Source organism: Oreochromis niloticus, linkage group LG2 (genome assembly GCF_001858045.2).
Source record: "Oreochromis niloticus isolate F11D_XX linkage group LG2, O_niloticus_UMD_NMBU, whole genome shotgun sequence".
Taxonomy (NCBI): domain Eukaryota; kingdom Metazoa; phylum Chordata; class Actinopteri; order Cichliformes; family Cichlidae; genus Oreochromis; species Oreochromis niloticus.
In genome coordinates this window covers 27651532-27773427 of record NC_031966.2, presented here as the reverse complement: position 1 = coordinate 27773427, position 121896 = coordinate 27651532, and the positions used below count along the sequence as shown (strand labels likewise).

The following is a 121896-nucleotide window of genomic DNA, read 5'->3' as shown; positions in this document are numbered from 1 at the left end:
CACAAAGAGTGACAACTTTACAAGCACAACAGTCACCTCACCCTTGTGTGTTTCTGTGATGCTCTGACAGTTTGGAGGAGACACCTGCACATGCATGTCACTCGCTACACCTACACGCCTGTGAAATGACAGCAGAATATACACAAAACCACGATGGGAAAGTCTGCATGTTAGTCAAAACGCAGCGGTTTCCTGCCTTCAGTTCAAAGATTAGATTTGTGTAAAGAGTAAGTACACAGTCTAAATGAGCATTGTTTTTCTCAGCAGCACTAACGCACTTCCTTTTTAAGCCTGTGTCTGAGCTAAATTTGTGGTTTTCCTGTGCTGGTTGCTGAAGTGAAACTCAAAGAATAATCAGAACAGACACAGAGGAAGCAACTGCAAAAATAAAGAAAAACATTTGAGGGTCTTATGAGACATGAAGTGTGACAATAGCAAAAGTCAGTTTAGAGAGAAAGAAGATGTGGGCACATTGAGTGTTCGTTGTGAACACTGTCAGGAGGTTTTGGGTATTTTTTTTTTTTAAGAAAAATGACAACCACTCAGGCTTCTGTGGCAAATCATATGTGGCTAGTAAGGCCAGAGCCTCTGCACAGAGTAAATATGTTTTTAAAAAATGGCAACATATTAGCCCTGCATCTCGTTGCCAACCTGGGTGGGTGTACCCCACTTCTCGCCCTATGGTAGCTGGGAAAGGCTCCAGCTCCCGTGCAACCCTAATAAGGATAAATGGAAGGAAGGATGGATGGATAGAAAACATCAAATTCATTACAAATCTCTTTTTATTTTACATGCATTCATCTGTATATACATTATATATTATTAAAAAAAAAACAAATATCATAAAGACCTGTACACCAGAAATGCCCTTCTACTTAAAATTAGTTTGAAATTAGCCTAAAACTTTTGTGCCATCTAAGATTTTGATCCAGACAAAGCTCAGCTTTCTTCAAAACTACACAGCCGTGAGGATTTAGAGCCCTTTCTGGGCATTGCACTTATGGGATTTTTTTTTTTTTTATGTGGGATAAACATGCTTTCTATACTCTAGGCAGTGTTTTTGTTGTGTTTTTTCTTTCTTTTTTGTCATATGCCCAAACAGATGGAAGCTTTGTCTCATTTCAGGAATATGTCACACATCCTGGATCTGATGCTGCAGGGGGACGTTGTCTTTGCTGGCTGGACGCAGCATCGCCGGGGGTCTGTGGGAGTTCTTGCATTTTCGGAATGGACTGCCCTTTTAATTTCGGATGTTAACCTTTTCCCCCGGAGCGGCGAGGGGACCATTTGCTCCATCAGATCTGCTCTGGTGTATATCTCTCTTTCTGCTCAGCAGTAGCCAGTCGTGTCGCCCCCAGCCTATTCCCTATCCCCCCCTCCATTATTGTACGTGGCTCACTTTTGCTCTCCGTTCACATCTCTGCAAAAAGAAAGAAGGAAAAAAAAGCACAGGCATGTAAACAAACACATAAACATGCAGTGACTAAGTGAGACTTGTAGAGATACACGGGGAGTTACGATTAATTTGTAACGTTAATTCGCTTTGTGTCGAGACCACTGATAGCAGTGGATTTATGCTTTGCTCCCTGTTGCTTGTGTGCGTGCTCTGGGTGATGCGTGTGTGTTTAGGGGCCTCTGGAACACCACTGCTTTACCGCTGATAGCAGGATCATGACGCTCATGTAGTCAAGTATGCCATTATCACTAAAGGGCGTGTAGATAGTCCACCTGAGTCCCCAGACATGGCATTTACACATAAAGGGTGCTCAGAGATAAACAGCAGGGGGTACAGTACACTGTAGAAACAAGGTGGATACTGCTACACAGTCCAAAACATACACCACGCTCATGTTAGCGCGTCTCTGCCACTGTAACATACTCCACCCTGCTGGCTTGTCAACTCAGTACAAAAGAAATCAAGAAAAGATTGGATGATAGAGGGTGTAATTTTCTTAAATACGCACCAGCAAGTTCCCGGTCCAACATGTCGATAAAACTCTCAAGATCGCTTGTGTCTCCCAGCTTGGCTGCAGAAAGAGGACAGAAAGAAATGGAATTTGAGAAACTATAACAAAAAAAAAGAGCTGCAGTGGAACATTTTTGTAGAGAAATGCAGCTCAGTTCAGTGGTAGCCTATTTCCTTTGGACCAAACGCTGAAGTTATCTAAGTCTCTGCATTACATAAAGTACGAACTGAACTGGCAAAAAAAAATAAATCTTGGGTTCCTTTTATTCAAACTGAGATAAAGCTGATTTTAAGAGTTCCAAAAAAAACCTTGGCAGCCTCGCTCCCACCAGGATCTCTCTGTTGTAAGCTTTTTCCATGCAAAGCCAAAAAAAATTGATGAAAAAATATGATTGACACTTTCTGGTCACCTGATGTTTAACTTTAACAGTAGTCTGTGCATGCAACTGCAGCAGCACTCATTAATCCACATGCGCACGCAGCCAAGAGCCGGTCTCATCACTGCATATAACAGCACAAATGACTCCACGCAGGAGCTTTGAAAGAAGAGCGCTGAGACGTCACAGCCACAGTGGAAGTTGCTGTGTTGTGTAAACCAAGACAGATTCCAGGGCATTGCAGATGCTTACTGTGTGGCTCTTATAAAGTGATAGTGATCGCTGTAAGAACTGAGGCTATCTAGATGGAGATGAGCTGATAGAAGGCTCCAGTACCTTTTGATGCCAGCGTTATTCCTGCTGTGTGGAGCTCCTCCTCACTGGCATTCAAACTGTTCCCCATAGATGGTTCACTGCCTGGGGGAAGAGAGGGAAGCAAGGAGGGAGTGAAAGGAGATAACAAGCACTAAGGGCAGTCCGTGCAAATGATCAGTGACAATGACAAAACTCTAACATAATGCAGGAGTTGCACATAATGACGATAACATGCGATAAAAAAAATTAAAAGGTAAGTGTTCGGCGCTAGTGACTCCCATGTGTAAGTCTTTGAAAGCACTTTGCCTGTTGAATCGTTAGGGGGGCAAAATACTTTCAATAATGACGACACATGGGAGCAGAGGGGGGGGGAAACGGTTTCTTCTTTTATCTTATAACCGTCGACAAATGCAGAACAAAGGGGGGAAAGACAATTACACAAGATGGGATATCCGTAATTGCAGCTCATTCCAGTACACAGCTATTGTCACGAGCACAAACAGCCACTTTAATGGAAGTGTGTAGGGATGTGTCCTCTTGTACCACTAATTTCATGCAAATTAAATGTGTCAAGCTGCAGTTGTTTGGGCTGATAAAGGGGCTCAACTGGAGTCCACGGGGACTCCAAACAATGTCACTCACCAGCATGATGCACTAAATAATTACTTTCCTTCCCCCACACTTTGTACATTAGGAAGATATTATCTTAATCACTGCTCTAACGTACTTTTTTTCTTTTTTTCCGAATAACTTACTGTAATCTGAGTCCTCGACTCCACTGTCTTCACTCAGCCCTGTGAGAGTTTTGGCCTCGTGCAGTGCTTTCTGGTAAGCATGCGGTCTGCTTTGAGAAGGGGCCTTCAGCTCCTCCACCACATCCTGGAACTCCTGGAGCAACTCACCAAGCTCCAAGTCCAAGTCTGTGGAAAATGTGACAGCAGTTGGAAAGAAATCTTCAAGATGGACTCAGCTTATTTCAGCAGTAAAAGAAAATAGTAGAAGCACTGAAATAAATATTTTTAAAGACTTGATTAAATATGGGGACCTGAGAATGTTTTAAAGGGCGTTTCAAAGATACCAAATTCCTAAACCTAAGAAACATACATAAATTAAAAAAAAGGAAAATCTAAAAACTACCAGCTGAAGTTTATGTCAGCGTGCTGCATCAGATAACTGGACATGTTCCCATATGGCATATAAAACAGTAGACGGACAGTAAAACACCTGGTCTGCAAAGTGTGATTAAAAATATATTTATATATATTACATCATAAATCAGAGTTGTACGCTCTGGGCTGCTATAAAAACTTTTTTAGCGCCGGCACCATTATTTTAAAAATGGGTATTGCATAAACGCAGTTTAGGTTTTCTAACATTTTATTAGGCCCACATAAATATCTCAAAGTTAAATTTCCTTATGGGACACTAAAATTAAAACAACTTTGGTGTGTTTGGTAGATAAGTAAATACGTATGATTACAGAAAAGTACGACTACAAAAAGGATTAGGAATTTAAAATAAGTGTCACAGCGAGATGATTTTTAAATCTTCCTATAAAGCTTTTCTCTCTTTTACATGTATTTGCTTTTTTGTTTTTAAATCTGTTTAGTAAATTTTATAAAAGGCTGGGAAAACGTGCTCTATGATCCATCACTGAAATAAATTCAAATTATTGGCTCAAGCAGGCGTTGGACTCACCCATGGTACTGTCTGAGGACATAGCGGGACGTGAAAGAAAAGCGCCACGAAGCTGCTGTGTGTCTGGGTTCAAAGCGGTTTGATGCTGACAGTCACTAAAAGCACAACTGTACTTTTATTCTAAAGCCTTCCACGCCCGCGCTGCGAGAGGGCCTGCCCAGCCAATCATGTCACAGATTAAAAACCTCAGAGGTCTAGGGGACTATAAGTGGAAATGGGGAGGGGGGCGGAAAGTGTTACGCAAGTGAAAGAGAGTGAGACTGGAATAACCCATTAAATGCTGTAAGCGGGGCTGTGGGAAAAAAATATCCGTTGTGGTTTTAGAAGAAGACAGAAAAGAGAGGTGTCAAATCCTCGAGTTATTCCGTTTTGGGGAGGGGGCGTAATGCGGGGGTTTGGGTTTTATGTACATTAATATTATATTATTATGTACCCGATATAATTTCCTGGCTGTGACACAAGTAATCTTAAACACAGGACACTTTGATAGGAAAGAGAGGTGTCGCACACACTCCAAAACAAAACTCGGAACAACAAACTTTATTCTTCTTTCACACGTGCACTACTCTACTCTGTCTGTAGAGGGCCTTAGAGTGCAAGCCTATGGGCCATGCAGTATTTTGGAACTGTCAGGGAAACTTAAAAGCCCTGCTGTGAAGCAATACCACACAAATAAATGCTGCATAACCAGTCTTGTTCTTTGAAATCTTGAGATCTCAAGTAAATGTATCTTGCTTTCATGACTAGAGGTCAAATTTCACCAACCGTTTACTGTTACTTAACAGCGTGATTGATGATTAACCCTAAAGAAAATAAACATTTTCTTTTTTCTTCTGTTTTCTTTTCTTTTCTTTGCGTTTCGTTTTTTGTTTGTTTGTTTGTTTTGGTTTGGTTTTTTGTCTTGTTTTTTGGCACAGGAAAAAAGCATAACAGAGGTTACATACGTTAAATAAAATACTGCACTCTCAAATGTACTTTTATTGTAACTGAGGAGTCATTGTTTCTTATGACAGTTTACATCTACGTGCACTTTATATCTATGCATGAGTATGTGGACATATATTTATATATATTCATAAATGTGTTTGTGTGCGGGCTTGCGTGCGTGCAGTTGTAAGTAATTTTAAGCAACAATGCATTCGTAGTTCCAGCTTAATACACATGAATTCAGCTCAGCCAGGTAAACCTGTTGTTCTTCCATCTTCTCATGTGGCAGCCTGACAGGAAAGTGTTGTAGGAGGAGCATAATATAATGAATTATGCCTTGAGCAGTTTTAGTTTGCTGCCTCAGTCCTCAGCGTTCACTTGCTGCTGGGAACTTGGCTAACATGTGTGAGGGCGATGGGCCATGGGACTCCTGATAATATGAATTGGGCCGGACTACTGCAGGTAAGAGCCAGCTGAGTTTATCTCTTTTGATGGTATCTGCATTGTATTAGCGTTTCTAATTGAGTGATATATTGCAGCAACACACAAATGTGCTCAGTGTACTGTAGAGCATCATGTGCTAAAGAGGTGTTACATTTTATGACCCTTTATTCGTTTTTAATAAAGAATGTCTGCTTTGATATTTTCCTTTTTATTTAAATTTTCTGTGTTATTTGTTTACAAGAGCACTTGGTTGGAGATAAGCGAGAGGGAGGCATCGAATTACCTTATTGTGCAGCTGCTTGCTTTTAAAAGAGCTCACTGAGGCATGAAGTTTAAATTTTATCACCACGTTGAAAACTTTTAAATAACTTGTATATAAGTTATAAATAGAATAAATGCCTGTGTAACTCTACAAAGACTACTGCTCACTGTTTCGTTTTGTTTTCTGTCTTTGTCAGAAGCTGCTGATTGTGGTTCACATCAGGCAGATCATATGTAGTTCTCTCCAGTTTTCCGTCCCAGAGGAAATGGAGCCTGACACTCTGGTTGGATCACTTAGTAAAAACTTTTCTCCTCCATATCAGCTCCTGACCCACAATTACCTGAGGATGGACATAAACAAGGGGAATTTCTACACCACTGAGTTAAAGATGGATCGCGAGGCCATCTGCCCCGCAGAGACAAAAGCTGAGGAATGTGTTACTTTATACAATGCCATCGTGGGGCCCTCAAAAGAACTTATACAGTTTTCTGTGATCATAGAGGACATCAATGACAATGCACCGCATTTTGAAAATAACAAAATACACCTGGGGGTCCCCGAGGATACGACCGTGGGGACCAGTTTCCTGCTAGATACTCAGGCTCTGGACAGTGACAGTGGTCCTAATGGAGAGGTGCAGTACCACCTAAAAGGCTCTGATGGAGCTTTCGGTTTAAAAATCGAAGAAGACAGCTCTTTAATTATGTTGGTTGTACAAAGAGCCCTGGATAGGGAAACTCGGGACCTGTTTCAAATGCAGCTAGTGGCCACAGACTGTGGTGTAGACCCTTTAAGTGTGTCTGCAGCTTTAATAGTCACAATGACAGATGTCAACGACAACTGTCCAGCCTTTAGCTCTGATAGCCCACACAGTGTCACCATCCCAGGAGACTCCCAGAAGAACACGGTGGTCACTCAGGTCAGAGCCACAGATCCAGATTTAGGCCCAAATGGTGATATCGTTTACTCCTTCAGTCCCAAAGTCTCTGAGCGGGCCAAGAAGCTCTTTAGCCTCGACAGCCTCACCGGGTCCATCAGCCTTACACAGGACCTCGAGAGCGACAACTCAGAGGAGCTGGTGTTGAAAGTGCTAGCCAGCGGCCATCACTGCCCCCCAGCAGACACTCAGGTAACCATATCCGTGCTCCCCAAGGCGAACCAAGAGCTGACGATCAAGATCAGGTTCATAGCAGAGCATCAAAACCAGACTATGGTGTTACAAGAGAACCAGCACCCCACCGCCTTAGCCGTTTTAGAGCTTGAGGGTGACAGCAGCTTTAAAGACTTATTTCTTGCCATTGAAGGTGAAGTGCCTTTCACTTTGAGCCCACAGAATGGCAAGTATCTGCTTTCCACATCAAAGCCCTTAGACTATGAGATGAATCGTGAACATCATATTTCCGTGATAGCACGCGTGAAATCAGCTGAGGGATCTGTCATCGTTCCTTCTAGACGTGTAGTCACGGTGCTGGTGGCAGACATCAACGACAATGCGCCATATTTTGTACAGCCTCACTACGAGCTCCAAGTGGAAGAAAACAATCAGCCAGGAATGTCACTGCTTCAGATCTCGGCTTCAGATGCAGACAGCGGGGACAACGGCCTAGTGACCTACAGGCTTGAAAACTACAATCCAACCATGTTTAGCATTGACTCTGTAACAGGTCAACTGTCTCTGCTGGTTCCTCTGGACAGGGAGCAACAGCATGTACACAGACTCACTGTGTTTGCTCGGGACAGCGGTTCTCCTCCCTTGGAATCCATGGCCACTGTATCCATTCACGTTCGTGACCAGAATGACAATGCACCTGTTTTTCTCACCCCTCACTTCATCTTTTTCATTCCTGAGAATGTTCCAACATTATCCCAGGTGGGGAGGGTGGAGGTGAAAGACCCAGATAAAGGGGAGAATGGGACAACAGAATTGCATGTTGTAAACAGCAGTGCACCTTTTGTTGTGGATAACACCCAGGGGATGCTACGCACCACTAGGAACTTGGACCGCGAGACAGAAGACCGCTATGAACTCTACCTGCTGGCCAGTGATCATGGCCAGACAGTTGCTTTGACTTCCACTGCCAGAGTGACCATCTTTGTGGAAGACATCAATGACAACCAGCCAAAAGTGATCCTTCCCAGCACCAACTCCTCATGCCTGACTGTCTCTCCAGGTACCCTGGCAGGTGCCACGGTAGGAAAGATCTATGCCATCGATGAGGACTCTGGACTGAATTCAGAGATTACTTACTCAGCCACGGCACCGGAGCCTTTGCAAAACAGCAGTCCCTTTCAGATAGATTCAAGGTCAGGGAACATCACCTTAAGCCAGCAGCTCCTTCATGAAGACCTGGGAATGCATCACCTGTTCATTGTGGTCAGAGATGGGGGTAAACCAGTTCCACTTTATACCACTGTCTGGATGAATTTGTTGGTCAATGACAGCACAGAGCCTTGCCACTTGGACCAGGTTCCCACGTGGACAGGGACACTAAACTTGGTTCAAACCCCTTCAAAGGCCCCGATCTGTGACGTGGAGACAGCCAGATTTTCACAACTGATGCTGTTAATAGGCCTGGGTATGATGCTGGTGTCCACATGTTTGTTTGTGGCCACAGTTATTTGCTGCCTAAAACAGAGGAGTAGAAGTCTGAAAATGAACAAGGGAGCATACACTGAGGCGAATGAGATTCCACTCAAGCTCAAAGACAAATATTACTCTGATTAATAACAGCAAGCAATGTGTAAAGCTCACAGTCTCAAAGATAAAAATGTCCTGTGAATTAAATGTATTCAGTGTATTTGTCAAGGGCTTCTTGCATTGTAATAAGTCATTGATTCAGTGTGATGCACGGTGTATTCAAACATGTCGACTGCAAAACTGACAGGTTCTGTAGAAATAAAGTTGATCCATTTTCTGATAACGAAACAAGCATATACACGTTGACCTGATAAGTGAAATATGTCGAGTCATCCACAAAAACTTGTTCCCTGACAACTCTCTGAAATAAACAGCTAAATTCAACTGTATTTCACAGATTTATTCCACAGCAGGCCATGAGTAAGATAGCAGTATTACACTCATTATCTTTAAGGATTATTGCCCATGACCCCTGCAGGTAGAAAGATTGAGGTAATGGTCTGTTAGGTTGATTGGTCCTTTCTCAGATTTCTGACTGAGTGATGGGGAGTCTAAAGTATTTAGACACACAAAAGGGTTTAATGTTCCTCGGTTGGGGAAGTGATGAAAGTCTCTCAAGAAGTAACTCTGAGATGAGCTCAGGAGGCAGGTGAGAGGCGGCAGAGGGAAGGCACAGCAACATCTCAAGTAACCGCCTCACACCTGTTACTTGATAGCACTGCTTTTCACCCACAGAGCTGGATCACACCAAAAAGGCAGGAGAAAAAAAACACAAACCTACTGTACTGCACCCAGTAACCTGACAGGCTTGTTGTTTTGATAACAGATGTTTGGAGTGAAATCACACCGTGTTCAAAGACACAATTACAAAAGACACTTGCTCTTGTGTTTTACTGATGCATTTGCATGCTGGAGAACAATTGAGATATCAAACCAGGTTAAGTGATGCATAAAGTATGAATGAGTCAGGCTGAAACGTGTTTGCAAATCTGTCAACACACAGTCACGCACAGAGGGCAGGGTAATTGTTTCAGCTTTCTCAAACGAAAAAGCTCCCCCACCTTTTAAAATCATCTTTACAGTATCATAAACCATTAAGAAATCCTTTGAAGCTACACCTGCGTTAGAGGGAAGAAGGGAAGCAGAGACTCGGTGCCTGTAAAACACAATGTACAACAACCTGGTTAGTGGGGAACAAGGCTTGTATAACATGAGTGGTGCCTCTCTGAGGATTTCTGAGCTGGCGGCTCAAAAAATAAATAATCTATTAACACTACGGTGTGAGATTTACTATATCAAATGAGAAGAAACAAAGACTGCTACATAAAAATTACAGACTAACAGCAGATCTTTACATAAAAAACATGTAGAAATGTATATTAAAATATATTTATTTTATTTTTATGATGTACCTGATCTGGTGGCCAAAATACAAGCGTGTTTGGAAAGTGGGGGGATGTTTTTTGTTTGTTTTTTTTACATAATTTATTGATTCTTATTGGCCGATTTTTAGCCCCAACTACAGTCCACTGGGGGATGAAACTAAACCCAAACGCTAACAATGCTGTTGCAGGGCAACGCCTGCCATCTACTGGGCGCAAATGAAGCAAAATAGGGCTAATTTTGTTTTTATATTTCTGGTATTAGGCCAGAGGGGGGAGATGAATCAGAGCACAGTCTCTCACTCCGACACAGTCAGGTGCCCTGGGATCAGGGATGTTTCCTTGATGTACACAAAAAGGACATTTTTATCTTAGTCATGTTTCCTTTTCTTCTTCTTATGCTGAACATTTGATGACTATGTTGCAAAAAAAGAGAGCTGGCGTGACAGATAAGTGATCGCATATTACAAAACGAAAGGGAATAATTGAAACTCTATCTTGTTAGATCGCTAAAAAATAAACATCTCTCATAAGTGTGCACATGTTTATAGTTTTCCTTTCGGAACATTCCAAAAGAGGTTAAAAATCCGTGACACTGTTTATTTGGGTTGCTGGGATGCCACTTCAGTCATGGTAAAGTGTATCTCACTGCAAACAGATGATATCTGTCAATTTCCTGTAAGACTATCACCTGAACGCTAAAAGGGCAACACCATGATAGCCAGTGTTATCTCAATCAGAGGTCGTAGACCTACGGCGTCTGAAACAACAAGCTCGACTCAACATGATGTACGACTCATTCCTCATTTGCCTGGACATGTTGGCATTTTGACTTTTAAGACAAAAAGGTCTTAGCTAACCACTGTTTGTCCCCACACAAACGAGAAGAAGAAAAATGTATTCTTCTCTGCGTGTGCGCACGTCTGTATGCAGATGAGCGTCAACAATGAACTTAGTAAATGTCCGCAAGTTTAAGGACCCCCGGCCTCCTCATTATTTCTGCGCCTTGAAGTTCATTGAAAAGCGACATTGTTTCTTTAAGGTTGCACTCGCAGTCATCAGCGGGTCTGTCCATTGTTGGGGGGAACAGAACAGCGAGTTGAGATTGATATACGGGGGCCGGAGACAAGTTGCGCATATCATCAGCGGACCAGCTGCAGTGCAGGCAGCGAGACAGTAGCTCAAAGTCCTTGAACGCATCTTCCAGACATGGGTAAGAAACTTCACACAGACTAGAGTCCACCTTTATTAGCTCGTAGTATGTTCTTATTATCACTTCTTTTTTTTTCTTGATTGTATGCGACTGCTCTGGGAAGGAGGGGAGCAGTGAGAGGGTATCAGAAGTTATTAAAGTGGGGGCTCTCTTTTTTGTGTGTCAGTGTAGAGGTCGGCTTCTTACCGGCTGATGCTCCGCTGATATTATGAGATTTATTTCATGCTTGAGATGGCAGGGCTACTTTTCAGACGAGCCTTGTCGCATTTGCTTTCGCTCGCAATCCTTCTCAATTTTTATAGAGGCGATTTGGCCCCAGCTTTTGCATTTTCAAGACTATTCCTGCTGGGCTTGTCTTTTCATTTGGGTCACAATCAAAGAGCCTGAGAGGGCCGCAGTGATTCAGAGAGCTGCTGCAGCTCTCCTAATTGGCTAATTGGCACAAGGTGCATCTGAAGGCCGGCCTGATTGACTGACTGAGGTTGGTGTTAAAACTTATGGATTATGCTGATACAATGTGTGTGTATATACTCGTAAAGATTTTTTTCTATTTATGTGTACCGTATATAATTTATTGTGGAACTATGTTATTCACAATTTCTTGTCAAACTCTGCGTTCTGTGCACAAACCCTTGCTATGTGAATCACATGCAATCAGTTTGCACGTCTGGTCATGCACAGACACCCAACAAAGCTATGCGTTTGCTTAAAGAGGCATCTATTTGCCCCTCCGGCCATCTGTGTTTACTGTAATGGTACCAGCTACAGTCTGCCTGCTTCTATTGTGCATGTCTGTGTGGATGCATGTACACATTTACACAGCTGCATTGTTTGTTTCTAGATTTGCTTTTTCCATCCTCTTCCAGCACTGGCAGCTCCCCACTATCATTTTCTTGTTCCTGTGTCTTCTCAGTAGGAAGTCTGAGTACGTGAATATGCTTGTGTGTGTGTGCGCGCGCGCACACGCAAAGCACAGAGGTGCCTCTGGCCTTTGTTTGCTTGACATTGGTGGCCCTTGTACCCCCATGATGGTGTGGCACAAAGACTGTTGTCTCTCCAGTCACAAAAGCAGCCTCTCTTTCTGTTTCGCTTTGCCTTCTCCTCAGCGTCCTCCCTCTTTTCTCACACTCTCCATCCTGGCTGGTGAATGGAGTCAGGGTGTGAGATGGGGTCAGAGTCAACACGTCCCCATGCCTGTGGCCCTTGGCATCCATTCAAACAGCACATGACTACTGGGGAGAATGCACAGACTTAATAAGTGAACTTGTGTGTTTACAGCTGCAGCTTGATCAATGCTGACATTTTATCTTTAAAAGGTTGCTTTGGTTGGCTGTGTTTTTCTTTCTTTCTTTTTTTTTTTTTTTTTACCCTTAGTATTATGTAAGTAAGTTTTCGGGTTGTCAGATTTTATGATGCCTATCTCTGGGGTTTTCTGTCGCCACCAAGTTCAGCTGTATGCCAAATGCTGTGTTCATGCTATGAAATGAGACGATAACCTTTTTGTCTACTCCCAATCATGAAAATTGTAAACGGAGGCCTTTATTTTAAATTATCAAGGGTAACATGAAATAGTTTCTGTAGAAGGGATCTGCTGTTGGATATTTGGGGCACGAATCGCACAAAGTTAATTCTCAGTTACACATGTTTAGATTGAAAGAACAATCAATAAACTGTTCTGCAGTTTTAAGCAGCACAAACAAACAAAAAAATCTATTTAGGTTGTCTGTGCTGGGGTGGAAGCATCAATTTCATAAAGGGATATCTCAAAACCAGAACAAATGCAATCAAAACTATCTGCATGGCACAAATTGGAGTTCAGTGAGAGTAATTTTAGTTGAACAGATCATTTTAAAAGTTGCAGCACAATTTAATTTCCATTAACTTGAAAGAGTGAAAACATATTTCCTGTCCTTGAAAAAAAAACCCAAAACATGCAGTATATTCTTTAATATTTCGTAAGTTTTAATGGTGTACTATGACTTTCCTCTGTTCATAATATGCTTTGTTTTCCATGGCGCTGCATGTCGATTAATAGGTTGCTATGAGTGCTGTATGCGGTGTTTGGGTGGGGTGCCATACTGCTCCCTTGTTGCCACACTTCTCTGCTTCTCTGGCATTGCCCTCTTCTGTGGTTGTGGGCACCAGGCGCTCACAGAGACAGAGAGGCTCATCGAGACATACTTTGCACGTAACCTTCAGGACTACATAACCCTAGCCTACATGTAAGTCGTCCTACATTTCTATCATCGAAGCGTGATCAAACCTGATCGTGAGACTTCTCATGATTTGGTCTGTATTTTGAAGGTTTAACCCTTTTAACCTCTTAACGTTTTCTTTTTCCTTTCCCACTCTCAGCATTCAATATTTCCAGTATGTCATCTATGGTTTGGCCTCCTTTTTCTTCCTTTACTGTATTGTGCTTTTGGCTGAGGGCTTCTACACTACGAGCGCTGCAAGGCAAACCTTTGGAGAGTTCAGGAGCACCATGTGCGGCCGCTGCCTCAGCTCCTCGGTGAGAGGGCCCTGAGTGGGACAAGTAAAAGGATTGGACAGATTGGATAGGATTAATACATATATCACTCCCTGGTGGGTGGTGAGCTGAAAAATCTTAAAGCTTCTAAAAATAAAAATAAAAATCTTCAGGGACATGCAAAGATAAGCATACAGTGAGTGTTTGAGTGGTCTAAGACTTGAGTAGTTGGAAGAGGAGGCAAAAAGGGAGATAAGTAGAACTAACCTGAAAAACAAGTGTGGTTATTAAGTGAGTCACTCCTCATAAAAACACTCTTAGATTGTGTGCATCCATTTAATATGATAATGCACCCTAATCTGTGGCCTGCTCTCTCCTTGTGCAGTTTATAGTGATGACGTATGTGCTCGCTGTGCTGTGGCTGCTGGTGTTTGCCTTCTCGGCATTGCCAGTGTACTTCTTCTACAACATGGACGCTACCTGCCACACTATTGATATTCTGACTGAGACCCCAGCAAGTATCAACCAGCTTTGTGTTGATGCAAGACAGTACGGTAAGAGGAACTCCCATCGTGGCAGTCAGTGTTACTGCCTCCTCATGCAAAATCCATTCACATAAGGCAAACCTGTTAACACACTGCATATTTATCTTACTGTAAACAAATGTCTTGAAAAGGCCATTTCCAGTGATGATTTCTTGGCAAAGAATTGGGGAAATTAAACCCTGATTATGGTTTGTGCCATGACCTCCACTGTTCAAAAACTATTTAGCACGTTCGAGGTCAACAGCCATTCCCACAGCTGTCTGAGGCTTAACCTAAGGACATAATACAAACAATATAACAATTAATACAGAGACAAAGCAGCTGGAGGGGAAACGGTTATGAGGCTATTACTGTGGCAAAACTATTTGTGCGTGTAGTTTTGCTACAGTAATGGCCTCATAAACAGTAGGCCACACACCTAGTGTTGACGCAATTAGCATGCTAATGTAGTTAGGTGAGGTGCTTGCAAATATATTGTTGCTAGTGGTCAGTGGTGGGAAAACTCAACTGCCAAAAGAGGTATTTTTGAACAATTTTGACCCCCAAAAGTTTATATGGTGTGACAAAACTTATTTGATCTTTTAACACATGTGAAGTGATTAGTTGGCATTTTGCATTTGTGAAACTGGAACAAAGAAAAAAGTTCATTTTAGTTTGATTAATTTCAGTTGTTATTATGAAGTAGATGGAAAATATATCTAGTAGCATGTACAGAAAAGCTATGCAGGTCACTTTAAGTTAGCTTTTCTATGGAGAGTCTAAACCTGCACTAGTTGGAGAATATGTGCATTTCATTCATCAGTCAGTGTTTTTGTAAATGAATTAAATTAAAATCAGTCTACTTTGATGATAAAACATTTTGCATCATAGTAAAAAAAAAAAAAACGGGCCAGTTTGAGTTTAATTCCGGTTAAAGTCCTTGCTGAGATCAGGCTTACCAGTAAGCCAGCAGCATTAGTGGTGAAAGCTCTAAATTCTCTTTTTCCTCTGTGGATTTACTTTATTTGGATTTGAATGCATAAAACTATGGGGACTCAGAACTACTTATTTATGTATACAGCCATACAAGCCACTGCAGTCCGACTTCAGCAAATTTGAGAGGATAAAGTGCCACGTGATAGTCAAACACTGACGCACATTTTAGGTACCAAATTATTAAAACTTGACCTTAAATTCAGTTTTTATAATTGGAGATATTTTTTTTTATAATCAAGAATTGCCTAAAGCTATGATTTGGAAAAAAAAAGTAAAAAAAAAAAAAATTGCTATTGCTCATTTCCATTTTTCACTGGAGCCACTTAAAATAGCCTGAAGAGCTCAATGCAGCTCTAGAAGGGTTCAAGACCCCTGTTCATGCCTTTCTGAATTATCCACACTCAACTTTAGTACAAGTTGCATGGTGTCAAAATACATTGCCTAACTTGTAGATACATTGATTTGGATTTGTGACTCAGTGGCGACAACTTTTACTGCACACTGGCATCGCGTGTTAGATTCTTAGTTTTTCCTGTTCTTCCTGACGCCTCACATCTTGTACTTGAGTCTCCCTGAAGGCCTAGCTCTTTTAAAGTGTATGTACTAGGAGGCATCGTCACGCCATCCAGAGCTGGTTGAGACTTGTCTGCTGGCTTGATTGCGCTCTCTCTACGGCACCTTTTATTTGGTTTGGTGTCGTTTGTGAATGATTAGCAGTAAACGCAAAAAGTGCTCCTGAGGTCATTGGGATCTCATTAGTTTTGCAGCAGTTCTGTCATATATCATAGTGCTGATCAAATTAAAATCTCAGCTAGGCAAAGACACTGGAGGGAAAAGTCAGACGAAATCCAGAGGGGAACATCAATCTCTGTAGGCTACAGAGTTTCGTGGCAGCTCGCATGCCACTTAAAGACATTTTTCCTAAAATCCCCCAGAACGTCAGCTTTCATTCATGCTCCGTGGGCTATGTTTTGTACAGAATTTCATAGCAATCCAGCTAATGGCTGTCAAGATATCAGTCCAGACTAAAAGTGTCAGCAGACCCACAGCACAACGCTGCCATCCCTGGAGCCCCAGAGTGTGGCTAAAACACATTTGCCACACAATGAGGCACACTGTTGCACTGAGTGATTTGTTCTTTCATTACACTGTCCTGAGGGTTAAACACTCGCTAACACATCAAATGTGCGTATTAATCTGCAGCTGAAAATAGTCCCCAACACACACACGCACACACACACTCTTCTGTTTGGTGGAAGTTTAATACATTTTAACATGCCTGGCTCTGTGGTTTGATTTGAGAGCTGTAGACCGTGAAAGTCAAAAAGGATTTAGAATGAACAAATTAATTGATTTGTTGTGGACTTTTCATTTAATTTTACAGGCAGTAAGAACAAAATATAATATATTTTTGTCTGCAATTGTTATATTTGAGAACATAAGTTTATTTTTTCAACAGGACTCTTGCCATGGAATGCAGTACCAGGGAAAGCTTGTGGTATGACCCTGTCCAATGTCTGCAAGACAAGAGAAGTGAGTAATATGTAACAACTCGAGGTCTGATGTCATGTTGTACAATTTGACTGACATAACACAAATACAACATGTTGTATTCACTAACAGTAATCTCCCCCTACTAGTACCGCATGACCTACGATCTCTACATTGCTGCCTTTGCCGGCGCTGGCATCATGCTCCTGGCTCTGGTGAGTGATTATGCTGAGGTCGAGGCCAGTCTGGCTGCAGTGTTGTAATATAACACCGGTGTTATGGCTCATGTGACTTAGTGACGCTCAGGGTGTAGGCGACAAGGCATCTCAGGCCTCCGTGACTGATGACCTTTGTACTGTTGCTCTCTGTTCCTCTTTGTCAGCTGATGCAAACATCATAATAATGCTGTAATGTCTGGTGTTCCAGCCATGCAAGCAAATTGTGCAGCCATTATACTCACATGCTTCATTACAGAAGCTGTTATGTGGATGGCATCCGCTCTCAAATTAAAATGACTGTTGTGGATTTTTTTTGTGTTCGTTTTATTTTCTGATTCTTCTCTTTTCTTTTTGTCTCTTCATAGCTGACCTATACTGTGTCAACCACCTATAACTTTGCCGTTCTGCGGTATCTGGGGAGAAAGGGCATAGGTGCACGGTGTTAGGACCCAGCTTTCCTGTCTTTTCTGGCTTCACCACAAACATGGGAGTTTAAATCGATGGCAACTCTTCTTTTTTTTATCTGATGTGCACACTACTACGTCTGCTCCTGGACTTTTTTTTCTAAACTTGTTATATTTTTACTTATTATAAGGAAGTTTTTTTTTTAAATGTTTTTTTTTTTTTGTGGGTGTAATTTCTGCTTTGAAATCGTACTTTCATTTTTTCTGATGTTTTTCAATCTGTGCCAAAATATTTGTGAGTTATTGCTCTTGTCACTTGCCAAGTTAAATGTTTGAAATGAATTTCTGCCTCCCGCTGTACTCACAAATAACACGACGTTAACAAATTACCATATGTATTAAATGACCACTAAATTGGAAGATGTGCAGGTAGTTTGCAGCTGTTAATAAGAATTGGGGATTAGAGGTTACTATGGCTACCAACCATCACATCTGGCAGCCATGGTAGCAGACAAGCATGCACTTGCGGTCTTATGCTGACCTCCCGGACTTTTCTCACGGGCCGGAGAAAAGCTCCAACAATGGAGTCATGTCTTTTTTAAAAGCTAACCAATAAGAAGCCAGTTCTGGGGCCACCTGCACCATTACTCTCTGCCAGGGGTTATATTGCATGTCAAGGGAGAGGGTCCTCTGGACAAAGAGAGGGTTAGACCTCTCCACAGCCACAATGTAGCTCTTCTGGGACAGCAACAACACACACATACAACTCGTCCACATGCTGCTGCATGGACCCCACCCCCAACACCATGTAAAATGGATTCATGGTGAAGGGACAAAGGGAATTTTATTTTGAATAGTTTCTTATTGACAAAGGGACATTTTGTTTTTGTTTCGATCTAGTGAGGTCTGAAATTGTTTCTCATAATGTTGAGATGGCAGAAGCACTAGGTGCTTATACTTGAAGTAACCGCATAATATAAGCCCAAAACCACTTTGTTGAGGTGTGATACCCCCTGCTGGTAATGAATGGCTGAGGTACTTAAATAGAAAAAGGACAGCTTTGTTTTGTGTCTAATTCTTTAGGGATTTTGTTGTAGTTATTGTATAACACACTTTTTTCACTTAATGTAGCTAAATTAATTTTTATTTTTTTTCATTTGGATATTTCTAACAAAACCTTCTTTTGCATCCTAAAAAGTAGATTTAGTGGAAGCTTAGCATAGCTTCTAATATTGGATTTGTCAGGTTGCAGCAGTTTTTTTTTTCATATGTTGGGAATATTTAAAAAAAAAAAAAGAATGCTTTGAACTGTTTGTACACATGGCTTCTGAAAACATTTGTTTGTAGCCTTTATGAGACCTCAGTGTCTGGTGTATTATCAGGATGTGAAGCTGGTGGTTCATCCTTGGCTTGTTGCCACATTAGGAGGCCAAGGTGTTTTGTAAGGTGTTTTGCATTCTCTCCTCCTGTGTCCACAGGTGCACTGTTCCCTTCACTTGGCTGTGTACCAGGCGTACCTGAAGATGCTACGACACAGGGCAAAAAACGAGAGAGGCTACGACCTGTATAGGAGACCGCAGAGGGACAGAGGAGAGATACTGTGCTCTCCGTACTCTGAGAACAACCAGTCTGACACCTTGTGAAAGGACACTTTGTAGCAGTTTTGCTAACAAGCTTTCTGCAATAACTGTAACACCAGAGCATGTCAACAAATTACACAGTTTTGTAGATTGTTCCACTTTAATAGTATCATAGAGGCATATTTCAACAGTTGGGGCATGATACGAAAGCAGTTTTTTGTTTTTTTTTCTTAACCAAGCATTACAACTTCATATTTATCCTTATTTCAACACAATGTGCTGCATGTGAATAATTTCTATAGATTATGTACTTTTTCTTTTCCTTAAAATGTACCTTTGAAGGCAAACATAAGGATTTTCTTTCCTGCCTCGATCTAATTTGACAGTATGCAGCATATCCTTCTAATGAAGGGAAAATAAAAATGCAGCACATGGTTTGATTTTTGTTTTTAATGGAGAGGAACACCGTTGACCATCAGGTTCCCACACAGTCATTCAGTGACACTCAAGGATATGAAGAAATTCAAATACGGCACATTTTGGGGTTAGATCTGAAGACCCATTTTATTTGGAAATCCAGATGCTTCATTTTAACCTTTAAACGTGAAGTAGCTACTGGTAAAAGGGAACCAGTAGTATAGAGATTTATTTTAGTGACCTGTTTAGAGATTAAAAACAAGTTTAGGTATTGTTTTTAAACTTTAATAACACACACACGGATTTTTAAGCAACATGTACCAAAAAGAAAAATAGGGTCTCCATTTGGTAGTTTGCATGATTTATTTGTAGCCAAGCACTGGAGCGCATTCATGACAGGCTTCTACTCAGCAGTGCAATAAGAAGGGAAGTTTTTCATTACAGTAACACAGAATCAAGATGAACACACTTAACTTTCACACAGCTTAACTCGTACTCCTTTGCTGAGCACTGAAGGTTGAACGGATGTTAGAAAATGAATACAATTTACACAAGGACAAGCCCACAAAAAAAATTAAAAATCAGCTTTTACATTCAATATTACAGCAACATTAAAAAAAAAAAAAAAACATTAGGCAGGACTGCAGTGACACAGGAGGCTGTATCGTGATACTGAAGGTTATAAATATTGGATTCTCAGGCATGTCAGACTTCAGGTAAACGGTGAGATGAGCTACATTGTTGAAACAGGATTAAAACTGGAATCGTATTGTAAGACATCAGCCTTTTGTCTCATTACAGAAACATTAACACTGATAATAAGCAGACAGCCCTCATTTTTGCTTTGAATTAATGTAGACTACCAGCCTGATATTGAAAGCCCTACTCACTTCACAGTTAAAAAAAAAAAAAAAAAAATAGAAATACCAGTACTCAAACACACAATCATATGCACGAGCTGTTGTAAGCCTACATTTCCAAAAAAAAGCCCATAATAGGAGAATACGACAATACCTGATTAGATTTGGTGCACTTTGAAAGTGAGCCTCTTGTAATGTTCGCCATTAGTCTGCACGCTCACTGAAATATGATGCAATTTTGACTCGGAAGGCAAACACTGTGAGCCCACGCTGACGGACGACACAAGACCGCCAACGTTACAGAAACCGTTACGAGAACACGGGGGCCATAATGAGAACTTTATGCATCCCATAAAAAGAGAAATATTTTATCCGATTCATGCAACTGAATTTGTTGCTTGAGAAGATGCAGTTTCAAGATCAAAAGAATAACAATACATTTAAATGTTAAATTACATTCTTCAAAATGAATTTAAGCTATATTATTGTTTTAAAACATGTTTTTTAAAAAGCAAACCCCTCAGGTAGACAGCAGTAAAACAAGGGGAAGAAAAGTCAACAGTATCTGTAGAAAGTGAAAAAAAACAAACAGCTGAAAACAAGTAAATATCACTAAGTATCCGAATATGAGGTTGTACATTTCACTAAATACTGTTAGAATGGAGATGGAAGGACACAATCCATGTGGTCAAACTACCACGTTCAGCTGAGACCTATAATAACTGAACTGACAGCAAAAAGCGTATGTTGTATATTGGTGAAGTACAGGAGCCCATCAGAATAGGCAAAGCTACAATACTGGCATCTTAAGGCCTACTGCACAATTCACAAGGCAGGCACAGGATTACAAAGGTGCCATTAATATTTATAAACCTCTCTACTCATCAGGAAAAGAGACTTTAATCTGTACCTGATCAAACATTGAAGCCCAATTTTGTTAGATAAAAATGTAAAACTACAAAAAAAATATAACACTTTGAAGGATGGGAATGTGCTTCACAGAAAAATAAACACTATCACCAGTAGTACTTCTTCTGATTCTGGACCAAAAAACAAAACAAAAACTGACCTTAGTAAACATGTACATAAATTACAAGAAATAAAAATAATAATGTCCGATTCCCTGACACATCCAGCTACAATGCAGTGGAAGAAAATATAATTAACAGAATAAGGGTACCACAATTGTTCGCACCGTTGCTCAAATTTGAAACAGCAAAATTAAAGCTTACAATTCCCTTGCTACTGAAGACAAACAAGGTCATCTTCCTTTTGAGTGCAGCAATCGTTTAAATAACCCGTACCTTCAATGCTGTTATCTCACTGATGTGGGGACTTCTGAAGCTCAATATCTGCCTGTACTGGGAACACTGTCATTCACAGACACAGTCAGTGTCAGGAAAATACATTAGCTCTCCAACAACTGCCGACACATCTCATAAAATGAGACTTCTTCATGAACAGAAAATGGAGCAGTGACTAGAGCTACTGTGTGTTAAGCTGCATTTCCACCTGAGCCTCTCTTATAACAAAAAGGTTCCTTCAGACTATCATTAGTCTCCATTTCCTCTGCAGTGGAAGATCCATAGAGAAGCTGGACATATTAAAAAGTGCTGGCTGTTTTTTCATTGTTTGTTTTTTTTTAAACATGTCTGACTATTGAAAAATATAGTAACCATGTTACATCGGCTGCCTCTGTCCCTCTCAGTTATGTAGGTCTTTGTGCCTATTTGACAGGCAGAGCTTCACACACACACACACACACACACACACAGAGAGAAAACGGAGTGGTCACAGTCAACAAGATGAAGCCTGGACAAAGTCTGGCATAGGCCTCTTCCCTCGGGGTGGTTTAGGGGTGACAGCATTTCTAATCAGCAAAACTTGTATTTCCCAAATTCACCAACACTGCTTCTTCTGTTTATTTACTCTAGTTACTTTATTTACCCCTAACACAGAACTTATTTGGGCAGGTCGTTAGCTATATTAACAGCTGTCAAAGCAGATTTTGCAAGTCATTTTAGATTTTTTTTCCATCTATTTGAGAATTAAGCCATTCTTGATCAATTTACTAGTTGACAGTCCCCTCGCTCTTATTTTGAAATTTTAGTTTGTGCTAACCAGCTAGCACCAACTTCCGGTCCTGTTTTCTGCCTTTCAGCAGGCTGACCAGAATTTCTTATCTCATGGACTCAGAATCCACAGTCTAGGACTCCATTTTTGTTCGTTTGTTTTTTCTGCTCTGTAGATGTGACCACTAACCACAAGACCACTAACAAACATCTGCAGCAGGTAGAGAGCAGCTTCACATGTCACTAAAGCTGAGAAGAACAAAGACAATTGTCTCCAAATGCAGTACAAGGAGGTGGAAGTTTGTATCTGGACAAATCTGCAGCATGAACGACTCAGAAATCAAAAATCGCTACAGCACAGTATCGTGACATTATGTGTGGCGATATTGTATCAATACAGGCACATACAAGGGGACTCGAGTCAACTGGCTGCCAGCTGGATGTATTCTAGTTACATTCCTATAGAACGGGAAGGTTGCTGAGCACAAATGTGAATTTCTTTCTATCTATACACCAACAGAGATTTGAGATTTTCCACAATTTACCACAGTTAATTTCTTGTATTATCAGAAAGAGATTGCATGTAATCGTCAAGATGACCCCATTCAATCACAGACTGATAATAGACTGACCCCATCTTGTGGCAACATTTACCGCAGGTTTTAGTGATAGTGTTGGTGGAGTTGGAGTTAGACAATGTTATCTTATTGGATAGAACTGTTACAAAGTTTTACTCTGAGGATGAAATTTGCAGTTTAAATAAAGGTAATAAATGGTTAAAATGTTAAAAAATGATAAACGCTAAAAATCACAGTAATCTCTTATCGGAAGTAAAATACTGTAATAATAATACATTGTGGGGTGTCTGGTAGTTCCCATCTAGTGGACAGATAGCTGAATATATACGTTATTTATTTCTCCCAAAATATTTGGAAATTAAAAGAGTCAGAGGGGCACATTATATGAGACGCTATTTAATTTCATTTTAAAAAAATGTGTGGGTGTGCATAATTTCTGGGCACATTTACAAACGCACCCCTGGTACCATGACAATTACAATCCAATTCTGAGCAAAACACTGCACTCTCTAGCTTACTCAATTACAACTGCTCTCTTCATATATATATTTTTTTTAGATAAACCAGGCAGGCGAACCAAGTCTGAGTGTTGTGCTTAACAACAGTAATCTCCAATATAAGCCTTAAAGTAAGCAAAATAAGCAACTGCAACAACTTGAAGTAAGATGACTAAGATGGACTGGCTGAATGCTACAAGTTTAGTGCTGCAAACATTATTATCACTGTCCCTAAACCAAGGGAAAACACTGTTGCACAAACAGGAGCTTTTTGGAGGTAAATATTTCCCAGAGAATTTAATCTTTAGACCTTTGTCCCTTTGATGGAAACACACAGTCCTTTCAAAGGCTCCTAGTCCCTTAGGAAAGTTCCTATGGTGGAAACACAGCTTTAAGGAGCAAAAAAGGAGGGCTCTTCAAAGGTGGATTGGTATATTCTTTGTTCAAATGCATTTATTTCAAATTATATTATTTTGATTTAAGTTAATCCCTTAAATGCACTAGATGCTATAGTCCCTGCACAAGCTGGAAACAATGGTTTGTACCATACTACTGGCAGCACAGCTTGTAAGTGTGCCGGTACCTTTCTAGGAGCAATAATTCAACATTCTATAAACCAGCTAAATCCTTGATACGCCTCCTCAGAGCAGGTGTATCCTATTCATATTATCTTCAGGGAACACTGCACTCAGTACTTTGTACCAACAGTACACGTACCATAAACAATATATGACTGGCTCTTAAAACTACCACAGGCAAGTTTCAGCCAGAGGGATTAAAACAGGGTAGATTCACACCTATCCAATCAGCAGCAAGATCTTCGGGAGGTTTTGCGGTTGCCATGGAGATCAATAGTACTACTCAAGAGCGCGTGATCAATCTGGTCCTCAGCAGCCAGAACCTCCCTGACAGCTGCCTCAAACGCAGCGGTGACATTAGTGTCATCTTTAGCACTGGTCTCAAAGTAAGGGCAGCAGCCGTTCTCTTCGCACCAGGCCCGCGCTTCATCCTCCCCGACCTCCCTCTGCTCCATGTCTATCTTGTTGCCCAGTACCACAAAAGGGAACCGCTCGGGGTCTTTGACGTCAGAGTAGTACATGAACTCCTTCTTCCAGCTGCCCAGGTTCTGAAAGCTCTGCAGGTTGTTCACGGCAAATGTGAGCAGGCAGCAGTCGGCGCCTCGGTAGAAAGGTGTACGTAATGACTTGAAGCGCTCCTGACCAGCTGTGTCCCATATCTGAAGAGTGACAAGGCGTCCATCCACTTCCAAGTCCCGATTAAGGAACTCCACGCCAATGGTGTGGAAAGACTGGGAGTCAAACCGGTCTGTTACGTAGCGGTTCATCAAGGAGGACTTGCCCACTCCACCATCTCCCAGTAGGATTACTTTGAGCAGCAGGTTCTTCCCACTCATCGTGCCACCCACCCAACTAGGCCTCCTCACAGGGCTAAAGTCCTCCCCACTTGGTGGTAAACCGGGGTGAACCTAACCTAGAAAAAGGAAGGGCAAAAACAAGAAGTGGAAATTACTGCTGGTCATTGGGATATGAAACATAATGACTTCTCAGAAAACTTTTAAACGCTAAAACAGTCTGTGGAATTGTGTTCGCTGATGATTCAGAGTAGGTAATTAGAGGAACAGTCAGCAGCCACAGGATAACTGTTATAACTTGGAAGTAAACCTTTCTGCGTAATTAAAACCACATGACAGAAGTGTAATGGTTGACTAGCTTCAGGGACAAAATGACGGGGTGAAGGACCGAGATGTCTGCCAAAGGTCTCTGGCATAGAAAAATACAGGGTAGCAGACAGCCCTTCTGTTTACGACATGAAACTATAATAATGGCTAGTCCACACATTATGCACTACAGTGAACAGATGCCAACTACAGATTAGGAAGTAAAAATTAAACATTAAAGAAAACGTTTGTTTTGTGGCACATCATGAGGAAGCCTCCAACACCACAACAACAGGCTGACCATAAACCCACTCTGTACAGCACCACCACTGCACCTGCGCAAACCACAAATATGTACCAGCTTGCCAAACCGTGGCAATTAGAAAACAAAAACTCTCGCTGAACTCTCTTGACGATGCTGTTTGTGAAACTGTCCGCAGAAGTGCTTCAGAGAAGAAGTTAAATGGGAACCGAAACAGGTAAGACTTCTAAATCACGCCATGCGAGACAGTACAGGGGTTGTAGTATATAGCGGCTTAGCAACCCTCCCATCAAACTAGCAAGCTAGCCGACTAGTCTGATGCCTTGTTGACATTCCATCCCGGTCAGGCTAACCGTTAGCTCTAATTTATATGCGGCTCAGAAGTGTTTTAAAAGGCGACGCAGTTACCAGTAGCGGCTGTCGCAGCGGGCTGGTGTTTTAAAAACTGAATGGATATCGTAGAAACATTTATTTCTACTTACCCTGCATCTAGTAGGTAATATTGCGTGGCTGTCCCGCTACCCTACATCTGACTGAGATTCAGTGTCGTGACGTGCGCGCCCCATCGCGGACCTGCACGTGCACACCGCCCAAGCAAAGCGGGGTCCTAAAGCCCGTAAAATAAGGGGATACCCCAAATGATAAACAAACGGAAGAAAACACTTAAGCATTGCATTAATACACTAAATGCTAGTAATTTGTAATTTGGCATCTTAGTAAAAAACATCATTTATATGCTTTGCTTTTTGTAAAACTGTGAGTTTGAAAATGAATGGATAACAACAGTAATTATATTTTAGCATTAACCTTTACAGAAACACAAATAATTTTGGAAATTATCAATACTGTTTATTTAGGGCATCTGTGACATAAATCGTACATTGGGTCGTGGGTAATCGTTTTGTTAAGAACTGTAAGTTTGTAACATTTTGCATTTGAGTTCAGTTTGAATAAAAGCTGGATTTATGAAAATGTGCAGGAATTTTAGTAAATCTTACTATTTGCTTTGTCTCTTTCTACTTGTCCAAGCATAATTTACTGATTACTGATTTACTGATAATTTTCCAACCCATTTAAACCCAGAACTAGACTTAATTTCCTTTCTCTAACAGTGATTTAGTGACAACTATTCATCCTCTGAGATCACTAACCATCCTTCTTTTGACACATCATGTGATGAAGTGGCCTTTCTGTCTCTCAGTACACAAAACCAGATGCACTGACCTGACAGTTGAGCTGATGTGGTTTTCACTTCAGGTATGCTAAATGTTACTCTGGATGCATTTCATGGCCCTGACCTCACAAGGGTGGCCCCCTCTGCTAAACTCTGTGTAACCATGATGTGAAACTGACTTCTGTCACTTTTTACTTACACAAAAATCTTAGAACTGAGTTCTATTGTGAGACTGATATTATTTTTGAAAATCAAATTATACAAACTCTTCAACTGCTCATTCCACTGTTGAACTCTAAATATCTACCGTAGGCTTTAAAGTTCCACGTTTGACCTGTGAAAACTGAAAACTGGATCATGATTGGTTCCCCACCTCATTCCAAAGTCACAAAGTCATCTTTTAAGTATGAGTTTTAAACTCTGGCCTAATTTAATTTAACTTACATTAAACATTAATTTGATTTACATTAAATTTAACCGACATTAATTTAACTTACATTAAATCGAGTCAACCGAAAAACCATCCAATACTGGACACACAAAGCTGCCTCCTCATTCGGAGCAAGCTAATGGCTCAGTCACACGAGCCATTAGCTCATGAATTTCTCAGTGAAATTTCTCCCTTTAGCAGAAACTATGAACACATCCTGCAGTGCCAAGCTTTATGCAAACGTTCTTCTGCACAGTCAAGCTCAAAGATGTAAAAATAATAAAAATGCTTTTTTAAATGGGAAGTGACTTTATGTCAGATTTACACCAACATCCAAATCAAGATCTGCCAGTATTGCACTGTTAACAGCAGTAAAGGTGAACTCAGTACTCAGTATATTGCCATCAGTCTACTCAGTAAGACTGATGGCAATATGCTGGCAATCTGTCTGCATTTATAAATTAGACAACAGTTATTTGCAAACCTTTGACAGTCTCTCTCAGAGAGACTGTAGTTGGTCCAAGTCGGACTGTGACTGTTGCATAAAGGTTGTCTCCTATCAGTTGACCTATGCAATCGTCTTGTGATCAAAATTGGTCGTGAGAGTGCAACACCCTCAAGCTCCATGTAGCCATTTAGTTACCACGATCTCCAACTGGTTGCAGGCAGCCACCATAGATGCAAGGAGATTGCTGTCCCTTCCTTGTGACTGAGCCTTTACCTTACTTTGAATTAGGAGATAGCTTTGCAATAAGTTTACCCACTGTTGGATGTTTTTTCAGCAAAGCCGATTTAATGTGAGTTTGCTAAGATAATCTTATTTTAAGACATAAAGGACATGTGTTATTAATTCTGCTAATGTTGTTTGTTTTTAGAATGACTTTTGTATTTGCTTCAAGTTAATATGACTCTCTAGGGGGTTTTTTTTTATCTTAAAACATATAATCTATGTTTTTATGTATGATTTGTTGTGTTTGTTGTGGCAAAATCCGTTAAGTATCAAAAGATTCTGAACTGAACCTGTCTGACATAGTCTTACTCCCGGGCTGTAGGTGGCGCTAGAGTGAGATATCTTTGAGACCCGAAGAAGAAGAAAATCAGGACTCTACAAAAAAAGAAGTCAGCTGTTAACTGATGTTTGGGGCATCTCGTTAGCCCTGCTCATCAAAGCGAGCTTGCGTGAAAAGTAGCGCTAGATGTTTTATTTTGTAAGCTAAGAAAAAGCCCCTTTCACGTGTTTCCCGCGGAGATGATGGTAGGAAACAGTGTGAATGTTCCGATGCTCTCCATGCTCTGAAAACACTGGCTCTGTAGAGTAAGTCGCTGGATTGTTTGCGTAGCGGACCGCATTTATACAACCGTATTTATAAAGCAAAAAGAATCACACTGCTGTCCCTACACAGTAATGTGGTGTTTGTTTTAAATGTGTGTCTTTGTTCATTTCACCCCTGCAGATGGCGGGTAGGAGCAGGCTTCTGCCCTTTGCTTGTCTGGGGTTTTTCGGGGTCCTGTGCTGGGTCTGGGTCTCCTTTGCCTCCTTTCCAGATGACCAGGTGCTTCCCCTGGAGGCCTTGGATGCACTTGACCGAGGAGCCTTTCAGCCTCAGAGTGCTCTCTCAGAGATGGAGTTTGCCTCTGTGGTTTCATACAGAGGACCAGGAAACCGCGACCGTCGCAGTAACAAGGAGCTGCCCATTCTCCTCTGGTGGAGCGGTGGGCTGTTCCCACATTTTCCAGGCGACACTGAGCGCATCGACTGTGCCACGTCCTCCTGTCTGGTCACAAGCAATCGTAAGGTACCCGAGATACTTACCCTCCTAAAACACCTTTCATGAATCTCCTCCCTTAGACAGGAGGAAGATGCATGCACACATTAATAATAATTAGCTTCTCAGGTTGCTCTGCAACTAATCTTGAGTTTGATCTTGAAAGGTGCAGCTGTACAAACGGACAACATCCATCATCTTTTATGGGACAGACTTCCGGGCATATGAGGCGCCTCTCCCTCGTCTCCGCCACCAAACCTGGGCACTGTTCCACGAAGAGTCACCTATGAATAACTATGTCCTCTCTCATGGACCGGGAATCCGGCTGTTCAATTACACCGCTACGTTTCGCAGGGAGTCAGACTATCCCTTGACCCTTCAGTGGCTTCCTTCTCTGGAGTACTTGCTGGAGCCTGTAGCTGTGTCCTTGGAAGAGAAGAACCGCCTGAGGAGGGAGGGTCTGGCTCCAGTGCTCTACATGCAGTCTCACTGTGATGTACCGTCAGACAGAGACAGATATGTAAAGGAGCTCATGAAGTACATAAAGGTAAAGTGCAGAAGAATTCTGCTGTGTAATAACCACAGTGAAAGAGATTATGGTCCTGTGTTTTTTAAATGAATGATATAGCGGTCCGTTACCCTTAATGTTTTTTTTTCTGCTTCACACAAATGCTGAGATTCTTTCTCAGTGGTAAATATCTCCTCTTATTTTACTACGCACTGCACAGCAGATAAAAATCACTAATCTTTGTGCTTCCAATTGCAATAGCAAATGTGTAAATGGTTTGTATAGATAATGCTCAGTGGAACAGCCAAATCTGTCATTGTGTAATAATGAATCTGTTCCCAGATATGCCTTAACTGTGTCTCCCATTGTTCCAAATATTATCTCTGTGTAGATCGATTCTTATGGGAAATGCTTGAACAACAAACCCCTACCAGAATATCTGGAGGACACGGCCACTGCTACCGGTGAAGAACCGAAATTCATGAATTTTGTGGCGCGCTACAAGTTCCACCTGGCTCTGGAGAATGGCCTCTGTCCAGATTACATGACTGAGAAGCTGTGGCGGCCTCTCCACCAGGGGTGCGTTCCCGTTTATCGAGGTGCTTCCGCGGTGGCGGACTGGATGCCCAACGACCGCTCGGTGATCATCGTAGATGACTTCCCCTCACCCAAAGCTCTTGCTGACTTCCTCATACAGCTGGACGAGAATGACGATGAATATGCGAAATATTTAGAGTTCAAGAACCCCAGCCGCATCACTAATACTCGTTTGCTAGAGTCACTGAAGACTCGCGAGTGGGGGGTGAATGACATGAGTAAACCCAACTACCTGAATGGATTTGAATGTTACGTGTGTGACCAGGAGAATGCTCGATTAGCTGCAGAGCGAGCACATAAGAAGGCCCCTAAGATGAATCAACCACCTCGGCCTAAAATGGCCAATAACTCTCACATGGGTTGCCCGCTCCCCAGCCCGGGATATGGAGATGTCAAAGACTTACCTTCAGACGATGGGTGAGTTTGTCTTTAAATGAATCACAGCACCAGGTGTGAACATAATCTTTTTTTTCCCCTGTACTGAAATGTGAACAATAATGTCCTGCGGGGAGCGAAATCGGTCTGTTTTAATAGTCTAATTAAAATATCCTCTGTGATGAGCCTAATCTGTTTGTTTATCTGTCCGCAGATGGTTGCAAATATGGCCTCAGGATTACTGGCAGAGCCTCGACCAAGCAGAGGGGCTGGAGTCTCTGATAAGACACAACGAGTCAGACCCTTCTCTGCTGTGGAAGCACATGCAAAGCATTGCTGTGAGCAGAGCCAGAGGAAAACACTGACACAGGCCTTGAAACAAACGGAGGATGGAGTCCGTCCAGGATTATAGGAGTGCCCCAGATTATCTATCCCCCCTCTTGTTTAAATGAGGGAATGAAGTACACATTGCTCATAGTTTTGCACCCAAGCCAACCCCCACCCCCTTTTTTACCCATGTGAGTAGTTTAGTTATCCTGAAACAAATTTTGCTATTTTGTTGAGCTGACATTAAACTTTGCCTTCATCCCACGCTCAGTAATGGGAAAATAACGTTCTAGACTGTTATATGCTAATATTTTCCAACCGGTTTTATCACCGTAGCTGAGGTTCCATTATATTGCCCATAGTTAGCATTAACTACTTGGAGGACCATTGTCCCAAATGGGCACACTCTCATGGGATGCGGCTTTTCATTAGACTGGGGCAGAGCCAAAGACTTGTCCTCTGTACCGCGGGAGCTCTGCCTAACTGTGTGTGAAGACCATCAAGGCGGTAGCCAAACGACTGCATCAGCTTCTTTACAGTTACTCAGCAGGTAGCTGATGGCTATTAGCTAAAATCCCATTTAGATGCAAAGCTATTGTGACTATGCAAGGAAAATATTATTTCGCCAAGCAGAGGAGAGGTGCAAATGTAAATTTAGTACAACCTCGCATAGGGACGTTACCACTGTTCTCAGGATCAGCTCAGCTTGGAACAACTCTGAATTTTTATGTTAGAATATCACCTTGTCTGACAATTTTCTGTTACATCATTTAGGATCATGTGCAATAATTTGCAATCATTCTTTTCTGAAACACTCTTGAGACTCATGCATCTGGTAGCAAACTACTTTTATATGACATGTTTACACCAGGATTATAGAAATCGTTTTATTTTGCTAACAAAGCATCATACATGCAAACACTATTTTGTATCAAGAAGAGCAAAAAATAAGTAAATATTTTGTAACCAAGTTTGGGTTTTTTTCCCTCTTGTTGCTAAATTCTTGTATCCCTCTCACCAGTATTAGTCTGTTCACATCAGTGTGTGACGTTGGACAGACGTATCCTTCATAGTAAACCGAAGCAGATAAAGCTTTCACCACCATCAAAACACAACGCAAGGTTTTAAAATATGTCATCATCAAGTTTAAGAAATCATACTCGGCGGTCACTTTAAGCTACATTAATCGTGAGTTCAAACAAATGCAGTGCAAACTTTGAAAAAAGAGCAGTTCTCGCTTTGTGTGCGAATTAACATGCAGAAAGAGCGAGGAGGTCTGCGAGGCTTTCAATGATCAGATGGCAGCGTAGCAGGTCTCACAGTGGACTTTCCCGCCGTGTAGGAACATACTGTGGAGAAGGTCTCCCATGGGTTTCTTACACACATCACACTGAAAGATAAGAAAACCACGAGATAACGCCTTGATGAGAAATTTTTGCAGGAAAACTATTTGAGCTACAAAAACGTAATTATCTGGTTAAACTTGCCTGGACGGGCAATAACAACAAACATCATTTATGTTACTGCTGTTGGCAAAGACACTATTTTTGATTCACCAAACAATTTTTTTTAAAGGTGTATTTTCTTTGCAGTATTATTTAGGGGGAAAAAAAAAATCAACATTGTATCTGCCTAAATTACCTTAAAGCAGGAAGGATGGCAGTTGATGTTGAGGTGCTCAATGGTAATCTTGGCATCATTTCCCACCTGCTCTCCGCAGTATGTACAGGTAGTTGACAGTGGGATCCTGGAGTAGCTGATTGAGAAAAGATAGGTTGACCACTGAATCATGAACAGCTACAGTGCACTGAAGCTCAGTCTGGTTGAATAACAAGATCTTTGGAGTCCTATGTGAGGGAATTTAATAAGTGTAAATAATCCTTTGATGTCCCCGCTTAGCCTCTTAATGAGCAGGCTTGGTGGAATTTCTGCCCTGCTGCTTGCACGTATCTAGTTTTGTCAGCAGCGGAAATAACAAAGCGGGGGAGAAAGAGCTGCGGCTTATAGCTGTGGTTGCGGCTTTAAAACGCATTTAGGGAATAGTCTTGTTTATGGAGGTGCCATAGGGATAACCAAGAGGCTACACATGCTCAGCACTCGAAATATGCAACTGAAATATGTCAAATAGTGTAAACGGTAAAACAAATGCTAGTAGTCACGACAGAAATATTGAAAGGTGAAATGTAAGCACCATGGCAACCCCCACAGATTCAAATGTTAAAATAATAAACTTTATGACAGGGAAAAAACAAAACATGTTTACAAGCTTGTACAAAAAATGGTTTTGGTGTCTATAGTTAATTTTGATCTCCTTGACAACTCGGGTCTTCTAAGCATCATCTCAGCTGATTCATGTCACCGAATTTCTCAGCTGTGTCTGCAGTATCTCTGCTTTTTGCAGCATTTTTCAGTCTGCTAAAAATGGAAAAAGCCTAGCCTACGACAGGTCACCAGTCTGTCGCAGGGCTAATACATAGACACAGAAAACCATTCACACTCACATTCACAACTATGGGTAATTTAGAGTTACCAATTAACCTATCCCCACTAACCGCATGTCTTTGGAATGTGGGAGGAAGCCAGAGTATCTGGAGAGAACCTACGCAAACATGGGAAGAACATGCAGCTCCACACCGAAAGGCCCCGGCCTAATGGTGAAATTGACCTCAGGACCTTCTTGTTGGGAGGCAACAGTGCTAACCACCATGCCACCTTGCTGCCTTAACTATCATTCCAGATTACATTTGACCTGTGAATATTCAGATGATTTTAGATCTTTAAATCATAGCTGTTATATTTTCATGCCTTTGGTAAAACGGGGCATGTTATTGCATAATAACAGAGGTTTTCCATCTGTAGAACAATATACTCACACAAAGAGTGTGAAATCTCATAAAAACAAATATTCTCCTTGTTTTCTTAAACATCAATTAATGTCATAAAGTCTGTCTATACATTATAAATATATCCGTAGTTCAAACTTTGATAGAGAGACTTCTAGGTCTGGTTCAAAAAGTGTGAAGTATGTTTTGTAAAAAAAACCCACTGAATTATGTAATGGTACACCTTTCTCTGTCATAGGTTAAAATGTTACTATGTAAGATTTATTCCTGAAACATGTTCAGATTTATAAACAGTGATTCCAGCTGAAGTACTTGAACTGTGAGAACTGAAAGCGGACACAGTAACACAGCTAAAAGGGTTTGAAGTGTAGTTAAGAAGGAGTTTTGAGAAACGCATGAATACAGTTTAAATGATGTTAGTGAAAAAAAAGGCTGAACTGCCACGTAAAGAGCAAGAAGTGAAAGCAGTTGAAGTGTTGAGAGAGAAGTAGGGTTCAGGGTTAGAGATTGTGTTATTACCTGGAGTAAAGAGATGGGCTGCTGTAAGAATAGCTGGTGGAGCTTGAAGTCAGGTAATCTGACCTACTATTGGAAACAAGAGCAATGAGTAAATCATCATGAGGGCAGTGCTTGCAGTTTTTTTAAAGCAGTATTTTATATCAATATGGCAGTTGACTGTAAATAATTTATTGGCCCCACCTATCGAGCGTGTCTCTGGGGTTCTGCAAGGACGTCTCAGTTGCATTGACATACTCCTTCACAAACACAAACGGCCTTAAAGGAGAGGCAAAGGGTGGGTTAATACACATACCTAAAATATATACACAATTGTGGTCAGAGGTTTGCATATACTCATCGTGGGTATGAATGTCATGGTGATTTATTTTATTTTTTATTTTTTTCAGGGTGGAATGATTGTACGACATACATCTTTAATGGCTTAAAAAAATTTGGATACACAAATATTTTAATAAGTAGTGCTAAAGGTTCAACAATGCCTTTTAACTTGACAAAGCCAAAGCTTGCTAACTTCTCATTAGTGATCATGACTGACTGGTAGTTTCTCTTTGCCAGCATAAAAATGATTTGTTCAATAATACTCATTGGACTGACCAATACTCAGATGTTCACTGAGTTCCTTGGACTTTTCCATTGTTCCAAGAAGGAGAATTGTAGATTTACATAAGTTGAGAGGGTCTCTTGGAGCCATTTCTAAACAACTGCAGAGTCCAGGTTCATCAGTTCAATCACCACTTTGCCAAAATCCAGAAGAAGACTCAAACTATCACAAATTGCTCCTGCTCCAAAATCGACATTTTCAAACTTGAGTGAAATTTGCGGTTGTCCTCATGGACAGATCAAATGCTTTTAGGAGAAAAAGATTTATGGCCAGACAAGACAAAGATTGAGTTATTTGGCCACTTTATAAGAGGTATATTTGGAGGAGTTAAAGGTGAGGCTTTCAAACCTAAGAACATTGTCAAGCATGGTGGTGGTAGCATCATGCTCTGGGCTGTTTTGCTGCTAGTGGTGCTGGTACACTGCACAAAGTGGGTGGAATAATAAAGGACTACCACCTCTGAATTCTTCACCTTTACATCCAACCAACAGCTAGATGGATTTAATTTGGACACAACTGGCTGTTCCAACAGGACAATGATCCCAAACACACATCAAAACTGGTTTTTGAATGGATAAGGAAGGCTAATATTATGCTTCTGGAATGAGCTTCCCAAAGCCTCGACCTCAGTCCTATTGAAAATTTGTGGAATAGGATTAAAAGCTGGGTCCTTACTATCTAACTGGCTAAGGGACATTTAACCAAATATTAGTGGGCGTGTAAGTATATGTCTGAGCCTGTGTATGTATACTTTTCAACAGCCCCAAATTATCTTGACGTTCACACCCATGAGTGTATTTAGGATTCTGACACACTTACATATGCTGTCAATCCAAATTAAATTTCTAGTTTGTACAGTCACTCACTTTTTGGTTTCAGGTTCTGGGGTTTTGACTCTCTCCTCCTCTTGTCTTATGGTCCTGGAATAGGTATCGAAACTGGAGACAGAGTGCAGCAACGTTAGTCTCATCTTTCACTCAATGACGGCATTACAGTGATGGGTTGTAGAGAAGGACCCCACATCTGTCAAATGCAGCTCAGGAGATAATCACTTCTGCCACTGCTTGTTAATGACACGCTGGTTAACGGGCTGTGATTTGACAAAAGGACATCTCTAATACACATCATTATTCTGACATCTGGAGGCTGATAATTAGAGGGAAGGAAATGAGGGCAAATTGAAAGACAATGGAAGAGCAGATCTTGTCATTCAACTTCAGTAATAGAGTTGAAATGGAAATCTGTCTAACCGGGTGTCATAAACGAGTTACAGGTAACTTTCAGTTACTGGATACAGCTGCGCTCTTAAAGCATTTGGCCCAAATCTCTCACCGCCTACTAAAAATGGCTGCTTTACAAAGAGACAAAAGCACATCCAGAAGGTGAAAGCGTAACACAAACCCACACGTGCTAAATATTTGATGGCGTGCATTTGTTTTTAGATACATTTCATAAAATAACCATTTATTCCACTCGTTGAAGAACAGGTAAATGTAAGTTTCATGCAGCAGCGCTCCATTGCTCAAATTTCTAGAGGCATGAAAGGATTTAAAAGAGAAAAAAAGGGAAAAGCCAGTGTTGTTACAAAAGTGAGAAAATCAACAGACGAGAGAGAAAATAACCCTCTGCATTACGCTGTCTGACTTTACAAGATCATAAACTTACCGATCCATAGAGGGCTCAGGCTCGCTGCGTATCTCCCTGGAAAGTAAAGAAAACTGTGTTAGACTTTTATAGTAGGCTGAAGCAGTCAATAAGCTGGACGCAATCCAGCAAGCGAGACTGCTGCATTTTTTAAAAATGTGTATGAAACTGATCTTTCTGGCTCACAGCTCCACCGGGGTCACGGTTTATTGACCAGCTGTGGTCTGCTTTCTATAGTACTGCAGCACTGCCTGATCTGAGGCCCTCCTCCCAAGCAGTGTGATTGTAAACTTCACTTATACATCTCTCATGCTCTTAACCTAAACCCTTCTAATCTCTACAGTTTTCTCAATACGCAAAAACCCCCTTTTCCCTACCTGATAGTAGTGATGGTTGTGACCGTCTGTGTATCCTCAGTGCTACAAAACAGAGGAAATTCCTGCATTATAATGAGTTTGTACAGGTAAAGATAAGACAATATTAAAGTTTAAAAAGAAAAAAAAGAACAAGCTGAAAAAGTTAATTATTCTCCGACTGAGCCGGGAGGATGTTTCATCTTGTGTTCAGCTTTCTTTCAATTAAATGCTTGACAGCCGCTGAATTTTAAGGTGCTATAATCACATCCTGCTAAAATAGTTTCAAAAAGGTGCTTTAATGTGCATTTAATGAGCTTAACCATACCGAAGATACCTTCCCTGCTCCTCCTCCTCTTGCTTCTCTTCTTCTTCTTCTTCTTCTTCTTCTGCTTCTTCATCCTCCTCCTCCTCCTCCTCTTCTGTGGTGATGGTATAGACAGTCGGTGATGTCCATCGGTCCCACGGAGAGTCATTCTCAAGGGACCTTGAACACAAACAAACAAAGACATAGCAGCATTGGAAGATGACCAGTTCACATGATGTTTATTCTTCCAAAGACAAAAAAGGTTGGGGGGTGGGGGGGGATTTGTTTACCACAGTTGTGGAGGAAAGTTGTAACAAATATATGTCTGACCTATTTTCATCAGCGCCAGTGCGCAATGTCTTCCGACTCGGTGAGCAAGGCGCTGCAAGAGTCTCGCTACTTCACCGCGGTGAAAAGGGAAGGAGGTTACAGAAATAAAAAGGAGCCAATATCCAAGATGACTTACTTCCTCTCAAACATGATGACCGTCTGTTGATCTTCAGCTTGGCCTTCTGCTTCTGGTTGCGCTTCTTGGCTGAGAGGGGAGAGACATTGAAAGGCTTTTAACACGCAATGGACACGGATGGGTGAAAGCAGATGAATGAAGCACAGAGTGTATAGTGTGGGGGTGCAAAAGTACATCAAAGCATGTCATCACCTCTCCTCTGTGTTCGACTCCTGGGCTGTGCTGGTTTTCCATGACCGCTGAGTGCTGATGCTAAAACAGCCAAAGTGGGGAGAGATAGCGAGTGAGAGAGAGAGAGGGAAAGGATTCGGGAGTTGTGACAGATGAAGCACATCAGACAACGCTCAAGCAGGAAGGTTTGAAAAAAGGATTTCTGTGGGTCTGCACTTTCCCTTCCACTCCCATTTCTCAATCATAGATTCATCACACAAGTATGCAACTGAGTTGGTTCAATACCTTGTTTTGTCAGTGTCAGGGACAACTTTGTTTCAGGTGCCAGAGAACGTTTCTATAGATTTCCCAGTGGCAGGCAATCTCCCTTTCCTCACAGTTCCAGTGTAATTGGTGTGTAAGTGTATGAATGGGTGCATAAAAAACTCATTGTGGAGGACTTTGTAGAACCCCCTAATGCTAAAAATGTCATCAATGCTCACAATATTACTTTTTTTTTTTTAGCTGAAACACATAAGCAATAACTAACATACTTTGTTTCTGAGCTCTTTTCCATTGAAGCTGGTAATGCACTAAAATTAAAATTAAAAAAGAAAACAAATAAGTAAATCAGCGTGAGCATGTCAATAAATCCAGAATCCTGGTGCTTCTTGTGTCATATTTACTGATTATGAATAACAATTCTTGCATTAGGTTATAAACTAAAGCAGTTGTAGCAATGAGGAAACCGTGTGCTAACATGATGAAATCGGCGCCACAAACAGAGGTTACAGTATCGAAAAAGGGAATTTGCATTATCATTCCCGTACCTGTTGATGGAACTATCAGAGAGGGGCTGGCGCAGGTCAGAGGAGCTGGAATAGAGAAAAGTGGCTCATAATCAGAAACTGCTGCATTATGCATGCTGAGATGCTATCTGTCTTGCAGGAAAACAGTCACAGCTCCAAACCAATATGATTACCTGTTAGGGGATGTGGTCCCTATCGGATATGGATCAAATGGATCAGCCGAGCTGAAAAACAATTTCACACTGATTTCACTCTCAATTGTCAGCGTTGCCCATCTTGTGTCGAAGGAATTCTGATCACATTGACTCATAATGGAAAGATTTAATGCAGTTTGAATGGTAAACAGAAACACGGAGGGACGTGGGGCAAAACTCAATCAAAATCAGAATCAGGATGTCGCTGGCAAATGGAAACACTATTCTACTGCTGAACAGCAAAATCAGCGGACTTTGGGATTTCTTCACCTAAGATTAACCCTTGAACAATTACACCAACCCGGTCATTTATATTACCAAGCTGGAGTGAAACCGTGTGTTATTATGTACTATTTTTAAGCACACTGGTTTGCATTTGACATGTGACAGTAAATAAACTACCTTGACTCAGTGACTACGGTTGTCACCGTTGTCACATGCGAGCTCCAGGGATCCGCATTGTCCTCTTCACTGCACAGCGGTGAGATAGAAGTAAGGAGGGCGGTACAGATGAATGGCATGATGGGAAGAGAAGAGAGGGCAAGTAAAGGTTAGTGTGGTTGTTCTCATACACTATTTAAAATGTCTATCCTTTAGAAAAGCTCGAGATGCACTCAACTATTTAGCAATCACAAAAACCATCTGAATAAAGCACAGACTTTAGCTTTGTGTGCTGTCATGCTTTTTTAGGTAATGATCACAGTTTGGTCATTATAGTGACTCTGTGTCTCTGCGGGGTTGGCTGGCAGCATAGCTGCAGGCAGACTTGGTATAAATCATTACAAGGCATGTGTGTATGGAATGCATGTCTTAGAAGGAACAGTTGTGCATAGATAGATAATTGTTTAAGAGCAGCCTGTCATCTCCCGCTACCTTTGTGTTTCTTTGGCTGTCTTGTCTGTCTGCTTCTCCTCCTCTCGCTGCATGCTGAGGCTGGTGGAGACAAAACAAAGCGGCAATACTAATCAGTACAGAACATTCACTTCTATTTCCAGTCGTGCTGCAGATGAAACGTGGCTTTCCCTTTCAAAGTCAGTCGTTTCAGGAATTTGAGACTTTGGTTCTATTTAACGTGGAGCAGGAGGTTAAAATAGAAAATGCCAAACAGGAGCGGAGCCCTGATTTGTGGATCAAACTGGAGGAGGATGAGGGTTTATCAAAGTCTTTCAACTCAGCGAGCCGGGATCTTCTTAATAATAAGGATGCATAAGCAAGGAGGGTGAGATGGGAGGAGAAGCCGTCACACAGGTCTGTCTCTTTCTCACCTGCGTGCCTCTGTGCCTCTTACAATGACATCATCTGCCAGGAGATCCAGAGTGCCGCTGGTCTTCACTGGGTTTGGTTCACTAAAGACATCAAACAGAAAATTTAAATATGGAGGAGAGTTCTCTTGAAACTCTACATCCAACTCTGGAAAGGTAAGCTGAGGTGGTATTTTGGTTTGCTACTGACAAGGAAGTTATTTTTATTCTTTTTTTTCCACATATAACTCTTAGGAGAAAGAGTTCTTCCTCTACCTGTCCATTCCACTAAGCAGATCCTGACTCCAGCGTCCTGGGCTGGGGGGAACAGGCTCTGCTGGCTCCTCTGGACTGCAGATGTAGAAAGAGCAGAGGAAGAGGAAGCAGAGAAGTTGATGAACAAAGGGGGATTTACGATTCAGTGGAGATTTCAGAGCTAGAACAGGCCAGTTGAGGTAAAGGACGGGCAGATTATAAGAAGCCCAACAGTGCCACCTTGTGAGAGCTATTCAAATATTTGCCACCGTGACAACTTTTTAATTGCGCAATCGTAAGAATGTATTTTTAACAAACCCATCACTGAAACCCAGGAGATCGTCTGTTATTGGTTCACAGTTGTTGAGCTCTGAAGCTGGCTTCTGTTCAGCACTGCAGTACGGGAGAGGAAAAGATATATTAGTGCACCTGCTTTGGCAAGAAAGCACATAGCTCTATATCAAATGTTTATGTGCCACACTTAATCAAGCATAATTAGAGACACCCCCTGGTATAAGGCTTTTTGAGCGCCTGAAATTGAGATGTGCATTATTTTGTAATTACTTTGAAGTGAGCTCAGTGGCAGTTAGCCCTCATCAGTTTTCTTGCCAACACTGCTATGACAATAATGAGGAAGTTGTTGGTTTTATACCTGTTCTCTGTGGGGTGATTGTCCGCTGAGTGTCCTTTTTGGTTTGCCAGGGCTGTCTCATCATTCTTAAAGCTACTGAGGAAAAAACAAAACAAAAGCCCTTATTATCAGATGGCATATTGTTGAGGCTGTGGGAACTAATGTGTCATTGCATTTCTGGTTTCTCCGGCTTTCATCTTTCTTTTCTGGAAGTACCTGGATGAACTGGTGTCGAAAGAAATCAGAGTGTCGGACAGAGCGGTGAGTGTGTCAGCAGTGGAGCTGTGAAACAAGATGGACAACAAACATATCACATTCCAGAGCAGCTTTCAATTGCACATGTGAAAGAATGAGAGCAAACACACCTAAACAAAGAAAACCACTTAAACCACTGAAAGCATATTTTCATAACAAACATGGCTTTGCTTAAAAATCATGCTCGAGGCTCATTATATAGGTAGGTAGATTTATGTTATATTGATGGAGTGGTAGAAGCAGTATTAAGAGCTTTTACTTACGAAAATAAAAGTAAAATTACATCCAGAGAAATATTTCCAGCTAAAACAGCTTTAAATACCCCAAAGTAAAACTACTCCAGGCAGATGAATGGTCCCTGTGAGGTTTTTATTGCTGTACTCTACATTACTGGAGCACTAGAAAGGACACATTAATGTGCAAGGAGAATTTTACTCTTGTAGCTGGTCTAAGTGGAAGTAATTTAGCTTCCTTTTCTAATGTTTCTTAGTGTGATCTTTAACAATCCACAGAGTAAAATTATACTATGTTGATCTTTGTCTGTAAAATACCAAACCAAATGCCATATAAAGCAAATAGTAACTTAATAGGTTATATAAGCTTATATAAATTGTAATGCACAATTATAGATCAACACAGTTACATTAAAGCGCAAATTAATGCAAGAACTAGTAACATAACACCTGAGTTTATTCCATTCCACCTGTTGATGCTACAAAATGTGCCAGGACTGAATGGAAATCTGACCTTGGTTTTGGAGACAATTTAGTCTGTGGCTCTGGTTCCATTTTGGGTTCAGGTTTTGTGTTCAGTCCAGATTCTTTCACAGCAGGCACTGGGACAGGTGACTTGGTGACAGTGGAGGTCGGGACAGGAGACACTTTGACATCTGATTTTTCAGGAGTTGAAGTCACATCAGGGGACACAGGTGCAGGTGACTTGGTGGCAGTGGAGGTCGGGACAGTGGAGGTCGGGAAGGCCAGTGGAGGTCGGGACAGTGGAGGTCGGGACAGTGGAGGTCGGGACAGTGGAGGTCGGGACAGGAGACACTTTGACATCTGATTTTGCAGGAGTTGAAGTCACGTCAGGGGACACAGGTGCAGGTGACTTGGTGACAGTGGAGGTTGGGACAGTGGAGGTCGGGACAGGAGACACTTTGACATCTGATTTTGCAGGAGTTGAAGTCACATCAAGGGACACAGGTGCAGGTGACTTGGTGACAGTGGAGGTTGGGGCAGTGGAGGTCGGGACAGTGGAGGTTGGGACAGTGGAGGTTGGGACAGGAGACACTTTGACATCTGATTTTGCAGGAGTTGAAGTCACATCAGGGGACACAGGTGCAGGTGATTTGGTGACAGTGGAGGTTGGGGCAGTGGAGGTCGGGACAGTGGAGGTCAGGACAGTGGAGGTTGGGACAGTGGAGGTTGGGACAGGAGACACTTTGACATCTGATTTTGCAGGAGTTGAAGTCACATCAGGGGACACAGGTGCAGGTGACTTGGTGACAGTGGAGGTTGGGGCAGTGGAGGTCGGGACAGTGGAGGTCAGGACAGTGGAGGTCAGGACAGTGGAGGTCGGGACAGTGGAGGTTGGGACAGTGGCGGTCGGGACAGTGGAGGTTGGGACTGGAGACACTTTGACATCTGATTTTGCAGGAGTTGAAGTCACATCAGGGGACACAGGTGCAGGTGACTTGGTGACAGTGGAGGTTGGGGCAGTGGAGGTCGGGACAGGAGACACTTTGACATCTGATTTTGCAGGAGTTGAAGTCACATCAGGGGACACAGGTGCAGGTGACTTGGTGACAGTGGAGGTTGGGGCAGTGGAGGTCGGGACAGTGGAGGTCAGGACAGTGGAGGTTGGGACAGTGGAGGTCGGGACAGTGGAGGTTGGGACAGGAGACACTTTGACATCTGATTTTGCAGGAGTTGAAGTCACATCAGGGGACACAGGTGCAGGTGACTTGGTGACAGTGGAGGTTGGGGCAGTGGAGGTCGGGACAGTGGAGGTCGGGACAGGAGACACTTTGACATCTGATTTTGCAGGAGTTGAAGTCACATCAGGGGACACAGGTGCAGGTGATTTGGTGACAGTGGAGGTTGGGGCAGTGGAGGTCGGGACAGTGGAGGTCGGGACTGGAGACACTTTGACATCTGATTTTGCAGGAGTTGAAGTCACATCAGGGGACACAGGTGCAGGTGATTTGGTGACAGTGGAGGTTGGGGCAGTGGAGGTCGGGGCAGTGGAGGTCGGGGCAGTGGAGGTCGGGACTGGAGACACTTTGACATCTGATTTTGCAGGAGTTGAAGTCACATCAGGGGACACAGGTGCAGGTGATTTGGTGACAGTGGAGGTTGGGGCAGTGGAGGTCGGGGCAGTGGAGGTCGGGGCAGTGGAGGTCGGGACTGGAGACACTTTGACATCTGATTTTGCAGGAGTTGAAGTCACATCAGGGGACACAGGTGCAGGTGATTTGGTGACAGTGGAGGTTGGGGCAGTGGAGGTTGGGGCAGTGGAGGTCGGGACAGTGGAGGTCGGGACTGGAGACACTTTGACATCTGATTTTGCAGGAGTTGAAGTCACATCAGGGGACACAGGTGCAGGTGATTTGGTGACAGTGGAGGTTGGGGCAGTGGAGGTCGGGGCAGTGGAGGTCGGGGCAGTGGAGGTCGGGACTGGAGACACTTTGACATCTGATTTTGCAGGAGTTGAAGTCACATCGGGGGACACAGGTGCAGGTGATTTGGTGACAGTGGAGGTTGGGGCAGTGGAGGTCGGGGCAGTGGAGGTCGGGGCAGTGGAGGTCGGGGCAGTGGAGGTCGGGACTGGAGACACTTTGACATCTGATTTTGCAGGAGTTGAAGTCACATCAGGGGACACAGGTGCAGGTGATTTGGTGACAGTGGAGGTTGGGGCAGTGGAGGTCGGGGCAGTGGAGGTCGGGACTGGAGACACTTTGACATCTGATTTTGCAGGAGTTGAAGTCACATCAGGGGACACAGGTGCAGGTGATTTGGTGACAGAGGTTGGGACAGGAGACACTGCAGTGGTCGACTCAGGGGACTTTTGATTAGATGATATTGGGGGTTTTGATGGTGGCGAAAGATCAACCAGAGGCGTTTTAGTCTGCCCAGACTCTTTTTGTTGTGGCTCTTTAGAGGCTACTTGAAGACTATCTTTGATTAGTTCAGGGAGGGGAGCAGCCACCTTGGTGTCAAAAGTTGGCTGTTCTTTTGTAACAGAAACTTGAGGGGCCTCTTCTTTTGCGGGCTCTGGGGTGGCCTTCTTCTCCAGCTTTGGAGCAACCGGCTCATTAACACTCACAGCAGCAGCTGTCTTAGTGGTGGTGTCAGCACTGTAAACCACAGAGATAATGAATCAAACTCAAATCACTTGTTGCACTGGAAATAGAAACATGGTGCAGGATTTACATTTTCTGAGGTTCAGGCGCAGGCTTGGATGCAACAGATGTGACAGGAACAACAGGGGATGGCAGCACAGTGCTGGCAGGTGCAGGAGTCTCAGAAGGCTCATCATCATCAGTAATCTCCACCCTGCACATTTTAAGTCAACCACATGATGGCACAAGTAGAAATGCATGCAAGTGTAGAACACATATTTCACATATTTTTTCTTTTTGCCTCTACGAAAAGGGCTTACCTTGTAGCCACAAATGCTGGACTGCTATTGATGAGCAATGTGTCGGGCATTTCTTGAGACCTTAGAGTTTTGAACACAAAGCCTGTGTGAATGCCTCCGTAAGTGCACAGCAGGGCACGTCAGTGAAAAGAATTTCCCACTGCATGGGAAGTTTTAAACATATGCACTCTGTTCTTTTATGAAAGCATTACAGAAGCATGCTGTATCTCAAGATAAGCAGTAGAATAGTGGCATGAGAAAATACGTACTCGTATTTCTTTGCAGCTGAAAGCACGTAAGACCGTTGCCTGGCTGCAGATTTCCTCAGAACATTACTGGCTTTCTCCGTCCTGCAGAATGAATCAGAATAATGTTAATGTAATCTCTTTCCCGGGTGTCTAACTTCAGGATGCAAGGAGAGTCTTACCGCTTCTCCTGCTCCTCAAGGCTAAGCTGGCCCTCCTGTTTCTCTGCAGCAGACCGCACAGTGTGGGGGGCTCTGAGGAACAGAAGCACAAACATGCACCTCGTGAAAAGACTCTCTCATCCAGCTGCCAGCAGTTAAACTGAATTTACGTTTGCTCACATTTTCTTGTAGGTCTCTGAAGGCTTTTTGTTGAATTGCGGTGCTTTGCTGCAATAAAACCAGATAATAAGTAATGGAGGAAAGGTCAAACTGCTTGTTGATGCTGTGTGGTTCAGCTGCTCTTACCTAAAGCCGTTAGATGGTGAGGATGGAGGAGGCTTGTCCACTTTAGTGAAAACACCCCTGAAGAAAAAGAAAGAAATTCCTGAACAAGCCCTTATTTCTTTATACAGTTTGTGTGTGTGTGTTTTATTTGTTTATTTTTAAGTGTTCACTGTGATGTTGACTCAGACTCCACTTTGGCTGACTAAAATCTCTGTTTTAAATATACATATATACATACATGTATCTATATATATCTATCTATCTATCTATCTATATATATATATATATATATATATATATATATATATACACCTTTTTATATATACCATATATAAAAAGGCATATAAAAATATATACCATGTTTTTATATGCTTTGTGGTAAATGTTATTTATAACCCAGATGGTGGTGCTCAGAATATCAGAAGCCTTTCTCTTACCTGATAAGGTATCCGGATGTTGGCTGCCTAAACTCAAAACAGAGACTTGTTATCAGCACAGTCATGTTTCAAAGAACTGCAGATAAGCCTGTGACATTAAAAACCTGGGTTTACCTCTCTGTGTCAGACTTGGTTGGTGGGGGAGTAGAATTTGTTGGCGAAGACACTGGACTGGTCTCAGCAGGGGCTCCGCTCAGACGGCTGGCTTTAACTTCCGCTATCCTGCAATGGAACTTGGTTTTATCTTATTTTTATTTATTTATTTTGTGACAGAGTAGAAGATAATGGGATGATGGGTATCCTGCTTAAACAGGGGTGTTTACCATGGTTTCTCCTCCTGCGTTTCATCCTTAGAGTCATTGCTGCGTTGCAACCAGCTGGCGTCTCCCCTCAGCCTCGTCCGGACTTTGGTGGTATGCAGCACGGCCGCTCTGTCTCCCTCTGAAATACAAACATGTGCACATCACACACCCGCGCACAAGCTCACATTTGAAATATGATACACACTATATGCATCATAATGACAGCTTAATAATTGTCTGCTTGATAGCTTCTAAGATATACAGTCCCCCTTTGGGCCAGCAGACACTATATCGTCAACCACTTGTAGTTTGCCTTAAATCAGGGTAATAAGTGAATTTATAGCCAAGAGCCCGGCACAGATGCATAATACTCCCAGCTTTTATTGGAGGAAACACATCATCTCACATTAAAATCAAAATCTGCTCACCTTTTGACATGCTTGTTTCACGGGGTTCTCGCTCTCTTCTTTCTTCTCTTTTCTTTGCAGGCCACTAAATTTTATATTCAGAGAGATGATTGGCATCTTGTCAAAACAAGTCGTCTGACATGAACAGCGAGTTGCAACTTTGTTCCCATACTATGTCCCCTCCCATTGAGAAACATGTGCTGTGTCAGACATTCCTCAGTTTCATCCTTAAAACATGCCGACAATCCTGTCTGTGCACTTTCCAAAATATGCAGCGACTGACCAAATATGAATGGACGCAGATAGGCATTCTGTGTATCTGACACTCTGTCACAATATAAACTGGCCCACATAAGATTAACCTGATTACACAAATATCGCTTTCTATTCACTCATTTCCAAATGAGCTGAGCCCCAGTTATTTAGAATCAGAAAACAGAAACGAGTTGCTCAGAGGCAAGCCCACGTCCTCAGGGGAACTTCAGTAGAAAGGGGAAAATACTAATGAAACAATCACGAGCGTTCCCTTATCTGAAAGTAGACACAGAGTAGAGCTTATGCAAAACTGTGGAGTATTGCTAAAGTCAGAATGCAAATATCACTTTAAAAAAAAAGTCCTTCCTTAGGCTGTGAATTCATTCCCTTTGGAGTAAGTCGACAAAATATCTCTTGAGGATTTTCCTGAATATTGGTGACAGAACTAACTGAGGGCTCAGAGACCATATTTATCTTAGGTTTAGCACATCAGCCTATAAGAGATAAATGATTAATGAAAGCCAATAGAATTTTAAAGCAAGCCCCGAGCACGATAGGAAGCAATCATGGCAAAGAAACACCCAGAAAATGAGAGGGCAGACACTCATAATGAACACTTTCAACAAACAGTTTATGTAACCCAACCAATCCGATCACTCTGACACTTTTAAAATACATGAACTATCATAGCATGAATAAGTGAACACCAGAGTTCCTACCTGCTGTCACTTTATATCCAGCACAGGAAGATTTGTTGAGAATCTATGTCCTAGTGAGTGTGGTTGGTGTGAACAGACGAAAAGTCTTTCTCTGTCTAACAGGTGTCTCAGCCCGACGTATTAGCCAACAGGTACAGGCGTGAGCACTAACAAGCCCAGCCAGTCAAGGGAGGTAGATATGGGGTGGAGCAGCGTGTGTTTGTCTATCCACTTGTGTGTGTCTATGTGCGTAAGAGAGGTTGCTAAGAATGAATTTCTGTTTACTACATCTGGGCTTTGTTCATGGATGACAGCAAGCACATACCTGTCGCACAGGTGGCTGGCAATCAATGCTTTGAACGAGCAAGGCATAGGGGCAAAGACAAGGTGCACTGCATGGCATACATAAACGAAGCGACACACAGCAACATCTCCTTTGGGAAACGCTCGTCTCATGCTCACTGGGTAGGAAAACCCAGGAAGCACACGCATTAAAACAAGATCAAGAACACGGCACAGAACCGAGATAATGAAGAGAAACAGCGGTCGGCAGTAAAAATAGAACACAAGCATGGAACATTCTTAATTTTATTCTTAAAGCAAAGGTGTTTTATACTTTCACGTGTGTTTCTGTGAAGGAAAAGTCATGCATGCTGGCCTGAACATTGAATTTCTTGTATAAGCAGACTCTGGTAAAGGTCATTTATGGATTACCCTGTGCTTTGCAATACGCAGGATATCCTAGGAAGAAAAACAGATGAAAGCCCATTGTAAACAAAATGTTTGCTCAATCCGAGCGACTATATCCATGTTTGTGTAAGAGAAAGGCAAGGATGTGCCTGCAATTGTCGAGCAATTTTTTTCTCCTACAAATGGCAAAAGAACACTTTCTGAGCATTTGGCCACAGTTTCAACTTTCTGAAAGCACACTGTGCCTTAGAAAAAGCACAAAGAACCATAAACAATCTGTGCACATATTTACGAGGCCGTTTCAAAATCACAGAAAGGGTGTAGATAGGTTTCACAACACGTCACAGAAAGTAGGTGGAAGAGGAAATTGGCAACTCTGAGTGCCAAAGTTTCGCTCTGGTGAGCACACTTGCAAGTGTAAATGCTAACGTGCATTATTCACCTGGATCTCTCTCCCCTGTTCCCTTGTAGAAGAAACCAGTCAGACAGCCTTGCCCAGTGGCTCTGACTCTAGCAAGTGAATCATTAGGGTGCTGCTGGCTCAGAATTATAATGAGAATGCAAAGTATCTGAACTTAACCCCCACCTTATTCTCACCACACCAAGACAAGGAATGACAAAAATGCTGAACAGGGAAAAGACAAACTTAATGTAACCTATACATTTAACGCTGTGAAAACGAAGCACGTCAGTGTCGACGACTTCATTAGTATCTCAACTTTTTCATCTCCATGTAGGAGATGGATGTGTAAATATTAGGATTATAGCTGTGTTTTAGTATTACCCAGCCCATCATTGTATTTAATGACGGTGCTTGAATAACACAGTGTCTCCCTGACTCATCAAAGCACACGCCATGCTTATGACATCCAGCATCTAACAGTTGAGTGGCACTGCAGCGTGACAATGTGACTGGAACCTGTGGATGTTAATCTAGTTCACATGATAATGTCATATGAGAATTTTATTAGACTGATGTGCATGCATTTACCTGTGCACTAAAACCGCTACTGGTGGCTGCGTTTATTTCGGTGCACTCAAATTCTGCTCATTTTCTCCTCAGGATGTTGTCCCCGTGGACAACAACACAAGATACTGACCCAAGGAAGTCTTTTGGTGCAGAGGTTAGCATTGTTCTCTCATAGCAGCAGGAACAAGATCCTGGGTTTGAATCCAATGCCTGGCCGTGACCTTTCTGTGTGGAGTTCACAGATTCTCTGTGGGTACTACGGCTTCCTCCCATGTAGGTCCAAAGACCTACACATTAGGCACAATGGTGATTTAAAATTGGTTGTAGGTGTAAGCGTGAATCACTCTATTAGACATGTGACAAACAGGTGCGTCCAGTGCGTTCCCCACCCCTCACCCTATGACAGCTGAGATGTTCCAGCCCAAACTGGATGAAGACATGTGAATGGGTGGATATTCATAGGGAATATGGACAGTCCCAAAAAAAAAAAAAAAAATCCATAATGATATGAGAGTGTTGTTTGAACAGTAGTTCCCCCTTGGGGAAGTGTGGAGTTATAGCAGACTGCAGACACTGTATAAAAATAACAGATGGCTCTGCCTGCGGGTAAGGTGTGGGCAACTTTGTAAAAGTGCTGCCAGGTAAGCAAAGAGCAGATAATAAACCTACACTAACTGCCACAACTACAACTACAAAAAAAACCCCAACAACAACAAAGAAAAGCCTCTTGGCTTCAACACAGTGTGTAATGAAGAGAAACCCAAATGTATTGACTGCTAAAATACTGATTTCTGTCATGACGCCAAACAAGATAGGACTTGTTTTTTCTGCAATGTCCCACACTGCAGATGCATTTCTAACCAATTAGTGTTTCAATAAAATTCTGTAGAAGTTTACGGTGGAAGGATGTGTCTGAGAGCCTTGTTTGTGTGGGGGTGTTTGCAGTGACGGTGCAGTCAATTCTCTTAGAAAAGTTTTCCACATACTTCTGGAACCTGACTGCAGGGATTTGTCCCCTTTCAGCTACAAGAGGATCAGCGAGGTCAACCACTGATGTTAGGCAATAAGACCTGGTTTACAATCAGCCAGTTAACCTGTCCCAGAGGTATGTGACGGGGTTGAAGTCAGGGCTCTGTGAAGGCCATTCAAGTTCTTTTAACTCCAAACTCTGAAAAACATTTCCTGAGAAAACCTCACTTTGTGCATGAGAGCATTGTCATGTTTAATCAGCAAAGGGCTCTCTGCCCAGACAGTTGGAACAAATATGTAAGCACAAGACTGTCTACAGTATCGCTGAACATTTCACTTAACAGCAAGTCAGAAACTTGTGCAAAGTCTGTTCCAGGCCAAACATACATATAATCATATATTGTATTACTCACATGTAAATATATATGTTCTATCAAGAGCATGTAGAGGAATGTATGAAGGCATTTTGAAATCTCAAAAGCAGCATCTCAGTGTTTACAAGTACAAAAGAACAGAAGACAACAAAAATCAGCTGTGATCACTGTACTGGTATTAAGAGTGGATGTACTGTACAGTTTGTGTATGATCAGACGGCAACAAGGACACCAGTACCAACACCATCTGCTGCCATCTACTGGTGGAAATGCTACATGAAAAATAAAAAAGACATACAAATCCTTCACATGGTGAAGTTTAACTATCACTAGTTACTTCCATCATTTTCCATTTAGTATAACCACATCACAATATTCTCATTATGAGTTTAATTGTATTAATGCCCAGAGCTCTACATGTCTCAGCAGTCTGTAATTCCAGCCACCTGTCAAGCCTCGCATCTGAGATGAGGATAGCTCTCCACGGTGCGTGCAATCGCATCCTTCAGGCTGACCACCGGTGTGTAGCCCAGGTCTTCTTTGGCACGTTTACAGCTATAGTAGTGGTGGGTTCCAGCCAGAGCCACTCTCATAGGTGTAAAAGTTGGCTTGAAAGATATTAAAGGACTCAAGAGGACGGACAGCAGCCAGAGGAGAAGGGCCAGTCCGTACACCAAACTGTAAGGGAGGTAGTAGCGGGGAGGAGGATATCCGAGACCCACCAATACTTGAGACATAAAGTCCCAAAAGCGAATTGGCTCATCATTGGTTATGTGATATGGCTGGAAGACAAATGGGGAAAAATTAAAGTAAATTAACTGAACGAAAAGCATGTTAACCACTTGGTGCCACCACTGCTGTGGATTTGATTTTAACTCACCTTCCCACATATTGGGGAGTCTGCTCTCAGCCGTTCAGCAGCCAGAATGTGTCCGTGAACTACATTCTCCACAAAGGTGAAATCTACCAGATTGGTTCCATCACTGAAGGAGACAAAAACTAATTATTTAACTGAAAAACATCAAGAAATCCTTTTTGAAAATAAGTACTAGGATCTAATAATTAGTGGTAGTAGCACGCTTTCATGCTGCTTCCATAGGAATTACAATGTTAAGTAGCAGTCAGATGCTGCTAATCACATGAACTTGATTAGTTGATCATCAGCAAGTGTGAGCACTGCTATGAAGCAAAAGTTTTAGCGCTTTATCGGCATTGAACAGTCAGGTGCGTGGTAACACAATGTCACAATTTTCCCAGGAGTGAATGATCCAGTAAATTCTCCCCAAGGTCAGATTGAGTAATATTCAGAAAAACTGCAAAAAAACAAAACAAAACAAAAAAAACCAAGAGCTACATCTCAGACTGTACATGTGTAAGTTGGCATGTTAAATGTTAAAATTCATGACATTACAATTAGTAAAAGGCTGAACGAGTACAGGCCATTTGTAAGGACTGCCAGGAGAAAGCCTCTTCTGTCTAAAAAGAACATGGCAGCACAGCTTAGGTTGGCATAATTACATCTGAAAAAACCACAAGAGTTCTGGAACAATTTCTTTTGGATGGACCAAACCAAAGTTGAGATGTTTGACCAGAATACACAGTGCCACATTTGACAAAACCCAAACACATCATACCAACACAAACATGGTAATGGAGGGAATCATGATTTTGGCTCGTTTTGCAGCCATGGGACCCGGACACCTTGCAGTCATTGAGTCGACCATGAAAAGTATTCTAAAGGCAAATGTAAGGCCATTCATCTGACAGCTAAAATTCAGGCAAAACTGGGTTATGCAACAGGACAATGATCCCAAACACAGCTGAATGGCTGAAAAAGAAAAGAATCATGTTGCAATGAACCAGTCAAAGTCCAGACCTCAACCTGACTGAAATGCCATAGAAGGCCTTAAACAGAGTTGTGGGTAAACATCAATGAACTGAAGCAATGTTGTAAAAAGGAGTGGGCCAAAATTCCTCCACTTTTATGTGAGAGATTGATAACGTCATACAGAAAGCAATTCAAGTTTGTTTTGTTTTTCACATGGCTGTGTGGGCTGAGCCAATTTCTCAAGGCTGCTTTCAGCTTCATATTTCAGAAACATCAATACTCCACTGATAACTTACCTTGTTTATTAGAAGAGAATGCTAAAATCCTTGATTCAACTCGGTATTGTTTCACCATCAAAACCCACTCAAGACCAAAGAAAGCCTCGCTTTCAAATCCTACAACTCCAGGTTGTCACTTTCTGTCAAATGCTGTGAGTCCAGCCTTCCACACCACAAACAACACATCACAGTGTTTTATGCTGAAGGCAGCACATGCAGATGCAGCAGCTGCTGGCTCCCTCAAATACATAAAATATATTGGGGGGTGTTTTTCTTGTCTTTTTGCTTATGCAGGCTTTACTAGGAGCTCTTATGACACACGTGCACTAATGTCGTCAAAGAAGCACAGGGATTGGACAAAAATCAGCAGACCTTCAGATCATAAGCCATGATTGTTGCTGAAGTGATTATGATTTAGTCTTATCAGTTTGTTAGGTGTGTTTAATCAGATAAAAGCTGTTTCTTTTAAGTGAGTGATTATTAAATATTTAAAATGCTATGACTCACCCAATGATGAATTTCATTTTGCCCCTGCGAGCCGTGTCCACCAGGATGGGAACCAGCTGTGGATCTCGAGGACCAAAGATGCCGTGAGGCCGAATTGCAACTGTGAGGAAGCCCTTTTGATTGTCACAAGCCTTGAGGACCAACTAAACACAAAAAACAGAACAGGATACAGCTGCAAAAGAGTGTCTGCAACTTCCAGACTTCAGCTCTAAGCCCCTAGAAGGCCTCGCTTTTCTCAGACAACCCACAGAATAGCAAATGGACAAGAAACAAGAATTAAGGAATAAAAATTTGGAGGGAAATAAATGTAACATTTGGACTCTCTCTGCACTAATACGCATTAAAAAAACAAGACTTTATTCACTCCAAACAGGTACAAAAAAAATTGATCAGATATGGACTTGCTTTTACCCAATGATGGCGGTCTTAAGTCAACTGAAAGGCTGAAACGAATTCAGCCTTTATAACACAGTCATCTTCAGACATCTTCAACTAAGGACTTTCTTAATCAAACTTTATAAACTTTTAAAATAAACCTGCAAACAGGGTAGCGAGCTAAAGTTAGAGGGCACCTTTATTGTGCATTGTTGGGTATTCGTTTGCTATAACAGGGGAGACAAAAAAAATTACATTTTCCTTCATAAATGAGAGACTACAACAAGTACATTAGCCACAGTTTGACAAAAGGGACATATACATGTGCACCAACTAACAATACAATTGGTAACATTGTCACTAATATGAAAACTATTTAAATTATTTTAACGCAAGAAGTCAGAGTGTTGCAATTGGTCCCCTTGTCGTAATTGCATTGAATCTAAAAGGTAATCACATTACTGTGGAAGTATATAACAAAGTAAGTAAAAAAAAATGTTAGCCTATGTGCTTTTGAACCTCATCATTTAGATGCCAGGTATCATAGGCTGTGCATCCAAGCCAAAAACCTGTTTTTCCACAAGGCAGCTGTTCTAGCAGTGACTAGATTTGAATTCTTTGAATTGGCTCTGATGGTTCAAGAACAGTTTTTAACCTAACTTACGTTAATATAGAAAACATTAACATTAAAATGTTACCAGATTAAATGTTGGATCTTAACAAAATAATGCAACAATATCATGTGAAGAATGCATGTATATATGCATTTAAAAGCAAAAGAAGTGAAATGTAGGCTATTATATGTTTATTTGTTTGCATGCTCCCTGTGGGTATGGGTTTCCTCTGGGTACTCTGGCTCCCCCCCCCACACAGTCCAAAGACATGCAGGTTAGGTTAATTGGTGACTCTAAACTGGCTGTGGGTGTGAATGGTTGTCTGTCTTCATGTATTAGTCCTGTGATGGATTGGCAGCCTGTCCAGGGTGTTCTCCACCTTTCGCCCTATTACAGCTAGAATAGGCTCCAACCCCCCGCGACCGTGAATTGGATAAGTGGAAGAAGATGGATGGATGGAAAAAGAGGTATACCACCAAAACTTCATAAAAAGACCTGAAGGTGGTACTGCTGGGTCAAATACTTGAGGGGAATTGATAGAATTCTATTAACTGCAACAATAAAGTGTATCATAGTTAGATGGCTCAAACATGGCCCTCCATTGTATAACAACTGAGTAATGAAGATAGGAAGTTATGTCAGATAGACAAATAATATGTTGAGAGTTCAAAAAAGATCTATTCATCATAATATGGCATCCTGAGATGAGTCAACTTACAGATTGGAAACAATACACATATCTGTATATTCAAGCATTCATGCACACACCACTGTGAGGTCTTTGTTTCTCGTTCTTCTCTCCTCCTTGTGCTGTTATATTTGTTTTAAATCATCTATTTTAATTTATTCTATTTAATTACATTTGCATCTCCCTAATCTGCATAATTACTCCAGCAGCTCTGTTCAGCCATTATCAATATGAGGGGTTTTTTTCTATGTATCTAACTGTACAGATACAAACAGTCTAGATGAGGCTTAAAAATGTGACAATAGAAAACAAGAGGCTAAATTATACTTGTAAATTCATTCAAATGAAATGCATATGAAGAGTTTGTTTATTATTTTCCCTGTTCTCTCTAAAATGTATGACTGACTGTGTCAAAAAGTGGAAATTAGAGCCTTCGTTTCACTTCTACTTTGGTTTAAAATAATAAATAAAATTTTCTATCTTGCCTTTGGGCTACAGTGCCAACTACAGGGCCTCACCAGTCACACCAACAAACTCCTACGTTCCTGCCTACCTTCTCCTGCTCAATTTTGGTCTTTGTGTAGTAGTCAATGGGCTTCTTGGCATACGGCAGATCCTCTCTCCCATTCTTAATGTCGGTCCCTTCAAACACCACACTGGCACTGCTGGTCAGGACCAACCTCTGGCAAAGAAAAAAACAAAACAAAACTGCACATTAAAGAAACTTTGTCTTCTCTTATTCTCTATTGAGTGAACTTTAGGCACCTAAATGCTCTCCCTCACCTGTACTCCAGACTCTATGCAGGCCTGGATAACAGTCTGTGTGCCCTGGATGTTGACCCTCTCAAAGAGAGCACGGTCGTCACTGGCAGGCGATGGGGAGGCACAGTGAAAGACCAAGGACACATCCTTCAAAGCTGCCAGCAGAGCCTGGAGCAGAACAAAGCAGGCACCTGGTGAAATTTGGTTTGCATTTGTTTGTCCAAGGGCAGGAGTTTTGTTTTAAGGGTATCTGGTGCAAGAATTATTTAGCAAACTGCACTGCACATATTTAAGTCTTTTACTCTTTAAACTGACCTGGTAAGCAATAATTTAAGGTGTTTTAACCCGATTATCACCCAATATTTTGTGATTTAGCAATTTTTTCTTTTTTTTGACCTTTGAGCCCTAAGAGATCTGAAAGAGCAGCCTCACTTGTTTGTCGCACAGGTCTCCCTGGTAGAAGGTTACGCCAGGCAGCTCGTAGCTCTGACGGATGTCAAACACAGAAACAGAGTAGCCTCGGTCCAGCAGCTTCTCCACCAGGTGTCTGCCCAAGAAACCGGACCCCCCGATGACCGCACACCGTTTACTACTCTGTATCAAAACAAGCAGGGGGCGATTACTGACACGTGCAAGTGAATATAAACGGCGCTGACACAAAAGATCAAAGCACAACTGGGCTGATAATGATGTTTTAACTCACCGGTCGCACACGTGTAGCCATGGCAAACCAATGAGAAGTGACCAACAAGTAATTAAACCGTGGTGGGTCTCAGGCAGCGTGGGAACAAGTTTTGCGTGGAGAAAATCGATGCTCAGCGCAGACAAGATAAATGTGACGACTTTTCGTACAAGAAGCACGCGACACTGACTCCTGTGTCATATACATGAACCCAGCGAGCCCAAGGAAACCGCGCACGACCCACCTGAACTGTTCAATCAGCTGAGAGAGAACTGCTCTCTCATTGGTCAAGTCACGAAGCTGACCCTTGCGAAAAGCCAATAGTATTTGGGATACGTCAAAGAACGCCACCATATTGACCAATCAGATGGCAGAAGCTTATTTCAGCCGCCTCCCAACTCAAAAACCACGCCCCTTGAAAAAGTATCTAACTTCAAGGAACCAGAATGAAAATCGTGATATTTGATATTTAGCAGCCCCATATTCAACATCTTTTCTCCAGTATATCCGCTATCTCTCCTCTGCACATGTCAAAACCATCTCAGCCATTGACATTTTGTTCTACAAGCCACTCAACCTAGGCTTACACAACTGCCAAAAATGAAAGTACTGCAGGCAGAGTGAAGGCTTTATAATGTGAGGCGTGTTTGCATATACAACAGTGATAAAAATGAAGAATAGAAAAAATGACGTTAAAGAAAAAAAAATATAAAACTAAGATGTGCAAAAGAGCATGAATAAATAATATGCACACCGTGAGTCTGAGAAACAGCGCCAAGAAGGTATAATACAGACGTGTGTTTGTGAGAGTTTTACAGAGAGCAGCGGAATTGATTTCTTGAAGCATTCTTTATGGCAGCAGGGTTCAGCAAGTCTGAGGGAGAATGAGGTCTGCTGGGTGGAATGATGCAGGGGTGATGGATTGTGCGTGACTGAGAGCAGTTATATCAGTGACCCACTGCTCCTCACTTACTCCAGCGCTTCCAGATTCTGGCCAGTGATGCTTCCAGCCTCGTGGATTAATTTGTTGATCCTGCCGGCATCTCTGGCACAGATCTCCACTATCTCGGTGCATATATTACAAGATCTGTGCTTCAGCATAAATAACCTGCTCACATTGGATGCAAATATCACAGAGTGTAGAAAAGTGTGTTGAAAAATTAAATAAAGAGATATATAAATAAAATAAGAAGAGCCTTCTAATTGCAGTATCAAACTCCATATAACGTGGACTAATAACTTCTCGTTTCATGTTCTTCTTTATCGATTCTGGAGAAAATTGTGCTTTTTCCACGTCATGCTCATCCTTATTATTATTATTACTATTATCATTGTGCATTATTGTGAGCAACGATGCGTTTATACAAGATTGCATTATATTGTGTTGTATATAAGACTTTTCTTTTCTTTTTATCTTTATGTTGTCTAGTGTACACTGGGGGCCGTGGGAGCATTGCAATTTCAAATTCCTGTCTATAATCTGTACTAATGGTTTTTGACAATAAAGCTGACTTTGACTTGATTTATTATCTCATCAGACTGTTTTAGACTCAGTGTGTTTATAATCTGAATCCCTAGCACGGAGGAAATTAAACTGATTACCACGAGGAATCACACCATTTACATAATGAAATAAGATCTTATCTATTTAGGTATGACTTCTCAGATCTCCACATTATCTCCAAGCAGCTTCTATCCGTGGCACACCTTCTGCGCCGCTGTCAATGTTGTTACCGTAAAGAACCCCGTGATTTCCACCAACCAATCAGCTTTTTTCCCGACTGTTGCGTTTGATTTCTACTTCTCGTTGTGCCTCAGTGCATCCTTTCTTTAGCTCCTCCACGGCCAGGAACCACTGGCTTGTCCGCTGGCACAAAGGGTAAACAAATCAAACACCCGCTTCGTGACACAAGCTGGTTCGCTGCGCTTTTCTTTTTTCATCCACATTTTAGCAGGTAGGCTGTTACAGCTAAATAAGCACGACGCTTTACTGTATAACATATTTCTCCCACACTCGGTGTCATTAAAGCAGTGATGTAAACTGGAAACCGCTTTGTTGTCTTCCCCTTCCCAAAATGACAGCGTCACAGCCCAGACGAAAACAGTGATTGGCCTAAAAGATCTGCAGCCAGATTTGCCAGGTACACATACAGCAACTGATGGTGAGTGAACATATTTCATCATCTAGTAATTACGTAATTCCGTTTTCGTGTGTGGCATCTGACTGGTATAACTTGTAAACCGGCAGTGGTTATTAAAGGTATGGGGAAAAACACGTTTTGAATACAATACTTTATATTTTTCCTCCTGTGTCCCCACCACCAGGCAACCGTTGCCAAGAGACCATCCCTGCAGGGTCCGGTGCCCCCTCCTCGCAAGAAGACAGCCCCCAAGCCAGAGTTGACGGAGGTACAGAAGCAGGAGATCAGGGAGGCCTTTGAGCTGTTTGACACTGATGGCTCTGGATACATCGATGTGAAGGAGCTTAAGGTAAAAAGACTCATGCCCTGATGTCTGCATGTACAGTTAGCTGCATATATAGTTATTTGGTACACTCCTCATTTAGTACTTCGTTTAGCCAAAACTTGTTTAAGTTAAACTTAAATGATGACTATCGGCCCAAAGTAAAGACTTTGTTCACTATTTTTTAAGAGCTTAAATATATAAGGAGACACATATTCCCATTGTACAGTGATGGACTCTGTTTGGAATAATTGTTTGGAAGCGGTCTTTTATTTGAAGTTTTTTTACCCTCATTTTAAGACCTGCTAAAGACCAGATTAACTGTTATTGTTTTGTACCACTGATACGATACATAATTTATCCTGCTACTGCTAAGGAAAGTTAATTACCTATGTATACTTTGAATGTCTGTGTTTCTTACTCTGTGCCAGGTTGCCATGAGAGCTCTGGGATTTGAACCAAAGAAAGAGGAGATCAAGAAGATGACTGGTGAAGTTGATAAGGATGGCACAGGAAAGATCTCCTTTGCAGACTTCCTCACTGTCATGACACAGAAAATGGTAGACCTGTGTTGCATTGCTTTTACTTCTATGTTACTAAAGAGTTTTATTGTCCGGAGTAAAGTACTCTCCCTCTTCTCTAATTTTAGGCTGAAAAAGACTCTAAGGAGGAGATCTTAAAAGCTTTCCGGCTGTTTGATGACGACGAAACGGGCAAGATATCATTCAAGAATCTGAAGAGGGTAGCCAAAGAGCTTGGGGAGAACCTGACAGATGAAGAGCTGCAGGTGAGGCTCTACATCATGCCATAAAACAGCTAATAATAAAATATCAAAAGCATATTACCGTATCTAGTTGGTGGGTTGTGTTGACAAAGCCAAACGCTCTGAAGGCAATTTAGAATAATGTCAACACAGCATTTGCTTGTGAATGCTATCAAGCCAGCTTGTTTTGGTTTCTCCATCGCTCCATTCTTCTTTTCATTTCCTCGTGTTTTGTGTGTTTCTGCAGGAAATGATAGATGAAGCGGACAGGGATGGAGATGGGGAAGTGAACCAGCAGGAGTTCCTGCGCATTATGAAAAAAACCTGCCTGTACTGAAGCAAGTGGAAGGCATTAAGGTTGGGTGGACCAGGCTGGATCAGTGTGAGGGTGTTTTGCTGCTCATCCATTTATCCAGAAAACAAAACCTTATTATCGTTGTATAGTGCCATACTTTTTTTTTTTTATCAATCAAGACATTTAAGCTTCACAAACTACAATCATTACAGAAACCTTTAAAGACTTGAACAAAAAGTCTAGCAAAATGCCAAACCATCCTTCTTTGAGTTACATGACAACATACTGCCAAAACTGTAAGAGTACACCCTCTTACCTGTTAGAATGCTGCATTCATTTATGAAGGATATATATTGATAATATTACAAGGGTTATTCATCATGCCTGCACCAATACAGTGACACATAGTACATTCCAGCGCTTTGTGTGATACTTTGTGCATTATGTTAGCAGTGTCTGTTCACTTTCGTATACTGGTGACTCCCATTACCATCTCATGTTTCAGCTCTTTTATACTGGTTTTCCTGGGAAAATTTGCAATGCAGTGAAGGTGTTTGTTAACCACTGACGACTGGAGAGCACTCTGTCTCATCTCCGTGCTGCCTGTGGATTTGTGCCTGTGCCTCTTAAAGGGGCAATTCTCACAATCAGGGAAGCTGCCTCTTAGCACACCATCCTCTTGGATCCCTCACTTACAGGCCATTACACACCGGGTGCATTTTTAAAAGTGACATAAAATTTAGATTTTTTTTCTGTTCCAAACTTTTCTGGGAAATTTGTCCTCAAAACCAACATCAAGCGATGATGAGTCGGTCCTGGGAGATTCTGGGTTCATCCAAGCTGTATTACGACCGCTTTCAGACATATATCAGGATGTCAGTGGGGCAGTTTGAGCTCTTGTTGGCAGAGTTGGGAACACATTCGTGAAGGCAGAGAAAATATTTCAGAGAGCCGACTGACCCAGAGCAGTGTCTGAGGTAAAATACTGTTATCTAACTATTTGTATATTCAGTAGTGTGAATGATTAGAGGTACAGCACACTTCTTACCAAATGTAACCCCCCCCCCCCCCAAAAAAAAATCGAGCTTGTTTCAAAGATATAAATGCTGCAGATTTGTCACGCCAAATTATGCTGTCAGTGTGAATAACTGCATTAAGAATAGGTGACTCCGATAAAATATTTTTAACCCAGGAAATATTCGCACAGATTTTATGCGTCCAGTGTGTAAAGGCCTTAAGGCTGTATATAAAAAAACATGGACGTAGCCTTGTGAAACCTTGTTTAGAAGCCTTCACTTGAACAATTTGCCCATTTCATTTTTTTAAAATAACTTTTTCGTCCATAAAGACGACCTTTGAATGCCTCCACGTAACTTTAATGACAACTTTGACACCTCTGTATTTATCAATAAAGGTGTGGTTTGACCACCTTTAAGTGGTCAAATAGTTACCATGCTGATGTGAAACATGTGTCTGAGACCCTTATTTAATAAGGAAGCTGTTTACTGAGCTTATAGGTCAAATAAGTACTACAACAGTTTGTTTAAAGACATTTGGAACTACAAGAGCTGCCCCCAGTGGCCTGTGAAGGAAATGCAGGCTGAAGTCAGTTTGCATTGGCTTCCCTTTCCATGTGCAGAAGCTGCTTCCTTGTTTTTTTATATACAGTTTTTGGTCCATTCTCTTAAAGTGATTGTTAATATATTTTCTGTCATGCTTTAGTGTGTATTTTATCCTCTATATTCCTGAATGTTTTACATAATGTCTTGTGAATTAAATTATATAAACAGCACAACAGTATTTCAGTTAAAATTAAACCCATTGAAGCAGTTTGTCCTCGTGTCCTGTTTATTTTTACTTTCATTTTTTAAATGAGTATTGCTCATTTGAGTGACTTGACTTTGGATTTATCTCCGATTCTTTTAAGTTGCATCATAAAAGCTTGAATTAATTTTTTTTCCTGATGCTATTATACACAGATGATATGGTCTTCCTTCTACTCTTAAGCATGAGAGCATACTGGCTGAGCTATTAATCAGTGTTTTTTCAAACAAATACATTTAAAGTTTTTTAAACTTTTAAAACTCCTCAAATGAGTTATCACTGATTTTGGCTGCTAAGTTTCAGATGTGCAGCTTGCCGTATCCTCTGTTGTAGTTCCCGAGAGCGGTAACCATAGACCAGAGGGACGAGTGACACTCCCAGGTTGTAGATGATGGTGGTTGCTATGTCGATAGTATCATTATGCAGGTATCCGGGGATCAGGTAGCTGCCCATGATTACGGGGATTGAAAAAAGGATGGTCTGAACAGCCTGGAGGGTCAGGGTGACATAAGCTCTGGTGGTGGAGAACAGACCTGCACGCATGTCCCAGCAGAGCAAACAGAAACATGCCAGGATGGTCAGGTAGCAGAGAGGCAGCACCAGAGCAGTGCCCACAGTGCAGTAAAGCCCTAGAGCCGATGTCATCGATAGGCAGGGTGTCAAGACAAAAAATCTGCAGCGGGGAAGGGTAAACCTGACCTGGATGGTGGTGAGGCTGATGCACAGACCCACGCTGCTGAGCAAGACTGATAACATCCATATGGATGCAACAGTTGCTCCCTTCCTTCTTGTACATGTAAAGAACTCGTAGTGTAGGGGCCACTTGATGGCTACGACACGATCCACAGCCAGAGCGGTGCTAAGGAAGAGCTCCACCTAAGCGAAGAGTAAAGATATAAAGTCTTATCACAGCATTTCCAAAATACCCTTCATCTACAATGAGTCTCATTTCTACTTTATCTGTGTTCGCTATTTGTGTTGCCCTTCCTCTTTCTTCAGTAAGTTTCATAACTGTTATAAGCAATGACTTACAGGCGAGGTTGACATAATTTTAAGTATGTCTTAAAAAAGCTATTAACACTTAAAGTATACATTTATCCATCAGTTTACTCTGTGTGTGATGATGGGCACCCAACTACACTCACCAGCCTCTTCATTTGTTAAACCTGGACCCTGTTTTGTTTTCAGAAATGCCTTCATAGCATAAATTCAACAAGGTGCTAGAAAAATTCCGGTCCATATTGACATGATGACATCACATCGTTGCTGCACATGTACACATGATGAGAAGCTCGTGTTCCGCCACATCATAAAGGAGATCTACTGGATTGAGATCTGGTGACTGTGGAGACCATTTGAGGATTTAACATTTATCATGTTCAAAAAAACAGCTTGAGATGATGTGAGCTTTGTGACATGGTGTGTTATCGTGTTGGAAGGAGCCATTAGAAGATGAGTACACTGTGGGATGGACAAGTACAGCAGCAATACTAAGGAAGGCTATGGTTTTTAAATGATGCTCAGTTGGTACCAAGGAGTTCAAAGTGTGCCAAGAACAATTTCACTGCCACCATCCTGAACTGATGGATCCATGATTTCATGTTGTTCATGCTAAATTCTGGCCCCACAATCCAAATGTTGTAGCAGAAATCGAGACTCATCAGACAAACAAATGTTCTTTTTGGAGTCCTCTGTTATCTAACTTTAACAAGCCTGTACAAGTTGTAGCCTCAGTTTCATGCTCTTAGCTGACAGATGTTGTGCCCGGTGCGGTCTTCTGCTGCTGTAGACATTCTGCCTCAAGGTTTGACAGGTTCTGTGCTCTTCTGCATATCTTGGTTGTAATGAGTGATTATTTGAGTCACTGTTGCCTGACGTTTTGTCAGCTTGAAGCAGTCTGGCCAGTCTAACCTTCAGGAGGTCATTTTGACTACGCTTCAGTGTATTGTGTTGCTGCAATTTGTCTGAGTAGATGTGATCTTTAATAAGCAGCTGGACAGATATAACCAATCAAGTGGCCAGTGAGCATATATGCAGACTGGTTGTGCATTAAGCCCAAGTAACACCTATCCCTATCCAAAACAGCATGTTGTCATGTGGCCTCCAAACAAAATACATAAAATAAACAAGTGATATTCTCTAGAGTAAATGACAGTAGAAAATGGTGTATATTGTGAGTCACTAACAAACAGTGCACTGTACAAATATAATATAGAATTTACAAACCAATGACAAGGCCTGGTTAGTAGCGCTGAAGATCAGACACTGGGTCACAGAAAAACCTTCCCCACATCCTAAAAGAACTTCTTTGATTGTCCAGATGAGTTGCTGAAAAAGCATTGATGTTGATGATTTAGCTCAAATGTTTGTGAGAATATTATCTAAGAAGGGTTTGGTTAATTTAAAAAAAATCCCAAATCAAAATGTGCAGACCTACCTGGAGATTATTGCAGAGGAGAAGGTGTATGAGGAGCAAGAACCGAGTGTGCCTGAGGAGTGACGGGGAGCGCGGGATGACAAGGAGCAGAGGAACACTGAGCATTGTGTTCAGGCTGTAGCTCACGCACATGCTGACCATCTTAATGAGGTGGTAGATTGTGGAGTTGATCTGTTCCTGGGCCTCTAGCACTGTCACATTGCAGGCAACATCCATGATATAAAGCTTCCACTGATGTTTAGCTCCTACAGGAAAATACATTTGGTTAGTTTAGGGCAAAGAATCCAGTGGCAAGTCTCCAGAATGTGTGTTGAGCTTTGCCACTTTTAAAACAGGGGAGAAAAAAAAGTACTCACTTCTTGATGTGGTCCTGATTGCATTTGCTTAGTGCAAACGTCTGAGCAGGTGTACGTTGGTGTTGGTTGGGGGGGGGTCATCTGTACAGAGCTGTTTTCTACCTGTCAATATTTGCTTAATAGCAAAGGCAGACTCAGAAAACAATGCCGTGCTCTTTCAACCTCTGCAAACATTACCGTACTTTTATCAGATACTTAAAAGGATAACCTTTTACCAGCACTGAGTTTTAAAAAGGGCAAAAAAGGGAAGAAATAAAAACCTCAATAGACGAGCAGAATACAATTTTTTTTTTTAGAATTTTTAAATGTTACAACAATTCAAAGCAGTTCAAACACCATTTTCTATTAGATGAACATTTTGTTAGTGTCAGCTACTTCAGTGACAACAAGACAAGACACACCTCTGATAAGGAAGCTGACTCTCTGAGCGGTATTTACTTCTAAGGCAATAGTATAGTATTTCATGTATTCATTTTGTTTTCTTTGTTCTTTTTAAACATACTTTAAGAAATTTGTAAAAACAAATCATTCCCATTGCCATACACGGTAGGTAACTCTAATTTCCATAACAAAGTACGTGGTGGAAATTACGGCGGCTGGCTCGAGTACATAATGTCGAAAGTACAGTGAAGTGGGAGGACAGTGGAACAGGAAGGGTGACATCACTGAGCGACCTCAAAGTGGCTGGACTGAATAAGAGGATCCAGAAGCAGACTGAAGGCACTGGAGAATCCTGCAGGGGGCAGTAATACACCAAAAAGGATGCCAGCTGCCGTTAAGCACCGAAGAAGAAGAAGAAAAACCCACCGGAGTTGGTATAAGGAGAAAAAATGTCGGGATTAAGAAATATTTTTTCTTATTCTAAATTGAGAGAAAACATGTCCAGAAAAACTCAAAGACAGAGAAAACCTTCTGGAAGTTTTCTAGAAGGGTAAAATGGCCTGGGTGAAGCATCAAGTTCGTCTAGAGCCTCTAAACAAGAGTAATTCAATTTTTATTTAAATTAAAAAAGGCAACTTTGCTAAAGCTAAGTTTCAGCTTTGTGTTAATTCTTTTTTTTAAACTATATTATAATTTAAAATTATTATTGTTTTTGATTGTCAAAAGGAATTTTGAAGTTGGTATATATACCTTTAAAATTTGAAAAGTAACCAGCAGGTGAGATACCTTCATTTTTTGGGGGGGCTGAAAAATACAACACTTTTGTACAAACACAAACGCTGCAAGAAATCTACAGCGTGGGAAAAGGTTTGAATTGAAGGTCATAATGCTACTAGAGTGTGGAAATATCTCGGACTTCTACTATACATGGCTGTCATACAGCTACAGATATTTTGCTATGTATAACATTAGTATTTCTGAAAATCCTTGAAAAATCTCTTTATTAACAAAGCAAAATAAAAATAGACTTTATTATATTTTATAGTTTTAAAATTGGATAACAACTGACTTGAACATAATATGAAATAATGTGTTTTCACCATGGGAACACTGGGAACATTGATAGCTTTAATAATCTGAAAGTTATCTATATTTTTATTTTCGTACTTTTCCATTTGTATTTAGATGGGCCGATGCATGGCCGATTCTCTGATGTTTCTCTGTTTCTACCTGTGCTGATGCTAGCATGACTAAAGCTAGCCAAGCAGCATTAAATATGTGAAGCAAAGCAGAAGGATAGACTCATAAAACGAACAGAATCGTGAGAATATAACTTCACAACACTGCAAAAGTAACAAAAATATGTTGATATCAAATGGTATGTTATTTGAAATGAAATATATGAATATATGGAACAATGACACATCTATTTTTTCCAATTTTTTCATTTATTTTTTTCTCAATTGTTCAAATTAGTCTATGGTTGGCCTTAGTGTCCCAGAAATCATATTTATTAAATTTGACTCGCAAATATGCCAGTGAACTTTTCACAGGTTAGTTTTTAAAAAGCCCCAAAATCCCCAATGAGCAAGCACTTGGCGACAGCGGGGAGGAAAAACTCCCTTTTAAAAGGGAGAAACCTCCGACAGAATCAGGCTCAGGAAGGGGTAGCCATCTGTCGCGACCGAGTGGGGTTAAAATGTTCACTGATGATTTAGTTGTATAAAAATGTGATTTTTAGAACATGATGTTGAGGCCAATTTGGTGAAAAGCCGAAGCAGCCAGTTAAGCAGCCAATTCAAAGAACTGCCTCTCCTTAAGTTGATTTTGAGCTTGTAGGAACTGTTTCTGGAGCATCACTAACTATCAAAAGGAGAGAGGCACTGACGCACAACACACACACAAACACGCAAACACTCACAGAGACACACACTCAATCACACCAACAGAATAAAAACAAAAAAGAGAGAGAAAAAGTGGTTATCGAGCACATTAGGAGATTACATGTCTGTATATATATATATATATATATATATATATATATATATGGATAAACAAAGATAAGATTGTTTTTTTTCTTAAAGTCTCAGAAGGAGTGTGGCACTGAGGCACCGCCTTCCGTCTCCTCTGCTGTGCCTTCTCCTTCTGACATGAACTACCTACAGAGCAGGTGTGAATGATGCCTGAGTGGACATACACAGCTCACAAGTTCCTGGCTATCACTGCTCCTCTGCAACGGATTTCCCCAAGAAGTAGGGCCTCGCAGAGGGCGCCGGGAGACGGGTAGCTGTGCCTCACTGCCCTTCCCTTCTTGGAGAAACCCCTCTACAGAAGAGTCGACAGAGCCAGGAACTTGTGACTTGTGTTTGTCCTGGTGAGCCTCCACCTTTTACAGGTGGGTGCAGCCTGGACTGTCTAGAGACAGACTCGACCAGCTGCACCACACAGACACTTCAAACCTCATCTGAGGACAAAAACTACAAGAACAACATAAAAAGGGAGAAAACAAACCTTAGAAACATGCAGGGTTGCAGGAGACGGCAGCATTGCAGAGGTGAGGACAGGCACCTGTGATCTGCCTTTTCCCCCGCACAATTTCAACATTATGAGTAAACTAATGCAGGTATGAAAATCAGACCTAGGAGGTTGTCCTCTAATACTGTTACGTCCCTGCGGATCTTTTTCCTTTCTTGCTTTTTGCCTGTTGTTGCCTCTGATTTTTTGTGTCTTCCAGCTGTTATTATCCAGACTTTGAATTTGTTATTTAATTTGTTTGTAAGGTGTCCTTGAGTATTTTCAAAGGTTCCTATTAAAAATCTGTATTAACTGTAGGGGTGGGTTTAAAAAATTGATTTTCCAATTCAAATCAATTTTAGCTTGAATAACGCGATATCGATTCATTAAATCCTGAATCGATTTTTAAATATAAATGTACACAGCCCTAGACACAGAGTACTTTCAATCTACAGCAACATCCACGCTGTCTACACAGCTGACAAATTGTTGCAATAGCAGGAGGGAGAAGATGGTGAGTGTCAGAGGGTGCCCGGCCTAGGCCCAAAGCAGTAGCTGACTACATCTGCTACAAGGGTGGAGTGGACTGCTTTACTATCTACTGCACTGGGCCTAAAACACCTGGACATTTGTTATATAAGAGACACTATGTGAAAAACTAATAGTGCAAGGCTCAAAATCCTTTTTTGTCATATTTATTATAGTTCATATTTCATGTTTATAGTGCCTTATATTATCCATATTTTAACCTTTATGTGTTGCTTTTTATATATGATGACAACACACACACACACACAACACAATGTAAAATTATTACAGAGAAAATGTGACATTTCAAGCACCAAGACCCTGCAGCTGCGTTTTTTTTTAAACCAGAGACCTCCAACTCATGTTACAACACAGGCAAATAAGAAAAAAAAGTAGAATTTCAACACTGTCTCACTTTTTCTATATGAAAAAGAAATCCTGCTGTAGTAAATGAAAGAAATTACTCTTTAAGCTTGAACTGTAAGAAGAAAATGTGTAAAATACAGAAATCTATAGAAATCTAAATCTGTTTGACACCCCCGATTTAAACTGTTTCATTGTTATAATGTGAGATGAAGGCTGATAATCCAAACTGCCAGTAACCACTATAAGTGAATAAATAAAACCCCATTAAAGAATTAAACTTTATTTGAAGACTTGAAGGTGTAAAAAAAAAACAACAAACAAACAAAAAAAATTAATTAAATTTAAAAAGAAAAAAATCGCACCAACACAGCATTAAAAGGCTCATATCAGACATTTACCATGGCACTGTCACTTATTAAGTATGACACTGTTTGATGCTATCATCTACACAACCACACAATCAGAGACATTTACTTTCTATTCATTCGGTTTTTCCAGTCACAGCAACTTTAATGATCAACAGACAAACAGAAAAAAACCCATTGAGAATCATAGCTGCTCAGTAATGTAAGACTATCTAACTGAGATATTTCACAGGTTGCCTGTGTAAAGGACGCATACTGGCTCAGCTTTGACTCAGTTTAGTCTTTGAGGCAAAGTCTGCACTAAGTTTCCGCATCACCTCTGCATGACTCTGTCCTGCTAGCTCCTGTCGTACACTTGAGTAATTTTCCTTGACAAAGTTGGCAAAAGGCGTGGGAGCACGTGGCTTAGAAGGCGTCAACAAGACAAGCTGACCAGTGCAGAGGGCGCACACAAATCTCTGCGTGTCCAGTGACTTGGAATGACGGCCAATCCTATGAGGCATCACAGTAAAAAAGAGACATTAATCAGGCTGAAATGAGCTCAAACGCACTGGAAACACACAGGAGTAAAACAGAGTAAGTGGTTTTAGTTTACATACGTGTTCTTGCAGCGAGTGCACTGGTACTGGAATTTGTACTTGATGTCATAGCTGTGGCAGCGCGTGACCATCGGCAGCTCCGGATGTGCCAGTGTTGCTTTGCGAGCATAGAGCTTCCAGAAGTTTCCATGCCCGTCCCTTACACCGTTAATCAGCCATGTTGCAGCATGACACATTTCATGTATCAGTGTGTCCCTGAGACGATCTAGCAGGGAAGTACAAAGACAATGTTGTCATACAAGCTGAGGTACCACATATATGCGCACGCACATATTCAGAAACAACAGAGCACCGTAAGAGGTTCTAAAGCTCTACAGGGTTGCAGCTTCCCTGACAAGTAAGAGCAAATAATTTTAGGGGACCTTAGTAAGCCATTACCTGCAGAGTCACAAACTTTCTCTGACAGCTCTATGCGGGCGTAGCGGTTCCCTCCACCCTTTTCCTGTCCTGTAACGCAGTAGCCGGCTGTTTTACGCATTTTCTTATTCCAGGTCACTGACATATTCACAGGGAGCTAAAAAGAAAGGAAGTTAGAAATAAATGAAAACAAAAACTCACTCTGTTAACAAAGACATTAAACAATGCAAAGTATAAATATTTTGTTCTTTACACAGAGCGTTTCATCATATTCAATTTACAATAATAATAATAATAATACTGAAAAGAATACTGGAGTTTTAAATTGTACATCAATATTGAAAGAACTGCATGGGAGATTCAGGCCTTTGCTCACAGTTCATATCTTCATTCTTGAAACTCATAAGAGAGCATTTTATCCTATCCTACCAGCTATCCTACACAAAACAACCAGAGAGCTTTGCAGCTTCAATATGTGACCCATCCTTGACTTGTTTATGTCTAAGAATGTAACGCACGATATATTACAGATGGTGGTTCTACTATGGCTGCCAATGGACTTTAGGCAACCAGTGAAAGCAAGGGGTATTTCACAAAGTCTGGAGATTTTCTTTTATGTCAAGTGCATCAAATTAAATATTCCTCAACTTCAAATGGAAAACAGTCTAGTAAACAATGACTCTTCATTACCTTACTCTCAAACACTGTGGTGTTGTACAGCTGGTAGAGTTTACTTGTGAGTGCCTCTTTGTTCTGCTTAAAGCTGCCCGCATAGCTGGAGCTGGGATTTGTGAGCGACTGCAGGAAGCAGCCTGGGGTCTTACACAGCACATTCCTAGAAGGAAACGAACAGAGCAAAATGAAGATAAATGTTCGTGTATAAAAGAAAAAGGCTCAATATCTGGTGTCCAATTAGCGCATCCACTATTCGTCTCCAAAACTGACGCACTTGCTGGTTGGACCGTGTCTCGGCTCGCTCTGACTGACGGCGGGCTTCAAGATCGATGATTTTCCGGGTGTCTTCACACCTAATGATTTAGAGCCTGGTGTTTGGGATACAGGAGGAACTGACACTGTCCCAGCAGGCTCCTTATTGCTCTCTAAATTTAATTGGAAAAAGGAGAGCAAGAGATGTGAGCCTGACAAAAAAACAAAAAAACAAAAGACTGCCAGATTCAAACATTCAGAATTAAGCAGTTACTGTACCTTTGCTGTTGTTCGGTAGGAATGAATTCCCTATGAAATTGTTTTTCTTTTTCAGTCTCTCCAGCAGGGATGTGAACTCCTCCTCAGAACTGCTTGAATCATCCAGCTTAGAAGGCACTGAAAAAGTGCGCTTGGGAGAGATCACTAATGTTTTAGCTTCGTTTGAAGGATGACACAAAGGAGATGGAGCAGGAGGAGAGGGGAGTGACGGCGAAGTTTCATCGTCATTGCACAGAGGAGTATTCTCACTGGTCTTTGGCAGTGACTTGGGCCTCGTGTGACGGTTTCTCCAAGTGCTCTTCACCACAATATTATCATCATCCTCATCATTGCTGACAAAGACAGGTGAATTAAACAGAGACAGGGGTCGCCTTGTTTGAGGCTGGGATGTTGGAGTATTGGTCTTCTTAGGAACTACAAAAAAATTAGAGACAAAAAAATAAATTAACAGACTTTTACATATGCATTTGACACATATTTTAAAAAACAGTAACAGGAAAATTAGAAAAAACAAGAAATTAGAAAAAAAAAAAGAAAAGAAAAAACAAGACTGCTGATACAGCAACAAAAGCTTTGTACACAACCAGAAATTAATTTGCAAAGCGAAGAATAACCCTCTCCCGGTTTGTAAACCACACAGCAAGTGAACACTCTGTCACATAGGCATAAACAACTGGCTGTGACTGACTGATAATCTAGGCCGTAGATCAGTCAGGTGCAACTTCCCAAGATGAGATTTTAGCTCATTTTCCTATTAATGAATTAAATCAATATCACTGTTATATTAGAAGCAACACAACAGGTTGCCTTGCTGATGCAACTCCAAAGGGAGTTGTTTCTCCTCCCGGGATCAAATGGTAGGTAAATGTGAAGGCTATGTCATTTATTGTTGCATGTGACATCTCCCGACATTAATTGGGATCATGCTGGAAGTGAGGAACAACAGCAAAATTACCTTTGAAAGATGATTTTGGCTCAACAAAGTCATCATCTGATGAGTAGTCGCCAACTATGAAATTATGGAGGCTGTGAAATTAACCCAGGGGAAAAATGTTTAGCAGTAAATGACATTTACTTCTGACGGGAAATAAAAGTGGAGGATAAAAATTCATCAGACTCACCTGTCCTCACTGCCACTTTTAGATGTCTTCTTGGGTTTGGTATTGGGAGTTTTTGTCCGCTGAAGAACTTCAATGAGCAAAGATAAAATATCCAAAAATTTAATTTTTTATATATATATAAAAATAAAAATCACTCCGTGGTGGGATATATAGACAAAATCTAACCAGAAGAATGACATTAGCACTTACATGTCTCAAAAGTGGTATCGTCATCATCTGAGCTCACCACAACAATGCTTGAACTGAAAAAAATAAAAGTCCTTTTAAATACTTTAATTATATCATAATATAGTCATTAGTGTGAGAGTACAAATCAGATAGAAAATCTAGATCAGAAAAAGACAAAATGCTTCATGAAAACATTTTCATACCTGCCTGTCTTTGCAGGACTGCGTGGCTTGTGTGAAGTGGCTTTAGCTTTGGGTGTGGCTTTTTCCATAAGAACTAAGGCATTAAAGGGTAATAGGAAAAAAACATTAAATCCATACATGAAACCAAAGTCACACTTTTAAGCATTGTACATTCATAAAATTTTTTTTAAAAAGCCCAAACACTTACACCTGTCAAATTCATCATCACTCGATTCACTCAACGCAGAGTTTCTCCACTCACTTGCTGATCCATGACCACTTGTACCAGCATGACGACTCTTACCAATTTTACTCATCAACTGGAAACAGAAGCAACAACAATAATGTTTATTTATTTATTCATTTTCAATCATTTACTGATATATATATATATATATATAAAAAAAACACCCAGCACGCCCCTGCGGGCGGTTTATCCTTCAAGCTCGGGTCCTCTACCAGAGGCCTGGGAGCTTGAGGGTCCTGCGCAGTATCTTAGCTGTTCCCAGGACTGCGCTCTTCTGGACAGAGATCTCCGATGTTGTTCCCGGGATCTGCTGGAGCCACTCCCCTAGCTTGGGAGTCACCGCACCCAGTGCTCCGATTACCACGGGGACCACCGTTACCTTCACCCTCCACATCCTCTCGAGCTCTTCTCTGAGCCCTTGGTATTTCTCCAGCTTCTCGTGTTCCTTCTTCCTGATATTACTGTCATTCGGAACCGCTACATCGATCACTACGGCCGTCTTCTTCTGTTTGTCTACCACCACTATGTCCGGTTGGTTAGCCACCACCATTTTGTCCGTCTGCATCTGGAAGTCCCACAGGATCTTAGCTCGGTCATTCTCCATCACCCTTGGGGGCATCTCCCATTTTGACCTCGGGACTTCCAGGTTATACTCGGCACAGATGTTCCTGTACACTATGCCGGCCACTTGGTTATGGCGTTCCATGTATGCCTTGCCTGCTAGCATCTTGCACCCTGCTGTTATGTGCTGGATTGTCTCTGGGGCATCTTTACACAGCCTGCACCTGGGGTCTTGCCTGGTGTGATAGACCCCAGCCTCTATGGATCTTGTACTCAGAGCTTGTTCTTGTGCTGCCATGATTAGTGCCTCTGTGCTGTCTTTCAGTCCAGCTTTGTCCAGCCACTGGTAGGATTTCTGGATATCAGCCACCTCCTCTATCTGCCGGTGGTACATACCGTGCAGGGGCCTGTCCTTCCATGATGGTTCCTCCTCTTCCTCCTCTTTCTTGGGTTTCTGCTGCCTGAGGTATTCACTGAGCACGCTGTCAGTTGGGGCCATCTTCGTGATGTATTCGTGGATGTTTCTTGTCTCATCCTGGACTGTGGTGCTGACACTCACCAGTCCCCGGCCCCCTTCCTTCCGCTTAGCGTACAACCTCAGGGTGCTGGACTTGGGGTGAAACCCTCCATGCATGGTCAGGAGCTTTCTTGTCTTTATGTCAGTGGCTTCTATCTCCTCCTTTGGCCAGCCTATTACCCCAGCAGGGTACCTGATCACGGGCAGGGCGTAGGTGTTGATGGCCCGGATCTTGTTCTTACCGTTCAGCTGACTCCTCAGGACTTGCCTGACCCTCTGCAGGTACTTGGTGGTTGCAGCTTTCCTAGCGGCCTCTTCATGGTTCCCATTCGCCTGTGGGATCCCCAGGTACTTGTAACTGTCCTCTATGTCTGCAATGTTGCCTTCTGGTAGTTCAATCCCCTCAGTTCTGACTACCTTCCCTCTCTTTGTTATCATCCGACTACACTTCTCCAGCCCGAACGACATTCCAATGTCATTGCTGTATAGCCTGGTAGTGTGTATCAGTGAATCGATGTCTCGTTCACTCTTGGCATACAGCTTGATGTCATCCATGTACAGGAGGTGGCTGACAACCGCTCCGTTTCGTAGTCGGTATCCGTAGCCAGTCTTGTTAATGATCTCACTGAGGGGGTTCAAGCCTATGCAGAACAGCAGTGGGGACAGAGCATCTCCTTGGTAGATCCCGCACTTGATGGTGACTTGTGCTATGGGCTTGGAGTTGGCCTCTAGTGTTGTACGCCACATCCCCATTGAGTTCCTGATGAAGGCTCTTAGGGTCCTGTTGATCTTGTACAGTTCTAGGCATTCCAGTATCCAGCTGTGGGGCATTGAGTCATAGGCCTTCTTGTAATCAATCCAGGCTGTGCACAGGTTGGTCAGTCTGGTCTTGCAGTCTCGGCTGACTGTTCTGTCTACCAGTAGCTGGTGTTTTGCGCCCCTGGTATTCTTGCCAATCCCTTTCTGTGCCCCGCTCATGTATTGACCCATGTGCCTGTTCATCTTAGCCGATATGATGCCTGACAGGAGCTTCCATGTAGTACTGAGGCAGGTTATTGGTCGGTAGTTGGATGGGACCGGTCCCTTCTTGGGGTCCTTGGGGATCAGGACCGTCCGACCTTCGGTTAGCCATTCCGGGTGTCTCTCGTTAACTAGCAGCTGGTTCATTTGTGCTGCCAGACGCTCGTGGAGTGCAGTCAGCTTCTTCAGCCAGTAGGCGTGAACCATGTCGGGCCCTGGTGCTGTCCAATTCTTCATACTGGAGACCCTTTCTTGGATGTCTGCCACTGTGATGGTTACTGGACCCTGTTCAGGGAGGTCGCTATGGTCTGCCCTCAGATCCACTAGCCACTGAGCATTGCCGTTATGGGTTGCGTCCTTCTCCCATATGCTCTTCCAGTATTGCTCCGTCTCCAGCCTTGGTGGTGCTGTTCTGTTATTGTTCCCTTGCCACTGAGAGTACACCTTTGCTGGTTCTGTGGAGAACAGCTGGTTTATTCTCCTGCCTTCTATCTCTCTGGTGTACCTCCTCAAGCAGGTGGCCAAGGCTGTGAGTCTTTGCTTGGCAGTTTCCAAGGCCTCAGGTATGGACAGCTTGCTGTATTTCTTATGCACCTTCTTTGTCGCGCCTTTCTGCAACTCCGTTAGTTGGCTCCCTCCGTGCTACTTTGATCTTGCCCTCTAGCCTCCTTCTCCATGGAGGGTACTGCCCCTTGTGGCTGTTCAACTTGTAGCCAAGCATCTCACTGATCACTGCTGCCGTAGTGTAGATCAGCTTGTTAGTGTCGGTAATCGTGGTTGTAGGTATCATCCGTAGTGCTGCATTAACATCATCTAGCAGACCTTCTGAGGGTACTTCACGTAATCTTGGTAACCGGCTAGGAGGGGTCCAGGTTTCAAGCTTGGCCACGATCCTATCTTTCAGGTCAGTTCCTCTCGCACTCAACGATCCTTCTCCTATCGCACTTGGGGCGTCCTGACTCCTCCTTGCCGTAGCATTTATGTTGTACCTCGTCAATCTCTAGCTGTGAGAGCAGTCCCTTCTTTCGAATGTTGGAACACTGAGCTACTAGTTGTTTCGCCATCATTGTGGATGTTGGGTATCGAAGAATCCATAGGTCCCTCATCCTATTCATGTAACCCCTTCCGCCAGGGTTACTTGCGTAGTAGCATTCCAACAACGCCCTGTTTTCGTCTCTTGCCCACCGATGCCTTCTTGTTCCAGTAGCCCACTTGTCGTCAGGGTGCCCTGGTTCCTCAACACCTGACGCGGACCTTGTTGATCCGGGCGACGTCCGAGCCGGCATGCCTTCATATTTATCTGTCTCGCTCATGTCTGCGGTAGGCTCACTTAGCATAGGGGGTCTAGCCTTAGGACCCTTACTGGATACAGACGCCCCAGGCAGGAATCGAACTTGCGATCTTCTGCTCCAAAGGCGTGTAGTCTAACCACTACGCTATCCAGCTGCGTATATATATATATATATATATATATATATATAGATAGATCTATCTATCTATCTATCTATCTATCTATCTATATATATATATACGCATATACGCATATAGATAGATCTATCTATCTATCTATCTATCTATATATATATATATATATATATAGATATATATATGTATATACACAAGCACAAAAAAAAATGTAGCTGTTGAAATTTAGTTGAAAAGGATTTTTTAACCCATTTTTCAAGTATACACATTATGACCAAGGAGTATGATAATAGGTTAAGTTTGAAATATACTAAGAGGCATTAAAAATGCAACAAGTACTGATGTAAAATATTTTATACATAAAAACAAATATAGCAGAGCCAATATGAGTGATAAAAAGGATTAGAAATTCATTTCAGATGAGTAGTCTTGCAAGTCCAAGTTACCTTGTCCATATGACAACAAGATCCTATCCCTAACCCCAAACCGAATGCAACGTCTGCTACAGGCAAGCAGGGATCACACAATCAGCATGCCAACTGTCAGAATGCTGCAAGAATTTATGTATATGAAAATGCTACATTGCATTTTTAATACCTTAGTGCAGGGGTAGGCAACTCCATGCCTCGAATTCCAGTGTCCTGCAGGTTTTAGATATCACCCTGGGTCAACTGGCCTAAATCAATTGATTAGCTCATTACCAGGCCTCTGGAGAACTTCAAGACATCCTGAGGAAGTAATTTAGCAATTTGAATCAGTTGCGTTGAATCAAGGACACATCTAAAACCTGCAGGACACTGGCACTGGAGGCCTGGAGTTGCCTACCCCTGCCGTAGTGATTCCCCCCCCACAAAAAAAAATCTGTATATTTAACAAAATTATTTTCTTAGACATTATTAAAGTGCTACCTGAGTACCAACATTTTGACATTAGACTATCAGTTGTGGTGTTTACCATATTATCTCAATCCAGCATAAAAGTTGAATGAAAATAGCATTTTTGTAACCAAGAATGTTTCTACAGGCTTCAATTGACATTGTGAAATACAACTGTACTCCATTCAAAAATCATTTTTTATACAAATATTTATTTAAGTAGCCAGACATCACACAGTTTTTGATGCATCTGCCCCAAATTACAGTTATTACACACACATTCAGTTTGTGAATGTGTGTGTGAATAGGTGAATGACTGAATGTAGTGTAAAGCGCTTTGGGGTCCTTAGGGACTAAGTAAAGCGCTATACAAATACAGGCCATTTACCATTTATTACAATTATGGCAGATAGACCATTGAAATTTGAAGAGTTTGTCTTTAATAGTTTTGAGATATTTATGCTGAAACAATTCTTCAGATGTAAAAGTGCGGAAAAAATATTCTGGACGTGGGTCGACGAACTATTTAAAAAAATGTATCTCTCTTAAAAGGTATTTGATATATGAAGCTAAAAGGGAGACGATCGATCATATCTTCTCCGTCTCAAACGCTGTACTTGTGAGCTGTTCTCTGTTCCAGCAACCCAGGCTAATAGCGCCAGTGTGCGTTTACCAGTTTTTAATGAAGTCCACGATAATTTAGAGGTTTAAGAAAGTATGCAGCAAACCTTCTTTTCTGTTTCCTCCAGTCCTCCCTCATCCATCCACCCCATTCTTTTAGCCACTTTGTGAAAAGACTTGGACGTAGCATCGTTCATAGTTTCCTTCAAGTCTGCAATAGCACACAATAGCACGAGCCATTTAAAGTTTGCTCCAGCGCTAACATCAAGCTGGTGTTTTATAACATCATAAAACCACAGAGTGCGGCTAATTGATAGTTATTACCAAACATTTTTCATTTAACCAACTAATTTTTCTGGTTGGAACAAAATATATCTATATGGTTGAGGCGTTACAGCCTTTAGCTGAGCAGTGTTAGCGTTACCGTTAGCAACAGGGTCTCTAGCGTTAATCAACTAACATTAACAAGAGCTAGCTGGTTCATTTTCCCCCATTAGCACACACTGAATTACCGACTTATAAAAAAAACCCCAAACCCGACAATATTTGTTATTTCATTACCAATTGCGCTTCTATTATAAGAGAAGAAGAGTGGCTGAGAGAATAGGGAAGCAACTACGAAGTTAAATTCAAATCTTGTGCTCCATTGCACCGGAAGTTGTCACCGTGATATTGGACCAATCGTAGCGCATTCGGAGTGGCACCGAACCATCTTGTCCACGCCTACGTTTGTAGGAAAATAATCACGTAGACAAATTCCACAGGAAGATAAAGTTCAATTGAGTTTTTAATGCAATTCTACTTTTAATGGAAAAAATAAATAATCTATCAATTTGATGTTTAAGTTACTGTGGTAGAAATGAATTACAGCAAGCCGTTATACGTCACCCAAAACAAACTAGTCACACTGTAAAATCATGGCTAACTAAACTTTTAAATTAGCCGTTTAAACTGATCTATGTGCACATTTGTTATATCTCATCTTACCAGATAATATAAAAGTCTGGTATTACCTGTATCACTTGGCTTGGTTGGCTGTCATGCATCAGTCTGACAAGGAATCACCATGGCTTTCAGTAGCTCCCGACGTACCAACCATGTATTTATATATTAAATATTTTTATTATCTATGATTTATGACCGTCTTATTGGACAGCCACCTGTCAGTGAATTTATCATCTATGTATTCTAGATTAGAATGTTGGTCAACTATGACTCAGAATTTTAACATTCGCTCCACAGATCATGCACAGGTATGCAGATTGCTAACTTATGTCAGTAGTTACATAAAGCAAAGGCGAATGGCATGTTGAACTCCAATGACAATGAGAAAAGGGATTGGTAACTTATATTAAGTGCTTGTAACATAAATATCCAGAGGAAAAACAATTTACCACTATTGTTCAAATAAAAACATGGAAAAAAATTAATAAATTGTCAGCCATTTGGTTTTTAACAACTCGATTTCCTCTTCCACCTGGTTTTGGGACTGGTATGCTTGTGAATGCAGGACTTTTTTTTACACTTCCATAAATGCCAATATTATTTGAAAGATTTCGGCACAGGAAATTAGTTTATTTTCCTCAGCCGACTTCAATGGACCCAGAAAGGCACAGCTGAATACAAGTACATAAATCTGCCATGTTTAACAAGGTGCTGCTGACCGCACACTGATGAGGATTTAAGAAACAAAGGGGTAGGGTTTCAGTTTTTCACCGGCTTTACCATCGAGTACAAAACACCATACAAAGTGATTGCCATCTCAATATTTATTATATATAGGGCCTCATGGCATCATTGACAGCATACAGGTAAACAGACAATTAAAACAAAGAAAATTGGCTTAGAAATACTTACCAGCCTGCTTCAGGTTTGTGCGATTTAAAAAAAATAAAATAAAATGTATAAGGTATGTAATCTAAAATTACATTTAGGTCTTCCCCGCTGACTTAACAGGAGTTGCTTTATCTAGATTTGTCCAGTCTTATGAACAAGTAAAGAACTGATAATAGTCCTGATAATAAATAGTCCTTGTAATAAACAGTCCTTGCTTAATGAAGTTGGCATTTGGAAGTTTTCATTTTGTCATATTTTCAGAAACTTAGAACACCTACTTCTGCAGGTATGTGAGAGGAGCTTAAAAACAAACTAAAGAGGAGTTGCAATTTATATTTTATAATTGCATGTTAAAGCTGATGAAACATGTCAGGTACAATTTTCTTGGTGCAACAATGTCATTTTTAAAAAAAAACATACAACACTCTTAATCCATTTATAAATAGATCAACAAGTAATGACGGCTGGAAATTCTCTCCACAAGCTGCACTTAGTCCCATATGCACAATGACAGAAGAAAGTAAATCCATCGATCCATCCAAGTACCAAAAAGGAAAGGGGGAAAAAAAAAAAAAAAAAAAAGAAGGGAAGCCAGGCATTCACAATCCTTTCATGCTCACCAAATACCTATACTGTGTTTTAGGACAAGAGTCTCAGAAGAGTTGCCTGAATGTCTCAGGATCAATCTGGCTCAGTAGATGCAGATGTGAGAGGCAACGATCAGTGTAAATGGGTGACAAATGTGAACGTGTAGGCTCCTTGAAAACAAGAGTCCCATTAATAGCAAAGGAGAGCGATACAGACAAAAGTTCGACAAGAAGGGGCTGGAGTGGAAACGGACCATTCAAACTATGGTGCTGATGGGGGTTTAAAATGGCTGGGGAAAAGAATTCTGTATGCTTCCAGTTCAAGCATTTTCACTAGCCTCTACTGCCTGGTGTTTGACCAAGTGATCTGGCTTGTTGCCATTACTGTGGTGCTCCCACATCTGCAGATAGAGCCTCTCCAGGTCCATTGTGTACTGCTTGGTGTTGAAAAGAGGGCTGCAGATTCTCTGCTTCCAAACACGCGCTCGGACCATCTTCAGGCTATAGGAGGAGAGCGAGTAATCAGAGTTGGCAGGTGACAAAGGATGTTTTAAGAAAAAGAAAAAAGAAAAAAAAAGTAGTGTTTAGGATATACATATACTTACTATTCCATGTCGGAGCCCAGTTTGACTGCTACGTCCTCATAGTCCTGGCGGCTTTGAGCTATTAGATCAGGGCAGCCCAGACAGTTGAGTTGTGAGGCAGCCACACGGGATGCAAGAGTCTCACCTACAGTGGTATCAATATTTTAAAAGAAAACAGGTTTCAATTAACATTTTTCCTTCTCACGCTCATGTCTTTATATTTTTTAAAATCTGTTAATTCTTCAACTTGTACTATGGCAACAATTGGTAGCCAAGCCTATCCCTGAAAACTCTGCTCACCAGGCATGGTGACCATGGGTGTTCCAGCCCAGAGAACATCCATGCCTGTGGTATGACCGTTGCACAGAGGAGTGTCTAGGCACACATCAGCAAGCTGGCCCCTTCTCACATGCTCCTCCTTGGGGGCCACAGGAGAGAAAATGATCCGAGAGCCTGGCAGACCCATGTTCTGAGCATATTGCTGGATGTTGGGCTCGCCAACTGCAGGGAAGCGAAGAAGCCACAATACGCTGTTGGGCACGCGCTTTAGGATCTGCAACAAGACAAATGTTAAGAGATTTAAAAAAAAAAAAAATTTTTTTTTTTTTTTTTAAAAAAAAAAAACACCCTTTAATACTAAGAAGAATTTCTTAGTTAAAGGAATTCAAGTCCATTTTGTAATAAGGACAGTCCAAACTTACATTGACCCACATCTGGAGAGTGGGTGGATCAATCTTGTAGAGCTGGTTGAAGTTGCAGTAGACAATGGAGTCCTCTGGGAGACCATACTGAGAACGGGTTGTCACAACGATCGTGCGTGGCACCTCCTCCCCAGTCGCAGCTTTGTTACTGATCTAAACATGAGGAATGAAAATATTGCTGTTCGTGGAGTGGCCTTAAGGCTTACATTTGTTTTAAAGTGTTGAAGATCTTAAATGAGGGAACACTGACTATAATACTTCTGTAAAAAGAAGCAGCATGTGACAATATATGGGAAAGTGACCAGGGTGTCCAGACAGTTTACATGAAGCAGAAGAGGCCAAGAGTGTACGTCTAAAAGTGACTCTTACCTGTGTGGTGGCTAGGCCATTGCTGACAGTGAAGCCATTGATTGTGACCTGGATTTGGCCTTGATTGATCATGTTGATGATTGCTTCAGCTGCTGTGTTCATGGGAATTACAGGCATGGACAGGGCTCCATTTGTGTCACCAGTAGATTCCTGGTTGTTGTCACACTTCATCTGGTGATTTAAAAAAAAAAAAAAAAAAAAAGGAAAAGAAAAGTTTTCATCAACAATCAGAATTATTGTTTCGATTAAACGTCTGTTTTAATAAAGGTTCTGGATATTTTTCCTTACTGACCTTTATCACTTTGACATCTGGCAGGCTGTCCAAGAAGGCCTTCAGATCAATACCATTAAGAACGATGCGGTTGTCAAAGATGTGCCCGTTAGACTTGAAATCAATCACTGCCTTTTTCTGTTGGTCAGAAATAAAGTTACAACAGTGAAAGTAAAATTTTAGGAAAACAAGACAGCTCACAGAATCAATCTGCAGCATTGTAAGGCTGGACAAACCTTGAGGTGAGGGAACATGTTGGCATGGTCTCCAATGAAGAAGGTATTGGGCATGTAGGCAAGTTTCTCCGAGTACTGCTCAGCCACTTCCGTAGGTGATGTCTCCTTGTCTGTGATGATGTAGTCCATGAAGGGAGCTCCACTGGTTCCAGGGTAACCTAGCCACATAGCCTATTGAATAGGTATAAATTGTTAGCTGTGCGTTTTCACTGTCAGTATATTGCACATGCTTATAAATATGGCTATCCCCTGGACAGGCTAACAATTTACATGTAAGGCTTACCTGAATAGGGGCAGGGCGGAGGGCAAAGAGCTCATTTCTCGCTCCCTTGGTGTATCCATTCATATTCACTAGAATGTGGATTCCATCCTGGTGAATACGATCAGCTGCCTTGCCATTGCAAGGTATCTGGAGACAAAAGTTACAGTTTGTGTAAATGGCTAGAGTTCCTGACATTGCATCTGACAGTACAATGGTTGAAATGCCTTCCAAGTTACAAACAGAAATGCTCAAGGTTGATGTGTTATAAATAGAAAGATACTGTTGAGGAAACAACATGTTACGAGTTACCTGTGAGAGGTCCGTGAAATGATGAGCTTCAGCGACCACTTTCACACGGAAATTGGTACTATCATCAGGGCTGAGTGCGTAGCAGAACACCTTTGGGGTAAGGAAAACAAAATGAAGACTTTAGTCAACCCTGTGTCAATACATTGCAGAGTGTAATAAGCACCATTTTTTTAAAATCATAAAAAACAATTCTGAGTTGAAATTACCTCAAATTTTTCAGGATTGTGCATTCCAGGAATGGACTGCATCAGGTGGGAGGTTGGATGGTTGCCAAAGTCAGAGCTTACATATCCAATGCGCAGACGTCCACCGCTAGCTTTCAGATCCTTAGGATGCTCGTAAGCCGGTTTGTGCAGTGCATTAATCTGTGGAGTAAGCAATGTCATAAGAATACGTGTACAGTAGGACAGTAAAGTCTACATGGCAGACGTTTGACTGACAACAAAAAAATTTGTTTGCCCGAAAATCATTTCTTACCCCCCAATACCTTCATCACTCCAAGCGACCCACTCACCACCAGCTTCTCTACTTCTTTATACCCAGTACCCCTTACCTTCCCCGTACCCTGCAGGCACTTCCATCACCAGCCACCTTCCACCCTCCCAAAATATATATTAAAGGTTTACTTGCTTTGATCATTTTGTCTACCTTGTCCAGGCAAAGGTTTCCATGGCGCTCAGCAATGGCCTTGCGGAAGTTGTGAGAGAGCGGATACAGCATGCTGTGGTGTGGGTGCACTGAGGGCAAGCGGTTCTTCTCCAGTTGGTCTGCCACAATGCTCACAAGCTTTTTCATCCGCTCATCATAATCTGTCCAGTCACACACAATCTGAAAAAGTGGTGGGCAAAAAAACCCAAAAACAAAACAAAAAGCTGTCAGAAAATTTGTTCTGATAACAGCAGAAGTAAAAAAAATAGATAAAATTGGAAAAGTGCAGTATAACAGCAGATGAACACCTGTAGGCAGTGTGCCAAGTTGCAGTAAGCATCAGGGAAGTCAGGCTTCAGTTTCAAGGCTGTGCGATAAGATGCAATAGCCTCTGGGATGTTTCCAGAATCCTAAAAAAAATAAATACAAACAACACAAAAATTAAAACTCCAAAAGGCACACTAAACTAACAAATGGGTGCCAACTCAAGTATCCATTGCTCAATTTTTAATTAGGTGTCTGTGAAAATATATCTTTAAATTTAATGTGAAAAGCAGCATCACAAGCAACCTGGAGGTGGATAATCTAATAGTGAAGTGCTATATCCATCTATCCATCATCTAGAGAGAGAGAATATGAACAGTAAAATTAAGAAATATTCCTACCTTATGGATTGAGGCCAAATTGCTGTGAGCATCAGCAAAAGCGGGGTTGATCTGGATGGCACGGGTGTAACACTGCAGAGCTCCCTGAACATCTTGCATTTCTTTTAGTGTATTCCCCATGTTTGAGTAGGCATCAGCAAAAGTGGGGCTGATTCTAAAATTCAAACAGACCACATAACAAAATTACTCAGCTGTCAGGTCTTTTTACACAAAAGTAAACAGTCATAGGAGTTTCACAGGAGAGAAATTAACGGATTTAGTTTTTCACTCATATCTGGCAACAGTCAGGTGGCTTCACAGTATACTTACTGCTCTATTTCCATGTACAAACTTTGAGTTATTTAGCAGCAGTTATTAAGATAGCAGCTTTTTCGCTAAATGTTGCCAACAGGACTTTTAGGAATGCTACAAATCAAACATCCATTTAAAGTTGGTTCAGACATGTTACTGATTTACTAAGACTGCCATTCTCACTTAGAAAAGTTACTGGAGTGATTAAACATGAGCCCAACAAAGAAAAAGAAAGCTCATTTCAGGCATAAACTCCAAAGTCCACAGTTGTCTCCAGCATTCATTTACAAACCTGATTGCCTCTTTGTAGTGCATGAGGGCTTCCTGCAGTTTTCCCTGCTGCTGCAACACACTGGCCAAGTTAGAGTGAGCTGCTGCAAACTCTGGGAACACCTGATGAATAAAGTTTGATTAAGTATCATCACATGATCATTTTTACTGTAAAAGTGAATTTCAAATCTGTTTATCTTGACAATGTTAAACCCACCTCTAAGGCTTTTCTGTAGAGCTGAACTGCCTCCTCGATGTAGCCCTGCTCACGCTTGATATTGGCCAAGTTGTTAAGGGAGTCGGCATGAGTTGGACACAAACGCAAAGCTGTGTTGTAGCACTCTTCGGCTTCAGACACCTGTTAGGGAAAATAGCATTTTAAAAACTCAGTAAGTGTTTAATGACATCAGAGGTACTCAAGATTCAAGACAAAAAACACATTACATTTCCTTTCTCCTTTAGAGCGTTTGCCAAATTGCAGTAGGCATCAGGAAAGTGGGGCTGCAATTCAATAGCACGGCGGTAGGTGTCAATAGCCAGGTCAATGAGGCCCTGCTCGTAGTAGACACAGGCCAGATTTCCATGGACAACAGCGTGATTGGGGCTCAGACTCAGGGCTCTCAGGTATCCAGCCACAGCTCTGGAAGAAGTAGACAAAAGTTATGAATATTCTGCAAACATTTAAAATGAAATGTATGCTACAACCTAAAAACAAAAACCCACAAGCAGATGCATTACTGCTGTGACAGCAGTAAGCACAGCAAATCTGCCCTGCCCAGTCAATGGAATAAAAACAAGAAAACAAAACAAAAGCAAAAAAACAGTTCTATGAACAGCAAAGACAAGGATGTGCTGAAATGAACATTGTCTGACTTAATTAAACGAGGTATCGAGGAATGTGGTAGGGTGGTGCGTTGACAGAGAAAAATCTGTCATGATTTAGACTCACCTGTCAAAGATGCGGGCCTCCTTCAAAACATTGCCTAAATTGATGTATGCATCAAGGAAATTTGGATCCAGTGTCACTGCCTAAAAACCAAGGAAAAAGACTATATTTTATACTGTTAAGGTGTCTCATAATATAGTTTGATAAATATTACAAAAAAAAAAACTATGCAACTGACCTTTTCAAAATGGTGTATGGCCAGCCATATCTCTCCCTGGGCATTGAACACACAGCCCAAGTTGCTCCAAGCCACGGCAAAGTTGGGCTGAGTCTCAATGGCTTTCAGGTAACAAGCCTTCAATAGGTTTAAAATAACCACAGGAAAGGAGAAGAGGTAGAATGGGAGAGGTATAGTGCATAGAAGGGGGGAAAGGGTTTGATAAACAAAAAAAAAGATTGAGAATAAAAGCAAGAGAAAACAAAAAGCAAGAGAAAGCAAAATTAGTGACCATTCTCCATGATGGCAAAAAGTGAGTCTACAGCATGGGCTCGCCTGCGCACAAGTCTGCCGCGCAAAGCTGCAATGCTTTTTCCTACGCTGCGCGGATCCGACCGACACCCACACATAGGCCCTCATCCTCCAGTTATGACCACATCCTTACCAAATGTAGTGGTTGCTAGACCCAGTAAAATCTGCTGCCTGCCCACCCTAATAACAACAATCAGTTAAAATTCAAAGTAACAACAAACGAACTGCATTAAATCTCTATTTGATGTTAGCAAGGCATCTCACAACCTGGGATGCTGGGCAGTATGTGCAGGTGAAAGTCCCTGTAATGCATGCGCAAGAAACGCAAGCGCGCTGCGTGGGTCACCACTGGCACCACGCCTGTGCACCATATTATGCTCTTTGCATGACCTTGCTCCTGGCAAAGGTTCTTATTTCGCCGCTACGCTTGCTGAATGGCCACGTGAAACAGCTGCAGACCAACAACCCCTGACTGAACACTTGCAACACCAGACTGGCACACACTCAGCACCCACAAAATGTCTCTGAATACAGAGATTAGGCAGTGGTTAAATGCTAAGACAATTACACTGCCATTTGTCACAAAACGTTGTCTTTGGTTTTGTCATAAGCCAATTACACTTGAAATTTAGGGGCACTTGGCAACCAGGCTGGTTGCAAGCGGGGGGAGGTCCACAACTAACAGGCCAAAGGGAATGAAGGGTATGGGGAGCCGCACGCTTGCGCTTTCCGCCTTTTTGGTTGCTTGGAAGATATCGCTGCGCAGCCCCTGCGTTACTGCAGACTCACAGCGCACTATCTGCATGATCATCAGAACGCTGCAACTCCAAATAAAGAAGGGAAATCAAAACAAAACAGGAAAAAAATAACCAAAATGTAAGAGTTAGAGGGTTCTTACTTGTTTTTCATGATTAATGCTTCCAAAACCAAGTTTGTTTGTTTTTTTTACATAATATAAAATTGGGTAATTAGTATAGCATATTTTAAGAAATGCTTACTGTAATGTTCTTCTTACTATTATTATTACTACTACTACTGTCTTTTTTTTTTTTTTACTTTTTTCTTTTGCTCTTCAAAAGGAAGCCACAAGACAGAGGAGCTCAAGCATGAAGTAAGGTGGTTTTTCTTTTGTTGGCAGTTACAAACCCGTTACCATATTTTTGGACTTTGTCAGAGTGGTGGCCGCAGCTGGCTGGAAGAAGAGGAGAGGACTGAGGCTGCCCTAGTGTTCCTTTCCGCCAGGCACCTACGCAGGAATAGTGTCACCCACCTGAAACCTTCTAAATAACAATATCAGTTGTGGAAAAACCAAAAGAGACAAAATCAGAAAACAAGATCGTTAGTAAAAGTTCTCAAACAATACATTCTTTTTTTAAAATATGGAAATAAATTTTTTTTTTTTTTTAAAAAAAGCACTTTCGTCCAAATAAACAAACAAAAACTATAATACTAGTCTTAGTTTTCATTCATGCAAATGAATGTTTCATTTCAAAGAAAACAAAAGGAATGCTTTAGGGGTAACTGGGAGGGAAGAAAGGCTTTGATCTGTGCAGTACCAGGGAAAGTCAGGCTTCCAGTTAATTCCCAATTCAGTTTTTACAATCACAGAACAGGAGGGCAGTTACTGGCTTGATCTTGCCCAAATGAACTGATCCCATTTCTTTGGGAATAATATTACATATTTGAAGAAAAAGGGAAGAAGTATTAATCATGGCTTTTCTTTTCTTTTCTTTTGCATTTTCATGAAATATTTATAGAACTTTGATTTCTTTATCCTGGCCTGCTTTCTTGAGTCCTGGCCAATGGAGAAAAGTCTGTGGTTTAATTATTTGTATCTAGAAGCCTCCACAGCTCTGAAATAAAGAGGTCATCGCTGTTGCGCGTGCTTCTGTCTTTCTAACCCAGCATCTGACGCAGGCGGTGGAGTACAGATGATAAGCTGTCTGCCTGACACCATTTGTGCCACTTTAAGGCATGTAAGAATGACTGCTCTTAAATCCATATGTTCAGTTAACAATTCAAAAGCAGTGGATATCTGAAGAGATAACCAGCTGGATAAAATCCATCAAGTGGATCCAAAAATTGATGTATATGTGCGGAAAAGCACTGTTGGGAATGTGCTCAAGCACCGATTAAATCAAACTGAAGGGTCAGGAAGACAGCTTTGAGCGCGCCCACTCCACCAATCCTCAGCAAGCGCGCGGGGGGCGGAGCGACAGAGCTGGGGAGCTTGTGACTCCCTGATGCTCCTCCCCACTCCTTTACCCCCCTCTAGCACGAAATAAGATGGCCTGTAACCAGCGGGACAACTCCATATCGCAAATTTAACCCAATTCAGGTAACCCCCCCAAGAATATAGAGACACATTTAAAAGTGACAAATTGAAGTGTAGCACCCCCAAACTGACAGCAAACTGAGAAGAACCTGTCATAAGGGCACTTGAAAGAAATAAAAAATAAACAATACAGGAGTATAGTAGTTAGGTTAGAAACCATCTTATCTTTTGCACTGCAAAGATAAACTAACTTCTCATCAGTTCATAATTTCTTCAAAGACCGAGCCAGCGTTTTTCCTCCAAAGTCAACTTTATGGAAATGCATGGGCCGAGGTTAGTTCAGCTGTGTGAATTTTGAAATTCCAGCCTTTCTTCCTGAAAGGGAAAGGGACTGATCTCCGATAAGAGGTCTGTGTAAAGCAAAGGACATTGGGACTAAAAGTGATATAGGGTAGAGACGAATGTAATGTGTATACTAAAAAAAAACAAAATAAATGTAAGCTGTCTAAAAAACAAAAAACAAAATACAATATGTGTATTGTTCTTTTTTAAAGAAATTCAGAAAACCTGATTTCCTCATATGGGTGTTGACCCATTCCAGTACTTCAAAAAAGGTTAAAAATAAAGGGATAAGAAGCTCACTGCAACTCTGAAAAATGAGGAGATGCTTCCATTTTCTGTCCTTCACATAAGCAAGTGGGTTGAATAGTAAGAATGCTTTAAAAATGTCAAAGAGTAGAAAAGACAAACATCTATGGTCTTAGTGAGTGACACTAAAAACAAAATTGATGGACAAGGAGGAAAAAAGAAAGAAAGAAAAAAGATCTACAACAAAAATACAAACACCACATCTAAATATACGCCAACGCGCTGTAACATACCTTGGCCTCTTCCAAACGCCCGAGGGCTTTAAGCAAATTCCCCAAGTCACTGCGCACACAATATAGATCCTGTGGAGATAAAAAAAAATAAATTACTATTTCAATAAACAGCCGATTTGTGGCCATTCTAACTAAATACATGTATAGGGCATTGGCACATATAATTTAGAAAAAATAAATTAACTCACTGGGTTGTATTGTAATGCGGAGACATAAGCCTGCACGGCTCCCTCCATATCTCCTGCGGCCACCAGAGCTGCAGCCAAGTTGATGTACCCATCGATAAAATCTGGCTTGAGTCTCAGAGCATGGCGATAATGCTCTATTGCCTCCTGCAGCTGCCCACGCTCCTTGTACACATTCCCCAGGTTGGAGTAGGCCTCAGCCAACATTGGGTTCTGCTTGATGGCCAAGGTACTGAAGTGAGCGGACCTGCAAGGAAAGATTATGCACAAACGGTTACACTCCAGAGCTGACACAGTTGGTTCAAACTGCTGTGTAGAAACAACAGCAAGGCCCAAGATGTTAAAGAACAGAAAATTAGTTTAAGATGCATTGTCAAATATGATGAAAATCCCAAATATCAAGACACATTAACATGGGCCACAGCACCTGAGCAAAACTCTTTATTCAAATGTCTACTATGCAAACTAATTCTCGTGCAGGCAGTACAGCCCAACATAAGTTATGATGAAAATACTGCGAAGAAGATCACCATGTTCAATCTGATCCCGTGAGCCGTCATGGAACATTTTTACTAACCAACAGTTTTTGGGGTCAACAACAAAAGCATGCAAGTTAAGTTTAGCATTTATATTATGGTTAAATACCAAATTCAACAGCATTACAAGACTGTAATGCTACTGGCATTGTCCACATTTAAGGATTTGAAATGAGTGAAAAAGCATTTAGATCATGTTACTTGAAAGACCCAAGCACCTGAAAAGAAAGGTTACACTCCCACCACCAGAAATGCACAAAACCCAAGTTAAACCACATAACAGGATTTGCACAAGACAGCCCAGCTGCTCCACAGGACTCCCCAGTGTGTGCACTCAAAGCCAAGACGACCCATTTTTCTCTGCTACTGCTCACATGCCCAGTGTGCTTTTCCACCCCCCCAACACCTCACCTGTCGAGTCTTCGGCACTGGAAGTGGATGGAGGACAGGAGCAACAGCACGCCTGTGTTATCAGGCTCCTGCCTCCACAGCTGCATGCAGTGGCGCTCAGCTGCCTCAAAATCCCCTGACTGATACTCCCGGTGCGCCAGCTCAGCCAACCCTTGGAAGGAAAGCATACGTTTTGTTGGTTCTGGAGCACCAACATAAGCCAAGGAGGGGGAAAACGACACGTTAGAGGTGATGGAAAAAATTAAAATCAGACAAATGATAACAGAATTTTTTTTTTTTTTTTAGAGGAAAAAAAGACAAATGCTTTTATTTAAGAAGAGTGACTAACAATTTGAACTCAACATAAAACAAGGTTGGGGTTGGGGGGGGGGGGGGGGGGGGTCATGATACACATTTGGGGATTTTACATTTTATTGTGTTTGTAGGACTCACAATAAAGTCTAACAAATAAAAAAAATGGAGGAAAATAATGTGTGATGGGAAAACAGGCAGGCAGATGGATGAAACAGGTGTGAAAAGTTCTGGCAAAAACCCTCCATAACACATTTTGGATGTTTAGTAATTTCACATATCAAATATGTACTTTTAAAAAAACAACAACAACAAAACACCAGATTACTTTATTGTAACTTATTCTAATACAATTTCTAATTTTTTTTGGCCTTGTGTAATAGTTTTACATACAACTATGGTTTTATAACTACCACTTCACAGTGGTAGTGAACACATCAAAACGCTCTGCTCCAACAAAACGAAATAGTTACTCCAAGGTGGGGCAGAGAAAACAAAGCCACAGCATACAGTTAAACTTTTATTGCAGGGCTAATAATGCAGTAGATCCGGTTTGCTCAAGCGTTCATGACACTTACGTAACATTACTTGTGGAAAGAGTATAGCTTAAATTGCTTAAATCACCAGTCACAATGCGCGTAAATGCCGGGGTTCAGAACATTCTGGTATCAGTATCGCCGATAACCTTTGGGATAAATGCTACCATTAGCCTAAAGGCTATCTGTGCTAAGCGGTGAGGCATGCGGGGCCAACTTCAGTAGCAAGGCCCCCAGATTACAAATTTCAAAGACATCATCAAGCCCCTTTGTGCTAACTTAGCTTTTACAGCGACCCTTAAACATGAAACAAAAATGGTGCACCCCGAGCAAACCGCTAAAGCACCTTCGTGGAACGCTGATTCGTCTGCATTAAAGTGTGACTAGCAGACAATTTACGGCTACTTCGACGCAAACCTGTGCTAACCGCTAAATTACGCTAACGTTAGCTTTAGCGCTTTTATTGTCGCGATGCGAGGTAGAAATTTGAGCCCGCGTTGCTATTACTAACATGTTCTTCCACGTTGGACAAAAGACAAATTTAATAAAAACGTGGCTAAAATGGTTTACCGATTTTCTTTTTTTTTTTAAGGTCTATTTGTTAGATACTAGCTCGATCGCATCTAAGGGGGAAAAACCTACACAAGGACACCGTCTTTGAAGCTTGCCTTGTTGCCTTCTGTGTAGAATTACTTGCATAAAAACAGCAAACCTGTGCTGTCGGCCACGTTTCCCACTGAGCTCGCCATCTCCTCGGTCTTCGAGTCTTGCACGGTGGTCGTCAATGTGTCCTCTAGCAGATAACAATTTCAGAGAAAAAAAAATTGCGACAAGCAGCAAACACGCTGCCCGAATAGCTATGCAGATTTAGCTAAACTAATGTCCTAACGTATGTTTTTTTTTTTCCCCCCCCTAAAGCGACAAATGTAGATCTCGCAGTGGTTAGTATCAGCTGGCTAATACCCAATCAATTGTCTTGCTGTTAAGAGGTCGTTTTTAAGCTAACATGTTACGTGCTGTTTGTTAAATGGCTCTTGCTAGCTTCCCCTTCCCAACAAAGCAGCAGTGAATCATAAAATGGCGAGATGGGTGGAACTCGTTTTTGAGATAAACTAGATCCGTTCACCGCCGTTACCGAGACACGTGTGTAAAACTGTAATAAATATCGCACTTAGCGATATAAAAATATTTCAGAAGATTTGTGATTACATTTTTCTTCATTTATCGCGTGTTATTTCTTTGTTTACTAAAGTTTAAAAAACACATTAGGAACGATGCTGCGCGGAAGAACACATTGGTGCAGTGAGACGGAGTGCAAATGGAAAAAGCCAGCAGAGAACCGGTTGTAAGATTCACGAGGCAGATCATCTATGGATTGTAACGTGTTACCACAGCCGCACGAGTCTGGCGTGCAGATTGGCGGTAACACGGAAGGAGAATAATGTGAGACACTGACATTATATAACAGTGGGTGGATTCTGTTTAAATTACGCAATGTACAGCTGAAGATCTACGCGGCTGTGCTATGTAGATAAAAGAGGCGCAAAAACTGAAGTGGTAGTGATGTTACCTAAAATACAATTCAAGAATTACATTATGCAATTATACAGTACTGTGAACAAGTTGTCACAGATCATTCAGATCATCAAGCAAAGCTTAATATTAGACACAGATTAATGAGATAAATTATGATTTATTTTAGTAAATAAATCCCAATTTGTGAAAAAGTAAATGCCCTCGAAACCTGTTTTTAATCCAGACTTTGACTAAGCCACTAAAATATCTTTATTTTGCTTCTGTTTTTGTTTTTCTTATTTTTTAAGTCATTTAGAAGTGGACTTGGTGTGTTTTGTATCATTGTCCCACTCATAATCCAAACAGGCTTGGGCTTCAGGACATGAAGTGCTAGCCAGACATTTTCCTTCAGGATTTTCTGGTAGAGAGCAGAATTCAAAGTTCCATCAATTACGGTAAGTCGTCCCTGTCCTGGAGCAGCAAAGCAGCCTCAGACCATCACACTACCACCACAGTATTTGACTGCTGGTATGATGCTCCATTTGACCAAATACTGTGTTAGTTTTATGCTAGATATAACGGGACTCAAACGTTCCCAAATGTTCAGCTTTTGTCTTGTCAGTCCAAAGACTATTTTCCTTAAATTCCTAAATATATGATCAAGATGTTTTGTTAGACGAGTCTTTGTGTTCTTTTTGGTCAGCGATGGTTTTCTCCTTGAACTCTCCCAGCTCTCTTTCTTATTTTTTAATCATAAACTCTGACCTTAACTGAGACGTGTGAAGCGGTTCTTTAATGTTGATTTGGGGTTTTTTGTGACGTCCTGGCTGAGTCATCGTTGCTCTCTTGGAGTAATTTTGGTAGGCCGGCAACTCCTGCAAAGGTTCACCTCTGTTCCATTTTTTTCTCTATTTGTGGATAATGGCTCTCACTGTGAGTCACTGGAGTCTCATTACCTTAGAAATCGCTTTCCAAACCTTTCCAGACTGATAAATGTCAGTGACTGTTCCTTATCTGTTCTCGAGTTTCTTTAGATCGTTCCATGATGCGTTACTTTTTGAGATCTTTTAGCAAACTTCACTTCTCCGATAGGTTCTATTAAGTGAGTTCTTGGTTCGACAGGCCATTAATCAGGCCTGGGTGTGGCAGGAGAAACTGACCTTACTATTTTTGATAAACGTGGTTAATCACAGTTAGTTCATCATGGGGAGGAAGGTAGATAACTTTTCCCCTAATAAATTTCTTTCTTTCTATTTACCCAGGTTATCTTTGCCTGATATTAAAATTTGTTTGATGATCTGAAACATGTGATTGTGAGAAATATGCAAAAACCTAAGGAATCAGGAAGGGGGGAAAATACTTTACACTTTACAACTGTGCATACTTTAATGAGCAGATCAGCTGAAAGTGTAGAAAAATTTAAGGAATGGAAAATAATTTCCACATATTCCAGATATTTGTTAGGGACAATGTTAAGCCATATAATTTCTTTAATGTTTGGGATTGTTTCATTGTGGGACAAAGAGGGGTGGGGGTGTACAGGGTTTTTTGTTGTTTTTCGTTCCATCTATTTCTAATTTCAATACCTGCATGACTCCCCAACACAATAGGTGTAGCTTTAGCATAAATTCTGAATTAATTAAGATAGAAATTGGTTTTCAAAAACCTTTGTCAGCACAGGCAGTCAGCTTGGGTGTACAAGCTGCACGGTATGCAGCTTTTTGGTGCAACTATTCTGCAGGATTCATAATCACCAACAGAGGGCAACCTTTGTAAACCCATTTCTTAGATTCAGATCCGGAGCCTTGCAGACTGGCCTAAGACACTGTGCATTAGATCTTTTTATTTCTGCAACATGTGTCTGTAGTTGGAAATGTGATGTAATGTACTACTAAGATGTTCTTCCTTTTTTCACAAAACTGCAAGAATCCTTTCTATGGTTTTAAAGCTTTACATCAACCAGCATCAGAATTTAGTGACTGTTTTGTATTCAAACTAAGTGGTTATGTACAACAACTCTTTGAGTGACATATTTAATGTTACCTTTTCCAATTAAATGTGAGGGATTAATATGCCATTTATGCTAGAAGATGTTAAAAAGGGGGGCTGCACCCCAGTTTTTTCCCATAGCCTCTCTATGGGAAAGCAGCTGACATCACTGCCCATGTTGGTTTTGCTCTGTGTGCTCAAAGCATGCACAGGGCGCCTGGTTTGTGTGCTCTTCTTCACGTTCCTCTGCTTTGCTCTCACTCTTCACACCGCTTCGTCGGCCTCTTGTGCACAGGATGATGTCATGGGTACCGTGTGTCTATGGCGATTGAATGTGACATGCTTTATCTTTGTGCAGGCTACGGTCACAAGGAAGGCAGTCAGTGTGAACGCATCTTCCCCTGCCGAAAGGGTCAGTGACAGCTCCGCACAACAGACCCTGCTTTCACACAAGCTATTTTAGGAAGCGTCCGAGAGCAAGGGGTCCGATCACACGTCAATTTGGATATGGCGATATCAAAATCACAGCAAAGCTGGGAGATATTTGGAGTCCGTTGTGCTGCTAAAATACCAGCCCAGAAAATTCTGCCACCAAATGAGTGGCCTAAATTATTTCAGCCCATTTATTTTCGGATAAGATCCAGTGCAAGCTGATGACCCACATTATTAGCAGTGTTTTGGAATGCTTTACTCGGGGGTTATTTGTTTATTTGTTGAATATTTTTGTTGCATTCAGTCATTCGTACCTAAACGGGTACGTATTATGCTCATTTCCACTCTATATTTTTATTCTTGGTCACCACTACTTTAGCTTTGCATCCATTTGATAAACACTTATCCAGTTCAAGATCAGAGGAATTGTGGAGCCTTTCATCTCATCCACAAACCGAAACAAGCTTTTTTAGCTCTTCTCCCTTTAAAACAGAGGAGCATTATTATTGATACCATATAAAAAAGAGCACTATGAAATCCTGGGTCTGCAGAACATGAGCTCACTCTACACATGTTGTTCTGTAATTAGTAATTTTCACATTCCTCTGCTCTTTCCAATTCTGAACATCAAGTATTTCAGAACCTGTCTACAGTTTCACATTAATGGATCCTTTTGATTTTTATGGCTGTAACCTTGTTGAGGCACTAACCCAGCCACAGGGGAGCTGCAAGCAAGTATACGGCTAATGTCAGTCCCAATCCTGGATAAATCAGGAGGAATGGTGTTTGCCATAAAATGAAAAATGAAGACAGGTGTGTAGAGGTTAGACTAGGGACTTTAAATACAGGGGACATGGCTGGTAAGTGGAAGGAGAGCTGGCTTATATGGTTGAGATGGCAAAGATAGAGTAGAGAGACGAAGTTGAGACAGTTGGGATTTGCAGAGGTGAGATTGTGGTTAAAGTGAACAAAGGATGGCACCAGGCAGGAGGAAAAGGCGAAGAATATAGAGAGGATTCATGGATGTAGTGAAGGAGCGTATGCAGAGGGCTGGTATGTCAAAGGAGAATGCTGGGGATAGGATGAGACTGATGCAGAGGATCAGTTGTGGGGAACCCTAAAGGGAGCAGCTGAAAGAAGAAGAGCGTTGTTGAGGCATTGTAATTCAAAACTCATATATTCTATTTACACTGACGATAAGTGTTAGTTCACAAAGAAGTTGAATTTTACTTTAAGATGATTACATTTTATGAGGAACATTCTGACTATAATGAGCAAGCTGCAAAAAAACCCCCCCCAAAAAACCAATCATCTGCATCTAGGCAAATAAATGTCCCATCTGCATCTGCTAAACTTGCCTTTGATTACAAACTACAACGAGCAAGAAAGGAAAGAGATCCAGACAGAAGTCCTGAATTCACACAGAACACAAATATCAGGGAAAAACCAAATGGCTTCACAAGATTGCTAATAAGAAAACATCCATCCATCCATCCATCTTCTTCTGTTTATCCAGCTGGCTCATGGACAGCAGTTAAGCAAAACACCCAGACTTCTCTCTCCCTTGTCATCTCCTCTAGCTTATCCAGGGGACCATCGAGGTGTACCCAGACCAGCAGAGAGATGTAATCTCTCCAATGTGTCCTGCCCTGGGGCCTCCTTCTAGTGGGACATGGCTGAAACACCTCACCCAGGAAGCGACCAGGAGTCATACTTGCCAGATGTTCGAAACAGCTTAACTCCTTTTGATTTAGAGGAGTAGCGGCTCTACTGAACTCCTCACCATATCTCTACACGTAGAAATTCTGTCCGCAGAAACCATCAACAGAATCTGTGACAAATGTGACCAACACGCAAACTTATTGCCAGCAATGAAAACCAGGCTCCTGCAGCGGTTGCACAGAGACAGATGGCTTGTAGCAATGGCGAGCACCACATAATCCTAAAGTGCATCCCAAAGGTATCTCAGAGGGATGCGATTGAATGCCTTCTCCAAGTCCACAAACCACATGCAGAGGGGTTGGACAAACTCCCACACATCCTCAAATATCCTTGAAGGGATCAAAAGCTGGTTCAGGACAAAAACCACACTGTTTCTGCTGTAACCAGGTTCGACTAACGGACAAACTTTCCTCTCCAGTGCCTAACATAGCCCTTCCCAGAGAGGCCAAAGAGTGTAATAGTAAAACAGAATACGATTTTCTCAATGGCAAAGAGGAAGCCAAGCACAAATTGTGCTTGAGTATAATCTTTTCCTGGTTAGATGGCCTGAGGCACTAGACATATTTGTCACTATCATCTTTCTATCTGTAAGACAGACAGAAGAAAGACACAGAACAAAAGCATTTCCTGAGCCACAACTTTGCTGTGTTACTACAAGCATACCTGCTGTGACTGACACGCTGGCACAGTAAAATAAAGTTCAATCGCTTTCACATATGTAAAGGTTTATTTTGAAGTGACTCATTCTTATTCCCTGTTTTGTCAGAGTCGAATTTCCAAAGAAATGAAATGTGCTTAGAAAAACTGCAAACCTTAGCAGATAGGCAGGCAGATATAGGACTTCAAGCTGTCTGTATGGTTAATCATCAGTTAGTGGTAGTTTGATTCATGTTCACAGCCTTTAGTTAAGGCACTTTTTGGTGCAGACTGATGTTTTACAGGCATACATCTTGCGGTTTGAAGCTGTGTCTCAACAAAACAAGAATGCACAAAAATCCACTGCTGTGGCCTGTTTGTTTCTGTTTCAAGTTAGGTTTAATACTCATCGCTTTCTCATTTTTAGATCCAAAGTTAGTTAGCACGTGTGGAAAACTGCAAACAGGCATCTCTCAGATGTGTCTCTTTGTGGTTAGAGGGAAAAAAAAGAGCACAAAGTCACACGCTAACACTTATAAGTACTTTTATATAGTGATTTTAGAAGTTAACCCTGTCTGTGTCTGCATCCAGAGAGCAGAAATGGGACAGGTTAGAGCCGGTGCTCGCTGTGAAGGTGTCGGGACCTGCCTGATGCCTCCCGTAAATCTCTGCAGTCATCACCTGTTGTCCCTCTGACTCTCTGACCGCTCTCGTTTCACGCTGCCAGCTCATCTTTCCCCGTGTCCCTCCTTCCCCTTTTCTCTGTGAGGAGCAGAGTGACAGCACGGAGAACACAGCGGCTCTTTTCATGACAGCAGCTGTCAGTCTATTCTATCAATAACACTGGCTGACAGACAACCTTCTTCAGCCCTGTTTTTAGTCCCCCTCTGGGAATCTCTAACACTGACAACAGCAGCCATGCTAATGCAGATTCTCATTTCTCTACACAACTTGCACCTCTCCTGCATTTTGTAGAGCAAATAATAATGATAACAATATTTTAAAATGGCTAGTGAGTGAATATGTGACTTTTCCAGGGTTTAGCTACTATGAAAAGTCTCTTCTGATGGAATACTCGACTGATCCAGGCTTTGCCAGATCTAATTTAGATCCACCTGAGGGTGCACTGAGTGGCATGCAATCCCAGAGACGAGATGTCTGGGGTGGGGAAGGATTAGAGGAGACTCCCCCTGGCTAGCTGCGGTCCTGGACTATCTGAAAGGCTCTCCTGTACACATGGGGTTGTTTTGTACAGCTGGTTTCCTGATATTTTTATTCCATCTATCATTTAGTAACCAGTGTAGCAGCTTTAGACCAGACAGTTGGAGACGGTGCTCTGCACTGTTTTATGCACTCGACTTTTATGAGCTTGTTAAGAGTTTGTGAGTCAATTACATCCACTTCTTATGTTTTATTGTTTTGTTTTATGCTCTTTAATTAGTTTTTGTTTGTTTATTTCTCGCAATTAATGACCGAGAAGGAATCTCTGCTGCGCAAAACTGCAAACACACCCTTTACTCTTTCTCGACTTCTTTCCTCATTTCTACTGGAAACACTTGTCACGGCCTATCCCTTTGTTTGTTTAAGAGCAAATGGAAACTTAGATCCAACAAAAAAAAAAAAACACACAAATAAGCTGTCAGAGTCTAATCGTATAATTACTGAGTGTACAGTCCCTAACAGTGTCACAAGTTGGAAGATTAAGTTACTCATAAATCTTCAATTTTTCCACCAAATAAAGCGATAATCCGGCTACGTGGTGGGTCGACCTGGCAGTTGGTTTCTCTCCAGACTTATGATAGTTTTGTATTTTGGTTTTTATTCTTTGAAAGTGTTTGGTTTTAGTTCAGCTTTTATTCATTTCTATGTTAGTTTTAGTCTTTTTAATCATTATTGTATGCAGGGCATGTGTCAGAGGCAAGGTTTAGGAAAATCAGTACAATAAAAACACAAAACCTTTTGAAAGCAGTCGACTTAAAGACATCCAGAGTCTCAATAAGGATGTTCATTCATTTTTTCTTTTCAGACGTCTACTTTTTATTTACATTTTAAACTAAATTCAGTTAAAATCTACTTGTAGTTTCTTAGTTTTCGCTAACTATAATAACCTTGTTTGTCTCTCTCAGTTCCTCTGGACCTTTCCAATGGGTTTTCCTCTTCACTGGCAGTTACAGCATAATTGACTTGTAGCCAGCCTCGAGCAAATAGGACGTGTGCTGAGCTCCGTTCTCACGCAAAAGTCATCCACTTTGTTAAAATCTTTTATCCAGAAAAATGGATCATCCATCAGTAATTCACCTCCCCTGTTCTAACCCCGTTCAACCCGTCGGTTGTGTAATAGGCGCTACCTTGTGAATCAGTGATGGTGAGGGGAAACACTTTGTCTGGAAAGAGGGTCACCGCCCGAGAGTAGAAATCAGCCTCTCGACATGCTTTGGCACAATACGCCACTGTTCGCCCTAAAAACCAAAAGATTGAAACTTTCTGACTTCATTTAAGCAGCTTAAGAGGAAGCCCACTGTTTTCCAGCTGGACTTGTTGCACCTGTTTGCACTTCATTGTGTGTTTATAGTCTGCTGTGCCCATCATATGATGGTCTTCCAGTATGTGTGAGAACTCCTCCATCTTATTGATGCTGTTCCAAGTTATGTAACTGCACACTGTGCCACAATAACGGATTAGACCAAGTTTGAGAAGATAAGCTGCATAATAATAATAAGACGTTATGGCAGAAGGCTGGTTTTCAGTGATTATGTTCTTATCTCAACATCACAGTTTGCAGCTCCCAGCAGTGTTTCATTGGTAAAGTAGTTTAGTCTGCAGTTATCTTCTCATTTGGAGTTGGATGTTTGTTTTTCTTCAGTGTGGTGATTCAGTAGTTCCTCTCAATTGTACAATTATTTGTTCATGCATTTGTTTCAGTGCTTCTAATCCTAGCCCACCTCTGTCTTTTCCCACCCTGAGCTTTTCCTCTCTAGATATCCTGTTTATGTGACGCACACAGTCGTAGAATCATTGCGGAAACCATGCACAGACTTATTTCAAGCCACATTGCCCGCTTGATCTGAGTGCCACTTTTTGAATAGTTTGTAAATATTGTCATTCTAACCTAACATCTTTCAGTGTTAGGTCTTTACAAATGCCAGGGTTTTATGAGGCGATTGCTTTTTCTTTTTAATGCAATGTGATTTGCTTTCTTTATGCATTTGCAAACATAACAAGCACCGAGTATTTCTCTGTGTGTACGAGCCATAGGTCGGAAAAGGGTTGAACCGCTGCAACAGCTGTGGAAGGAACAGGGAAAGAGTCTGGAGGAAAAGGCGTAACTGCAGCCTGTCGACCGCTGCTTCCACTGCCCCTGCCATGGAACACAATAAAGCATGTGCTGAAGACAATTTCACACTTGCTCACCCTGTAAACACTTGCGCACACACATAAACACAGAGACCATAATGATAAAGAGCATTTTCATTATGCTGACCGCTTTCTGTAAAATGCCATGCCACGCCACAGCAGAAAACAACACTTCAAATCTTGGACTGGGAGTGACCCGTGCGTTTAACGTGAAAACTAAGTGAAGGTGATGATTAAAGACTGGGCAGGTGTGGTTCATAAAATATAGACCTTTTTGGCATTGAAGATTTGCACTGATCACACCCTGCTGTGACTTTGAATTGACACACTCAGTACCTGCTGACAGCGATTATTTCATTATCTACTCAAAGTTACACACCCTGAAGCGCTGCGTTAAAAAAATCATACATGATCGGACAAGCCGAAATCTTCTGAGAGTCATCCAGTAAAATCAGTTTTATACTTTCATTATTCACATGCAACATGAAACATTTTAGGAAAAGCATGCGTACCAGTCATTCTACTGAGCAGAGAAACTTTAGAGAAACACAGCTGTTGTGGCAAAGGCCACCAACAGAGCAGAGAGTGGTGAAATCTACTGTTTGTGTGCAATACTACTCTAAAGGCAAGGCCAGCACAATGAATTTGCACACTTTGGTTACCCTAACATCCAAAGAAAAGGGGTAATTTACTTGCAAGACAAATATATTTACTTTTGATTTATCAGCAAGCTGTTCAGATTCAGAGGATTACATCCTCTCCATATCCTGTGTTATCTGTCGCCAAACAATTACAGGAATCATGAAAATTTGTTTCTTGCTGACTGTGTGAATGAAAAGTGAAAATGCTGAGGATTTAAAACTGGTTCTGAGTTTGGGCGCTTTGTAATTTGCACAGTCGAACTGACCTAAAGTTATATACATTGTATTAAAATAGCACTTAAATAGTGCTAAAATACCACTTTTACTATTAGTAGCTTGAGTGATCTTTAACCTTTCAGCACAGCCTTCAAACCTTCCCTGGAGACCGCTCCTAGAAGGTGGGTCCAGCCAGGAGGAAACTGGGGTGAAATGTCAGGGGTTGCCGATGGAGAAGCAAGGGTCACTGAGGAAATGGATAGCGTGGTGACCTCTGACACCGTAGCCACTAAGTTGCAGACTCCAAGTCTTTAACTGCCAATCTAGTTAACATTACTCACAAAATCTAGTTTATTGCATCTTCATATATAATTTAAACGTACCCAATAAACTTCTGGAGAAATGCTTTGTCTTTCATTTTGTAATGTTCTGTCCGCTGTGTTGCGTTGTAGCATATAGAAATTACATTTCTTTTATTCATTCTTTCTTTAATAACATCAATTTTTCATTTAAGAGTTGCCCTACCAGTGAGTAAACCAGCCATGATTAATGACATTTTCCACTGTGCTTACACTGGTTTAAAAGGCACAAATCTCTGTTGTAAGAGAGGCCTGCACAATAGTGGTGCTTAATGGGCTCACCTTAATGCAAACCTTATTAATATTATACATTACATCTGTGTTTTTCCACATCAAAATTAAGTATAGCATAAAGGCTTGTGCTAGCCTAGGACAATATAAGTAACATTCATCAAAGTACAGTTAGAAAAAAACACTGCACAAATATGGTTTGTTTGGAACGCTTGTCAGGAGAAAGTCTCTTCTTTCTGCCAGCACTGCTTACAAAGTTACATCTGAAGAAATCACAAGACTTCTGGAGCTCTTTGCCTGTAATGAACAGCAGCAAACACAGCATAGCAGAAATGCTTCACACCAGGTGTCAAACACGGTGGTGGAGGGGTGATTATTTTGGTTTGTGTTGCAGCAACAGGACCTGGGTACCTTGCAGTCATTGAAACAACTGTGTTTCAAACGTGAGGCTATCTGCCTGACAGCTAAAGCTTGGAAGAAATTGTGTCATGCAACAGGACAATGATTCAAAGCACAGCAGAGTTACTGAAAAAGGAAACAAAGAAAAGATCAAGGTGCTGGAATGGCTTAATCAAAGCCAGACCTCAGCCTGATTGAAATGCTGTAGTCGGCGCTTAAGAGAATACCCACAAACCTCAATCAACTGAAGCAATGTTGTCATGAAGAGTGATAAAGTCATACATAAAAATTAAAGCTATTGCTGTAGTTGGTTCTACCTGCTACTGAATAATGAGTTGTACTAATTAGACCAGGGGTAGGGAACTCCAGGCCTCGAGTGCCGGTGTCCTGCAGGTTTTAGATGTGTCCTTGATCCAACACGGCTGATTCAAATGGCCAAATTACCTCCTCAACATGTCTTGAAGTTCTCCAGAGGCCTGGGAATGAGCTAATTATTTGATTCAGGTGTTTTGAAACAGGGTGATATCTAAAACCTACAGGACACTGGCCCTCAAGGCCTGGAGTTGCCTACTCCTGGATTAGGCTGATTGAAAAGACAGATGTAGGTACTGTGATGTCACTGATTGTTTTCTGAAAACTTGTTTTCAACTCACTTTCAACATATTTTCCATGACAAAACATGGTGACAGTTTTCAGCAGATTGTGTGTACGATGTGGGATTTCCTGTTTGAATCCAAAACATTCAGTGCAGAAAGTAATGCAGATGCTCATTTTTATTGTCTCTGTTCTCATATTGTTGTTGAGGCTGTGAAAGTTCAACACTGGAAGAGAGCCCGGCACCCACAAGGGGGGAAGCGAACAAGAAATGGGTTTTGGCTGGGAATCAGCTAATAAGTGAGCATGTTTATTCCAGATAAAGGCCATTATTTTTCTGCTCAAAGTAAGAGAAACACAACCAAATAAAGTCTGAAGGATGTCGGCTGTTCCAGCAACTCGAAATGAGAATTTAATATGTCAACAACAGCTTGGAAAATCTGATAACAAATTTTGACCCAAATGCTTACTTGCTTTGAAGTGTGGCAATTTTCAGTCCAAAACAAAATAGAGAGAGACACTTAGCTTTAGGGACAATGGAGAGTGTAGCTGTTGTTATGTTTGCAGTCTGGTTGGGTGACTTTCATGTCTGGCTGTACAAGAACAGTGTGAATAAAGGCTTTTAGGGTTGGGTGTCTATAACCACAGAAACAAACCATTTGCTAATCCATACAGAGTGAGAAGGGCACCAAAGGTGTGTGGATCCAGAAAAAACATTCTTGTGCAGAGAAAACAGTATTTCTTAACCCTTGAAATAAATGCTAGTTATTAATAATTTTGCATGTGCCTTATATTTAATGATAGTTTTTACTATTTGTAAAGCACTATTATTGCTTGGCCTGTGGTTACTGTTGTTACGCCACTATTTTTGATATGATTAATATGGAGAGAGAGAAGAAAAGAAGAAAAAAAGAAATGACGTCGTGACATAACCAGCAATTCAGACACCCAGGCTTATGTGCAATGTGCGCAGGCCTGTTTTTTTTTTAGCATGACCTTAGTTTGGAGCAAATCCCCTTTGTGTGATGCACAATGCAGAAACCAACTAGCTCATAATTATCATTGCTTGGTTAAGACCTGCCCGGTGCACCTGGGAAATTGGAGTGGAGCGTGGACAACAGGATGAATGAGTATGCTTACGTCATTTAAATGTATGTGACAGTGCAATTTTTCAGCTCGATTTCCCAAATCAAACAACAACAACGACAAAAAACATTACGTCACCACTGCATTTCTTTTAAACAACAACACTGCACAACAGACTACAGTGCCGTTAGCTTTAATGAATACCCTTAGCTTATCTGTTATTTTTATGGCAGCACTGTGTTATTATATCGCCTGCAGTACTGGCGATACTCCCCCCTCCTCCCCAAGAGCACCTGGTGGGAAAATTGGCCAAGAATTAAAGCTGAGACTCAAACACGTCATTTCAATTCCTCGTTTAAGCCTTTCCTCTATACAGCTCACTTTGATCGGAGAAAATTAAAGTCCTCCATGTTTCTCCGTGTGAGAGCCAGTCTGACCCTGAAAAACAACATGGTGGTCGATTTCTTTTGAAGAGCATTGAAAAGGCCACTGTTTACACAGACAGCCTCTTGTGCTAAGTAGGAGAATGCATGTAAAATATTTCTGAAAGGCATGAGGGCAGGACTCATCGCCATGTTGGCAAAAAAAAGAAGTTAGTGTGGCTAACCCTTTGACCCTTTAGAGCCTAAAAAAATCAATTAAATATTGATTTTGTATATATGAGTTTTTATTTGTGTCATATTTGCTATATCTGGCTTTTTTTGTTCTTTTTTTGCAATTTATTCAGGTTTTTCAGGGGGGAAAAATCACATTGATGATGCAGCAATTTCAAAAATCAAAAAATCATATCAAATATGATCTTGTTTTGTATATATTCCTCTTGTTTGTCATTTATTCCTATTGTCCTATTATTTATACTTTATTCTTGCACAGTTGGCGTGGAGCACCCACAGTTTCATTGTACATGTACACTGACAGTAAAGGGCTATTCTGTTCTATTCTATTCACTAAGCGTTAAGGGGCCAACACTGCAAACCAAAAATCGACCTGAAAACAAAAGTAATAAAAGAGTGAGCTAGGCCTAAAAGCAGCCTTCCCTCAAAATACCTCTGAATGCATATATGCCTGATTTAGACTTCTATGCCGTAACAACTGACATAACCACAAACCCCTCTGAACCCTATGCTGTCCACGTAACCTGACGTGCATCTCCTGAGAAATGTAACTACAAGTCGGGCCGATGCAGCCCACAACAACTGAATGACGTGGAGGGTTATGGCGCAGGGCTAAAAGGGGTTTCCAGTGGATTTCCTGCAGAGGTCTAATTCAGGCATTAGAAGTGCTAACACTGCCAACACTGTGCATGTTGTTTCTGCAGACACATACAGTAGGTCAGTGATGATCAACCAGTTAGGTAGTTTAAGTATGAGGGCGTGTTTGTGAGATCTGTGAGGGCTCACCAAACTGCACTTCAAAGCACTTTCCACGTCAGTCACGGTTCAAAGAGCCCACACATTAAAAGAGCCACTTCATGCCCAGATCTGTGCCCAGGCTACAGCTCTGATGTGCCATATAAGTGGCACCCTCCTCTACTTTGATGCCTATATTGTCACTGTGCTCTACTGTATGGAAGTAATCAGGCGTGCTTTGTTCATGCTTGATTACAAAGAGTGGACATTATCGCTGCCATGTCTGAGATGGGACTCCTCACCGAGTTACTGGAGCTGAATGAGATCAGGCTGTGATACACAGAATTAACTGTGGGGCTCTCAGTGAGGACAAAAACAGTGATGATGCCAAGACCAAGCTAAGAGGGATGTTTTACATGGACAGATTTGCTATGAGTGGAGTGTAATGTGTAGAGGCCCTGAAAAAGGCTATCTGACAACAAGCTTGAGCTCCATTCAAGTGCAATGTGAACATGGTCCAGACTTTTCCAACACAAAGAAAAAAAAAGTTGTGACTGGAGCTATGCCAAAGAGAAGAATCAAGCTGTCTCTAAATTTATTGCCTCACTCTTCTCCTACTCTCCTCCTCCTCCTCTATACCTTTTGCTCAGGCCACAGTTGGAAGACCATTAGGCAAGCACTCTAGTGAATCCCCCGGCTGAATGAGGGAGGCGTTAAATAACAGCCTTGCCATCATTGTTCACGTAAGTGTGTGCCTGTCTAGATTGCAGTGCCTGTTGTAGCTCTATGGACTCTTCAAAGCCCCCCGGGCCGGTCAAAAATGAGTTGTTTCCATGTCATACTTTGGTTACACTATATAATTAAAAAAGGTTCCTCTTTGTTATGTTTCACTGCTCTCACCATACACAGACACAGCATCTCCTGTTGATTCTTTACAATCTTTAGTATCAACAGGCAGGTGTGACCAGAAACAACAGGATGACAGGGTTCAACACCTCCACTCCCCACTGATTTCCTCTCACATGCCAGCTCTGGATTCAGCCACACCCAGAGAGTCCAGGGATACTATCCCCAGCGAGCCTGCTGGTGTGTAGCATACGCTCTGTTTATGTCTGCTGGGTCGAAATGGGCCTGCACTCCAGTTTTAACCCCTGAATACCTTCAGTGGGTTAATCGCTTTAACCACGGAGTGCTCTTCTACTCAGACAGCTATAGTTAACCCCAAACAGCTTCTGATAACCTCTGAACCTAACCTGCGACCTCTAACCTTAACCTGAGGGCTCTTCAAACAAGACATTGGCCTCTAGGGATTCAACACACATATTTTAATGTATTCCTTGTTTTACCCCCCTCTGCTTTGCTTCATCCTTCTTCTATATCTTGTTTAGGCCGAGCCCGGGATAATCCTTTGAGTCTTTCTTACTTCGGAGGCCCCACTCTGAGTTTTCACAACACAGAGGGAGGCCTCAGCGGTGTACACGTGAGCGATACATGGATCTGTTTTTCTAACCTTTTTTCTGGGGTGGGCAATACTTCTTTTGTGTACACAGCAGTGATTTACAGCTGATAACTTCAACTGATTTTCAATCATTTCTGGCATTCTCTCACTTTTTTCAGAGGCACATACTCACTGCAGTATTTTCCCGTAAGGATGAGGACGGTGCTATTCCATATTTTTCTGGATTGCATAAAACCTATACCGCTTCAGCCAGACACAGAAATCAAACAACATCTAATGTTCTTTGTTATTTTTAGTTGCAAATGTTATGTATCAAGGAAGTATCAAAGGCTGCTACATTGTATATGTGGAAAAACAACAGTGTTCATCATTATGGAAAATGCTTTTGGATAATTGGGAATCTCCATGACACACTGCATCAACCTTTATACACATGCACAAGACTTGCCACCAAGGATATTCACTTTGTCATTTATTAGAGGTGGTTCACTATTTTCTGAACAAGCAGCAGTTTTGGTTCTTTGTCATATTGAAAAATGGACATTCATATTTCACAGCCGTACAAAAGCCAAAGCTGTCCACTCTTAAAATTAGTGTGACCCTCATGGCTTGGTATTTCCCTGTGGATCCTCAGGTTGTGACTATTTATGTTTACAATCCACTGCAGTGAGAAGTGTGCGAGCAGTATATAGGAATGAGTTTTATGTGGTTTGGTGTGTAAGCCTTTGTTTGTTAAAGACAGAGAGGCCTTTCTGTTGACATGTAGTTCAAGCCTTTGACTGGAGAATACGTTAAAGCGAACCACTTTCACATTTTCTAAAGCAGTGAAGTCAAGTATAAAGTACACACAAACACGTCAATACAAACTGAGCTGTTTGAATTGGGAGAATATAGGAGGCAGTTCGAAAAGGGTGTGGAGGGTGTTATGTTTGAGTGAGTAACAATGGAAGTTATGTAACTGCAAAAACAGTGAGTTTTCAGCAAAGAGGCCGTGCATTTCCAGATACTTTCCCAATAGTAAGTTTCAGTGTGAAATGTTACTGTTCCACTCTTCACTCATGCTGTTTAGATTCCCCTGTACCTTCTTCAAGGCTGTTAGATCTCTTTCCGCAGGTTGAGTGGTTAATGAAGGCTCAAAGATGGTGATAAGAGGTAATAGTGGGCAATAATACTAATTGGTGGTAATCGCAGTGCTTCTAAAGTGGTATATCTGTGTGAGTAAACAGAGGGCTGGTTCTTTTCAATGAGCTCAGCCAGAGTGCTCTCTCTTCCTCACAACACAGCCTAGCAACAGTCTGTCCTTCCATTTTACTGGGTTTTGACCAAATAACTCAGCTGGCCATCGCCACTGCATTGGTCACTCATCCCTTTGTTTGCTCTCTTTTCTACTCCTGCCAAACATGCCAGATCTCCATGTGTTGGAGAGGGAGAGAGGAAGGAAGGGAGAGAGGGTTTGCACGTGATTTCCAAAGAGCAGAATAACCCCATGCTGCCTGCCCATTAATCTGACCCACATTAAGTTTATTGTGTTCCTCCCCACTAATGGGTTTGAGACCATCTTGTTTTTTCAAGAGCACAATTAACTACGACTGAACATGATAATGGTAGATTTTACCAGGGTTAAAATGACCAGACGAGCCAGGCCTTCATGTCAGAGAGAACTTAATCCTATCACCAGTTCTTGAAGGAAAAGTTGGAAATTTTGGCAACTAGCAAGTTTTGTCCATGGGTTGCATCACACCAATGAGCTATTAAGATATAAAAGAAAATGCTAGAATTTTACTTGAGCATAGATTTCTCAGATGGGAGGTTAGTGTAATCAGCCACAAAGACAGCCCTAGCATTTATTTAATGTAATTTAAAAGAAAAAAACAACAAAAAATGGTTGAACCAGTCCAGTGACTCAACTTAGCAGCATGAGGCATAGTTGCTTCAGTCAGTCTGAGTGGGCAAATTCCCATGGAAAAATTCTAATTATTCCCTAGAACTGTCACAAAGGGGAGAAATTAGCAATGAAGAAAAATAATGTACTTTTTCTGGTGTAACGTTTTTTGGGGTTTTTTTGGATGTGGATATGGGGATAGACAGGCTGTCATCTTTAATGGCCACCAGGGGGCGACATCTGCGACTGCAAAAAAGACTTGCAGTCCTTTAGAAGTCCACAGGAAAACTGCCCTCTGCCCTGAGCCCTGTAAACACTTATTGGATGAGTTAATGGGCTCAGTCGCACATTTCGGGTCATGCTGAATAAAACATTAAATACATTTTGTAAAATTTAGTCATTGTCAGTTTCAAAAAGGAGAATTATTCAGTGTACGATCACTGGCTAACAACGTGTGATTGGCAAATCTTTAGCCAATGAGCATGCAGTTTCACAGTGAGATCGACTCCCTGGTTGTTATATAAGATTTCAAATCACCAGCATGATGAAAGCAAAAATGCTAATTTTAATCTTCAGAACACGACTTCACAAACCAATGGGCGACATCACTGTCACTGTCCAACTTTTATATTATACTTTGAAAGCAGGCTTGAGTGGCAGTTTAAGGCGATGCCGTTTTTTGCACTTCCATGTCTCCTTCATCTTTTTTTACCACTACCTTATCCCAACAGCAGCATAAGGCTAGAAACAGAAAAACGGGGGCAACAGCTAATCTACCTCTGTCTGAAAATAGGAAAATCTGCCCCCAATCTCCTCTAAATCACCTCTTAAACCCACTGATTAAACTTTGTTTGTTTAATCTGTACAATAAATGCGCACACTGCTTTTTCATTATTCAAGCTCATTTCTGATTTGTTTCCTGGTGGAAGGGCACTAATCAGGTGCACAAAGCACCTCAAATCAAGCTCACTTCAGATATCTGAGCTTTTGAACCAGTGTGTGCTCCAGACCTCGCACAGATAGAGAATGATATCAGGGTGGTATAGATCTTATAATCTGGAAAGCAACTCAGTGAGTTCCCTGAAATGATGAGCAATTTCTTTAAGCAAGAGCACAATTAGCATGCCACTCATTAAACCTCCCCCTCTTATGACGTGTGCCCCAAATGTCCAGTCACTCACACAACAGCTCCAGGCTCCAAAGGTTCCCCCCACAACACAAGAAACTGGGCCTTGGCTCAGCAGTTCTGGGGCCCAAGGGTCCCTTATTTTACTAACAACTCCGGCGCTGCAGGAAAAGGCAGGACGCATTGTTATGCAACAATTTAGACAGGATGAATAGGCTTCAGTACGGGCCCAGTGAATGCCATTTGAAATGATGGGAACAGAGTAGCAGCTAGGTTAATCCCAGAGGGAGTCCCCCTGGGACCTGGCCCTCATAGTTCCTCCATGTTTTCTTTTCAGCTTTTAAATGCGTTGGTTAAATGTCTTTTAGAGACAGTGAAGAAGCAGAAAGTAGGAGGCTGGGTTGTGCGGGTTCAGCAGCAAAGCAGACTGGTTAATCCTCGCAACCCTAACACAAGTCCTAGCCAAACTCTTGGGGTTCATCCTCTCCTCTCCTCCTGCATGGCCACTCTCGGGCACCAAGCCAACAGCCCCAGTGTCTCTTAATGGGTGACATCACTGGTTGGCACAGAGAGACGGGGGTGGGGGGAATAATTAGGTTTAGATAGCTCAAGTGACTGTCTATGTGTATGTCTGTGTACATGCATGGTTTGTACATGTGTGGTGATGTAGAAGAGAATTTGCCAGGGTTTACTCCACATCAAGCACGTACACACTACAACCGATACTCCAATGGAAACCAAAGGAAAGAATGTAGAATTTGTCTGAATGTTGGGTAGTTTTTGCAAACAAAAGCAAAGTAAAAGCTCATGCATGAACAAACAAAACACAATGATTTAGTCTTCCAAAAATACTACTACTACTACTACTACTAATAATAATAATAATAATGAGCACTGTGTTTGGTTGAGTTTGGAGTTAACTGTGATGGTGGTGGATGAAGAGCAGGGGGCCCTGCTTTGAAACTCACTATAGACTCCATACATGACCACCCCGGCAAAACTCATCCGTTCATTGCCCTTCATGCTATATACACAGCCTACTTAGGGCGAAGTCTTTGTTTGTCCGATGCGCTTTGTCAACCTCTATTTAGTGGCTTCTTTACGACAGACTCAGCCCTTTGAATATTAACTGTGTGATCACTCTTGCCACACAAGCAGCTGCTCGGGACCCCCTATCACTGCACCCCAACTCCCCTGCACTCTGCTGCGGGGCTTTGACCACAGCTTAGTGTATCCAGACTCTTGTGGGTATATCATGAAACCAGTTAGGGAGAAATTTATTTTCCATTCCTCCAATGACATTTATGAAGCGCTTGACTTGTTTTACACATGAGAAGACTCTAAAGCAGCGATCAAATATAAAAGTCTTACTACATCTCGTAAAAAACAGAAAGAGGGATAAGAAGAAAAGAAAGGGAAGAAAAGGACTGATTTGTCTATGTCGCTGTATGTCACTGTGCCATTGTGAACTGTTAGTGGAGTGCGACTGTATTTCTGACTAGTGTAATGACCATAGCAGCTGGGACAGGAAGGCAACGGAGGGTGGGAGAGTCTGTCCGAGTGTTTTTTCAGGCCAATAATCCCCTTTATTGAGTCTCAGGAAATCCTAATTGGAGTCGGAAGTGGCTCTAGTGGCCAGATGTGCAAAGACTAACAAAGTTGACCCCCCCACCCCCATACACACCCCAAGGACAACTGACCACAAGCACCTTAGTCTCCCTTTCCATTCCACCCTGCTGAGTTTAATTTAAATACACACACAGGCACATCCACAAGCCTGTTTCCACCTAATGCTAAAAATGCTGCAAAAGTAGATAGCCGGTGTGCACAATCTGACAAAGGGAATTACGGGGTTCAGTCACACCTCTTGTCTGTTAGTCAGTTCACAGAAGTTTCTGCAAAATCAGTCTGCAGAGTAAAACACAGATGTGTTTGCTTTGGCAAAAAGAGGAAAACTAAAAAAAAAAAGAAAGTGAAAGCTTCCACAGATCTCTCGTCATTGCATGCTTTTCTTTCCCCACCACCTTGACTCACACAGCCTCTTTTCTTTCTGTCTCCATGATGTTTGTATCATTGTCTAACGGCCTGTCTGTGAACCTTTAAAGTTACACTGTGCAGCAGTGTGTGTGTGTGTGTGTGTGTAAGCCTCTCTTTGTGTCTTCTGTTATTATCAATAAGTGGGGATGAATACAGTCTAAGGTCTCATGTATGAAGTAGTATTGTAGTGTAAGAGGTCATGCCTGCACACATGTGTTTATGTGAAAGATAATTAAGGAAAAGGGAGGTAGACAGTCACAATGTATGTGTGCTGTCTGTCTTTTCCTGTCTCTCCTTATCAAGCGGCCTGACCAAAGCCAGAGACTGTGGTCACTGCACGTGATCTGAGTGCAGCTGGAAAACCAAGAAAGATCTAAGGAAGCTGGGTTTGATTAGAAGTACCTCCCCAAACCAAATGGGCTCTGACCCAGGTGTGTGTATCCACGTGCAGTTTTCTCATGCACACATAGGCACGCCATGTCTGTGCATGTGTTTAGTACTCCCGCAGAGCCACAGTCACACTGACCTATTTACTTCGCCATGGAAATTGCCAGGACCCCAGGAGGGAGACCAGACTCACCAGAGGCAGAATAACACTAAGACCCCATACGGCGATATCAATAGTTTCACATGGAACAGTTTTACTGCCACTTTTGCACACTCAATAACTAGGGCATCTGGTGTGTGTGTGTGTCTGCGTGCATATTGATTTCTTGACATCCGGATTAATTTCTGAAGCATGAAAAACTGAAAGAAATCACCATTCCTAAAGTACTGTAAAGCATTTTTTGTGCTTTTATCTCTGTGTGTGCACCTCTCATTATTTAGGTTTACTGTCAACACTTCATCTATAATGCATACGTGTATACAGTAGGGGAGTGGGCAGCTAAAAGCCTTCACCTTTACATAACCCCCCTGAGACTTCAAAGAGAGATTAAGAGGGAGAGATGGCGAAGGACTAACACTTGCTGGATGGCTGCAACGACCCCACTAAACTAAAGGCTGAGCGACGGGGTAGTTGGCACTGGCTTCTCATGTGTTGGGCCTCATTTTTTCCACTCAGGGTAAAGCAGCAGAAAGACATCAGAGAAGTCTTGATGAAGAAAAACACTTCTGCTACACGCTCTTCTATTTTGCAAAGCGCTGGTTAACTTGAATGCACTGATTACTTACACAGGCTCACACACAAACGTTGCACATGAACATACGGATTGACTCACTGAAGAATGGACCAAGAGAAGCACAGGCTTCGAAGCTCACTGTTATGCAAAGAGGACAGGCTGGAAGTGGGCCTGTACACATCACACACTGTTTTGTCTCCTTGCAATGGTGGAGAATGCGAGGGAAGCCAAGTTAACTCCTTACTATTCATTAATTGCTGTCACACTGGCTGTGTTGCATGAATCCTGTCAGAATATGGGAAATTGTGCCGGATTGTTCAGACTCTTTATGGACTATAAAGCTTGTGTCTCTCAACAGTGGCATTTCCTTGTATTCTGGGAAATACACTGTACTCTGACAAGTGAGTGATTGAATAGAAAGTGAAGTTCCTGAGAGAGGTTTATTCTGGCACGGTACACTACAACATGCTCTGCTGCTCAGGCACAACAATGGACAGATCTTTGGGGTCGTAACCTCCTAATTACCACAGCCCCAGAAGTGATGAAGAGTGCCTGTCAGCGTGGCCTCTGAGAGGGGCTACCTGAGCCGGACTCAGGATAACCAGGTGACATGGGCCAGGGTGCTCCAGCACCTCAGATGAAAGGTCGGTGTTATGAGTCCACATCCAAGCACCCGGGCCATTTCAGCACACCACAGGGACATCTAGCCTCTTGGCTTTCACCTATATGCTCCGTTTGTGCTTTGGGGAAGAGATACAGACATAATTCCCAGGTTTGATGGACCTTTGGTCCCACTCTCAGGCTCTGGAAAAAAAAACAAAAAAACAACTTTCCCAAAGCACGATCAAGCCCTTCTGCACAAATCCCACATCAGAGGTCTTGCCCATATTAATGATTTTTCTGAAATAGACACTTATCAAGTTTTCGGCAGGGCTCCTGACATAATACAAGGTGCCGTGTGCAATCTTATGCGGACTTTGCAGACAAAGCCACTGAGGTATTAAGTCCAATAAAAGAAAGATTAAAGTGATATATGAGGTTAAGGCTTTGAGTTATTGATTTTGTTTAAGATATTAACACCCTTATTGAATCTTTTCCAAAACTGTAAGCATTTCATAAATTTATCGCCATTGCAGGATCTGTAAAATCTGAAAGTGGATTAAAGATGATCTAATAAAGAGTTTGCGCCAACCTGAAAAACCCTAAATCCGCCCATGGGAAAACTGGGAGGATACAATAAAGTGTGGGGGGCGTGCGCCTGCGCGTTCGCGTTGTGCAGTGTAGAAGTTTCCCTGCAAGTTTGGAAAGACAAGAGGACTGCAGCGAGTGGAGTGGCACAAGTTACCGGGACAAAGACGACATAGGAAAAATGTATATATGTTAAAAAAAAATGAAGACCTCGATGTGTCGATGTTTCTAGCTGTGGCTCTTGTTGGAGTTTTTTTTTTTTTTTAAACACAACTTAACTGGAAAACTGTGGCCGGAAACTGCAGGTAAGTAAACCTGATTAGGACCAGAATCAGACGCGTTAAATAATTGGAACACTGTCGGGCAGCATGAAGTGAATGTTTATCCTATTTTTCTTAAGTTAGATCTACGCAAATATAACAGACATAAAATGTTGCACTAAATGTCAACAGTAGGAATCTTTTGAAACTTAAAAAATGTTTTTTAAGAGCTTTCTTATGAAAAAGTAACGGATGCTATTGTGTCGATGTAGAAAAACAAAGCTCACTTTCCATGTAACATTTCATCCTCCCACGAGTTCTTGGGCAACACGATTTATCAGATAATATTTTCGCTTGTCAAGATGAATATCTCATTAAATGATGGAGACCGAGATTACCGGTTTGTGCAGCGCGCCCGCGCGGCATGCAGTGGAACAGATTGGAAATCAAGCGCGTCCCTGAAAAAAGTTTGCCAAACCTTATGATTCATTTGGAGAACGCGAGAAAGGGCGAGAGGATGTGTGTGTGTTTTTTTTCTTTCCAAATCCAAAGCCGTGTAAAGATTAAAGCGTTTCCCTTGAACCCAGACTCCTGAAACCTCTGAGTCATTCCCAGTTGCATTACTAGTCCTGCTTAAAAACCTGCTGGTGCAAGCGTGTTCAACACACTTTAAGATGATGCCCTCCCCAAAGTGAAGAAGGAATACGTAAGAAGATCGCAGAGCATTTATTTCTAGGCTTTGTGGTTAACTGTGGGTCTTACCTCACCGGTCTCCATATTTTCTAATTAGAAGGGGAAAAGGCGGTGTGGAGGTGTGTGTGCGCGCGCATTCAGTGAGGTGAAACTGAACAGGATGGGACAAGCTGTTCAAACAGATCGCAGATGGAAGAGCTCATCCTGCCCAGCTAATGCTTTCCCAAAAAAATGCCATGAACTTTCATTCAAAGTTGAACTTGGGGTTAGATTTTTAGCTCGTACCAGTTGTAAGGCTGAAGTCATGGGAGCTCACTGGCCTAGTTGGAAGCTGACTTACTGGTTTTCAGTTGCAAAACTCTAGAGTTACACCGACTGTTTCTGCTTTCAATAATGTCTGAGATAAGATTTTTTTGTTGTTGTTGTTGCCACTTTGTTTCCTAGACTGGGGTTATTGCTTGACCTTTAGACGAGAGCTCACTGGAAGAAAGGCAGACTGACCCTCCCTCAAACAGCCCGGCTGCCTCTATGCACATCAACCTGAGTGTGGCCATCAAGGAATCTTGTGCCTTTCATGGAACACAGCCTGCCCTTCCTGCCGCTGCGGAAGTGACGACCATGGAGCCGCGCGTGGTGCTGGTCGCTCCTCCACCGCCTCCTCTAGCACCTCCACCACCACCGCCGCCTCCTCCCCCGCCTCCCCCCACGGCTCCCACCTTTTCCTCCTCCTCACCTTTAAGCCGGGCGGATAGCGCTCGTCGGAGCCGGCTGAGGAAGCTGAACTGGGAGCGCATCCCCAAAGAGAAGGTGGAGGGGAGAAAGAGCGTGTGGAGTGGGGCGGCCCCAGATGAAGACGAGTTCCCCATAGACCTCCATTCTCTGGATGAGCTGTTTGGTCAGAAGGACAGTAAGCCTCGGGACCGAACCAGCACCCTGAGACGGCGCTCTGCACTGCTGCGCTGCAGATCCCCTCAGGATAGCTCGGAGGAGGTCAGATCATGTACATGACAAGACGTTTTTAAAAAATATTTGGCTCTTTTTTTTTTTTTTTTTTTTTCTTCCTCTCACAATGTGTCCTTTGCTTTTTGTCCCTTTTCTTTTTTTTTTTCTAAACAGATCTCCTTATTGGACTCCAAACGCAGTATGAACATTGGAATATTTCTACGTCAGTTCAAGATGTAAGCTTAAAAATTCTCACTGTTGAAATGTTTTAGTTGGTTCACAGAAAGAACAAAGAGGCTTATCCGAAGTCATGGGAAAAAAGTCATTAAAGAAACACATATCATAAATAAAACAAAACGGGTCAGAAGGAAAGAAGATAAGGAGCATAGAAATCAGCTACAGAGCAAACATTCATAATGGCCTTTGTGATATTTTAAGAAGAGGTTCAAGGGACTCTAATGATGTAGCCAGTCTAATCTCAATAGGCAGACCGTTTGACATAAGGGATTAATTTGGCCTTTTTCAAAGTGATCATTTTAAAAGCAAAGTGGAAGTTATCAGGCAGTCAGTGTGGTTTAACAAGAACAGGAGTAATCTGTTCATATCTCCTAATTGGCACTTATCAGTTTAAGCAGATGTAACGAGAGCTCTGCCTGATGCAGGAATCAACCTGTTTACAGCAGCTAAGGGCAAAAAGAATCTACGTTTGGAGATTTTCTTGTGCATCATAAAATAGATAAGGGCCTAAGAATAACTTCTGGCAGACTATTCTTGTCAATGAACCAACCAATTTTACATCACAGAGGCACCTAAGATTGTTGGCTGTCCCACCTTATCAAAGTTGTGGGGGTGCTGTCATTTATTTCCTGTTTCATTTCACTTTATATACTTGATATTCTTTGTGGTTTGGCTGTCAGCTGTAGAAGTCCTTGTCCATTTTAGTTCAAAGCATGTTGTGATTTTTCTTACAATGTGTTGACATGTCAGAGGTTAAACAGTAGCTGAGAAAGTAAATTGTATTGCATGAATAATGTTTTTAGTTGCGGCGCCAACAGCTAGGCCTTTTCTCTGCATTTCATCAAACTGCCAACAGTACTGGAGGCCGTTTGACGTGGGATGCATACAGCGGTGCCCAAGGGAGCAGTATTTGACTGGGGTTAAACTGGAGAGAGTGGCCATATGTCAAAGGTGGACAGGTGTCGGTGTTAAAGTGCGAAGCCTCATCAGGAGAGAGGATGTCTGGTGTCAGGGAGGAGGAGGTGGTGTACCCTGAACAGCTGGCTTGGATCTTGAAGGAGGGTGGTAAACAAGCGGCTGGCTTTAGCCTTAGGAGTCAGAGTCGGCACCTGCTGGTGCCCTTAAAGAGTGTCTAATCTTAAAGCTAACCCCCCCTGCAGAGAGAGACCCCACTGGTGGCTTGTCATATTCATCTAAAAGCCTGATTAGCATGTTTGCTTGGCTCAAACAAAGCTGCACTTCTTGCAGTGAATGAGAGGTTTCATAGTCATGTAAACACATTTGCATACAGTTTAACATCTGAAATGGAATGGAATGAAACTAACGAACGATATCTACTTAGCAGAACTACATGTACTTTGAACTGCAGGAGTACAACGTGCAAAGTTTAGGGGTTGTCATGCCTCCAAGAGACTCAATTGAAAACCTTTTCTTTTCTAAACTAGATCTGTTGAGACATGTAGGGGAAGCCATTATGTGAAAAGAGCCTCTTCTGTACACAAACATCTGTCTAGTTGGAAGTTTATTTGCCCTTGGTCTGAAGACAGACGGAGCTACTGCTCAAATGTGGGTGGAGTGTAGACAAAATCAAGTCTTTGTATTATCAGTGTCTTAGTCGCCCCCCTTCAATATTATTTCCTTCTTTTATTTAGATTGTTTCTTTTTCCAATAGGTTTTGTTGGAGCAATTAACAAAAGCTCTTTCTGTTTAGAAATGGATGTCCCTTTTTTTTTCTTTTTTTCTTTTTTTTTTTCTTTTTTCCCCCTCATGCGCTGCTTTTAGATGTTTTCATAGTTTGATCTTTATCCGTTTGTGTTAGACAATAAGATTCGGATGTGACTGCTGAGGCATGAATGAGGTGAGTTTGTTTGAGGATAAAGGCTGCAAACTGTAGTTTTAGTGCCTGTGATGTGCTGAAGTGGGAATTGGGGAGAGGCTAATGGGAAAACTGCTGAAATGGAGGACAGATGTGTCACTTACAGAAAGGAATACAGAGGTCAAACACCCAGTCATCTCAGTTACTGCTCTTTCACCCCGTTGTCCTTCAGCCTTCGTCTGTGCATGTCTGCATTTTATTTGCCCAGTGCCACTTTGCATCGCCAGTGTGGCGTCAACTGACCCTCCCTCCGTGACACTTGGGCTGATAAGAACGGGATAAGCCTCTTTTATTGTGCGATCATTGCAAAACCGGAGCTGATTGTGCTCATTTCTTTTGGGTAGCTGTACCTTGACTTGAAAAGAGCATTGCTTGGCAAATGACGTCATTGTGTCTGTTGTGTTTCCGCAGGCCGGCTAAGGAGATAGTTGAGGATATCAGGCAGGGCGCCGGAGGCCGTTACGGAGCGGAGAAGCTCACAGAGCTCTGTAAATTGCTGCCTGACAATGAGGAGGTAAAGCGCCTTTTCTGGCATACAAACGCAACAGTGACAAGCTTCTTCCTCTCCTCCTGCACTCCTCTAACTCATCATCTGGCTCTGCTTAGAATGATCAAGAGTTAGCCATTACACCATGTTGCATGTGATGTGGTCTGTGTTTCTTAGAGAAGTACCACACTAAGACATAGCGGAATTGACTGTTAATGGGATGTTGGCAGCTTTACCCAGCTTCTATTCTCCTTCAGGAGTCTCGCCTTAAGAAGTTCAGCGGGGACCGGAGTTGGCTTGGAGAGCCTGATCTTTTCATGCTGCTTTTGGTGGAAGTCCCCAGGTACGCTCTTTATCAACTCCCAGTTTTTGGGGTTTTGTTTTGTTTGTTTGTTTTTTTTACCAAAAAAAGTATTCCAACAGAACCTAACTCCTATTTTCAAATTGATTTTCACTGCTGATCGACTGCTTATTTAACCAGTGCCTCATGTCCCTGTCATCAATCACCACTCTCCACTCTCCACTCATCAATCTGTTCCCCCGTTTTTCCCTCCTTCACCAGTTTTCGCCTTCGTCTGGATGCCATGATCCTGCAGCAAGAGTTTGACCCTGCTGTGACCTCTCTGTGTGTGGCAGCCAGATGTCTGAGGGAAGCAGCCCGAGGTAAAGTAACAGCAGGGAGTTGTGTACTCTGCCACTATAAAGATCTGGGAACCCTGTTGCCCTTTTTTAAATGCTTATATTTGCAGAAATCCTAGGAGTCAGGATGCAAATAAGATGACTTATTCTGAATGCTAAATACTTTAAGATTTAGGAGTAACCTGCTGCTAGCAACTTTTTAAAATAAAGGTTTAGTGCAATAGTCAATTTAAGTGTCAGAACAAAGTTGCTGACTTATTTCATGCCCTTCATGTCCACTTCATTCACACTCTTTCAACCGTGAGGCACAGTTTTAAATCTGTCTTTTACGCTCCTAGAACTGCTGAGCTGCCCAGAATTACACTCCATCCTTCGTCTGGTCCTCAAAGCGGGGAACTATATGAATGCAGTGAGTGTTTCTTTATTTCCTTTTCGATTCTTTTAATCTGTTTACAGTTACCCAAACGCTAGTGGTCTGGGTTTGTGTTCAGAGGCGTCGCTCAGACTGCGCACCTGGGTTTTGAATCGTTGTTTGTTTAAAGCTGTCACGTGTTGTGCGTGTGTTTTGTTTTGACCTTGTGCATGTCTTCTCAGGGTGGATATGCAGGAAATGCTGCTGGTTTTCGAATTTCATCGCTGCTGAAGCTGGCGGACACCAAAGCCAACAAGCCAGGCATGAATCTGCTGCATTTTGTTGCTATGGTAAGATCTGAAATGTAGATGCCGTGAAATATAGTACCCGTTTTTAGTTGAAGAAATACAGCTGGTGCTGGGTCAAAAAAAAAAAAAAGTAGTTGAAGGCCCTCAAACCAGATTGCTTTGCAGAGCATCAGATTTTTCTCACCATTGGTAAATAATGTTTTGCTTCCTTTGAAACAATGGCTGATTAATCATGTGTTTGTCTCCACAGGAAGCTGTGAAAAAAGACCAGAGTTTACTGTCATTTCCCAGCCAACTAGGTCATGTTGGCTCCGCCTCAAGGTCAGTCTTTTTTCCCCCAAATCTATATCCTACTGTTATTTAGTCTGAATGATCATTCTTAATGACAATAATACCTCAAACACCCTACCAAAACAACAAAACACCCAGCTGTCAGCAAAAGATGCATGATTGACAGTGGGGTATGATGGCCACTATTTGAGCTGCTGGACATTTTGACCATTTTCTTATTTCAATTGGTGACTACAGCTGGGTGCTAAGAGATGACTATCTCTATGAGACTCTCAATTCCTGCACCCTTGCTCCTGCATTCTTGCTAGAATCTATTTAAATGGGACATGTTTTGCTCATTTGCAGATTTTTATTCCTGCTCTCTATTAGAGTAGTTTAACATGACTCTCAGCTTATAATATCCTTACTTATCTTATGCTGGGCTTTGATGGAGCCACTGAGTTTACATGCTGTCATGAAATGAGCCATTTTAGCTCTCTTCCCCTTCATTTTAAGCTAAGGCTCTTCTGGTTGGCTGCCCCTGATAAACCGAAGGCTTGAACAGTGGGTGGCTGGACACCTGGGGTGACCATATAGAGGGAAGAGGTGTAGAAGATAGAGGTATAGAAAATGTCTAAGCATTTCCAAGCAGTCTGCAGCCTGAACTTCAAGGTCACAGGAATTACCTGCACAGGTTCTGACCTCTGTATTTGAAGTTTTGGGCATGTTTATTATGAGCATCCATCATTGTAAGGGGATATATGACAAGAAGGAGGAAGGCAAAATAGGTCTTCTCTATGACTATTTCCTAGACACTTTCGATCATGTGCAATCATTTATTTCCCGTCTTTAATTATTCACCCTTTGTTGAAACATACAGTTTACACACCTGTTTCTGTTCAGTTCACAAAATAATTGCATGTATGTATTTGTCCTCTCCTCCTGTTGCAGGTTTTGTGAAGAGTCTGTGCTTGATGACTTGGCCAAGTTAAAAAGCAGAGTTGCGGCCCTCAAGGCAAATATACAGACTGAGGCAGAGATTCAGAAGCAGACACAGCCTTTCCTGGAGGTATGCAACAGATTGACTTGTAAATGGACTGTCTCCAATTTGAAATGTAACATGTCAGGTTATCTCAAGTTCAAGATTTTGGGCTTTAATTGAAGGGGTAATGAATATGTTCATGTAAAATGTATCTACAGGTGGCTGAGGAGCATCTGAAGGAGGCAGAGGACGAGGTGGAGGGTATGAGGATGTCGAGTCAGGCTCTGGTGGAGTTTTTCTGCGAAGATGACAGCACTTTTAAATTGGAGGAGGCTTGCAGGGTCTTTCATTTATTTTGCCACCGCTTCCAAAGAGCAGTCCAGGTTAGACGCTGTCGATAGGAAAATTGCATCATAGAAACTTTAACTGTATGCTAAAGATGACTGAGCAACTATCCTTTCTCTCTCTCTTCATAGGAAAATGCAGAACGTGAATTGAAAGAACAGAAACGTCTGGAACGCCAACGTGAGATGGCAGAAAAGCGTCGCTCTCTGGCTGTTTGCACTGGGCTAGACCTGAGCCTGAGCCTCGCCAGAGAGCCTCCCAGTCAGGAGAGCCAGGATGAGCTGGAAAAACTCCTAGAAAGGAATCTAAGCTACACTTGGAGCCGTCGTAGTCTTAGAAGCTCTGATTCCCGCAGATACCTCCAACACTCTCACAACGATAGCCATCTCCTCAACTCACCAGTGTTCAAGAGCTTCCCTGAGCTGGGCAGCAGCCCGACGTCAACCAGTTATCACTCAAACAGCTCCTCTGACCACGAGACCTCTGCTGTTCTCTGCAGCTCTCCAGAGACTGATGGCATGTGTTCCCCCATTGACCAA

At 41.8% G+C, this 121896-nt stretch overlaps 11 protein-coding genes and 1 long non-coding RNA gene across 28 annotated transcripts in view; 5 read left to right on the top strand and 7 right to left on the bottom strand.

Annotated features, from left to right (window-relative positions):
* Positions 1-764: 764 nt before the first annotated feature.
* si:dkey-27i16.2 (regulator of cell cycle RGCC) lies at positions 765-4525 on the bottom strand. Its single transcript, XM_003445884.2, has 5 exons — positions 4357-4525; positions 3414-3578; positions 2680-2760; positions 1965-2027; positions 765-1420 (listed from the first exon to the last, which is right to left on the bottom strand). Exons 1-5 carry the CDS (start codon positions 4376-4378, stop codon positions 1413-1415), a joined length of 339 nt encoding a protein of 112 aa, XP_003445932.1. The 5' UTR covers positions 4379-4525; the 3' UTR covers positions 765-1412.
* Positions 4526-5628: 1103 nt separating this feature from the next.
* Positions 5629-8915, top strand: pcdh20l (protocadherin 20-like). 2 transcript variants are annotated; one of them, XM_005467890.4, is made up of 2 exons: positions 5629-5745; positions 6186-8915. In XM_005467890.4, the coding sequence occupies exons 1-2, from the start codon at positions 5698-5700 to the stop codon at positions 8712-8714; spliced, it is 2577 nt and encodes an 858-aa protein (XP_005467947.1). In that variant the 5' UTR covers positions 5629-5697; the 3' UTR covers positions 8715-8915. The 2 variants fall into 2 exon arrangements, with proteins under 2 accessions (XP_005467947.1, XP_019223248.1); XM_019367703.2 differs by having other exon boundaries at positions 5636-5745; positions 6189-8915.
* A 1332-nt stretch (positions 8916-10247) lies between these two features.
* On the bottom strand, positions 10248-11512 carry LOC112841950 (uncharacterized). The gene is made up of 2 exons (XR_003213450.1): positions 11409-11512; positions 10248-11317 (listed from the first exon to the last, which is right to left on the bottom strand). It is a non-coding gene; the product is annotated as an uncharacterized LOC112841950 (long non-coding RNA).
* On the top strand, positions 10403-20963 carry plp1a (proteolipid protein 1a). Of its 4 annotated transcripts, none has more exons than XM_005467893.4 (7): positions 10403-11222; positions 13258-13444; positions 13578-13734; positions 14078-14246; positions 16672-16745; positions 16853-16918; positions 18804-20658. In XM_005467893.4, the coding sequence occupies exons 1-7, from the start codon at positions 11219-11221 to the stop codon at positions 18966-18968; spliced, it is 822 nt and encodes a 273-aa protein (XP_005467950.1). In that variant the 5' UTR covers positions 10403-11218; the 3' UTR covers positions 18969-20658. The 4 variants fall into 4 exon arrangements, with proteins under 4 accessions (XP_005467950.1, XP_005467951.1, XP_005467949.1 ...); XM_005467894.4 differs by lacking the exon at positions 10403-11222 and adding an exon at positions 11563-11703 and having other exon boundaries at positions 18804-20963; XM_005467892.4 differs by lacking the exon at positions 10403-11222 and adding an exon at positions 11657-11739 and having other exon boundaries at positions 18804-20963.
* A 627-nt stretch (positions 20964-21590) lies between these two features.
* Positions 21591-25893, bottom strand: rab9b (RAB9B, member RAS oncogene family). Its single transcript, XM_003445886.5, has 2 exons — positions 25752-25893; positions 21591-24820 (listed from the first exon to the last, which is right to left on the bottom strand). The coding sequence occupies exon 2, from the start codon at positions 24741-24743 to the stop codon at positions 24135-24137; it is 609 nt and encodes a 202-aa protein (XP_003445934.1). The 5' UTR covers positions 24744-24820; positions 25752-25893; the 3' UTR covers positions 21591-24134.
* Positions 25041-31416, top strand: fut11 (fucosyltransferase 11 (alpha (1,3) fucosyltransferase)). Of its 5 annotated transcripts, none has more exons than XM_005467896.4 (6): positions 25041-25486; positions 26471-26526; positions 28328-28669; positions 28806-29186; positions 29539-30161; positions 30334-30484. In XM_005467896.4, the coding sequence occupies exons 1-6, from the start codon at positions 25471-25473 to the stop codon at positions 30482-30484; spliced, it is 1569 nt and encodes a 522-aa protein (XP_005467953.1). In that variant the 5' UTR covers positions 25041-25470. The 5 variants fall into 5 exon arrangements, with proteins under 5 accessions (XP_005467953.1, XP_013127171.1, XP_005467956.1 ...); XM_013271717.3 differs by having other exon boundaries at positions 25196-25486; positions 26452-26526; XM_019367704.2 differs by having other exon boundaries at positions 25229-25486; positions 26382-26526; positions 30334-31416.
* An 18588-nt stretch (positions 31417-50004) lies between these two features.
* nsdhl (NAD(P) dependent 3-beta-hydroxysteroid dehydrogenase NSDHL) lies at positions 50005-56136 on the bottom strand. The gene is made up of 7 exons (XM_003445939.5): positions 55902-56136; positions 55631-55792; positions 55220-55366; positions 54990-55118; positions 52760-52902; positions 51027-51129; positions 50005-50928 (listed from the first exon to the last, which is right to left on the bottom strand). Exons 1-7 carry the CDS (start codon positions 55920-55922, stop codon positions 50596-50598), a joined length of 1038 nt encoding a protein of 345 aa, XP_003445987.1. The 5' UTR covers positions 55923-56136; the 3' UTR covers positions 50005-50595.
* A 1543-nt stretch (positions 56137-57679) lies between these two features.
* Positions 57680-60702, top strand: cetn2 (centrin, EF-hand protein, 2). Of its 2 annotated transcripts, XM_005467889.4 has the most exons (6): positions 57680-57835; positions 57963-58042; positions 58206-58370; positions 58775-58903; positions 58993-59130; positions 59354-60702. In XM_005467889.4, the coding sequence occupies exons 2-6, from the start codon at positions 58040-58042 to the stop codon at positions 59441-59443; spliced, it is 525 nt and encodes a 174-aa protein (XP_005467946.1). In that variant the 5' UTR covers positions 57680-57835; positions 57963-58039; the 3' UTR covers positions 59444-60702. The 2 variants fall into 2 exon arrangements, with proteins under 2 accessions (XP_005467946.1, XP_005467945.1); XM_005467888.4 differs by lacking the exon at positions 57680-57835 and having other exon boundaries at positions 57842-58042.
* Positions 60703-60821: 119 nt separating this feature from the next.
* On the bottom strand, positions 60822-64377 carry LOC112841944 (olfactory receptor 2T3). Its single transcript, XM_025897349.1, has 4 exons — positions 64019-64377; positions 63663-63907; positions 63452-63553; positions 60822-62101 (listed from the first exon to the last, which is right to left on the bottom strand). The coding sequence occupies exons 2-4, from the start codon at positions 63876-63878 to the stop codon at positions 61502-61504; spliced, it is 918 nt and encodes a 305-aa protein (XP_025753134.1). The 5' UTR covers positions 63879-63907; positions 64019-64377; the 3' UTR covers positions 60822-61501.
* A 3215-nt stretch (positions 64378-67592) lies between these two features.
* gcna (germ cell nuclear acidic peptidase) lies at positions 67593-77722 on the bottom strand. Of its 3 annotated transcripts, none has more exons than XM_005467885.4 (13): positions 77633-77722; positions 77179-77282; positions 72014-72125; positions 71827-71899; positions 71645-71697; positions 71456-71522; positions 71290-71360; positions 70335-70748; positions 70078-70228; positions 69819-69963; positions 69150-69285; positions 68772-68976; positions 67593-68664 (listed from the first exon to the last, which is right to left on the bottom strand). In XM_005467885.4, exons 2-13 carry the CDS (start codon positions 77266-77268, stop codon positions 68433-68435), a joined length of 1749 nt encoding a protein of 582 aa, XP_005467942.1. In that variant the 5' UTR covers positions 77269-77282; positions 77633-77722; the 3' UTR covers positions 67593-68432. The 3 variants fall into 3 exon arrangements, with proteins under 3 accessions (XP_005467942.1, XP_005467944.1, XP_025753114.1); XM_025897329.1 differs by lacking the exon at positions 77633-77722 and adding an exon at positions 77496-77518 and having other exon boundaries at positions 68072-68664; XM_005467887.3 differs by lacking the exons at positions 77179-77282; positions 77633-77722 and adding an exon at positions 76173-76223.
* A 1100-nt stretch (positions 77723-78822) lies between these two features.
* On the bottom strand, positions 78823-91689 carry ogt.1 (O-linked N-acetylglucosamine (GlcNAc) transferase, tandem duplicate 1). Of its 5 annotated transcripts, none has more exons than XM_005467883.4 (22): positions 91343-91689; positions 89804-89984; positions 88860-89103; positions 88672-88740; positions 85225-85341; positions 85050-85129; positions 84545-84740; positions 84318-84458; positions 84123-84223; positions 83540-83693; positions 83183-83284; positions 82875-83054; positions 82433-82591; positions 82227-82316; positions 81939-82064; positions 81656-81826; positions 81441-81557; positions 81149-81319; positions 80780-80932; positions 80379-80631; positions 80100-80235; positions 78823-79995 (listed from the first exon to the last, which is right to left on the bottom strand). In XM_005467883.4, exons 1-22 carry the CDS (start codon positions 91377-91379, stop codon positions 79815-79817), a joined length of 3159 nt encoding a protein of 1052 aa, XP_005467940.1. In that variant the 5' UTR covers positions 91380-91689; the 3' UTR covers positions 78823-79814. The 5 variants fall into 5 exon arrangements, with proteins under 5 accessions (XP_005467940.1, XP_003445936.1, XP_013127170.1 ...); XM_003445888.5 differs by having other exon boundaries at positions 80100-80223; XM_013271716.3 differs by having other exon boundaries at positions 89804-89954.
* A 22353-nt stretch (positions 91690-114042) lies between these two features.
* Positions 114043-121896, top strand: part of fhdc2 (FH2 domain containing 2) — a 10126-nt gene continuing 2272 nt past the window's right edge. The window contains exons 1-12 of one of the 2 annotated variants that reach the window (XM_005467881.4): positions 114043-114271; positions 115364-115909; positions 116036-116097; positions 118386-118488; positions 118719-118804; positions 119024-119124; positions 119439-119509; positions 119695-119802; positions 120011-120081; positions 120982-121099; positions 121231-121395; positions 121489-121896. The exon at positions 121489-121896 is cut by the window's right edge and continues 2272 nt beyond it. In XM_005467881.4, the coding sequence (XP_005467938.1) occupies positions 115448-115909; positions 116036-116097; positions 118386-118488; positions 118719-118804; positions 119024-119124; positions 119439-119509; positions 119695-119802; positions 120011-120081; positions 120982-121099; positions 121231-121395; positions 121489-121896 (1755 nt within the window). In that variant the 5' untranslated portion in view covers positions 114043-114271; positions 115364-115447. Of the gene's footprint in view, positions 114272-114624; positions 114933-115363; positions 115910-116035; positions 116098-118385; positions 118489-118718; positions 118805-119023; positions 119125-119438; positions 119510-119694; positions 119803-120010; positions 120082-120981; positions 121100-121230; positions 121396-121488 lie in introns of those variants that run through there. The other variant, XM_005467882.4, reaches the window with a different exon arrangement.

Excerpts from the sequence above, each read along its gene's own strand:
- si:dkey-27i16.2 (XM_003445884.2), bottom strand. The coding sequence starts at position 4,378 with ATGTCCTCAGACAGTACCATGG. Across the intron at positions 3,579-4,356 it reads GTCCTCAGACAGTACCATGG|ACTTGGACTTGGAGCTTGGT; the intron begins GTGAGTCCAACG and ends CATTTTCCACAG. Across the intron at positions 2,761-3,413 it reads AGTCGAGGACTCAGATTACA|GCAGTGAACCATCTATGGGG; the intron begins GTAAGTTATTCG and ends CTCTTCCCCCAG.
- pcdh20l (XM_005467890.4), top strand. The coding sequence starts at position 5,698 with ATGGGCCATGGGACTCCTGATAATATGAATTGGGCCGGACTACTGCAG. Across the intron at positions 5,746-6,185 it reads ATTGGGCCGGACTACTGCAG|AAGCTGCTGATTGTGGTTCA; the intron begins GTAAGAGCCAGC and ends TGTCTTTGTCAG.
- plp1a (XM_005467892.4), top strand. Across the intron at positions 14,247-16,671 it reads TGTTGATGCAAGACAGTACG|GACTCTTGCCATGGAATGCA; the intron begins GTAAGAGGAACT and ends TTTTTTCAACAG. Across the intron at positions 16,746-16,852 it reads ATGTCTGCAAGACAAGAGAA|TACCGCATGACCTACGATCT; the intron begins GTGAGTAATATG and ends TCCCCCTACTAG.
- rab9b (XM_003445886.5), bottom strand. The coding sequence starts at position 24,743 with ATGAGTGGGAAGAACCTGCTGCTCAAAGTAATCCTACTGGGAGATGGT.
- fut11 (XM_019367704.2), top strand. The coding sequence starts at position 26,446 with ATGAAGTGGCCTTTCTGTCTCTCAGTACACAAAACCAGATGCACTGAC. Across the intron at positions 28,670-28,805 it reads TGGTCACAAGCAATCGTAAG|GTGCAGCTGTACAAACGGAC; the intron begins GTACCCGAGATA and ends TGATCTTGAAAG. Across the intron at positions 30,162-30,333 it reads GACTTACCTTCAGACGATGG|ATGGTTGCAAATATGGCCTC; the intron begins GTGAGTTTGTCT and ends ATCTGTCCGCAG.
- nsdhl (XM_003445939.5), bottom strand. The coding sequence starts at position 55,922 with ATGGCTACACGTGTGCGACCG. Across the intron at positions 55,119-55,219 it reads GCATAGAGTCTGGAGTACAG|AGGTTGGTCCTGACCAGCAG; the intron begins GTGAGGGAGAGC and ends TTTCTTTGCCAG. Across the intron at positions 51,130-52,759 it reads AAAATGAAATTCATCATTGG|TGATGGAACCAATCTGGTAG; the intron begins GTGAGTCATAGC and ends TGTCTCCTTCAG.
- cetn2 (XM_005467889.4), top strand. Across the intron at positions 58,371-58,774 it reads TCGATGTGAAGGAGCTTAAG|GTTGCCATGAGAGCTCTGGG; the intron begins GTAAAAAGACTC and ends ACTCTGTGCCAG. Across the intron at positions 58,904-58,992 it reads CTGTCATGACACAGAAAATG|GCTGAAAAAGACTCTAAGGA; the intron begins GTAGACCTGTGT and ends CTCTAATTTTAG.
- LOC112841944 (XM_025897349.1), bottom strand. The coding sequence starts at position 63,878 with ATGGATGTTGCCTGCAATGTGACAGTGCTAGAGGCCCAGGAACAGATC. Across the intron at positions 63,554-63,662 it reads TCCTCTGCAATAATCTCCAG|CAACTCATCTGGACAATCAA; the intron begins GTAGGTCTGCAC and ends ATGCTTTTTCAG. Across the intron at positions 62,102-63,451 it reads CTAACCAGGCCTTGTCATTG|GTGGAGCTCTTCCTTAGCAC; the intron begins GTTTGTAAATTC and ends CTCTTCGCTTAG.
- gcna (XM_005467885.4), bottom strand. The coding sequence starts at position 77,268 with ATGAACGATGCTACGTCCAAGTCTTTTCACAAAGTGGCTAAAAGAATG. Across the intron at positions 71,523-71,644 it reads CGATACCACTTTTGAGACAT|TTCTTCAGCGGACAAAAACT; the intron begins GTAAGTGCTAAT and ends TGCTCATTGAAG. Across the intron at positions 71,361-71,455 it reads AAAAGTGGCAGTGAGGACAG|CCTCCATAATTTCATAGTTG; the intron begins GTGAGTCTGATG and ends TTAATTTCACAG.
- ogt.1 (XM_005467883.4), bottom strand. The coding sequence starts at position 91,379 with ATGGCGAGCTCAGTGGGAAACGTGGCCGACAGCACAG. Across the intron at positions 83,055-83,182 it reads ACTTGGCACACTGCCTACAG|ATTGTGTGTGACTGGACAGA; the intron begins GTGTTCATCTGC and ends CCACTTTTTCAG. Across the intron at positions 82,065-82,226 it reads ATTTCACGGACCTCTCACAG|ATACCTTGCAATGGCAAGGC; the intron begins GTAACTCGTAAC and ends TTTTGTCTCCAG.